This window comes from Ambystoma mexicanum, chromosome 6p (genome assembly GCF_040938575.1).
Source record: "Ambystoma mexicanum isolate Mex_15411 chromosome 6p, UKY_AmexF1_1, whole genome shotgun sequence".
In the NCBI taxonomy this organism is placed as follows: domain Eukaryota; kingdom Metazoa; phylum Chordata; class Amphibia; order Caudata; family Ambystomatidae; genus Ambystoma; species Ambystoma mexicanum.
The window spans coordinates 1,338,451,487-1,338,595,665 of NC_090935.1; the positions used below are offsets into that span (position 1 = coordinate 1,338,451,487).

The 144,179-nt window shown below is 47.9% G+C and overlaps 1 long non-coding RNA gene across 3 annotated transcripts; it reads left to right on the forward strand.

The window, feature by feature from the left end:
• The first annotated feature begins 26,838 nt into the window (after positions 1 to 26,838).
• On the forward strand, positions 26,839 to 105,728 carry LOC138510390 (uncharacterized). Of its 3 annotated transcripts, XR_011280379.1 has the most exons (5): positions 26,839 to 26,909; positions 27,019 to 27,105; positions 65,602 to 65,688; positions 66,429 to 66,527; positions 105,192 to 105,728. It is a non-coding gene; the product is annotated as an uncharacterized lncRNA (long non-coding RNA). The 3 variants fall into 3 exon arrangements; XR_011280378.1 differs by lacking the exon at positions 105,192 to 105,728 and having other exon boundaries at positions 66,429 to 66,799; XR_011280377.1 differs by lacking the exons at positions 65,602 to 65,688; positions 105,192 to 105,728 and having other exon boundaries at positions 66,429 to 66,799.
• Positions 105,729 to 144,179: the final 38,451 nt, after the last annotated feature.

Here is a 144,179-nt window from a genome sequence, read left to right on the forward strand (position 1 = left end):
TGAGGCCCCTGCCTCCGACACAGGACCTTCTTTTATTTCTTTTTATCCCTATAACTCCTCCCCCCACAGCCATGTCACTCAGTTTAATTTTTCCTGCCTCTAGCAGGTTGGGCTATTTTTTCCCGGCGCGGGGCGCTGGGGAGTTACGATTGCTGGACCCCTGGTGGGGCTGTGTGGCGGGGCCTTCGGCTTCCTCAGGTGCGGCGATACTCCTGGGTTCCCTGTGGGGCTTGGGACCCGGTGGAGTTGGATGCCTCGCCTGACTTCAGCGGGGCTATAGCCAGCGCAGGGTTTTCCGGCCTGGGTCCTGGTGAAGCGGGCCCGGGTGCAGGTAAGGAGTTTTGGGGAGGGGACTCTGGCGGCTGTAGCGGGAGTCGGCCGGCTCCTCTCTTTCTGTTGGTGATGTTTTCCTCCTAAACGCTGTCAGCGGCTTTACAGCTCGTGTTGGTCTCTCTCTCCACGTTGCTCCAGAGGCGGGCGGGCTCCGCCTCTGGTGCTGTGAGTGGGGTTGCCATTTGGAGTAATGTGTTCCTATTGATTGGCTGGCCTTTATTTAGGGGGCAGGCATCTCTAACGGCTGGTTGGCGTTTAGCTTTGCATTATTTGAGAGGCCTGGGCATCCATTGGTCACCTGTTTCTGTGAATACACGATGGGTAACCATTCCACGAAGGGCAGGCATCTGGTCCTGTCTTCTTCCTCGTCATCTTCCTCTTCTACTGTGGTCTACAGATGGAGAAAGAAGAAGGCTAAGTGTTTTTTTCCGTAACCAATCAGGAGTTAAAGAGGCTGCTTAAATATCACGGGATGAGGCGTGCACCTGCACATGGACACAAGCGCTGGCGTCTGTCTTCCTCTTCATCTTCTGGCATCTTGTGCCTCTTCTTGTTCCTCTTCGGCTGATGTAGAAGGGAATTGCATGGACAGAGAGGGAGTGGAGGAGATGCAGGCTCATGTTGGGGATTGCATGGGGTTTGCAGAGCCCCTGGTACCGGTGGAGGGGGTCGACCCTTCTATTTGCCAGTATGGACTTACCCCTAGGCTGGGGTTGCCATTTGTTTCTGATGTCCAGGATAAAATCCTTCAGGAATGGCGTCACCCGGATAAAATTGCAATGCCCCGCTTCATGTTCATACTTTACCCATTGAAGGGCGAGACTTTGCTGTCTGATCCTGTTGAAGTCGACGATATCCTCGCCAGCCCGGTGGGTCGCTCCTCTATGTCGGCCGAGGAGGCGGCCATCATGGATCCAGTGGAACGCCGGGTTAATTCCAGCCTTAAGAAAGTTCATTCTTCGAGCTCTTGTGTACTTTAAAAGGTTGCGGGTAGGCTGGGTGGTTTTTGTCCATACGGACGATACGACGGCCTTGGCATATGTCAACCGCCAAGGGGGTTGCGGCCGCTCCTTGAATGCCTTGGCTGCTCAGACAGGCGCCTGGGGGGAATCGCATCGGGTGTCCCTGGTGGCCTCACCTATCAGGGGGGTGGTCAATGTTCAGCAAGATCTTCTTGCAGTGGCCTTGGGTTCTCCTTTATGCTTTTCCACCTGTTCCCCTTCTGCCCCTGGTGGTTCAGCGCATCAGAGTGTCCAGGGTGACTGTATTGTTGTTGGCTCCGTTCTGGCCCCCCCTGGAGTTGGTTCCCCTCTCTGTTGGTGCCTCGGTCCCAGGAGCCTTGGCTGGTCCTGAAGTGGCCTTGTCCCCTTCCAGGGGATCTGCGGTTGGGGATCTGCCGGATGCAATGGGCAGTATGGCTATTGCACGTGCTAGGTTGATATGTCAAGGGTTCTTTGGTCCTGTTGTTGAGTCCATAATGAATGCTCTTAATCCCTCCTCTCTGCAGGCATTGGAGCCTTTTTCTGGGACTGTTATGGGCGGTCTGCAATTCCTCCCCTACGTTCTGGCTCCCTGCTATCCTTCAATTCCTCCATGAGGGGTTTGACAAGGGTCTGGCGGTTTCCATGCTTTGCTCTCAGTGGGCCTCCATTAAATTCCTTTTGGTGGACTCTGATGGTCACTTGGCTGGGAGTTGTTGGTGGGGAAGTTGCTCCGGGCGTGTTTTCTTCTTCCTGTCTTTGTACTTATAAAGGGCTTCCCCCTTGGGTTCTCCCTCTTGTTTTACGATTCCTTCATGGGCCTCCCTTTGAGCCCATTTCCGAGATTGATATAAAACATCGGACACTAAAGACTGCCTTTCTTATTGCCATCACTTCTGCCCGTAGACTTGGGGAGATTGGGGCTCTGGTATGTCACCGCCCCCTTTCCTGAGGGTGCTGCCGGACTCCGGGGTTCTGAAGTGTGATCCGAAGTTTCTCCCTATGGTTGTTTCTCGGTTTCACACCTCTCAGGATCTGGTTCTTCCTGCCTTTTTTCAGGATCCGCAATTGCCAGAGGAGGTGGCTTGGCATAACATTGATGTTCGGCGGGTGGTGTTGGAGTATTTGGCTAGGACTGCCCCTTTCCGCCACTCTGATGGTCTTCTGATTACTTTGGGCCCGGCTGGTGCTGGGCGTGAGATATCGGTGGTGTCCATTAGCCGATGGATCCGTGTTGTGGTCTCCATGGCCTATGTGGCTTCTGGTCTGGGTTGGAGTTTTGTCTGTTGGAATGTGAAATTGGAGTTCTTAAAGGTGTGTGTTTTTCTGCACTGTTTCTGGCTCTGTGCCTCATTGGCACCCTTTTCCCCGTTGCTGCTTTGTTATACCTCATGAGGTAAGTACTGGGACGAGGAAGAGTGGACGTGGAGGTAATGCTCTGATTACTTACCAGTAATCATCATTACTCCTAGTCATACTCTTCCTCGTCACAGTTCTGACGACAATCCTCACCCTCCCTGTGGGGAAAGTCCCATGCTCCTGCTTGGTAATATGAAACTGAGTAATATGGCTATGTGGAAGGAGTTATAGGGATAAAAAGAAATAAAGGAAAGTTCTGTGTCGGAAGTAGGGGCCTCATGAGGTAAGTACTGTGACGAGGAAGAGTAGGACTAGGCGTAATGAGGATTACCAGTAAGTAATCAGAGTACTACCATTGTTTGTACCGGCACCGTCATACTTATAATGAAGTTCATTGTTTGGCGAAGCCAACATGTGGGTGTTCTTACAGTTGTAATACTGCCATTGTTGGGCAAAGCAAAAAACAAGAGTTTTCTTACAGAGACTGGTTCTCATAGGCTTGCAGTACTGGCCCTGCCTTTATTGGGCAACACCATCATGGTTGTGTTACTACAGTTACAGTAGCAGCATTTTTGGGCAAAGACAGGTATGTTTTTACAGTGGCTGATACTTCAAGGTTGGCAGCACTGGCATTACCTTATTGGGAAAGCCATCATACGTTTATACAGTTAGAGTACCGGCATTATTGGGCAGAGTCAAGGAAATTGTGTTCTTACACCGGCTGGAAGTAATGCATTGTTGTGCAAAGACAACATGGGTGTATTCTTTCAGTTGCAGTAATTTCACTGGTGGAAAAATCCCAAGGCAAATGTGTTCTTACTGTGGCTGGTGCTGGCCTTGGCATTAATGGGCAAATCCATCATGGGTGTGTTCTTCTTACGTGGAAATGACGGCATATGATGTGGCCTGCGCCATTCTGAAAAGGGGTTGGAAAATGCTCCTGTGTGCTGTGAGACCCGGACATCCATTGGAATTTGTCAATTGTTATCCTACATGACTGATTATAACTTATTGGCTTTTTACCTAATATTCCATTTCAAATGTGCTTAAAATGCATCATTTTAACCCTTTATTTAAAAGAAATCTCATCCTCCATCTTCATACTCATGCTCAATAGTGGGAAATCCATTAAAAAAATTCATGATCCATCCATGGCTGGAGGGATTCCAGGCAAAAGCAAGTGCTGGCAAATAAAAGGAGGAGCTCAATTAGTAATGAGGGAAATAGAGAACACAGACAACAGCTGTCCAGTCAGCTGGAACACAAGTTAATTAGCGCATCATATTGGTTTAACCTGACTTAAACATGGCAAACAATGCTTTTGAAACCTTGGACTAGTACATAATTCAACAAACAATTAGGAACTTTGAAACACTCACGGCCAAAAAGAGAAAGAGGAGAAACACTTGTAGGGGAGGCAGGACAATGGAGCACACACAACCCAGGCCTCATTACGAGTTTGGCGTTAACCCGCTAGTGCTACCAGCGGGTTGCCGCCAAACTCGTAACACCGTTCCTCCACCTAATATCCCTGTGCAACCGGGACAAGTCCCGGCGGCCCGGGATATCAGGTAGCAGAAAGTGTAAGTCCCCATTCCCGTGGAGTCCCATAGCGCTTCAAAGGAATGGGAACACCGAAGCACCAGCACTGTTGCTAACAGTGCCAGTGCTTCTGTGAAAACCATGCCTGCAGGGGGCGGTGCACAGCAGGTGAGACCTGCCAGCAGCACCGGCCTCTGCAGGCATTCTCGTAGTTTGGCGTTCTGGAAAGTGTGCCAGTACGTTGCTACCGGCACCCTTATTTCCGAATCGTCAGACTTCGAATGAGGTCATGACTCCTAATTAAGGGTAAAAGAGCCCAGCCTATCACTGCCATTAATTAGACAGCTGGATCCGCTGCCACAGTATAAATGAAGACATAAGGTGTCCAGTAGTATGGGAGTTAAGACGCCATTGCTTAGAGTTGGTCTAAAGTAGGAGACAACAGCCCGCAGCTATTCAAAATAGCCTGTAGCCTGCAAAAGGATAGTGAGAGGTGCTAGTAGCGCACTGGGGGTTACAACCCATTAGCTGGCAGTAGCCAGAATATACTATATAGACAAGATTGATCAGCTTGCTAGGGGCTGTATCTAAGAGACCAGGAGTAGCCTTGATCCCACTGGAGCTGAAGAAAGAGAGAAAAGAGAGCGAGAACGACAGGAGGGAGAGAAAGAGAGAGAGAGACCTAGAGAGGGAGAGAGAGGGGAGAGAGAAGAGAGAGGGATTGAGAACAAGTGAGAGCAAGCGATGGAGAGAGAGAGACGTGGCAAACCTTCTGAGGCTGGAGCCTGGCAAGTACTAAAGGCAATGCGAAGCTGGAGAAGATCCTGTGGTGGGCTCGAATGTCCCTTGTCTCCTGGCAAAACAGTACCTGGAGCCTGCGGCGGGGAAACAGAAGATCTTGTCCATTCCACTGGAAGACGGAATGGGGTGGAATCAAGAGGGCTTGCCTCCGTGGGCGACTGCGGAAGAGACCGGGGAGCAGGCGCCTGAGCTCTTTCTCTGAAGCAGTATGCTACCATTGCAACTGCAAGTCCAGGAGAGGGCAGCATCTGCTGAAGCCAACTGCTACTTCCAAAACAATACATGTGTTGGGACTGCTTTACACGCCATGTGGCTCTGGGCTACTAGCGGGGCACATGAGAAGAGTGACTACTGCGGGATTCTTTAGGCTAGGGAATTGGACATTGGATTAAGGACATTAGGTTCATTCAGACTGGACCCATGAGCCGGGTTTATGTTCTCTTCTAAACTCAAATAGAAATGTCTGTTTTGGGTTTTGACTGCGACATGTAGAATGGCAAAATGATTGGCTTGAGAGTGTACATGGAGGGGAGAGTGATATGGCGAGGGACTAGAGTTTACAGGTGATATTTGACCATAGCAAATCGCGTGTGGATGTTGGAATGAACACTTTCCCAGCCAAATCCATTAGAGCCTTCTTCATCCTGAAGCACTGAACACAAAAAGTTATTTGTCTTGTTGAGATCATTGTTGTTTATGTTATATACTCTAACATAAAGTGCAGTTGTACCATCTACACACACACAAACACGCGCACACACATATATTGCCTCCAGCACTATACCACACACACACACACACACACAAGATATTCAGACCGCGCCCATCAATGCGCACGCCAATTACACTGCACCATTAACCACACCACTTCCAGGACTGCACACACACTGCTCCTAGCACTGCATAAACACACTTCTCCCAGCACCACACTTCTCATTCACACCAGCGCAGCATTACATCCACGCACAGAACATGCTCACACACAGACCCATCCACACACACATGCACCCACATAAACACAAACACTGAGACAACTTCTCATATTTTAGGCTGGCGGATAGAATTGGGTGACCATGAGGACCGGGTGGGTGCTACCACCCTCTCCGTGGTGTAAGTCCCAAGAGGGGGAAGATCCCCCAAGCAACCCAGTCAATCACCAGACTTAAGTGAATTACTCCAGCACTGAACCCTAGGGAAACCCAAGACAGTGAAGAAAAAGCAGGGGGACTCCATACTAAGGGAAATGTAGGACAAGTGTGGAGCACCTCAGGCTTAAACTGAGGGAGACTGTCTGGAAGGAGCAGAAGAAAGACTGCTCTATTCGGGAGGAAGAATATGCGGGAAATAAAACCATCCATCCAATTCCTGAAAAAACACCCAAATTACTTTATTACCAACAGAAAATCCACAGCCCCAACTATCCCTTTAGCATAAACAATCTGCACGCTACACCCACTACCCCAGATAGTACACCACTAAAATATATGTCTCACTGCTGGAGCAGTCACGCCCTGAATGACTTGTGAGGCAAAAAACCTTGATGTCAACTTTGACTCCTCTCTCTCCTTCTCTCCTCACATCGTGGACCTTGCCAAGAAGGTCCATTATCAGCTGCACCTCCCCAGAGGCATTCTCCCTTTCCTCACCTTCCCCCAGAAACTCAATGTCTCCAGAGCTCTGGTCCTGTCTAGGATGGACTACTGCAACAGTCTCTTCCTCAATCTTTCTTCATCCTCCTTTTTCCCCCATCAACTAATCCAGACTAGGACTGCAAGACTTATCCTTGGCCTCAAGCCCAGGCACCGCTTCTCCCCAGCCCTAAAATCTCTCCACTCACTCCTGGTGGCTGCTAGGAGCAAGTTCAAGACGCTCTGCATCATCCACAAGGCTTTCTGGGACCTTGGACTCCGCTACATGCACTGTCCCTCCCTAAATACTCCCGTGCTAGAGCGCTTCAGTCTTCTAGCTTCAACTCTCTGCAGATCAGACACTTCTCTAAGCAGAGAGTCGGGGTATATCTCTCTCCTCCGAAGGAGCCTCCCTCTGGAATGGTCTCCCTGCCCTTCTCAAGCTTGAGCCAGATTTCCTTAAGTTCCAGAAGCTCCTCAAGACCTTCCTTTTCTCTTCATCCTTCTCTCTCCCCCTCCCCTGCTAACAACCCCGTCTGATGCAGTGACTGGCTGACTGGTTCCCTCTGAGTTCAACAGGGCACCAGGCCCGCGCCGCCCAGTCTTCCACCTTCCTCACACTTAGCATGTGGACCCTTATCCCATGCATTCCCTGGCACTTGCCCACCTGGCCTCCCCTTAGCACTCCCCTAGCCCCTGAGTCCCCCTTCCCCCTTCCACCCTCCCACCTTTCACTTCACTCTCTTCTCTATGCCCTGCTCCTCCCTTCCGACCCTAGCACTTTGAATTTGCGCAGACCGACACTGTCCCCTCTCCCTCGCACTTCTTGTTACTGCACTTGCACGATCCGAATGTCACAAGGCCTAGTATGACCGTTATTGTGATCTTTCCGCCTTGCCCCCTTTTTTTGCCTTGTGGGGCCTTGAAACACCATTTGTTGTATAGGCTCCTTACACATATCCAATAAATAAAATTAATAAATAAATGGGGCAAGGAGAGGTTCTACCTCTTCCAATGGCTATTGAAACCTCTGGGGCACATACCAATGTCTACGATGTTGTCAAGGACGTTAGGTGCAGGGTACAGTCCAGTGCTAAAGACTCTGCCTTTGGAATTGTCCACGGAACACAAACCGACCTCGAGAACTCTGTGACTGCCTGTGACTCATACCACAGCAAAGTACTAACCAGCACCAGGGACTTAAAAACCTAAATGGTGCTGATGGATCCAGCAGGGATAGCAACGAGCTCGGGTCACCACAATTTGGGAGATGACGACATTCAGTGTGGGTCTGACTTGAGGAATTGCCAGAGGCCATCACGCCAACCACACCATACTCATCTGTGAGCCTGGCCATCAGACCATCACAGATGTCGGCAAATCACCATGAGCCACGGGTTCAGCCCACGGTGGCAACACTACAAGTTGGACAAGCAAGACGGTGAAGCACACTTAAGAGGGCTCAATCTGAAACCAAGTTCACGGTCTTGGGAAGCAAGTAGGAAGAGCTAAGAAAAGAAGTTCAAATTCAGAGTGTTCAGCTCAGTCCCTGTGCTCAGTTCACAGAGGCGCACAGCTGAGCAAAGTTTGGAGGTGCAAGGCCAATGGTGTGGGTCTATCTAGTCTCGCTGGGTCAGGGTGAAATCCGATGTAGTATTAGAAGGTAGGAGGTGAGCAAGCAGGCAGGAGGAGAGGATGCGTGGAGGTGTTGAAGCGGTAGAAGGATCAGATAGGAGAAAGGTTCCATATCATTTCATCGTGGGATGTTTTTTGCGGGTTTTTTACCGCGAATGTTTTATCGAAAAAACCCATTGAATTTTTTATTTTTTTATTTTTGGGTGGGTCCCCTCGGGTGGGTGGGTCCCCGGGTGGGTCCCCTCCCCTCCCCTCCCTTAACCCCCATTCCCTTTCAGTTTATACCAAAAACTCACATCCCATATATATAATTTTTTATCCCCCCCCCAAAAAAAATAAGATGAGTTTTTTCAATAAAAAATTTGCGGTAAAAAACGCTGCAAAAAAATGTCCCGCGATGAAAGGACGTTGTACCGGGAGAAAAGGCGGTTGCGAAGAGGAGGTTGGAAAGAGCTGGCAAGAATGGCATTGGGGGATCATTTTAACTTCAAGATTAAATGGCATAGCAGGGACCACATCTGTTTGCACGTAAGTGCAAAAGGATCCCTCAGACTTCCCTGTGTGTAGAGTGAAAGATGGGGAAATTGCTGTTATTCTTCACTTTTCCACCACGCCCGTAGAAAAGTATTAATGCCTCCGCAATTAACGACTTTGGACAGCACTTACAATGCATTGTTATGGGCTCCACCTGCTTTTAGCTCGTGGGACTTTCAGGAAGATTACATGGGAATGCATGCCACTATCACTAGCATGAAAATGCCAGCTGGCGCCAATGAAATCGCATTTGTTGGGCAGAAGGGAAAATCAGTCCGAAATGTAAAGCCCGTACCGCTCGCCAGCTCTCCCTGAACAATGGTAGAAAATCCCATGGATTGGTAAAAATGGCGGTAAACGCATAGCACCACTTTTCCCACCATCTATACTGATCTGCAAGACCCTTAGCAAGACCCCCAGAGAGAGGATGAGGGGAATAAAGGAGTAATAGCAAGAATGGAGCATGTTGAAAAGAGCGCTTAAAAGGAGGTTGCAAGGGGAGAGAGAGGGGAATGGTGAGAGAACAGTAATAGAAAGAGGGGGGGGGGAGGGAGGCCAGAGAAAGGTAGCAGAAAGTGGAGGCCGGGGGAATTAAGAGAATGAGACCGGAGGAGGTCAGAAAGGAGAACTTGGAGAAGGATAGGGAGAAGAAGCAGGAGGAATCAGGCAGTGCACAAAAAAAGTAAACGTCTTGAGAGGAGGATGAAGGCTAAGAAAGAGCAAGAGGAGGGAGAAGTAAGGAGGGGCTAGAAGCCAGGAGGGGAGGGCAAAGGGGCCTGATCATTGTGCTGGCAATAGGGGAAGACAGAGTGTTGGATGAGGGGTGAAAGAGCAAGGGAGACCAGGAGAAGGACAAAGTGCTCCATCCAAGAGGCACCATGCTGGAAGGGCTCCATCCGAGTGCCTACGGAGACTCTGGCAGCCTCTGCCAACACCACCTTGCAGGCCTCTGCCCTGCCATTCCCAGGCCTAGAGGGGTCTAGAACAGCATCCTGCAAGCATGTACTGCAGTCCTATGACCATGGGGCCCATCAAACCCTAACTGGTGGAACTGGCCGCTAACAAGATCAACATCCACATGAGAGCAGCGAAGGCGCAACTGCTCAGCAAAGCCAGGAAAGAAGTGTCGAATCACTCAAACCCCCAAAGACTGTAAGTGACATTGACTTGACCGCCACTTGGCAGGAACACAGGAAAGATAAGAAAAGTCTGATGGACTATGGTCCTCAAGCAAATTTGAATTGACTGACAGGCTATGGGTTTAAGCAAACTGAAATAGTTAATTTGTGGGTTCTTTCATTATCCCCCATTCTCAATTTAATTTTACCCCAAGCCCCTGTCCCATTTACTTTGTTAAATAAACAACCTTGAAAAACATTTTGTGGGTGTTGTTTGTTGATTCCTCGAGGAACATGACAACACAAAAATTGACCCCAACATGACAATGTACACTATCCCAGCAATTCAAGTACCCACACATCCCCCTCACACACACACACCCATCACCCCAGTGCTGCTGCACACAACACCCCCAGCACTATCTGCACAGCACCCACAGAGTTTCATACAGACACACACACCATTCTGGTTACAGTACACACTACCCACAGCACTGGAAACTCCCTGTCCTGAGCAATGCACAATCCCTTCCCTGGCATGACTCACACATGCAGCCATAATGGAATCTGTTCTCGAATCACCAACTGGAATGCATACTGGAATCTGGGATAACTATGCTTTCTGTATGTAATGATACAGTCTTTCAAGTGCGAACAATGAATACTGGAATGTTACTTTACTGTAGCTTTCACGCCCGGGTTGGAGGGGGGCAGGGGGTGGACATGGCTTTTAACAGCCCGCCAGCCCAAGGTTTGGTAGGCCCAAGCAAAGCAATGGCTGTGGGCCGTTAAACGCCTTGTCTGCTCCCCATTCGGGCGTGAAAGCTGTTATCATTGTTTTTTTCTTCCGACGGGAGATGAGCTCTGTCCGAGCACATCTCCCGTCAGAGAGAAAAAAAGTTTAAAGAAATGGCCACCTCCATTAAAATAGAAAAGGGACTAGGTTCCAAAATGGCCACTGTCATTTGAAAAGGCACCCAGTCCCTTTTCTGTTTTTCTGGCAGGCATTTTTGTTCAAATTTCTTTTTCACCGCAGGCGGTGAATGCTCAATCTCACCCGGAAATGGCAGATTGTGATTGGTCAATCAGCCTTTCCTGGGTGCAAATGTACTATTTGGACGTTGTGGAATCTGGCCCTCATGTTGTATCTGAGCATAATAGCCTCTGGCCTGACTGAGCAAAGTGGGTAAAATTAAACATGGAATTGATTGCCTAATTGGGCATAATGGATTCTGGCACTGGTATGCTAACTGGGCATAGCTGGTCCCTGCCGTCCTTAGCAAATTTGACATAAAATTATCAGGCACTGCTATGCTAACTGGCCATAGTGGAACCTGGCACTGCTCTGCTGGTTGCACATGTCTTTGACAAAGGTTTCAGTACCCGGGAATTGTATGGCAATGGTGCAGGTACTTGGCTTCAATGCTAATACTTTCTGATTCAATGAGTCCTTATGATTTTGACATGGTGTGAGTGCCTGGGCCTTTGATGGCATTCCCTATTATTTTACATTTTTGTGCGGCCATTCTAGCCATTTTCTACTGCAGTGTGACATTTTTTACTGAGCATCTTTGATAAAGCTGGAATTTTGTGTTAATATCTGGCTAGACTGGCATTTTTGTTCATCTAGTCTAGCCATTTCTTTACTGTAGCATGACATTTTCTACTGTGCAACTTTGATAAAGCTGGAATGAAAAGTGTTACTACCTTGCTGGACCAGCATTATCATGCATCCAGTCTAGCTATTTATTTGGCATTACATGGTTTACTGGCATCCCTAATAAAGCAAGCATGATAAGTGTTATTTTGTGTCTGAACAGGTGTTTTGATGCAGCCAGTCTAGCCTTTCTTTACTGTGGCATGACGTTCTTCACTGGTATCTCTAATACATCTGGCACGATACCTGGCTAGACTGCCATTTGTGTACACCAAGTCTAGCTGTTACTTTGGTATGGAATTCTTTACTATGCCCCTATAATAAAGCTGGCATGATAAGTGTTATTACCTGGCTTTTTTTGTGGAGCCATTGTAGCTACTTTCTACTGTAGAATGACATGTTGTACTGAACATCTTTGATAAAGCTGACCTGATAAGGGTTATTACCTTGCTAGACCAGCATTAGGGTGCAGCCAGTCTAGCTATTTCCTACTTTGGCATGGCCTTTATACTGGACATTTATGATAAAGCTGGCATGATAAGTGTTATTACCTGGCTACACTGGCATTTTTGTGTAGCCAGTCTGGCTATTTCTTTGGAATGGTATTTAGTACAAGACAGCTCTGATAAAGCAAGCACAACAAGTGTTATTGCATGACTGTTATTTGTTGAAGGCTGCCCAGCTATTTCTTAATGTGGTGTGGCATTTTTAACTTGGCATCTTTGATAAAGCTGGCATGATAACAGTTATTAACTGGCTAGACTGGCATTTTTGTGCAGCCAGTCTAGCCATTTTATACTGTGGAATGGCATTTTCTCTTGGCCATCCTTGATAAAACTGCCATGATAAGTGGTATTACCTGGCTAGACTGGCATTTTAGTGAGCCAGTCTAACCATGTTTTAATTTTGAATGACATTATTTACTGGACACACTGTGGTAAAGCAAGCATGATAAGTGTTTTTACATGACTAGACTGGCATTTTGGTGCAGCCAGTCTTGCAGTTTCTTACTGTGGAATTATATTTTTACGGAGCATCTTTAATAAAGCTGGCATGATAAGTGACGTTGCCTGGCTAGACTGGCATTTTTGTGCAGCCATTCTAGACATCTCTTACTGTGGTGTGACATTTTATAATGAGCATCTTTGATAAAGCTGGAATGATAAGTGTTACTATCTGGATACACTGCCATTTTTGTGCAGCTAGTCTAGCCATTTCTTTACTTAGCATGACATGTTTTACTGTGCATCTTTGATCAAGATGGCAGTCTTGCTATTTCTTTGTCATGCCATTTTTTTACTGGGCAGCTCTAATAAAGAAAGGAAGATAAGTGTTATTACATGGCAAGACTAACATTTTGGTGCAGCCAATCTAGCTATTTGTTTGGCATGGTATTTTGTACTGAACATCTCTAATAAAGCAAGCATAATAAGTGTTATTTCATAGCTAGACTGTCATTTTGGTGAAGCCAGCCCAGCTATTTCTTAATGTGATGTGGCATTTTTTATTTGGCATCTTTGATAAAGCTGGCATGATAAGAGTTATTAGCTGGCTATACTGGCATTTTTGTGCAGCCAGTCTAGCAATTCCTTTGTGTTAGGCGATCCTCTGCACACCGATCCACTGCACACCAGAACACTGCTCACATTTCCCCAACACCTCCCTCCAGGGTTCGAGGCTCATGTGATTCGGTTTACCCAAAGGACAGAAAGCTCCGTACGAGGTACGATTTACGGGCTCGATTGCAGCCCTTCCTGCACTGACAGTTGCCATGGAGAACATACAGCAGAAGGGGCAGCGTTACACCTCCACGCCGATCGTTCACTTGCTCACGTGATCTGGAATGGCGTTTCCCACGTGACCTTGGTGGACGTCACATGACCCCGAAACGCACAGTACATAAGGCTTGAGGCACGGAACACTCATTGCTTCTCAGCTGTCTTCAGACCCTGTTTGGCACTACGTTTTGGATAATACTACTGGAACTCTCTCTTGGACTCCTTCGTATTACCCTTTTGTACCTTTGCTTGGAACTGTTTACCTATTGCTGGATTTCTGACACAACCCTAACTTGTCTTCGGATCATCCTTTGGTACCTTGCTGAACTTCTACGCCATTTCCCTTTTGGGATTCAAGTCACGTCTTCAGTCCAACAGGTGGCTTATCCTGCATCCATGCTTTTCTGCGGTCCTCTTGTTCTAAGGACCGCCTCATCTGTGTCTCGAACCTCCCTCCTAGGTTTCCTGGGTTTTCCAAACACCAAATAGGTAAGACTATTCAGATCCTTTGGTTAACGTGATATATTGTAATTGCCCGGTACTTAACCTCGTTCTTTTTGACAGCAGCATCGGTGTCCCAGAGTTTCCATGGATCCGGGAAGTAACATCTCCCACATGTGGCCCCAAAGGTCGCACAGCGGGTTTCTTTTAGTTCCCCTGTGCATCACTTGAGGACGGATGTTTCTACGGTCTACACGACACTCAAGTCAGAACAGACTGAGAAGCCATATAGTCGTGTTAGACAATGCAGGGATCCACGGAAGAACCCATAGCTGCTTTAGTTCAGGCGATTACAGTATTAAGGGCAGATATGGCCCCCGCTAATACGGTGATTCACCAAAGGTTAGATTCCATACAGAGTGTTCAGCATTCTCTTCCTGCAGACCCTGAATTCGGGGATGCTAGCACTTCAACCACATCTCCTCCATTGGCAAATACCCCAGCTCCAACTCCGGTGGTCCTCCCAACCCCTTCCCCTTTGGCCGCTCCTGAACGTTATCAAGGTGACCCCAAGAAGTTCAGGACCTTCATCAATCAGTGCAAATTACATTTCTTGTGCAGACCTCTGGCCTTTCCTAATTCCACTGCTAAAGCCGCCTTTGTCCTTTCCCATCTGGCCGGGACAGCTGCCGCTTGGACTAACCCTTTATTGGAGAACAATAGCCCGGTTCTCTATAATTTTGATTTGTTAGTTCTAGAGATGTCTCGAGTCTTCGATACCAGACACAAGGCACAGTCTAGGGATTTGGAGTTGTTAGAACTAACCCAGGGCAGAGGGACCTTGATAGATTACATCACCCGGTTCAACCAATTGGTTGCCGAGACATCATGGCCAGAAAGCAAGCGGGCGGTTATACTTTATAGGGGGTTGAATAATACAATGAAAGATGCCTTAGCAGTAATTCCGTCCATGCCCACTCAGTATCAGGAACTAGTGGATCTTGCCCTGCAGGTAGATGCACGTCGATCAGAGCGCAGAGCTGAGTTGGGGGTTTCTTCCCATCCTACAGTTGTTAGTACCCCTGTTTCTAGTACTGAAGAACCTATGCAAGTAGGAGGTTTACGTAGCCCTATCACGACATCTGAGAGAGAACGTAGAAGGGTGGATAATGCATGCTTTTATTGTGGCACCACGGGACATTACGTAAAAGAATGCCCTCGACGTCCCAAGAAGTCTCAGGTTTTTCGGACAGCTCGACCTTAGATCCGGAGACCAGGTCGAGTGTCCGGTCTTCATCTCCGGGTACCACTCTTGCTTTTGCTCGTGTCCAGCCCATCTTTGTACAGGCCACTCTTTGTCCCTCTATGGGTATCTCTCATGCAGTCACGATCATCATTGACTCAGGTGCCACTGGGAACTACATAGACATTGCGTTAGCCCATTCTCTCAATCTACCTTTAGTGGTAAAAACCCGACCTGAACCTGTTCAGGCCGTAGATGGCACTGCACTAGTCTCTGGTCCCGTTAGACACCAAACTGCTCCTCTATTATTGACCATACAAGATATTCACACAGAGACGCTAAGTTTTGACTTGATCACCACACCTCAATTCGGTATCATATTAGGAATACCATGGTTACGTGAACACAATCCTCTGATTAATTGGCAATCAGGCACGGTGCTCTTCGAGTCTGATATTTGTCAGAACTATTGTCTCCCAACCCATCAACCAACAGATACTCCTTCTAGAGCCTTGGGAGCTCTAGCTCAACTCACGTTGAACGATGATGGATCAGAGGTTGTGAATTCCCACACTGTTAGAGGGGTGGTGTCAGGGATTCCATCTGAGTACAAAGCATTCGAATCAGTTTTCGATCGCGGTTCTTCCGAGGTACTTCCTCCACACAGACCAAATGACTGCCCAATTGATTTAATCCCGAATTCTACTATTCCTTCGGGCAGGATTTATTCTCTGTCCCCCTCGGAAGAACAAGCATTGAAACAGTATGTGCAGAACGCCCTACGACTAGGACATATCCGCCCCTCTACTTCACCAGCTGCAAGTCCCATATTTTTTGTACCTAAGAAAGAGGGGGACTTACGTCCTTGTGTGGATTATCGGCGTCTTAAAGCTATCACGAAAAAAGATAGGTATCCAATTCCTTTGATCACACCTCTTCTGGACCACTTATCCCATGCCTCTGTTTTCACCAAGCTGGATCTTTGCAGCGCATACAACCTAGTGCGCGTTCGCGAAGGCGATGAGTGTAAAACTGCCTTTTGCACCCGTTACGGCTTGTATGAATACATAGTCATGCCCTTTGGTCTATGCAACATTCCAGCGTTTTATGAATGACATATTCAGGGACATTCTGGATGTATACATGGTTGTTTATTTGGACGACATCTTGATCTTTTCACGGAATCTTGATGACCATGTAAAGCATGTCCGGGAGGTCTTATCCCGACTGAGGGAACATTCCCTATTTGCCAAACCCGAGAAATGTCAATTCCATAAAACGTCTGTTGAGTTTCTGGGCTTCCACATTACCCTTGGGGCACTATCCATGAACAAATCCAAGGTTAAAGCAGTCCTGGATTGGCCAGTCCCTCAGACACTCAAGTCCTTGCAGGCCTTTTTGGGCTTCGCCAACTTTTATAGATGCTTTATTTCATCCTTTTCCACAATTGTAGCCCCACTTACGGCCCTGACCAGCCCTCAGGTACCCTATCGGTGGCAGAAGGAACATCAAGAAATTTTTGAGGCTTTGAAAACCGCTTTCACCACCGCACCGGTGCTCCAGCACCCCAATCCCGATCTTCCATTCATAGTTGAGGCGGATGCCTCTTCTTTTGCCCTTGGTGCAGTGTTGTCTCAGACATGTCCTACATCAGGCAAGTTGCACCCATTGGCATACCACTCCCGTAGGTTTTCCAATACTGAGACTCATTATACTGTAACGGAGAAGGAACTTCTGGCTGTCATGGACCCCTTTCGTGTCTGGCGCCATCATCTTCTGGGGGCCAAACATCCAATCACTGTATACTCAGATCATCGAAATCTACAGGATCTGGCCTCCTTAAAGTGCATCAATAGCAGACAGGTCCGGTGGCATCTTTTCTTTTCCGCTTTTGATTTCCACATTATGCATCGTCCTGGAAACTCTCATGGAAAAGCGGACGCCTTATCACGTTCTCCGGGTGGGGCCGAGTTGCCAACCTTCCCCGATACTGTTCTTGGTAAGAGTCATGTGATTTGTCTTTGCACTCCCTCTCTGTCATTGTTAGATTCTGTACGAGCCTGGACGAGCAATCATTCCGACCAACTGCGGCATTGGGACCCCGTGTATTGTGATGGTTTGCCTTTCGTGCATGAACGACTGTTTCTTCCCACGCCTGACACTCGTAACCTGGCCCTTGAGTGGTCTCATGATGCTCCCTTTAATGCCCATCCCGGCCAGGAGCGCACTATGGATCTCCTAAACCGCTGGTGCTGGTGGCCCTCTATGAAGCGCGATGTGGAATGTTATGTCAATTCATGCGCTGTTTGTGCTCAGGCCAAACATCGAAGAGGACGTCCAGTTGGGCTGCTGCTTCCACTCCCGGTACCTCCAAGACCTTGGCATACACTGACGATGGATTTCATGACCGATCTCCCCAAGGTACGAGGTTTTGACACCATCTGGGTGGTGGTAGACACGTTCACAAAAATGGCCCGTTTTGTTCCTTGTAAGGGGATTCCTTCGGCCTCAGTCTTGGCGGACTTGTTTTTTGAATATGTGTTCATGTTATTTGAGCTGCCTTCGGTCATTATATCCGATCGTGGGTCACAGTTCACCTCTCGTTTTTGGAGATCATTGACTAAATTACTTGGCATCGATACCAGGTATTCTTCGGCCTATCACCCTGAGACTGATGGGCAGACTGTAAGGACGAATCAATCTATGGAGCAGTATCTTCGGTGTCTTATCTTGCAGCAACAGGCCTCCTGGTTGAGTGCTTTACGGCTTGCCGAGTTCGCATACAATAACGCGGTTCACTCTGCTACAGGTTTTTCTCCTTTCTACGCCCTCTATGGCCAACACCCCAAGGTCTTGCCTGTCCCTGATGCCTCTGTCTCTTTGAATCCTGCGGCCACGGCTTGTTTTAGGATCTGTCTGCTGTTCATGCTAGTACTTTAGTCCATCTTACCGAAGCAAAGGCTTCTATGAAAGCTCGGGTTGACGGCAAGCGTCTGGCTGCTCCTCCTCTGGTGGTGGGTTCTAGGGTGTGGTTGTCTTCCCGTCACCTTCGCCTGGTGGGTTGTCGGAAACTTCTGCCTCGTTTCGTTGGCCCGTATGTGATCTCTCAGGTTGTGAATCCAGTGGCTTTTCGTCTGGTTCTCCCGAGTTCTTGGCAAATACATTCTGTCTTTCATGTCTCTCTCCTCAAGCCTTGTCCTGATTCTTTCCGCCTTTGGGCCCGTGTAGCCCCGGTGTCCCTGGCCTCCCCTGATGTTTTTGAAGTGTCGGCCATTTTGGGTTCCCGTTGGTTTAGGGGTAGGCTCCAGTATTTAGTGGATTGGAAGGGTTATGGACCGGAAGAGCGTTCTTGGGTTTCCGCTTTGGACCTTGACGCTCCTCGGTTGGTGGCCCGGTTCCATAAGGATCACCCGTCCTGCCCACGGGGTCGTGGGCTGTTGGGGGGGGCTATGTTAGGCGATCCTCTGCACACCGATCCACTGCACACCAGAACACTGCTCACATTTCCCCAACACCTCCCTCCAGGGTTCGAGGCTCATGTGATTCGGTTTACCCAAAGGACCGAAAGCTCCGTACCAGGTACGATTTACGGGCTCGATTGCAGCCCTTCCTGCACTGGCAGTTGCCATGGAGAACATACAGCAGAAGGGGCGGCGTTACACCTCCACGCCGATCGTTCTCTTGCTCACGTGATCCGGAATAACGTTTCCCATGTGACCTTGGTGGACGTCACATGACCCCGAAACGCACAGTACATAAGGCTTGAGGCACAGAACACTCATTGCTTCTCAGCTGTCTTCAGACCCTGTTTGGCGCTACGTTTTGGATAATACTACTGGTTTACCTTGATCTTGGAACTCTCTCTTGGACTCCTTCGGATTACCCATTTGTACCTTTGCTTGGAACTGTTTACCTATTGCTGGATTTCTGACACGACCCTAACTTGTCTTCGATCATCCCTTGGTACCTTGCTGAACTTCTACGCCATTTCCCTTTTGGGATTCAAGTCACGCCTTCAGTCCTACAGGTGGCTTATCCTGCATCCACGCTTTTCTGTGGTCCTCTTGTTCTAGGGACCGCCTCATCTGAGTCTCGAACCTCCCTCCTAGGTTTCCTGGGTTTTCCAAACACCAGATAGGTAAGACTATTCAGATCCTTTGGTTAAAGTGATATATTGTAATTGCCTGGTACTTAACCTCGTTCTTTTTGACAGCAGCATCGGTGTTCCAGAGGTTCCATGGATCCGGGAAGTAACATCTCCCACCTGTGGCCCCAAAGGTCGCACAGCGGGTTTCTTTTAGTTCCCCTGTGCGTCACTTGAGGACGGAGGTTTCAACGGTCTACACGACACTCAAGTCAGAACACTTTGGCATTGAATTCTTTACTGGGCATCTAAAATAAAGCTGGCACGATAAGTGTTATTACCTGGCAAGACTGGCATTTTTGTGCAGCCAGTCTAGCCATTTTGTACTGTTGCATGACATTTTCTACAGGCCACAGTGTGATAAAGCAAGCATGATAAGTGTTTTTACATGACTCGACTGGCATTTTTGTGCAGCCAGTCTAGCTGTTTCTTACTGTGGAAGGATATTTTTACCAGGTATCTTTGATAAAGCATGCATGATAAGTGTCATTGCCTGGCTAGTCTGGCATTTTTGTGCAGCAAGTTGAGCCATTGTTACAGTGGCATAACTTTTTTACTGGACATCTCTGATAAAGCAAACATGGTAAGTATTATTAAATTGCTAGACTGTCATTTAGGTATAGCCAGTCTAGTTATTTCTTACTTTGACATAACATTATTACTGGTCATCTTTGGTAAAGCAAGCATCATGTGTTATTATGTGGCTAGACTGGCAGTTTGGGTCAGCCAATCTGGCAATTTCTTACTGTGGTATGACATTTTTTACTTGACATCTTTCATAAAGCAAGCATGATGTGTGTTATTACCTGGCTAGACTGACATTTTGGTGCCACCAGTTTGGACATGTTTCCATGTGGTGGCAATGCCAAATGGAGTATGTTCTTAGGTGGGGGCGCATCCATATAATGGCACAATCAGTGTTATCATGTTTTCATATAGTATAATTACTGGCTTCATATGCAAAACAAAGATGAGTGTGTTTTTAAATGGAAATTAGGGCATATATTGGTTCAGCTAGCATGGAAATGTATGGGAACAGCCAGTGTGAAAATGTAATACCGGCATGTATTGCACGCAAAGGCATCAGGAACATGTGTTGCAAAATGCTCTTTTGGACTGTTAATGACATGCATCTATTGGATATTTTCATGTGTTATCCTATAAAACAAACAGGAAACTGTCTGTCTTTTTACCCAAACTTTCACTTAATGCATGCTGTGAAATGCACCAGTCATGCTCCCTCGTTCCTTCCCTTTTATAACCAATACTATTCTGCCATGGGTCCCCCCCCCCCCAGTGCCAAGGCCTTTTTTGGTGATTTCAGTATTTCACCATGCAAAGCCTTCTAACATTTTCTACTTCATTAACCCCTTAAGTGCCAAGGACGAGCTATCTCGTCCTTGGCACTGGGGAGGTAATCCCAAGGACGAGATACCTCGTCCTTGGCACTTAATGACACATTCCACGTTACATTTTTCCTGGCACTCGTGCATTTGGATATTCTTAATTACAGTTCCTGTCCAGGTTCACCTCACAAGGTAGCATCAAAGTCTCACTGTGCATTATTTTCTACAAACTGACCGCATGTGACTCACTTTCCGATGACACGCGTGCGCATAGGTTTCTTCAGATCGCTTTACTGTGATGATCCCAGCATTGGCTTCGCGATCTCATGATCAGCATATTTTCACCAACAGGTGCTGTCAGCATCACAATAAGTTTTCATAATACACCTTCAGTATCATTGACGTATTTTACTTTCCTAAAACCGTTTTTTTACCATGTAATTTAATTTCATCACTTTTTAGATTTGGTTTGTGCCATATTTAATGAGTCTGATTATTATCGGTTTAAAGTAACTTGGGCATGAAAGTGTCTTGAATCGATCAAGTTATCACAGTTTATGATTAAGACGTGATACAACTGGGGAATGATGTTACATGTTGTAAGATGGCTGCCGCCGTTACGAGGCAATTGGCCGTATTCATAGTCACGCTTCCCTAACAATCCGAGAGCCATAATACCTACTACACGAAGCGCGCGCTCCTGCGGCGTCCTTTGTGGATTCACTCTGGTGGTTGCTAGGTAAGCAGTTGCGATACCGTACTTGTAATCACAGTACACTGCTATACCTTTGTAATGCGAGTTGCTATGTTAGGCATTATATCTATGCACTTTTGTATTTTCTTGGTAGCGCCCTATTGTTGCCTGCCACCCACATCAAACAGATTTCTTTGCGCAGCTATACAGACCAAAACAGTAACACTGGATGCACACGCAGGTCAGTGCATTCAGTTTATGGCTTACAGTCACACTAAATTATGCCCAATTATGCCATTAGCTAATCGAGCATTTCTCTGTTTTCTTTTTCTTTTCCTTTTTTCGTTCTCTTCTTTTTTCAACCTATCCGTTATTGTTTATGCTGATTAACCTTTTGTGCCTCCCTGACTCGGCACGGATGTATGGATCTTATTTATTTATTTTTCTAATTCACCATAAATGTTCGTTTTATCACACATGTTACAATCTAATTGGATGCTGAATGGGGATAATATCGTCCAGTGTTGGTGTGGGAAATGTACACTATCTGTTAATCATGGCGGTACTATACTTCATTGTTTAATAATATTTGTGGTAACTTTTCTTGCTCAACTACTGCTTACCCTATGATTTTCTTATGACATTTGATGATAATGAACCAACACTGTACCGATACTTTTATTGCAATATATGCGTCTAATGCATTATGTATATATTGTGGGATACAGATCTAACCAGTAATTGGTTTTGATGATATAAGCAGCACAATGAGCTGGCCCTGATGAAGGACATTGACTCCGAAATGCATAGGCCAAATTAAGCTCATGTGATGCACCTGCTTAAACAGCGATGTACAACTGTAGAGCACCAAGGAAAGCATGAATAAAACATTATATTTCTAAAAGCATCTACAAAGTATTTGAAGAATTATTACCTACAGTTGACTAACATCAAGTAGTTATATTACTCAGTGGTAACTGGGTGTGCAGCCCGCACCGCTGGCCTCACGGCCTTGGTCCACATTCTTTGTTCATCATTGTGTGCTACTTCACGGAGGCACCTCACCAGCGGGTTTGCACCCCTTCTTTAATCGCATCTATATTAGAACCAAACTGAACAACCAGTATATTAATCCTGGTAGTGCACGTTCACCTCAACCAAATTGTTCTTGTTTTCATCCGTGAATTCATTTGAAAGTGGCACAGCGTATTAAGTATGTCGTACAAAGTAATTGAACATATTACTGACAACAGAGCTACAATGCTGGGCTTTTCAGCAGACGAAGCAGATGCTATACTTAGCCTCATCAAGGATACTATACGTACCCCCAGCAGTGCCGACCCACAAAGCAAGATTGAGCAACTTGAATACAATATTAGAAAGCTAATTAATCGCAAATTACATGCAGTAACACTCAGCAGGTACTACAAGGCTCAAAGGATCCCTAGAGGATTATGGATCCCATTACGTCCCACACTTTGCAAAGAAAGCAAAAGCTTTGTTGAGAAATGGGAGCAAATTCTCAATAGATGCTCACTGGATTTAATTCTGTTGACTATACAAGAGTTATCAGGTAACATTGAACAGTAAGAGAAAGAAATCGAGAACCTCTCTAAGGACATCACAGACATCACTGATGGCGAATCTTTCACTGAGATTTTAGCGGACATAAATAAGAAATTGGAAAAGTTATCAACAGGATTTAGAAGCTCGTAAAATAAGGAAATTCCGCCGAGATACATATGAATATCTCAATTACGAAGTTTACACTTGGGCAGACAAGTATCAACAACAAGCCCCACGTCCCAACAAACCCTCTAGTGGAAATAGCAGTTCAGAGTCAGACACTCAAGAGCAAGGAGATAACACAACCCCTGACCACCAAACAGCCAGTACATCAGAGAACGAAACTAGACCAACACAACCAAAGCGCACAACCAATATTGGTTTTTTAGACAGGGGAAGAGGACAAGGAGGGGGAGAAAGAAGAAATCAAGGGATGTTAACAAGACTACAAATGAATAGCACCTAGTGGTCAATCTCTCTAAAAGAATTCTTTCCAACCGTGAGATACAGACCCTTGAGAAAGGTCTAAAATGTGTACCGACCTACAGTACCAACAGATTCCAAACGCAAGTTGAACTATATAAACTTGTTCGTAAACTGAAACTGAAGACATTCTTCACCAAGACTACACCCTCAACTATGACATCCTCAACAACCACTGAGTATATTGAATTCAAACCACACAGCACCTTTTGTCCTCCGATCAATATACCATCAATAGATATTTTTCAAAAGATGGTACTCAACGATTTGAAGAAGATTCAATTTCATGCACCCAAGAGGCACAACTTGAATAGAGGCGAATTATCGCTAATCAACATTTATTGATGACACCATCACCATCAGACCAGCTGACAAAGGGGGAGCGATCGTGATTCAGGACACAACTCAGTATCATGAAGAATGTCTACGGCAATTGTCAGACACCAATACGTATAAACTATTACCACAGGATCCAACACCAGACATCAGAAGAAAACTAGAAGAGATTGTGGACAGGGCTATTGAGGACGAATGGACCAGCATGAAGACCAGAGCATACCTATTGACCACACACCCGGTAATGCCCCACTTATATACCTTGCCAAAAATACATAAACGTTTGGACAACCCACCCGGGAGGCCCATAGTGGCCGCGACGCAAAGCATCTTACAACCACTCGGGATTTACATCGATTTTTTCCTTCATCCTATCATCCAAGCTACATGTACATACGTAAAAGATACTACTCACTTACTTCCTTAGAATATTGGATACAATCACACTAACCACAGAAGACATTTTATATAAAATTGACGTGGTCAGCTTATACACCAGCATCCCACACAACCTTGGGCAGAAAGCAGTCGAAGCTTTATTACTTCAAACAGCGGAAATTGGAGCCAATAAAGAATTTTTGATTATTCTTCTGGACTTTATTTCGAAACACTCGTGCTTTAAGTACGATGGCAAATACTACACACAAATATCAGGAACGGCTATGGGTGCCATGATGGCACCGGCATATGCAAATTGTTTTATATACCAATTTGAAACCACACATGTGCTTAACAACCCAAGATGGAAACACCATCTCAAAACATGGGTTCGGTACATAGACGACATTTTCGGAATATGGACAGGGAATAGGAATGATCTCCAAGAGTTTCTAGTGTTTTTAAATGGAATTGACCATCGCATTCAATTCACACTCGAGATAGGTGATCCCAACATCCACTATCTGGATGTCCAAACTGTCATCAAAGACAACAAGATAAGCACCACTCTCTACACCAAGTCTACAGATCACAACAATCTTTTACACCGCATGAGTTTTCATCCTCCCAATACCCTGCGCAATTTACCCTATGGACAAATGTTGTGAATAAAAAGGATTGTTAGCGATCCAGAGGACTGTCATACACAGCTCCAGAAGCTACAAGAAAAATTGCAGCTGAGAGGTTATCCAGAAACTGACTTAACAGCAGCTCGAGTTAAAACAGACACACAGGAACGAGAATAACTACTCATCAATAAATCCGAAAGTGCCAGTCCTGAACTCGTATTTGTAACCAAATTTTCAATACAAAGCAGGCAGATCAAAGCCATTATACATAACAGATGGAATGTGCTCACTAGTGACGAAAGAACTAAAGAACTGTTTCCAGCACCCCCAGTATTTGCATATCAGAAAAGTAGTAATCTACGTAACATGCTAGTAAACACCAGAGGTAAGGCACCTCTAACAAAACCAGACAAATATCCTGGAACATACCCATGCATGAGCTGTGGGAATTGAAATAACATCATTAAAGGCAATATAGTTACGCATCCACGAACAGGAGAGAAAATCAAATTGAAGCAGCACGTTACAGGTCTATCTGAAAATGCTATTTATGCGATCAAATGCCCTTGCGGGAAATATTATGTGGGAGAAACATGGCGAAAAGTTTGCATCAGGATGAATGAGCACAAATCGAACATTAGGAACAAGAATAGAACGTCGGCGGTTGCAAGACATTTCAACGACAACGGACACTCAATCACACAACTAAGGTTTGTGATACTTGAAGTGATATCTACTAAAGGTATCAACCGGGACATTGAAAAATGGCTAGCACAAAAAGAAGCCTTTTGGATTGATAGACTAGACACACTATCACCAAATGGTATTAACGAAGAACTAGACCTTAGTTGTTTTCTCTAATATTTTCAGCTATGATACTGACATTCTTCTGGTCTCTGGAATATTTTACAAGAATGTTTTCCATATGTTTATTCACACGTTTGTTATGTCTGATGGAGATTTACAGTTATGAACTCAAGGATTAAGTTGTGGCTGGGTTTGTGTCAGGTATGTGAGAAATTAGGGATACTTATAGGTTCCCGTTCTTCGTCTGAACAAAACTAATGTCAGTATTAGTAGCTGATAATGTTCCTTTGATGCATATCTAACTTTCATTGAATTTACAGTTGTAAGCGAAGCAAAAAGGTTTTTATGATAACTAACCATCCTAGTTGCCACACGTTCTCTCAATTCTAAATAGTCTTGAAACAGATCATACCAAGGTGGCATACCATCGTATTGAATGCGCAATACTCTCTTCTTAGGTTTGCGAAGTTGACTCCAGCACCAATTTTAGGTAGAGAAGTTATACTTATCCTTTACCGTTTTGACACTTTCGATTAAGGTTTTCTAGTTTTTGGGTTCTGTTTTTTATTTTAATTTTTTTACTAAGTTTTTGATTTTTATATTTTTCTTTATAATCATCTGTTTTTTCGTTCCCGTTTCTTCTACACCACTGTGTGTATACCGCTGCAGCTAATTTTAATTTAAATTTTTATTGTATTTTCTACCTTTTCCTCTTTTCTTTCCCTGTTCATTTTTTATTACTTTCCTTACATCTTACTAGGCACATCATAATAGTTTACCCAGTGACTCCTCTCCCTCCTTCCTTCCCTTTTATAACCAATACTATTCATTTAATGACACATACCACGTTACATTTTTCCTGGCACTCGTGCATTTGGATATTCTTAACTACAGTTCCTGTCCAGGTTCACCTCAGAAGGTAGCATCACAGTCTCACTGTGCATTATTTTCTACAAACTGACCACATGTGTCTCACTTTCCGATGACACGCGTGCACATCGGTTTCTTCTCATCGCTTTACTGTGATGATCCCAGCATTGGCTTTGCAATCTCATGATCAGCATATTTTCACCAACAGGTGCTGTCAGCATCACGATAAGTTTTCATACTACACCGCCAGTATCATTGACGTATTTTACTGTCCTAAGACCGTTTTTTTACCATGTAATTCAATTTCATCACCTTTTAGATTCAATCTATATTTGGTTTGTGTCATAGTTAATGAGTCTGATTATTATCGGTTTAAAGTAACTTGGGCATGAAAGTGTCTTGAATCGATCAAGTTATCACAGTTTATGATTAAGACGTGATACAACTGGGGAGTGATGTTACATGTTGTAAGATGGCCGCCGCCGTTACGAGGCAATTGGCCGTATTCATAGTCACGCTTCCCTAACAATCCGAGAGCCATAATACCTACTACACGAAGCGCGCGCTCCTGCGGCGTCCTTTGTGGATTCACTCTGGTGGTTGCTAGGTAAGCAGTTGCGATACCGTACTTGTAATCACAGTACACTGCTATACCTTTGTAATGCGAGTTGCTATGTTAGGCATTATATCTATGCACTTTTGTATTTTCTTGGTAGCGCCCTATTGTTGCCTGCCACCCACATCGAACAGATTTCTTTGCGCAGCTATACAGACCAAAACAGTAACACTGGATGCACACGCAGGTCAGTGCATTCAGTTTATGGCTTACAGTCACACTAAATTATGCCCAATTATGCCATTAGCTAATCGAGCATTTCTCTGTTTTCTTTTTCTTTTCCTTTTTTTGTTCTCTTCTTTTTTCATCCTATCCATTATTGTTTATGCTGGTTAACCTTTTGTGCCTCCCTGACTCGGCACGGATGTATGGATCTTATTTATTTATTTTTCTAATTCACCATAAATGTTCGTTTTATCACACACGTTACATTCTAATTGGATGCTGAATGGGGATAATATCGTCCATTGTTGGTGGGGGAAATGTACACTATCTGTTAAACATTGCGGTACTATACTTCATTGTTTAATAATGTTTGTGGTAACTTTTCTTGCTCAACTACTGCTTACCCTATGATTTTCTTATGACATTTGATGATAATGAACCAACACTGTACCAATACTTTTATTGCAATACATGCGTCTAATGCATTATGTATATATTGTGGGATACAGATCTAACCAGTAATTGGTTTTGATGATGTAAGCACCACAATGAACTGGCCCTAATGAAGGACATTGACTCCGAAATGCATAGGCCAAATTAAGCTCATGTGATGCATCTGCTTAAACCGCGATGTACAACTGTAGAGCACCAAGGAAAGCATGAATAAAACATTATATTTCTAAAAGCATCTACAAAGTATTTGAAGAATTATTACCTACAATTGACTAACATCAAGTAGTTATACTACTCAGTGGTAACCGGATGTACAGCCCGCACAGATGGCCTCACGGCCTTGGTCCACATTCTTTGTTCATCATTGTGTGCTACTTCACGGAGGCACCTCACCAGCGGGTTTGCACCCCTTCTTTAATGGCATCTATATTAGAACCAAACTGAACGACCAGTATATTAATCCTGGTGGTGCACATTCACCTCAACCAAATGCACCAATTAACCCATTATTCAAAACATTTTCAACACCCTTTGTTGATTTGGGCTCCCTCGCTACACTCAGCCGCTAGGGGAAATATTTACACCCCTCCAATTAAAGATTCAGAAACAGCCACTGATGCTGAGCGACCTAAATACCATGCACAGCGGCAGATCTCTCTTGATCCTCTTTCTAACCAACCTATAGATCTCTGGCCTCTGTGAACATCCCTAAACAGGCACAGGGGAGTAATGCTGCTCGGGGAACATTTCGGTTTTGGGAGTTTGCTAAAGAGTTAACCAAGGCTGTTGAGTAGTCTCGTGCATGCGATTCACTGAGGCACCTAAGGGCCAAAGCAGAAATCTATTGACAAAGACAAGTTCATAGAGTTCCTTGATTACAAGTCTTTAGTTTAAACACGTCAAGTTTGAAAATTCAATCTCCCAAAAAATTTAAAAAGTACACCTTTCAGGGTAATTCATAGCATTTCGCACAAAACTGGCGCACGCGGCTGGCGCACAGTGTAAGCGTGTGAATATCTGCGCCAGCCGCGTGCGCTAAAATCGATTTCCGCGCACAGCGTATTCATGAATTTTAGCCTCCAAAGCCAGCCGTGGTGCAGAGTGGCGCAGCGACCCTGCAGCAGCGCCAGTTACGCCCTCAAGAACGCCCTCGCACAAGGAAAAGCCATCAAAATCCCCAATTCAGCGCAAAGGGCCGCGCTAACCCTGGACCAGTTTACAGGGCTGCCAAACAGCAAAGCCAAGCTGGGAACGTGTATTACTGGGGTGCACGTGAAGTTTCACACGCGAAAGGGCCTGTGCGAGTGGGGTACGTGTATTCCTGGGGTTCAAGTGAAGTTTGACACGCGAAAGGGCCCTGTGCGAGCGGGGTACGTGTATTATGGGGTTCGCGGGAAGTCTCACACTCCATTTCAGCAGGGTACATGTGTAACTGGGGTTTGCGGGAAGTTTGACACGCGAAAGGGCCCTGTGTGAGCAGGGTACGTGTATTATGGGGTTCGCGGGAAGTCTCACATGCCATTTCATCAGGGTACGTGTATAACTGGGGTTCGCGGGAAGTTTTTCACGCGAAAGGGCCCTGTGTGAGTGGGGTACGTGTATTCCTGGGGTTCGCGTGAAGTTTGACACGTGAAAGGGCCCTGTGCGAGCGGGGTATGTGTATTACAGGGTTCGCGGGAAGTCTCACAAGCGATTTCAGCAGGGTACGTGTATTATGGGGTTCGCGGGAAGTCTCACATGCCATTTCAGCAGGGTACATGTATAACTGGGGTTCGCGGGAAGTTTGACAGGCGAAAAGGCCCTGTGCGAGCGGGGTACGTGTATTATGGGGTTCGCGGGAAGTCTCATTTGCCATTTCAGCAGGGTACGTGTATAACTGGGGTTCGTGGGAAGTTTTACACACGAAAGGGCCCTGTGCGAGTGGGGTACGTGTATTCCTGGGGTTCGCGTGAAGTTTACACGCGAAAGGTCCCTGTGCGAGTGGGGTATGTGTATTCCTGGGGTTCACATGAAGTTTGACACGCGAAAGGGCCCTGTGCGAGCGGGGTATGTGTATTACGGGGTTCGAGGGAAGTCTCACAAGCGATTTCAGCAGGGTACGTGTATTATGGGGTTCACAGGAAGTCTCACACGCCATTTCAGCAGGGTACGTGTATAACTGGGGTTCGCGCGAAGTTTGACACTCGAAAAGGCCCTGTGTGAGCGGGGTACGTGTATTATGGGGTTTGCGGGAAGTCTCATTTGCCATTTCAGCAGGGTACCCGTATAACTGGGGTTCGTGGGAAGTTTTACACACGAAAGGGCCCTGTGCGAGTGGGGTACGTGTATTCCTGGGGTTCGCGTGAAGTTTACACGCGAAAGGTCCCTGTGCGACACGTCACAGACGCGCTTACACGCAAAGTGCCTTTGGTCCAATGAAATCGCGAACGTGTGCTGACCCGCTTAAGCGCTAAGGGCCTTTCCTCGAATTACACGCTGACGTGCACATTTTTCATTCCCGACTGGGATACCATCGCTCCACAGCCCAGCCCCAGGACACAGTTGACCACCCACTCCTGCCTCTGGGGTTGCCATGTCGGGCACATCTCCATCTGGCACCACTGGAAACCCCCAGCCAGAGAGGAAGAGGGCACCAGCTTCACTGCCACCGAAGTTGGTGTCCTGGTGGAGCATGTCCTGGGGAATTATGATGCCCCCTTCGGAACATCACGCGCCAACAAGGAAGGACGGGAGAGGATCTGGGACGACGTAGTGGTTGCCATCAACGTGGAGGGGGCGGCAACCCGCAACATCAAGCATGTCAAGAAGCGCTGGGACGACTTCAGGTCCAGGACCCTCCACAAGGCCCGACGCCTCGCCGAGGGGGGCCGGGCACGTATGAGTAACATCCAGATGAGGGTCCTGGAACGCGTAGGCCCAGTGCTCCACGCCCAGATCCTTCGGAGGCAGACCCGTCTGGAGTTGAGCGGTAAGTGACCAAGCATTGCTGTGTGAGACAGGGCATGTTGCAGTGTGCTGCTAGTCTGATGCTTGCCTGTATGTGTGACATAGGCCATGTATGGATGTGTGTGTGCATGGACATCATGGTCATGCATGTGAGACCAGTTATGTGTGAACCACATGGTTGGTGCATGTGTTTTAATGCAACATGGGGAGCTCTATGCGGAATGCACACATGAAAGCATAGCTGTCTCTGTTCCTGGACATGAAGGGGGAGTGAGGAATGGGTGCTGATGTCATGTACTTGTATGGTGCACGTGTGTGTGTGTGTGTGCCAGAGAAGTGTGTGTGGGACTTTGAAACACCATGGCTGCATGTGACTTTGAAGGCAACATCTTGGTTTACAGGGGCCCTTCTACATGGATGTTGATGTTGATTGCAGGCGCCGGGACTGTTTCTGCATGTGTGTTGTGTGCATTGACCCATGAGTTGTGGAGCGACAGGATGGAAGTGACATTTGACAGTGCCCCTCATGTGTTATTGCTCCCTGTCTAGGGTATTTTGTAATGTACCCTGATGCTTGTGTTCTATGTCTCCCTATATGCAGCGTCAACTGAAGAAGAGGGCGGAGACGGCGCTGTGGAGCCAAGCGGCGGGGATACCTCCATTGGGCGGCGACGCAAGGCCCAGCCACCAACCCAGGAATTACCATCCTCCGGGAACGAGGGGGCTGGTGCTGCGTCTGCCACAACGGCTGTGGCGGAAGAGCCGGGTGAGCCCCCACAGGGGCTTCCAATGGCAGAAGACGGTGTGGAGACATCCAGGTTGCTGGTCTCCACAGAGGAGGAGGAGCCCGCTACTGAGCCGCACATGGGGCCTGGTGGGGGTAGTACCACTGGTGAAAGTGGTGCAGTCAAGGGCCAGTGGCAGGAGGCAGCACAGGTCACCGTGGAGGGGCCTGTGCATGTCGCTGTCCCTGACCCTGTGACTGCACCACCATGCACCAGCAGGGAGGCCCCATCCCAGGCCCGTCCGCAGGTAGGGGAGAGTGCCATGTCATCTGCCTCTCCACTACCTGCGGACGAGGGGTCCCATGAACGTATGGGCTCCAACCTGGATGGTGGGTCCCTACATGTGTCGCGCACTCTGGCGGACCTCTCCTACTCTGTGGAGACTTTGCGCCAGTAGTTCTCCACACCGTCTTCAGGCCCAGATTCCACCAGGGACCCCTGTGGAACTCGCCCGACCAACACAGCCAGCTTGGTGGAGCTCACATCCCTGCCACAGTCGGGAGTCGTTGGCCCAGCAGGGGTGGACACCACAACTGGAGACCAGCTGATGGAGGATGTGCAGGCACAATCAGACACGGCACATGGACAGCAGCAGCAGGAGCAGGCTCTAGGTGTGAGCAATGATGGCTCGATGCCTTCAACATCAGAGGGGCAGGCATCGGCCAGAGGGCAGGAGGACCCAGGACTGGAAGTATCTTCCGTGTGGCAGCGGTTAGGCCTTGCTATAGATGTGGAGCGGCAGCGGGCAGAAGAGGCACAGCTCACGATGGTCAGGGCGGAGAACTCCATGCGGAGGGCCCTGAGGCGGGCCGAGTGCCTCGAGGCAATTCGCAGGGAGTTGGAGGAGAACATGTCGTCGTCCCTGCGAACCCTCGGGGCCATGGAAGAGGACCGCCTCCAGGACATTGAGCAGGAGTTCGATGATGCCCTGGCCCGGGACATCCAAAAGTGAGCTGTCGGACTAGCCCGCTGCCCTTGTAAATAGTTTTTAGAGTTAGGTTTCCTTTATGTTTTCCTTTAATTTGTGGTCAATGGACAATGCCACCCAAATTTGTATATAGTCATATTTTTAGGTAGGTAGGTAGGTAGGTTTCATTATTTTGGTTGGGATCATGGACCCTTTACATCCTTGGACAATGGATTGTATATAGTTTCGTCATGTATCCTTTTTTTTGTTTGTTTTGCATTATGGACATGGAGCAATGGAATTTTTTTTCACCGACAATGGATTGTAAATAGTTTGACTATGGATTGATTTTTCTCTTTTTTTTGGTTACGAATATGAAGCAATGGATTTCTTTTTTTTTTTTTTACATTTCCTTTGGATTTCCGTAGTTGGAGGCTGATTTTGGACTGTTTTTCGTTCGAATCCATATGAATTGGTTATCATTTTCATTCAATCATCATTTTCACATGCTTTTCATTTCATGTTTCATATTTTGGTATGCTTTCATTTCATTTTTGATTTCATGTACATAATACATTTTCATTTTTTAGTTCCATGTGTGGGATTTGCTCATTGGCTTGATGCATGTGAAAATGTGGGTTTACACAAGCAATGCCAGTGTATGTGTGTGACGGACATGTGTTGATGTACATAGTTTTGACTTTTGGTTTGTGTCATGTGATCAGCATTTCACTGCTGGGGGGTGGGCGTGAAGGGGGGCATGAGTGGGACATGAATGGGGGACTTGCTGGCAGGTGCCCTGCACTGCTGGAGGGTGGGGGTGCAAGGGGACATGAGTGGGGGCCTGCTGGCAGGCGCCCTGCACTGCTGGGGGTGGGGGTGCAGGGGGACATGAGTGGGACATGAGTGGGGGCCTGCTGGCAGGTGCCCCTGACTGCTGGGGGGTGGGGGTGCAAGGGGACATGAGTGGGACATGAGTGGGGGCCTGCTGGCAGGTGCCCCTGACTGCTGGGGGTGGGGGTGCAAGGGGACATGAGTGGGACATGAGTGGGGGCCTGCTGGCAGGTGCCCCTGTCTGCTGGGGGGTGGGGGTGCAGGGGAACATGAGTGGGATATGAGTGGGGGCCTGCTGGCAGGTGGCCCTGCACTGCTGGGGGGTGGGGGTGCAGGGGGACATGAGTGGGGGCCTGCTGGCAGGTGCCCCTGACTGCTGGGGGGTGGGGGTGCAGGGGAACATGTGTGGGACATGAGTGGGGGCCTGCTGGCAGGTTCCCTGCACTGCTGGGGGTGGGGGTGCAGGGGGACATGAGTGGGACATGAGTGGGGGCCTGCTGGCAGGTGCCCTGCACTGCTGGGGGTGGGGGTGCAAGGGGACATGAGTGGGGGCCTGCTGGCAGGTGGCCCTGCACTGCTGGGGGGTGGGGGTGCAGGGGGACATGAGTGGGGGCCTGCTGGCAGGTGCCCCTGACTGCTGGGGTGTGGGGGTGCAGGGGAACATGAGTGGGACATGAGTGGGGGCCTGCTGGCAGGTTCCCTGCACTGTTGGGGGGTGGGGGAGCAGGGGGACATGAGTGGGGGCCTGCTGGCAGGTGCCCTGACTGCTGGGGGTGGGGGTGCAGTGGGACATGAGTGGCACATGCAGGCCCCCACTCATGTCCCCCTGCACCTCCACCCCCCAGCAGTGAGGGGCACCTGCCAGTAGGCCCCCACTCATGTCCCCCAGTAACCCCACCCCCAGAGCATTGACAGGCACCTGCCAGCAGGCCCCAACACATGTCCCCTAGCACCCCTACCCCCCCAGCATTGACAGGCACCTGCCAGCAGGCCTTGACACATGTCCCCCAGCCAACAAGTCATCACAATCCAGATCCCTGGCTCTTATGGCCACCCAAATCCCACCCCACGCCACCCCAGTCCAAACACCCAACCAAGCTTTACATCCACTCCAAATTGAAATCCCCATTACATGATAGATCACAAATAAGCAGTATGCGCATGAGTACAAGTCTGTCAGACCCACACAATGGCATCAGATGACTGAGAAAACCCACATTGTGAAATGCATGAAATCAATGAGAGAAGACCACACATTGAAGTAAGAAACAAAAATGTATTCAAGTCAAAATGAAGGGAATGAAATCAAAACACACAATAATGCCAATAATAATCAAAATGCAGCATGTCCCAAAAAATGATAAATAAATAAAATGAGAATCCAAATTAATCCAAATGAAAATGTGTCCAAAGTCACCGACCAAAAAAGCAAATCCAAAGGGAAAGAAAAGCGTAATATCCATTGCTCCATGGTGGAAAAAAAAGATGAAGGAGAAAAATCCACTGTAAAACTATGTACAAATAGCAAATCCAGGGTCCATGAGCGTAACGACATAAATTAAACCTACAATGAAACCTACATAATTACTAAATATATACAAAAATGTGGGGCATAGTCCATGCGCCCCAAATGAAAGAAAAAGAAATGAACTTAACACTAATGAACTATATACAATGGCGGCGGGCAAGTCCAACGGCTCACTTGTTGATGTCATGGGCCAGGGCATCATTGAACACCTGTTCAATGTCTTGGAGGCGGGTCTGTTCTCTGGCCCGAGGTCTCGCAGGGATAACGCCATGTCCACCTCCAACTCCCTGCGAATTCCCTTGAGGCACTCAGCCCGCCTCAGCACCCTGTGCATGGAGTTCTCCGCCCTGACCATTGTGAGCCATGCCTCCTCTGCCCGCCGCCGCTCTGCACCTATCCGCTGGCCCAACCGCTGCCACACAGAATACACTCCCTTTCCAGGGTCCTCCTGCACTCCGGCCGATGCCTGCCCCTCTGATGTAAATGGCCCCGAGCAATGATGCCTCCTACGTTGAGCCTGCCGCTGCCTCCGACGCAACTGCCTCTGCCAGCACGACGGCATCCAGGCTGATGGAATCCACCGACGCCGTCGTGCACGTGCCCTGCCCGATGATGCCGGCACATCCTTCATCTGTTGGGGTCCAGTTGCTGGGGTGTCCACCCCTGCTGGACCTCCGACTCCTGACTGTGGCAGGGATGGGATCCCCGCCGAGCTGGCTCCGTTGGTCAGGGCAGGTCCACAGGGGGCCCTGGTGGCATCTGGGCCGGAATACAGCAAGGAGAACGACTGGCGCATAGTCTCCACAGAGGAGGAGAGGGCCGCCAGAGTGGCCGACACATGTACAAAGCCCCCGACCATGGACACTCCCAACTGGGCCACGTTGGCATGCTGCTCTTCGTGATGATGTGCATGTTCCCCCCGGGAAGCACGCACGTCATCACGAATGTCATGTGTGCGCAACGTGACACCAATCAGGGCCTTCTCCATACGGCCAGGGGTCCCCTCCTCCGCAGGTAGAGGAGTGTCAGATGACATGGACATCCCCCCTACCTGCGGACGGGCCTGGGATGGGGCATCCCTGCTGGTGCATGGTGGTGCAGTCAAAGTGTCAGGGACAGTGACATGCACAGGCCCCTCCAGGGCCACCTGTGCTGCCTCCTTCCCCTGCCCCTGGACTGCACCACTTGCACCAGTGGTACCACCCCCACCAGGCCTCATGTGCGGCTCATAGCGGCCTCCTTCTCCTCTGTGGAAACCACCAACCTGGATGGCTCCCCACCGTCGTCCGCCGTTGCAAGCCCCTGTGGGGGCTCACCCAACCCTTCCGCTGCAGCCGTAGTGGCAGACGCAGCACCAGTCCCCTCACTCCCGGATGATGGTAATTTCTGGGAGGGTGACTGGGCCTTGCGTCGCCGGCCTGTGGGGGCATCCCCGCCACTTTGCTCAACAGCGCCGTCTCTGCCCTCTTCATCACTTGCCGCTGTGTAGAGGGAGACATAGAACACAAGCATCAGGGTACTGTACAATGGTCCCCTTGACAGGAAGGAATAGCAGATGAGTGGCACTGTCAAACATCACTTCCATCATGTCCCTCCACAACACATGGGTCAGTGCAGGCAAAACACATGCAGTAACAGGCATGGCGCATGCTATGAACATTAGCATACATGTCCAAGGGACTCTTGAAACATACAATGCTGGTTTGAAACTCACATGCATCATGGGTCATGCCTATCACATGCACACACTTCACCGTGGTTTCATCCATCTGGCTTCGTACACCCCAGACACAGTGGATACAAGGATGAGTAGGCTGCATCAGTGAATCTGAACATTGTCACAGACATGTGTCATGCATCCATGGCATTTACAAGTCACAGACACGCAAGTCAGACACACAGACATGGACACCATACATGTCCATGACAGCAGCACCCATCTCTCACACCCCTTCCATGTCCAATAACAGAGACAGGCATGCATTAATGTGTGCATTCCGCATGCTGCTCCGTATGTTGCATTGTAACACATACACCAACCATGTGGTTCACACATTACTGGCCTCACATGCATGACCATGATGTCCCTGTACACTCACATACGTACATGGCCTATGTCACACATACAGGCAAGCATCAGACAACCAGCACCCTGCAACATGCCCTGTCTCACACAGCAATGCTTGGCCACTTACCGCTCAACTCCAGACGGGTCTGCCTCCGAAGGATCTGGCCGTGGAACGCTGGGCCTATGTGTTTCAGGACCCTCATCTGGATGGTACTCATGCTGCCCCGGCCCCCCTCCACGAGGCACCGCGCCTTTATGAGGGTCCTGGACCTCAAGTCCTCCCAGCACTTCTTGACTTGCTTGATGTTGCGGGTTGCCACCCCCTCTGCGTTGATGGCAACCACAAAGTCGTCCAGATCCTATCCCGTCCTTCCTTGTTGGCGCGTGATGTTCCGAAGAGGGCATCATAATGCCCCAGGACATGCTCCACCAGGACACCAACTTCCTTCTGACTGAAGCTGGTGGCCCTCTGCCTTTCTGGCTGGGGGTCGCCAGTGGTCTCAGATGGTGTTTGCCCCGACATGGCAACCCCCGAGGCAGGCGTGGGTGGGCAACTGTGTCCTGGGGCTGGGCTGTGGAGCGATGGTATCCCAGTCGGGAGTCTTCTGTCCCAGCAGGGATGGACACAGCAACTGGACCCCTGCAGATGGCTGATGTGCAGGCACCAAATAGCAGGGCACGTGGGCAGCAGGCAGTCAGGCAGCAGCAGATGGCAGGTGGGAGCATGCTCGGGGGTCTGGGGGGCAGGAAAATGGCCTTCAGGGCAGGAGCGTGGTCTTCCGTGTGTTTTCGCGTAGCCAGCTTGATACGGAGTGTTTTGCACGTGAAAATCTTGCACTTCAGCGTGTAATTCGAGGAAAGGGCCTTAGCGCGTAAGTGCATCAGCACACGCACGCGATTCCATTGGACCAAAGGCCCTTAGCGCGTAAGCGCGTAAGTTACATTACGCGCATGGGCGTTTCCCTCATAGCACGTGATGACAGAGCACACGTGGAAAAACTGCACGTCCGAGTGGCATCGCGTGTAATTGGATGAAAGCGTCCGTGTTCACGCGTCTCTGACATTTACGTGTGGGTTGGTTTAAAAGCTGCGTGTAGGACGCCATTTCCTTGTACGTGCTTTTCGTGGAGAGCGAGTGGGTGAAATCTGTACTTCTTGTTGGTTCACACGCGATTACTTCACAGCGTTTCTAGTTCGTACTCCCTGTTACCTCTGACAGATCTTTTCTGATTTTTTGTTGGGCCTGTTTCCTCAAACAGAGTTCAATTCTCCTTTTGTCCTGTCTCCTCAGACAGCGTACAATGCTTCTTTCGGCAGGGGTGTTGCCAACACGCACACGTGCGTATTTTTCATGTTCTTTTTCCAGGCAGACGGTGAGTTCCGCACGTACTTACCAACTGTGCTTGCCCCGTGTGTAGTGTTCCCCTTCAGTGGTCATTGTAGGTTGCGTGTATAATGGGTACGCTTTTTTGTGTGTTTCTGGGTGCCACAGCGTAGTGCGGGTTCATTTTTTCACGCACGTGGTCTACGAGGGGTTGTGTGCACGTTTATTTTTGATTTTGGGCTGCCTGTGCGTTGCGTGACCCGTCATCTTCCCCCAGGGGTCACAGACAGCCTTGTTAGAGCACTAGGGTACGAATTCCATCTGGTATCCTACCCCTTTGACCCCCAATTGCCCAGGACAATAGTTTACTGCAACTCCCATACGCACAACAACATCAGTGCCATGGTTGGGAGGCGACCAAGCGGTAAGGGAGGCAAAGGTGGCCGACCCTCAAGAGGTGGCTGTGGTGGGCGCGGTAGGGGATGTGGCTGGGATTTGCAGGGTGCCCCTATGCCCCATGTGTGGAGGAACAATCAGGGACACCCATGCCCCACCCCATGGTTGAGGGAAACGTGGCTGACACCATCCAAGCTCAGCCCCTGTTGGACCAGCCCATTGTGGCACCTGACCTGGCACAGGATGACTCCCTGGCTGACTTCCAGGTCAGCAAGTCTAGGCCACGTGTGGCGGTGCAAGTTGTTGTCACCAATCCACGTGGATCTGGGGCAGCTATGTCATCTGCTGCCCCAAGTATGCAGGGTGGGGAGGCTGCAGGGGCAGCTGCAGCTCCATCCACCCCAGCTCTGACTCTCCCAGCCAGGACAGTGTCAGTCCCAGCCCATCAAACTGACGTTCCACCTGCAAACATTACCCTGCAACCAATGCCTGCATCAAGACCTATGGTCATTGTCCATTCCCACACTCCTACTACCCAGTCCACCGGTGATTCTGCCTCTACTGTCCAGAGCGGCGTAAGCCACTCTGGCTTTGCTCCACCTTTAAAGAAGAGGAAGAAGGGTGCTCTGGCACGACAGGCTGAGACCCCAGACACGGCTACACACTCCGGTACCTCAAGGAAGCCTTGCTTCAATGATCCGGAACTTGATGCACTTGTGGGCTATGTGTCGGCACATAGCCACGAAATGCTGGTGACTGCAGGGTGCAAGACCACACCTGGTCAACGTAAGGCACACTGGCAGACCATCGCCGACCGCATAAGTGCCCTTGGATTTGTGAGGCGCTCAGCTGATGATTGCTACAAGCGGTGGAATGACCTGAAACGCAGAGCAAAGAACAAGCTGGTCTCAAATCATGCCGCTACTCTGGTGACTGGCGGTGGGTCTCCACAAGAGGACAACAAACTCACTGAACATGAGTCTGTTGCTGGGGCCTTCGTCACAGAGGAACAGATCCAAAGTGTGGGAGGCCTACCTGATTATGATGCATTGTCCGGTGATTGCCCATGCATGTGTGTGTAATGCATGTGTATGTTGTTTGGGTGACGGGTTCTGATTGAGTGCGAGGTGAGGGTGTGTGTGCCTGAGTGGTATGGGTCACCCATGGGCTTCATCCAAAACATTCAGCGGCCTTGGATTTGGGTGTGACAGTATCCCTTTTGCCCACATTAGTAATTTGGCTCCACATTACGGCAGTTGCCCTTGAAGTGGCATCTTGCAACAACATTGTTTGTATTTTTCAGTGTTCGTTCAGGCTGATTGTTTCAATTCTCCTACTTTTGCTACGCATTCCTCAGCCCTATTGTCACATTTGTGACATGCTTCTGTCATTGATGAACCCCACATTGGACCACATGTGTTACCTTGTTAGATGAATGATTTGACCATTCAGGCTAATTGAGTATTGGCCTGATCACAGGAATTTTTGGGGCCTGTTTGAATGTGAAACATGATAGTTGTTTCCTGTCATGTTGAAGTGACAAACCATTGATGTGTACATCGGCCTGCAATCGCTGTATTTTTGTACACTGGATGTGTTGCAGTGTGTGGAACATGCCTATTTTGTCACACTATGTAGCATTTTTCATCTCATCATGTCCATCTCACATGGATGGCTGACAGTATTCATTCACTGACATATGCATGTACTTGTGGAATGTACCATGGCTATGGTACATGCCATCTGTGTGATGGCATGTGTCATGTATGTGTATTGGACATGCCACTCACAGGCCAATGTGTGATGGCAGTGCTACCCAGCATGCTGCAAATGTGTTGCTCTTCCATGTTGGTGTCATCAGTGTCTGCCTTTTGCCTCCCCTTCAAACTCAGTGACAGTGCATGCATGGGAGGGTTATAGTCATGTGGGACATGTGTAAATCATGTATTGGTTCTGTAGCTTGTCAGGCCTATTTGTGTGCTATGGTGCTAATGCCTGTTTCCATGTTTTGTCTTTCATGTTTTTGCAGGGGATGACGCACTTGATGCTGTTGAGGTTGAGGAGATGGTGTAGACACTGGAGGAATCTCAGGCACGACCGGGCACCAGTGGGGGATGTGGTGTGGTGGTGGGTGAGAACCCAATCTTGCTGCAGAACATTCTATCGAGGGGTGCCTCTGGGTGCACCTCCCCAGACCTCTATTCAGGTGCTGATTCGGATGATGAGACCTATGTGGCGTCGCAGGTAAGTGTTCTTGGCAGGGATTCTTTTCTGTCCAACCCACCTGTACCAGGGGTAGAACCCTCTATGGGGATGTCAGTGTTGGTAAGTCCGCCTTTGGCGGTTACGGAGGCAGGGTCACACTCCACAACATCTGATCCTGTTCCTGGGCCAGCAGATCAGAGGGGGAATGCAGTCCTGCAGCCTCAGGCAGTGCCGGCACAGCAAGGCGCAGATCTCCTTGCCCCAAACAGGTGTGGTGCCCGCCGACGCGGTTGCCGTACGCCACCAGGCAATACCGCATGGGAACAATCCATTTACGGTATGGCAACCCAACAGGCAGCATCAGTTGAGATGATGGCTCAAGCAATGGAGAGGGTGGCCACTTCCATTGTCCCCCCTGAAAGGCAGATGGAGCTACTACAGCAGGCAACAGACTCCATTTGTCAATCACACAGGGAGGACATGTTGGTGTCCAACAGGGACAGACGGGCGGCACTGGAGACTCCACGCCAATCGATATCAATAGAGTCCCAGGGCCACAGAGAAGCCCTGAGGGTAGAACTCCATCACCTCAGGGAGACTCTTGTTGACCTTGAGGCTTCCACTAACTTGAGGACAGAACAGCAGCTGGAGCGGCTCACACGTTCGCTCTCAGCTGAGATGCAGTCAACTCGGGAGGAGATCCAGGCATCACGTCAGGTGCTGCATGGGGATCTCCGCACTATAATCCTCCAGAACGGGACCTTCCACACCCGCATGCTTGCTGCCATGGAGGACCATACCAGGGCTTTGCGTGGGCTGCCTCCCATAGCACCACCACCTCCTGTGGCAGCACCACCTCATGTGGCAGCAGCAGAGGGTGATGAAAGCGACAGCAGCAGTTCTCCCACATTGGCATAGCCGTGCAGGCCATGAGCCCATGGAGGTATTTTTTTTTCCCAACATCCACACAGGTGGGTGTTGGTGCGCACCCTGTCCTCGGACCTCCTGAGTGGCCTCCCCCCCTGACCTCCACATGGCCATTTTTGTTTTTTTGTTTTTTGATTATTTTCTTTTTTGCAGTGTGTTGCCTTGTGTGGCTCCCATGGGCATCCACTGTATTCCGGCTGGGCACATGCAGGCCTGTCCTGAGTTTGGGTTAGATGCTTGGGTTTGTGAGACACACACCCCTCCTGCTTCCCGTTTCCATGGGCTTGCAAAGGGTGTGCCCAAGTGGCATTGACTTACACGGTGATGTAGGACTCCCAGGAGCTGGGTGGGCAGTCTGTAGTCAATACTGTGTAGACATTCCTAGTGGATATTGTTGTTGAATTGTACACTGCATGGTGAATTGCTATGCGCTTGTGCATCCATGTCTTTCGCCTAATTTGCAGGTTGATTCCTCATGTCTTCACGAGGCCATCTACTTTGGAGATGGAGTTCATGTTGTAATCAGTGCACTTGGACATTTGCGTGGCAGCAGCACTGTACAGTTGGAAGTGGCCGATGTGCTGGCACGATCAGGTTGTAAGACTACCACTACTTTAACTTAGTACTGTCATGTTTTTGATATGTTTGAGGTTGTGTATTGTATTGTTGGTAAGTATTTGGTCATGTGTGTTGTTAGTTCTACATTACTGGGAGCATATTGTGTGTGGGCAGTTTCCATTAAGGACACTGTACTTTGACACGTGTGTCATGTTTTGGGGATTGCTTTGTTTGCTCTCGCATAGCATGACATGCCATGGTGTGTTGGGTGGCAGTGCTGGGGAGGGGTTGGGTGACATGGCACTGTTGTCATGTTGTATTTTGCAAGGGGGTAATGATTTTTGCAGCATAGCAGTGTGTCTTTTGATGACACAGCATTGGTGGTGTTTGTGTAGGTAGGGATGCACACAATGTAACACTTCCAGGTGACCAATCTCAGGCTGGTATGGTTGTGACAGTTGACTGTCCCTTATGACATCATCATTGATTGTCAGCTGGTATGTGCCAGGGCTGTGTGCTGTGTGCACTCCACAGGGGTGTGATTTTAGGTGAAGTAATTAGCCACCAGCTGCGTACAGGCTGCCTCACCCCGTGCCCTTTCCCCTCCCATGCGCAGTGGGGGTGCATGTGGTTGGGGATGTAGGGGCACCACCATGTCCACGGGCAGGCCCCGGCGTGTTGCAACATTGTGCAGGACACATGCTGCCACTATGATCCTGCACACTACTGGGGGAGCATATAACAGCTGCCCGCCAGAGCGGTCAAGGGAGCGAAAGCGTGACTTGAACACTCCGAATGTGCGCTCCACTATGCCCCGGGTTGCAATGTGGGCTGTGTTGTATCTTAACTTTGGTGGGGTGGTGGGGTGGTGGGGTTCCGAATTGGCGTCATCATGTGGGTTCTCAGAGGGTAGGCACTGTCCCCTGGGGAGGTGGTGATGGGTATCATTAGTGGGGTTGTGAAATTGCTCAGTACTGACAAGCATGCATGTGCTGTGGCATTTATACTCACCGAGCAGCCATGTATCGCCATGCCGCCCAGCTTCTAGGTCCCGGTTTAGGGTTGACATTCTGTAAATAAAACTGTCGTGGGTGGACCCTGGATAGTTGGCATATACTGAGGTGATGATTCCCTTGGCATCACATACTACCTGGACGTTGATGGAATGGCAGTGCTTGCAGTTTCTATAGATGTGCTCTGATGCCCTGGGGGGACACAGAGCCACATGGGTGCAGTCAATGGCACCTAGCACTTTGGGGAAGTGTTCCACCCCATAACAATCCTGGATGACAGCCTGCCTTTCTGCAGGTGTTCTCGGCAGGTATATGTGCCTGCGGACTGATGGGCATGCAGTCATGATGGCCAAGACCTGGTCTAGGCAGCGTGACTGCGTGGCCTGTGACACCCCCCCCCACTATAGCAGTTGTCCGTTGAAATGATCCAGTGGCCAAGAAGTACAGTACATTGAGGACCTTATGCAGGGGGCTGAGTGCTTGGGAGCACAGGGTGGGTGATGTGAGGTCATCCTCCCACTCACTGACCAGGTCGAGTATATGTGAGGTGGAAACCTGTACCTCCCATACACCTGGTCATCAGGCACCCCAAAAAGGCTGGTTCTGGGTGTAAAAATTCTGGGCCTGACTATCCTCCTCCTCCTCCTGCGGTATCCCACGACCACTGCTGCTAGGAATGGTATATTCATCCTTGCTCTGTGCTTGTTTGTTGTTTGCGGGCACTTTTATGCTGCGCGGGTCTACGTACGCCTGCTTCCTGCTGGCGTACGTGTTTCCTGATTAGCGCGTCTTTTTTGCCGCACGCCTTAGCCCCGTTCGATTCCATGAATACGTGTTTTGAACGTGCGTGTGGGCGTTCCGTGCACTTGCCTCCTGTACTTCCCCCGTGACGCCCACATTTTCACGAGTTGTTCCCCATTCCGCGTGTCACGCCCCCTGTTCCTCCTACTTTTGTTGTGTGCGCCGCGCTATGTGCGATTTCGCTGTGCGCTTAGCGCAAGCTGTTTGGAGACGTGTGCGCCAGTGCCCGCAGAATTTTGGCGCACATCCTGGGATTTCCACAGGCACGGACTTCCATGAATCACTGTGCGCGGGTTTCGCTGCGATTTTCGCACTGGCACTGCGATTCGCACGCTTTCGCACGCTTTCAGCGCACACTAATTCCATGAATCGGCCTCTTTGTGTTTTCTTATGATTACAATACCTTTAATGCTAAACAAAGCATGTTTGAAAATAGTTTTCTTTTTCTAGCGTTAATGTGCTAATGTAATGCATAAAGTGTTTTTCCATCTGCTTGTTTACACCATGATTAGTGCTTGTTTACACATGTTTACACCATCTCCTGGTGTAGCCATGTTCCATTATCCCTCCCATCTCCTCATTCACATTCGCCACTCTGTAGTTATGCGTTTATTTCTAATGTTATAATGGACAAACCCTGCTGCTCCCATATTGCCCTGTAGCTCCAGCCTGCTCTTTTGCCTAAAATCGTGCATCCTTCTCCCTTTTATATAAAGGGGGGGTGGTTTCCTTTTAACATTAAAATTAGGGGGCACTCACTGCTCTCTGCTGGTAAACACCGGATTGCTTCCGCCTCATCATTGTAACGGGCTCCTTCCTTCACTTTTATTTGGGGCTGGATGGCTCAGTGGATTGAGAGAAGCTGAAGACCCTTTGCCCTCAAGCTCACACGCCTGTTTTCATTAGTGATCAAAGTGAAAAGTGATCTACATTACACAATGCCCACCATCCAGATTTTCACAAATTAGCAACATGGTGGTTCGTTTCAGAGATGGAGGACTCCATGAGCATGGATTTTGAGCTATACATCCGAACACCTGAGAAAGCTCACTCTGGGATTGTGATCATTACCTGTGGCTGAGAACACCATACTTCTGACTGCACTAGATCCAAATTAGCTCTGACAGCACAACGCTAGCCCAGCCTCAGCCAGCCTCTTACTCACTAGCACTGCCTAATTTGTAAAAAGAAATATGTGCCAGGCCAAAAACCTTTCCTAGCTCACCGTGCCTGACCTCCACCCACACTGCTGCTCCCCACATTTCAACCTAGGAGGGGTTGCAGCTGCAGCTCCTGCCGGCTGGCTCAGGGTGATAGATGTATTGGCAATGGGAGATGTGCAATTTGCAAATCTTTGTGTGTAGGTCAGCAGCCAGCACAGGCACTCCTCCTTGACACAGGCCTTTTCCCTGGATGTGTCCTTGTGGTGGTGCTGCTGGCTGGTGAATGTCCCGTTGTTTTCCTCTAAGTGGTGGGTGCCCCTCTGCACCGCTACTGGAACTGTCAACAGCGCACCAATGTTCAGTCATATGCTAGAAGGTGTGTAAGTCTCAGTGAGACAGCAGCCTGGCACTGGCTGCATACCAGAATAGGAAGGGGCAGTGCCTCGATTAACAAGGCTCTGCCTCTGCCCATGGAGTGCGCCAGTCTGCAGAGGTTCAGCAGAGCTGGAGCTGCCTGTGCCATGTTCCAATCATAGCTATACAACATTCAATGTATATGTAAATATCTTATGTATGTAAATATGTGTAATATTATTTATGCCAGACCATTGTTTTCTAAGATTGCCTGTGGTAACCCTGTAATGTGTATTACCTGCTCTCCAGTGCCCAGATACCTAGGGTTTGGCACGTTCTACAAATGCTAAATAAACAAATAAAAAATAAATTCACATGCCTGTGAATGCCAGCTGAACTGCTTAGTTGCCTCTGGTTTAGCTGATGACTGGCTGTTGGCCAAACCACATGCACAAGCCACACACAATATTGTAGAGGGGCTGCCAGCTAGTACAGGCATGGTGCCAATGTCATGCCAGCTGGCTGGAACAGTGTGTAGCCGTGGCCAGCAAAAACACCCAAAGCGGCCACCTTCGAGCTCATTGGGCCTCATTATGAGTTGGGCGGTGGCGTAAAAATGCGGCGATTATACTGGCGCATTACTGCACTGCCCAATTATGAGTTTGGCGGAAAGTTGGAGGATTCGCCTCTAGCTGGATGCCACCTTCCTGCTAAATTTGGGTGGAATTACCACTGGCAGGGTTACTGCCACAGTAAATCCACCAAAATCCCCCAAGGAGTCCTATTGATTCCAATGAAATGGGGACTAACTCCGCCACCAGCACTAGTAATCTGGCGGCAATACAGCCGGACCAGGTGGCGATAATGGTATTTCCATTTGGTGGTATCTCAGGAGATTTACCGCTGAGATACCAGCAAACCTGGAATGAAGTCCATTGTTGTTTATGAAAATGGATAAATAGCACAGGCATTGGAATAGCTCATCAGGTTCATGAATAAGAATGAGACAGCCAGGATGCAGGAACATATGGCTTGTGTACACCACTGCTGCTTGCTGTAATACTACGACTGACTGACAGTTAAAATGGTAAAGTTACCGAAAACACCACATCATTAGCCTGAGTCTCAGGGAATAAGTGCCATTGCTCAGAAATAAGCCTCCGGGCTCAGGGCTGCCAAACAGCACCTCCAAATTTAGCTCTGCTTACTAGTAGAATGGACAGCAGACATATTCCTCATTTGGAATTTCATAAAAATATTAATATGCAAGAATGTAACGGTTTTTTAATTGAGTTTGAAGATGTCTCACCCACCCCGTCTACAAACACAGGTATTTGTGATGCTACGAATGCTGCTTCATCCAACACCAAGTGGTATGTTCATTCAGATCCTGGACAATAAGCAGAAACGTACCCAGGGCTCGAACAATTCGCTGTGGTAGGGCCTCATTATAAGTGGGCCAGTCCGGAAATAAAGGTGCCGGTAATTTTACCAGCACTGTTGTTTCTGGACCGGCACATTATGGGTTTGCCTGCTGGAGCAGCCGTGCCCGACAGGGCTCACCCTGCCTGGCACAGTGCCCACGGTAGGCAAGCCATCACGAAAGCACCTGCACCATTAACATTAGTTACTGCCACTTTTACCACATCGCCAGATTCTGACTTTGGTGGTAAAGTGGAGGAAAATCCTCGAGCACCTGGCAGTTTACTGCGAAACATGGACCACTGCAGGTAATTCAGCCAACCCCTGATATAGTACTATGGGACTCCAAAATTGGGAATAACACCACCTCAGAATATGGTGGATTTGCCTCCAGTTCTGAGGTGGTATCCCGGCGGTAACAGTAATTCCGTTTAGGGGATTTACGCCAAACTCAGAATGAGGCACAAAATAATTTGAAGGAAACAGGCAAGGGAATTAATGGCTATTTAATGAATTATGAATAATTAAACATGAGCGATATTGAAAGCATATAATCATCTTGAAAACAACTTAGATAAATTATGCAAAGGGGGGTACATTTCCATGGAAGAAAAAGGAGTTGCTATTTGTTGAATTTTATTAAAATGTTAGCAATTATAATTTAATTTATTATAATTTATGGACAAAATACTGAAAACAGAATGTGCATTCCCACAGTTGCCTACCATTATAAACAGAACTGGCTCTCTTGCAAAGCCGATTTCTAAATGTACTAGGGGTTTAGTTTAGTTTATTTATTTGTAATGCGCACCAAACCCGAGGGTAAGAGGGCGCAGGAGCAGCAAGGTTATTCTCAGCTTAGTTACCCTTCACATAGCATTGCATTGCAGTATTTACAGTAATTACAATCGGGTAGAAAACAGTTAAAGCAATCATGATAAAGACAGGGAAGTATGCAGGTTACAAGTGTATATATATTTACAAGGTGGGTATGCAGGTTTACGAGTAAACCTATTTACAAGGTGTGTGCCGGGTCTGGGTAGGATGGGATTAGCGGTCATTGTTCTTTATCCAGTGTATGTAGTTGCGCCTAAAGTGTGAGTAGGTTTGGGGTGTCCTTAGTGGGGGTGGTAGGGAGTTCCAGTGCTGGGCTGCTTTCACTTGGAAGCTGTTGCCCCCCATTTTGGTGCGTTTGAATCTGGGGACAGTGAGTAGATTAGCGTTGGAGGTTCTGGTAGGTCTGTTGGACGAGTATTTGCTTATTCTGTCGACTAAGTAGCTGGGGGTGGCGTTGTTGAGGCACTTGTGTGTAAGTGAGGCTACTTTGAGCATGATTTTGTCTGTAGTTTTGAGCCAGTTATGGGCTCTCCTAGTGTTGGAGATGTGTTCTTTCTTAGGGATGCTGAGCGCTGCTCTGAGAGCGTTATTTTGCAGCGTCTGTATTTTGTTTATAACCTGTTTGCTAGCTCCTATGTAGAGAGCATTGCAGTAGTCCAGTTTTGATAGTATAAGGGCTCTGGCTAATGTAATGCAGCTCTGGGTGGATAAGAAAAGTTTGGCTGCTCTTATGAGCTTACATGTGTAAGCCGTGGAGGAGGCCAAGGAGCTACTCTATTTATAGAAAGAGAGGGAGGAGTCAATGTATATTCCCAAGGTTTTAACTTCCTTGGCTACTTTAATTAGGTTCCCGTCTATTCTGAAGCTGGTGTAATTGTGGTCTAGTTTGGCTAGGTTTGCAGTGGATCCAAGTATGATGAGTTCAGTCTTGTCATCATTCAGGCATAGACTGTGTGATGCCATCCATGCCTGGATGATGAGGTACACCCTGTTCACCAAGGCCAAATCATGGTTGTAATCCCCCGTCAACGGGATGAGGATCTGGGTATCATCGGCATAGTTAGTGTAGGTGATACCCAGACCATCTAGATCATCAAACAAGGGCTTTGTGAACACGTTGTACAGTGTAGGTGAGACGCAAGAACCCTGGGGTACTCCGCATGTAATGGAGACGGGGTCTGCGGCCGCTGTGGTAGAGAAGACACGCATGGATCTATTGCTAAGGAAGGACTCGATCCAGCCGATGGCTTCTTGGGAGAAATGGGCAGCAGAGTCGAGGTGATTGCATAGGATTTTGTGGTCGACCAGGTCAAATGCTGCGGATAGGTCTAGGAGGAGCAGTAGGGCAGTTTTCCCATTGTCTCCTGAGTATCGATTTGAGCCTTCAGGTCGATAAGGGCTGTTTCTGTCCCGTGTTGGGGTCTGAAACCTGATTGCCGAATACCGAGTAGACGGTTTGATTCGAGGAATTTTTGTATTTGTAGGTAGGCTGTCTTGTCTAAAATCTTGAGCAGGAAGGGAACGGTGGTAATGGGTCTGTAGTTAGTGGGGATGGACGGGTCGAGAGAAGGTTTTTTGAGAAGGGGGAGGACCCAGGACTCTTTGAGGTTGCTGGGGACGGTGCCTGAGGAGAAGGAAGCGTTGATAAGTCTTGTGATGAATGGCGAGAGGTCTCTTTCCGCATCTTTAATGATTTGAGGGGGGCAGAGGTCGCCCTGACAATTGGATGGCTTTAGACTAAGGATGATTTTTTCCACTTCTAGAGTGGAGACCTTGGAGAAGCTAAAGCGGGAGGGGGTAGGCAACGGGAGTTGGGGCGTGGGGCGCGGGGTCGTGTTGGTAGGGTTGGTCTGTTTAGTTAAGGATTCTTTCTTGTTTTCAATTTTAGTTTGAAGGTTTGTGATTTTATTGTTTAGGGCATTTTGGACACTAGTGCACCATTGTTTGTCCTTCACACAGGTGTCGGGAATTAGCACTGGTGTTTCCAGTTCTTTAATTATTGTGAATAGCTCTTTGGTACTGGAGGTAGATTGCGCGATTCTCATGTTGTAGGATTCTTGTTTGGCAGCTATAATTTCTTTTTTGTAGTTGGACCTTATTTTATTGAGTATTGATTTATTGAGTTCTGTGGGAAATTGTCTCCAGGCCTGTTCCTTTTTGCGTTTTTCTGTTCTGAGAGTTTTAAGGTGATTAGAGAACCAGTGGTTGAGGTGCTTTTTGGGTTTGCATTTTCTTAGTTTTGAAGGTGCAATGGAGTCTAAGGCTGTGCGCATGATTTTGTTATAGCCTTCGACGAGGTCATGGGGGTTGAGGGTGGCGGGGTGTTGGTTAAGTGTGGGGAGGATCAGAGGGATCAGATTTTCCACTGTGATCTTTTTCTTACTTCTCGCGGGAATAGCAGCGGCTATCTCGTTGTTAATGTTGGGGTTCGAGGCTTCGAGGGTGAAGGAGAATAGATGGTGGTCGGACCAAGGTTGGGGGGAGTTGTCAGTGATGGCAGCCACGCAGTTGAAGTCTGCAACCCAGTCAAGGGTTCTCCCTTTGTTGTGGGTGGGGCCAGATACTTTTTGGGTGAAGCCTAATTTAGATAGGGTATTGTTGATGAGGGTGGCGTGGTGATCTTTCTGGTCTTTAAAACCTAGGTTGAAATCTCCAAGGGGAAGGCTCTGGGAGGAGTTTTTCAGGTTGTTAGAGAGGATGGTGCTCAGGTCTTCCTCGAAGGATCCTAGAGGTCCGGGCGGTCTGTAGAGTAGGTGGATGGATATCGTTTGGGAGTTAGTAGTGGGAAGCTTGGCTATGAGTGATTCGCATGATGGGAGGTGGGTAGAGGAGTCGAGTCTGATGTTGAGATGTGTTTTGGCAATTATAGCCAGGCCACCGCCTCTTGATTCTGTCCTATCCGCTCGGAGGATGGTGTAGTCGTGTGGGATGGCTAAGGAGAGGGCTGGTCCGGCGGCTGTGTGGAGCCAAGACTTTGTTATGGCTAGGAAATCTAGATCTGATGCTAGAATGAGGTCTGCTATATCTGTAGCATGGGCTATTATAGAGCGAGCGTTAATGAGGGCTCCTTTTATGGGTGCGTCTCTTGTCTTGGTGGGGGTGGTGGTGGTGACTGTGTTGTCGGTTTTGTGTCTGGACGTAGTAGTTTGTGGGGTGGGCTTGGGTCTTTTCATCGTAAGGTTGGCACAGGTGCTAGCGAGATAGGGGCAGTTGGTGAGTTTGGGTTGGGTCAAGTCCCTGGCTCGTGGCTCGTACAGTTTAGGAAGTCTGGACCGTAGTCTAGCGTTTCTTTCAGAGAAGCTGCATGTTAGGGAGGTAAGGGGTAGCATGATTGTGGCGGGAGGATCTGAGGGAAGTGGTGGGGTGGTACAGATGGAGGCCAGGCTTAAGGTGGAGCTAGACGGGCATGTGAGATTAATGAGGTGGAGAATAGTTCTCAGCAGTATTGAGTAGGTGCCTGGTAGGAACATTGCATAGGCGGTGAGTGCTAACACAGTGGCTGGGTTCAAGATGCAAGGTAAATTGAAACAATGCCTAGGTTCAATATGCAAGATAGGTTGAACTATGCTTAGTTTCAAGGTGCAAGGTAAGTTGAAACAGTGCCTACGTTCAAGGTGCAAGGTAAGTTGAAGCAAAGCCTAGGTACAATATGCAAGGTAAGTTGAAACAATGCCTAGGTTCAAGATACAAGGTAACTTTAAACAATGCCCAGGTTCAAGGTGCAAGGTAAGTTGAAACAGTGCCTAGGTTCAAGGTGCAAGGTAAGTTGAAGCAAAGCCTAGGTACAATATGCAAGGTAAGTTGAAACAATGCCTAGGTTCAAGATACAAGGTAAGTTTAAACAATGCCCAGGTTCAAGGTGCAAGGTAAGTTGAAACAGTGCCTAAATTCAAGATACAAGGTAAGTTTAAACAATGCCCAGGTTCAAGGTAAGTCGAAACAGTACCTAAGTTCAAGATACAAGGTAAGTTTAAACAATGCCCAGGTTCAGGATGCAACGTATGGTAACACAGGACTAAAGGAGCATAGTAGGCTGAAGCAATGCCTGCAGGTGTACAGGGTGGAGTGTCGAGGCTAGTCTTGCGTGCAAATGTGTGCCTAGAAGTTGCTGAGGCACTGACGTTTGTGTGCTTGTATTAGAAGCATGATGCAGGCCATTGTGCAGAGTGCGGAGGGTTAGCCAATTAACAGTGAGGCAGGTGAAGCACTTTAGCAGTGATAGGCTGGCTCTAGGTACGATGCACTGGCTACAATGGACGTGACAACATTAACAGTGTGTGAGTGGCTATAATGACAATCAGCGATCAAAATCAAGCACGAAGGCAAGGACACAGTTAAGATGCAGTGTATTAGTGATGAACGGCAAGATACAATATTGTCTTTGGAGCCGACATGGGGTAATGAGGTGGAGGGTTCTTAGCAACGCGGTGCGTTAGCGACCATGTGTTCAGTTCGGCGGTGGTCATTATGAGCCGTGCCAGAGTCATTTTTTTTCCGATGCCCAGCAATGGGGACTTACTGGGGCATTAGAGCCCCGGAAGTCGCGGTAATTCCTCATCGCCGGGCGCTGGAAAAAAGTACTCCCCAATATTATTCAATGGGAATGGGGAGGACGGATGCACCAGCACCATTCATGAATGGCGCCTGTGCATCCGTCAAGGTCTGCGAGCGGGTGCCGGTACACCCGCCTGGTCAGACCTAGCTGGCGAAAAGGCACCCACTTGCAGAACTCGTAGTTTGCAGGTCCGGAAACAACGGCACCAGCAAGCTTACAATGTGGCCCATTGAAAGCCATTTCAAGACGTTGTTTGTAACACGCAAATCATACATCAGAGACAGCATGGACACCTTTCTCAATAAGTTTTACAAAAAATCAGTTGAAACCACTATACGTATTAGTTATCTTGGATGTATGCACACTGTACACATTTATTAGACATGAGATGGCGCTGCACGTCATGTCCATTTCCTTTTGGGATATTTCAATTACTTGTCTCAAAATAAAATGATACTGGAGATGCTTGAACATTTTCATGTCTCATGGAAAAATGTACAGACAGACATTTCGTGTTGCAACCGGAACAAAATATGACCATTTCTCCTCAAGTCTGTTCATGGTATATTATGAAATTGCGCAGCTGGCAACATGCAGCGGAAGATTATATGCAGCACCCATTTCTGTAGCCAAGATATGTTGATGACGTATTAATGGTGTAGGATACTACAGTGCCGACATTACTTGACTACAACGCCAGACTTAACAACAATGCATTTGAAATTCAGTTGAATCTCATGTGTTGTGGCTCAAGTCTGTATTTCCTGGACCCTGAATTATACGTAGAAGGCAACCTCTTGGAAAGCAGAACCTTTCGCAAACTGGCTGGGGTCAATTCAATCTTATATGCATTATATCATTTTTGTAATGAGTTAAAATGCATTGATTATTGTCGCACCCTGAATGTTAACGTCCCACTGATGCCAAATTGATGCAACTGTTATGGCCGTGGTAAATAATGAAATATATAGAATGAGTGTACTTCCTTTTGATAACATTAGAACAAGAAGGCAAACCATGGGGGAAATTAAGGTTTTGCAAAATAAATTTCCCGAATTACTTTCTTGAGTCTGAATTAATACATGAATCCTTCTTTCATCAAAAGAGTGAGTCCCAGGCCCCTGTAGGGTTTCCATGCCAAAAAGAAAATATCTGTTTCTAAGGCCATCACTTTAAGAAGTTGTTTAAAATGCAGTGCTCAAAAAAGAAAAGAAAGAACATGGAAACAGTTATTTAAGATCTCAAAAAATAGTTACAGTTGCCTTTGGTCTCATATTTGTCATATGTGAGTCTTTAGAGTTACTCATATTGAAAGGTCGCAGAGGTTTCTTCAGACACACTTTGTCAATCATGTATTTCTACATGAATACATCCATGAGTTTCATGTAGATCCAGTGAAACATGCTCTAGTTGGCTTCTAATTGGATCTGAGGTGGTTCTAGAGACAGAGCCCCTTCGGGACAATATTGCGCCCACTCACTTTTCATTTGGTAACAGTTGAAACACAGAGACGTCATGAGCACAGCAGACCTTCAATGCTCAATGGTCAAAACCCCGCGTCTGTGTCAAGTATGAGTGAATCATTGTTTTCGCTCCAAATAGGCAATGTTTACATTGTCTTCATGATTAGGCTAGCCAGGTATCAGGTACCATAAAATACAAAGGCCCTCATTACGACCCAGGCGGTAAGTTACCGCCTGGGTCGTACCTTTACCACCATGGCGTAAACTATGTTTACGCCATGGTGGTTGGCGGACTTACCGCCCCATTCCGAGGTCGGCGGGGCGGTAAGTCCCCAATCCCCATTTAGCCTTCCCCATTCCCATTTTTGCCCCATAGGGCATAATGGGAGTGGGGAAGGCGTTAATTACGCCACCGTAAATTACGGTGGCGTAATTAACAACATGGTCCCTTAGCGCCATGGATTTTAACACCTGCTAAAAGCAGGTGTTAAATCCGCCATGGCGCTAAGGGACCTCGGAATCAGGCGGTAAGGGTCGGCGCTGTTTACGCTGCCGTAAACCCCTTTCCGCCTGGGTCCTAATGAGGCCCAAAGACCAAATGCTACCACAATCACCAAAAGTCCAAGAACCTCAGCACACACGGGTGAAGCATGGGGTAGAGTAATTGAGTAATTCCTAAAAAACAATGAATGCTCTCAGGTCGCACGACTTCTCGCCCTCAAGGAAGACCTGCGCTGATCCTATGGTGAAATCCTCTTACCTTAGGGAGCGCTGACGTGCCGCTTATCTAACAGGGATAGAGAAGGAACACTGACCCTCTACTCCAAAAGCTGAATCAAACTCCACCTAATGCGTCCCCAATACATTTCTATGGATATAGGCATCCTATGAACACCTCCCTCAGTTAAATGCGACCCCAAACTGAGGCAGGGCTACTACGATCCCACTGAATGGATATCAACAAAGGTGCAACACAGTTAAAGAAATAAAAACGTTCAGGCTGATCTTGATCTGCTTGTGATATCACCAAGGAGCATTTGAATGGGGATTTCACCATTTATTGGACACCCATCCAAGTGTGCTCCCCCGCGTTACTGTTGTGCATCTGTAATGAGTATCACCAATTACATGCATATCCAGCCATACGTGTTTAAAAACATAAATTCCTTGTGCATATGGATCCCTTTTGACACACTTGCAAAGGATATCCCATGTAAGTCGACCAGTGGATCATAAGTTGCTTCCCACCTTCTTCAGGACCAGCAAGATTGCTTCCAACCTAGCACCAAGTCAACGGGGTGAGATACGTTCGATGAGACATACTTAACGAAGGGGGACAACAATGTCATCTAAAACAAGAGGGGTGACATAAATAACTTATTTTACATCATCAATTCTGTGGATCAACGGCAACCAAATTGCTAGTGTATGGTCAAAAGCTTCAGGAAGAGCCTGAATACTCCTGCAACGCATGCTGAGACACTCAGTGTTGCTAGTACGCAGCAGACATCCTTGCTCATGGTGAGCCGCACGGGATCATAGAAAGACCATTAAAGTCTAAGGAGACTGCAGACACTAAATGCTAAGAGACCACTGACTGACCGAAGGATGATCATCAATGTGCGCTCCACTGTGGAATGCGTTAGGATAAGCCCTGACGAAGCTCTATATTGCCCGTTACTGAGCATGCTCTTAATTGGGCTCTAGGAATAGGTTCATATTTTAGTTTTGACTTGTAGGTGGTACTCTTGCACCACCTATAAGCCATAACTATTGCCTTTCAAGAGAGGATATAAGGCGACGTCATGTGAGGAGGGACACACAGCCTCCTGGTGTCCTTTCCATTTCAATGCCATACGCTATATATGTATTGCCTTCCCTTGCACCCACAGCCCTGCACAAAACAAACACACAGGGGAAATCTTTCTTTCTCATGTGCAATGGAGGCATTTAAAAGGTGTAGCCCTGTTGAGAGAGGATGCTACCGTAACCACCCTAGTTTAAATGCACTATCTCCGGCACCCTCACACACCTCCTAGAACTCCTTCTTCTAGGCACTTGACTCCTCCATACTTCGTCAGGAAACCCCTATGATCTCTGCACAAATCTCTCCAGACCCCCACTAGAACACGCACATTTCATTTCCTGCCTTCTGCCCATATGCACTGCGAGCCGGCCACCTCCAAAATCCCCTTTCCCCTCGGCTGCTCCTGTTTTCTCTGCACTTCTTGGTTGTCTGCCACCAGACACACATGTCTTGATTGGAGAAGACGTCCATTTCTGAAAAGCGCTTGGTTCCTCACAAACACTGTAGTCATAGAAAGTGTCTGGCTAATCATGTACCTTGATGCCTCCCTAGTGGAGTATTTAGGGATCCTGTGGGTCTTGCGATGGCAGACCCAACTCAGAGAATGCCAGTAATCATTGCAGAAACGTCAGCAAAGCTGGCATTTTGCCTTCAAACTTGGTGTGTGCCTTAGGTAGCAGCTCCACCCTGGGAGTAGCAGTGCAGGGCAAAGCAGGTGGGGTTGTCCAGTCCTCTGGGCAGCTTCCGAGCTCTGAAAATGGGGCAGGTGCTACCTGCACTGCGCTGACAGGTTGACACTTGATGAATCCTCGTTTTCAGCGCTTAATCATTTGCCATGGATGGAGAGGCCTAACTGCGAAATGTTTAGGTATCAATGGGCCTCATTCCGAGATTGGAGGTAGTCATGGCGCTATATGACAAATAAAGTAGGCAATAACAGGGTGCAAAGTCAGTCCCAGGGTAAGGTGCCTTTACATAATAGCATTGTTGGAGTGAATTATGAATACCAGGTGGTGAAAAAGTTAAGAATATGAACATAAACCAAGGACAGGGACTGAGGACATTACAGCACTTGAGAAGGTATGTGGGAAAGAGACATGTCAATAAGGTTGAAGTGTTTTTAAATCTGCTTAAAATGTAGAACCACTTCCTAATGTCCAACAACAAAAATAAACATGTGCTTTGTTGTTAACTCAAGGTGAATCCATATATATGAAGATTACTGGCATTAAGTGAAGTTTTGCAACTATGGACAATTTGTACATTGACAACCAACAACTTTAAGAGGACGAAGAGAATGCAAACCACCAAGCGGTTCCTTCAAGTAGGTGAATAACCTTTAGTCGACAAACACAATATGCTTGTGGTTTATAAAGTTCATTATTGAGGGAAGACATTCACTACTTCCACCTTACTATAGGCATTGAAAACAAATAGGCAAGCCAAATTGGCAAAAATATAATAATAGTTATACTACACAATTAAAATCATGGCAATAATTGACTAGCCATCAGTTCAGTTAGTGTACACAATACAACAAGAGTGGTCTGTACAGAACACATAGGCAATAGAAGAATTAGGGCCTCATTACACGGATGGCGGAGAACCATGGCGCTATTAGCGCCATGGTTCATGCCGGTAAAATACCAGCACCGCCTTGGCGGAAAGGGGAATTACCGCCCCATTCCAAGCTTGGCGGGGCTGTAATTCCCCCTTCCACCATTGCCCTTCCCCATTCCCATTTTTGGCCCATAGGGCTCAATTACGCAAATTGCGGTTCCGTAATTAGCTCCCTGGGTCCCTTTGCGGGTTGGTTTTTAACGCCTGCAAAAGTCTTCAATCCTTGAGCATATCTGATACTTGTGCAACTGTGGATGTCTTCCCCTATAACAAAACAACAAACATTGTATATCAATTGTCCATATGTTCGTGAGTCCTAATCTCAAACAACGTCTATTTTCAATAAATCAACATAGGTGTGGTGCCAATTGAACTGCACCGCTCATCTTTGAAACTGACCACTTCCTCTTCTTCAAACTAGTCGATTTAGTAACCAACATAACTCTGTCATCAACTCCAGTTACAATATTGACAAGCTCCACTAGATGTTAGGCCCCAATGGGTGCGGTTACAAGGTACAATATATACTCACTCATGCTGTACCCCAATCGAGTACTTCCACAAGAAAACCTCTCTAACAGCTTAGATTTGCATTGCTGGAAAGCATAGAACATTAACTACATTTCTTACCATTCTTGCAATTGTTTTCGATCACAAGTGGCAAGTTGGAATCTTTCCATCCACTCGTGGGTCGCTAAAACTGAGGATTCTCCTCGGTGTCTTGATATCTGGAAAACTGGAAACCAGATATAACGCTGCTTATTATCAACCTAGGTGTTTTACGGTTAGTTCTATCATCCCCCCACTTCAACCAGGGGCTTGTATTAAGCCAGGTCTCCTTACCAGCTAAACATGAATTTGATATCTTTAACCCTGCAGTTTCATTCGGCTCCTCCTACTGGAGCTGCGTATGTCCTTCGAATTGCATCGAAAGTCCTTTTAAGCGAAAAGGTGGGGTGAGCGATGGGGTTGGTCTTACCCAAAGCCTATTCAACACCTAGGGCAACCAGCATAACTCAGGCTACCTGAGGGTATAAAAACGATCACAATGGATCCATGAGAATCCCATCGGGTTTAATCAAACCTATGTTCTCAGTCTATTAAACAGGACATAAGTCTCCTGGTACATCATGGATGCTTAACAACCATGTTCAATTAGTGTCTTACCTAAGCGGGTGGCGGCGAGCGATAACTGCTGTTGGTTCTCCTTTAAGCGAACGGAAAACCGCACCTCTTCATAGTAAGCGTCGCTGGTTTCTGGACGTTTGCAACGAAAGCCCTTCTGCTCGATGCCCCGCCACATAGAGAATCTACTCTCACTAAAAAGTCAAGAGGAACACACAAAAATTCTACCATAAGGGACAATTCTACTAATCGCAACCTCGAGAAAGTCTTACCATGAGTCTGTGTGTCCAGGTGTATCGCTCTCATCCTTCGGGCCAATCGCTACCTCCGGACTTTAATATGGCTAATGCCATTGGTTGCTAGTTTTAATTCCTATTGGGTCACATTGGACTTACTTCTTATGCATCTACCCTTCCTCTTTCTACCTTTTACGCATTAGTCCTATGAGATTTACATACGTCTCAATGTTTTCGACGATGAAGAAGTATCGTGCTAGCAACTCTCGCGGCCACAAGTTGGCGCTGTATATTGCCACCTTCCAAAGGTGGGTAGAGTACATTATTTCTTTACTTGTATTGATAAGCAGAAGGTCCAGTCACTGAACATATTGTGATTACTGAGGTATCTTATCTTTAATAGCAAGCCGTCATTGCTTACATCGCATAGAACGGACTCGACAGATATGAATACAGTCAATAGACCAGACTATATCATCCAATCGATTTTTTCATTCAGTCCTGTTTGCATACTGTTTGTTAAAAAAATGACCTGTTGTTCTTTTTTCAAGAGCAGCTTTTTATCTTTATTGCTGTCTGTTCCTGGTTTCAATCTGTACAGGAAGGACCATTTGAGATCCTCACCTCTATGTAGATACTCGATCCAATGATCCACGAGCAGGGCGTTCAAAGTGCGTTTTTTAATGCAACTTTTGTGCTTACTTATTCTTAACTTGACTTTTCTATCTGTTTTGCAAATGTACACTTTTTGCACGGGCACCAGACAACACAGATGAGCATACACAAGTTGCAATTAGTGAGGGTCTTTTGTTTCCAGAGGGTTTGTAAACAAATGTCAATTGTGCCTTTGCATGTAGATAGACAACAGGTACAGTGACCACATGGATAATGTCCAGCCAGCTCAGGTAGACCCCATTGTTGGGGTATGGTTCTCGGTTTCAACGATCGCTGACTGATATCATTACATTTGATAAAATCTTTGATATTGCGGCTCCTTTTGAAGGCAATTATTGGTCTGGGTACGGGCCGAACGCTTTTCTCCATAATATGCCTGTTTTGTCCAATGATTTTTAATTGGGTTGGACATATGGCTGAAAGTGCTGACAAACACTATTCGTTCCACTTTTTCTTTTTCAACTCTCTGTTGCTTATATTCAAGGAGTGTGTCTCTGTTATTGTTGCTAACTCTCTTCAGAGCATTGGTTGTAACTTCTATTGGATAGCCTCTGTTGGTCAGACGTTCTTGCATTATGTTAGCTTCCATTTTGTAATCGGATCTCTTTGTGCTATTTATTTTTAGCCTAAGAAATTGACCCAACAATAGGTTGTCACGCACATGTCAGGGGTGGAAACTAGTGTAGTGAAGTACCAAGTTTTTGTCCGTCGGTTTGTTGAAAGGCTTCACATATAGCTTTTTATTTTCAGGATCGACTGCAATGGTGATGTCCAGAAAGTCAAGTGATGTCGTACTGTAGTTAGAAGTGAACTGCAAGAATCTATCTTGCATATTTAACCATAAGCAGAAACTCTCAAGTTCGTTAATCATCCCTTTCCAAATGACATAAATGTCGTCGATATAACGTCTCCACGTTTTTATGTTGTTCACAAAGGGATTGGCTGGGTTCATGATTTTCGTGGTCTCAAATGCCTTAATGTAAAGATTAGCTACACTGGGAGCCAGGGAGGCCCCCATGGCGGTTCCTTGAATTTGTCTAAAGAACTCTCCATCAAAGTGGAAATAACTTTCCATGAGGGCCATCTCGGCACACCATAAAATGAACGAGACTGGGGTAGATTTTACAGTGTTATCTTGGAGAAATTTCTCTTCGAGCATATCTAGGGAAGCTCTCTGTGGTCTGCTCGTGTACAGTGCAACCACGTCTAAACCCAATAATATTTCTGTCAACGGGTCAAATTCCACACCTTCTACCTCTGTAATCATTTGTGTAGTGTTGAGAACGTGCAACGCCATTTTTCGTACCAGTGGTTGAAGAAATGTGTCCACAAAGCGGGAAAGTGGCTCAAGTACAGAGTTTACTCTCAAAACAATGGGTCTACCTGGTGGGGCGATCAAAGATTTACAAATTTTCAGGGAGTATATAAAATTGAGGAATTTGTGGCTTATCCTTAATCAGGAAATCTGCTTCCTTCTGGGAGATCCACCCTCTTTTGGCTGCTTTCGAGACTTTAAGTGAGTTCAAATTCGCCAGTCTCATGGTAGAATCTTCTTTTAGGGGTTCATAACAAGCCAGATTTAATAATTGGCAGTTGCATTCTCTAACATAGTCTTCTCAATTCAGAAGCACTATTGCTCCCCCCTTATCTGCCTTCCGGATCACAATTTCTCTGTTGTTGAGTAGATTCCACATTGTTTCATTTTCTCTATGGCTGATGTTATAAAATGCATTCTTCCCTTTCGATTCTTTTTCCAAAATGTCTAAGTCATGGAGCACCCTCTTCTGAAACACCAGAGCTTCAGTGCTATGTGCAGTGGTTGGTACACAGAAATTGGATTTGTTCTGTAGATTTGTGTCAGAAGGCTCTGGTTCATAAGCTTTATCTTGGAAAAATTGATTGAGGTGGATCTTTCTCATAAATTTGAAAAATTCTTGACGGAAAGTGAATGGACTATGTAGATTGGTAGGAACAAAGCCCATCTTTCTCTAGGATTCTCATTTCTTCTGGTGTTAGCTGGTATCTGGATAGATTCACCACAATGCCTGCATACTCCTCGTTATGCAGAGTTCCAGGTCCCAAGCCTCCCGGCCTCTCTCTAAAAAAGGCTGGTCGTTAGCTCTACCGCCTTGGTTACTACCTTGATAACCACGATTATCATTTCTTCTCCCACGGTAGTTTCCTCTGTTGGGTTTACAGCAGTTAGGCTTTTCCCGATTCCTGTTAGTTATGTACTCCATCCATCTGTTCGTTAACCTGGTAGTTTTCCTAAGTGTATGGAAAAGCCTTCTCGTGGCTGAAGTTTGTCAGATCCTTGTTCATCCTACGGACTGGTTCTCTTAAGGTGTCCTCTTTAGAGATGCCTATTTCAGCCATTAGGGCATCTAGTCTTTTTTGTACAATTCAAGTGGCACCACTTTTTGTATTTCTTCTTCCAAAGTCTTAAGATCAACAAGGATTTTCTCTGTCATTTCTGTGGCATATCTATTATTAAGATTAACCAGTCGCTGCTGCACTTGTTGGCCACGTAGTTCCATTGTAGGGTGAAGTTTCTATTATCTAAAAAGAGCCTTGGCTCATTCCGAACTACCAGTCCTTGGGGTAATGTACCCTTGCGTAAGTACTCTAACATTAAAGAGCCATGGAGCACCGTTCTTATCAATCTTTTTTTCAGATTGCTTAACTCATCCTAATTTGTGATGTTTGTGGTGTTTTCAGAGGATCAACCTAACAAAGAGGCGTTTTCCAAATGTTCTGCAACATACTTTTCATCGTAACTCTCACACCTCTACGGCCATTACGACTAGATCTCTATGGAGTCCTTTCTCGTGCCTAAAGGGGGAGGAGGTTGATCACCACTGAGTTTAACCTAATCAATAAGGTGACTCATGAGCGGCTCAAATCTCAACCTTTCCGCTTAACCGGCTGTAGAAAAGGATCTTTAACTATTTTGCAATCTAGAGTCAACGTGAGTGCAAATTGCACTCGTAACACAGGGAGTTTAAGAAGAGAAAAGAGCCATAATAGATGGCAGACCAACTAATGAATCGGCCTCATGGTCTAGTGACCGTACCAGAAACAACCAACAACTTTAAGAGGCCGAAGGGAATGCGAACCACCAAGCAGTCCCTTCAAATAGGTGAATAACCTTTAGTCGACAAACACAATATGCTTGTGGTTTATAAAGTTCATTATTGAGGGAAGACATTCACTACTCCCGCCTTACTATAGGCATTGAAAACACATAGGCAAGCCAAATTGTCAAAAATACATATTTTAATAGTTATACTACACAATTAAAATCTTGGGCCCATTGGGGCTGTGAGCACTATTACTGCCAGCAGTAATAGTACCGAAAGCGGGGCGCTAAATGCCATTTTCACCACCAGCTAAAAGCTGCGGGTAACACAGCCCATTTAGCGGCCAACTCATCATCGGGCCAGCCCTTAAATGCGCCAGTAACAGCATTACCGCCAGATTTAATGGCTCCAGAGCCTTTCAAAGACAGGAAAAAAGTGCCGAAGCTCTAAGATTCTTAAGACATTTTTCCTGAAAATTAATTAAATCCCAGACACCATTCGAAAGTATTTTTAGAAAGCTTGTTTAAATGTTATATAACACAAAAAGGGAACAGAGAGCAAGGTGTATGTGCTTTGTGATTTTTAATTAGAATTGAAACCCTGGATTGAAAGATTGTATTAGGACTTTCTCCTGCAACTTGGTATCTCTAGAAGTTTTAGATATCTCAAATTCAACATGCAACAACAAGATTCCTCTGTAGTAGGTGAAACATTGCGCATCTCTTCCTTAGTGAACGCACTGAACCGGGTGTTGTGAGGATGTACCTGACTCCATTAAAATAGTAAGTGAGTTAGGTCCCACAGACCCTGAAAGCAACCGAAATCCAGGGTAACCCCAATCCTTTACAATCGTTTTCAGCATGTCTGACATCAGGAAGCAGTGAAGTAGTATTTTTTTCTAAGGTACGAATCCATATTTTGCCATAGATTGTGTCTAATATTTTAGATTGAGTTTGATTTTAACCTAAGTCTGAGTATTTCTTTGCCTTTTGATTTTAGCAAGGATGTGGGTTTAAAACAGGCATAATTCTCTGATGTAGATTGCTTGGCTTAATTTTCTGTGAATCCATCTACATAACGTTATTTGGCTATATATAAAGTCTTCAGACTTGGTGTCGAATGAGACGAGGGTGTAGAACCCTTGCCTAATGGAACAGTGGAATCACCTATCATATTATTTTGATGCTATTTTTTTTAATACAAGAAAAAAATGCTATTGCAAACCAGCTTGTATCTTGTCTCAGAGTGTGAGGGTGGGATTGTTAGAAACGAAATGATTAGATAAATATAATATAAATATATATAAATAAATAAAATACAAAATACAAATAGAGAGTCCTTGGAGACACAGCGGGCAAGAGTCTTTGCGCCACCGCTTAAGCACTGATGACGCCAATGATCTTGCTATAAGGAATATATTTGGGTAGCTGGCTGGAGATGTTTGAGGCTTTGCCAAACAAAATCCCCCACATGCTCCCATCATAGTCCTTATCAACAAAGCATTTATTGTGTGCTTTTGTCACAGACAACGGTCACTCAAATAAACAACTGCCAGTCTCCAGGGCGCTGATGGGGATTAAACGAATAATGTGTTTCGCCCAGGGAGTGGCTTGAAACGCCAGTCAGGATCATGCTAGTAGCTTGACCCTGGCTTGCCTGAGCACCACCTGCCATTCTCGCCTTTACACCAAAATGGCGCCAGATATTGCATCTTATTACCTACATGTTTCACGTACTTTTTGGGATTCCAACTACTTCTGCAAAATGTATACTTTCAAGCTCTACTTTGTGGACAGAGGGTGTCTCTAAAACGCAGCAAAATTCTTATTTTGGATTTACCGATATCTTTCCACCTTGACCGCAATGAACTGTTAATCTCTCCCTCCCTCATCCCTGAACTTTAAACTTAAAATGTTGCAGACCCTTTTTAAACTCCTCGATCCACCAGTCTGCACAGCAAACTGAGTGGAATGAGATAAGGGTAGAATGGTGATCATTACTCTGCATTAAATCTTACAATCCTCCCGCCATCCTCCCTTCCAAGAGTTTGACACTCGGTGCTGCCCGAATGAACTGGCGCAGCAAGCCAACATGGGAATCTGGGGCATCAGGATTCCAAGAGTCTGAGACTCAGTGCCGCCTGAATGAACTGGCGCAGCAAGCCAACATGGGAATCTGGGGCATCAGGATTCCAAGAGTCTGAGACTCAGTGCCGCCTGAATGACCTGGCGCACCAAGCCAACATGGGAATCTGGGGAATCAGGATTCCAAGAGTCTGAGACTCAGTGCCGCCTGAATGAACTGGCGCACCAAGCCAACATGGGAATCTGGGGCATCAGGATTCCAAGAGTCTGAGACTCAGTGCCGCCTGAATGAATTGGCGCACCAAGCCAACATGGGAATCTGGGGCATCAGGATTCCAAGAGTCTGAGACTCAGTGCCGCCTGAATGAATTGGCGCACAAAGCCAACATGGGAATCTGGGCCATCAGGATTACAAGAGTCTGAGACTCAGTGCCGGCTGAATGAACTGGCACACCAAGCCGCCATGGGACTCAGTGCCGCCTGAATGAACTGGCACACCAAGCGGCCATGGGAATCTGGGGCACCTGGAACACCCTTGATGCAGAAGGAACGCTGAGTAAAGGAATCATCCAACTCCCCGGTGGTCGCCCTCCATGTAGTGGAGTCTGTTTTGCTCTGGGCGATGGAGCAATTCTTCTGCCTGCCCATTCAGACCCACTTTCCTGAAACTCCTCTCACTCCACTGCATGTGCACCCATCAGTGTTGAGGAGGGTGGGATACTCTGCCTGACGCTTCTCTGCTATGCGTCCCTGACGCCCTGGTCAATCTGCTGATATTGCGCTTTGGCTCTCCTTGACTACATGGGACAGCGGGCCCAGACCAATGGGGACTGAAGTCGCTTAGCCAGACTTATTTTGCTCTTTCCCCAAGTTTATGGGTCTTTCAGTTAAGGGGATTGCCTGTATAGACAGGAGATCACTTGCTCACTCAGTGGAAGCAAAAAGCCTTTTATTTTGACAAAATTCCACCGGTGGAATTAGCACCAGCAGAATTACCGCCAAAAACCAGTGGTAATTCCACCAGTGCTAATTCCACCGGTGGATTTACTGCCAAAACACAAAACGGTATTTCCGCCATATTAACGGCTGATGTACTGCCAAAATGCACTGCCAAAATAATGTACTGCCAAAATAATGCCAAAAACAAGCAGTAATTCCTCAAAAATACCAGTGAGTGCAGTTACCTCCAGCTCAGAGGAGGAGCAATCATATTACGCATGCAAGAATGAGGCTTTGGTGCTATGCCATGCATTGGAGCTAAAGTATCCGCAACAGGAAGTATTATTCTGCGAATGTGTAAATGACTTGTGATGCCGTTCTGACAGTGAGCCAGGGCTGTGCCCATTTTCCAGGTTCCACTCATGATGCCATGGTCCTGTGGAACAGCACCCTGGCAGGACGTATGGACTCCTATAGGGGAAAGCATACATGGATATTGGGTAAGTGGAAATACTCACAATACAATGCACATGTGGAGCAAAGAATGAGAAGAGGATGGGGTGGTGGGGGGCACAGGAGTACTGCAATACACATCTTGGCCATAGTCAGTACCTGATGCATGTGAGTCAAAGAATGCAGGCCAAGATGAGGAAAAGCTATCATAACTCAATAGTGCATAGGCCATCCCCAATATCCCCTCCCCAGGTACAGTGTGACATGAGTGTGCATGATAGTCAGGTACATAGGATGCACTGATGAATGCCGGGGCTGGGAGGACAGCTCAGGGGCAACACGCTACTCTTGGACACAAGCCCACGCTGTGGAGCATGGGTTCAATAACCGGTCTTGCACTTAAAGGTTGGAGTCCAGCATGAAACGTGATGTATTAAACCAATTTATTTTCAATGCACTACTATTGTTGCCAACAACTGTAACAATGCGAAAGGCATACACATGACAAAACGAACCAACTAGCCACTGCACGAGTAGCACTGAATAGCAGGAATTATGATTTGTGTAAGGGTGATGCGGGTAGTGAGGAGAGAGCGGCTGCTGACTCATTCACCATGCAGCAAGATGAACAGGAATTGTTACCCATTAGCCATTTTAAGACCCACACAGCCCCAACGTCATGTAGTGGCCTGATGTACCGTATGGAAATGATATCCCTGCAGCATAGCGCCTAGATGACTGCGTGCATAACAAATCCTTCCAACATCTTACCTCTGACCTCTTGCAGGTGACTCTGGCTATCCACTGCGGCCATGGCTCATGGCACCCACCAGAAACCCTGCAGCCGCAGGATGTGGCAGACAGCAAGGCACACACAGGGATCAGGGTAAGCAGAGAGCATGCATTTGGACCGCTTAAGGCAAGATTCTGGTGCCTCAACCGGATGGGCGGGGCACTTATGTACAGTCCTGTGAAGGTTGGGAAGGTTGCCATGGTCTGTGCAATGCTGCACAAGATGTGCATTAGCAAGAATGAGCCCGTGCCTCCAGAGGACAGCAAAGGTCACCCCGATTCCGATGATGAAGATGACGCAGATCTTCACAGGCCACCTCGGGGAGGACGTAATGATGGAAGGGAAGAATGCATCAACTGTCGCAGCTCATTGAGAACTATTTTTGAATCACACATGATTTGACAGTTTCACTGGAAATGTACTCATCAATAACATCACATCAATGACAAACATGATTGACAACTGAAATCATTTGCTGCAATGCTATTTTATTTTACAGGGATATACCCATGGCCCTCCCATCACCCTCATACCCAACACCAATACCATCCCACTACCCACATCCCCAACACCAATGGCCAGCCCCGACCCTCATCCCCAACACCAATGGCCAGCCACGAACCTCATCCCTAAAACCAATGGCCACCCACCACCCACATCCCCAACACCAATGGCCAGCCACAACCCTCATCCCCAACACCAATGGCCAGCCACGAACCTCATCCCCAAAATCAATGGCCACCCACCACCCACATCCCCAACACCAATGGCCAGCCACAACCCTCATCCCCAACACCAATGCCCTCCCACCACCTCAGTCCCCTGAACCAATGACAGTGCTGCGTCTATCCCTACTGTCGCCTGCGCTTGCCATGTCCTGGTGTAGGCGGTTGGGGAGCGAGACATTATCCTTTGTGATCTCCCTACCTGAGTGTTGGGGACTGAACTCTCTGTGTGAGTAGAAGAGATGGAGCTGGCTTTCTTCCCTCTGATGTGCTGTAGTGTGAGCCTGATGGCCTTCAGGACTGTCTCATTGCTGAGTGACTTGGCCTCTGCCAACTCTAGCACTCTCTTCCCAACCAGGCTGTTGGCAGCTGCAATGCGCCTGCTCTGCCTCTCTGTGGCGCTGGTCACCCACCTCAATGCCCCCAGCACGGCATCCCTCATGGCTTGTGAATGGCCCAGTTGTTCCTCTGCTATGCTCTTCATTCACTCCTGCCGCTGCGGCATCACGTCGTGCCTCCCCTATATTGTTTTCAGCGAGTGTTGGGGTACCAGGGATGATGGGTTGGGCTTCTGCTCCCTCCTTGATGGATATGCGCAGATGAGCCATCATAATCAGTGACTGTGTCTTCTTTATGGTGCCACTGCACTGCATGGCCACTGGATGAGGGTTCGGGAATGTTGGGGTAAGGAGACAGGATGGGAAAGGTAGAGGAGTCTGGCAGGTGAATGTCCCTGATGACCGTAACTGGCGCACTTGTCATGGTGGCAGTAACAGGTTCAGTCTGTGCTGAGACAGAGGTGGCTGTGGGTGTGGCAGTAGTAATTGCAACAGCCACTTGCTCGGCTGTGTTGGTGTTGGCCACTGCAGTGGCTTCACCAACCGTATCCCTGCTGTCGGTTGTGGGGATGGAGCTGGTGGTCTGTGGTGCAGGCTCTATAGCGCACACTAACGCAGTGGGCGCTGACAAGGGAATGGCTGTGGAAGACTTGCCTACAGGTTTCCACCGACTAGCTGATCCACGCGCTATGTGGCAAGAGGACGGCACTAGCGTAGAGGTGTAAGATGCCGCAGCGGATGTCATAGGCCCCTCATCTCCTGCTTGACTGGCTTGAGTGCCTGTTGGGAGAGAAGCTATCACTTCATATGTGTACATTACAGGATTGACTATTCGATACATACAGGCTCATTGTTAGTGGCTGAACATCATTCATTGTGGTGACCTGTGTGGATGTTGCGCATCGGCTGTCTGTGAGTGGCATCCTGCCCTAAATGCACGTTTCTGCTGCTGCTACGGAATGACTTTGGCTTTGACGCGTGCATTTAATAGACAGGCGGGCCTATTCACTTTTTACCAGGGTCATGGTCTTTGTCTGCACAATGCATGTTGGTAATCTGCTGGAAACATGTGGGTCTAGGGAATGTTTGGCCACTGAGGATTCTTGGGCCTTCTCATGTTGTGCCCCCTGATTGATGTGTGTTATAACTGGCATTGTCCGTGTGGCAGTTGCTTATTGCCAATGGCATTCTGTTTGCCAGTATGGTATGTAAGTTGCGCAGCATTTGGCTGTCTGCCCAGATGTGTTAGTTAGGGGTCATCTCGTTTTTGGGTGACATGTGAATGAGGGAGTCTAACAATGGCTACTAGGTAGTACTGGGGATCTCATGGACATGCCGGGTCAATTGACACACCATGTGACAGATCGCTTTTGGGCATTTGCTGGCATCATTTGAGAACAGCATGTCAGGTATGCATGCAAGTCTGACCTTCCTTCAGCACTCGTTGCTGGGGTCACTAGATTGATTGCAACCATTGTGCATGTGCAATTGTGGCGACAGTGTATGGCTTCCCATTTGATATGGGTTATGTCATTGGCACTTGGTTATACGTTTACTCACCATGGTCTGCAGGAGTTCCGGCTCTGACCTAGGCCGAACCTACGCACTCCAGGAGAGCCATGTGGTAGATGGAGCAGGATGTTTCCTCCCATGGGGTGACCTTAAGGCGCTCAACTGTGCCTCCTCCTGTAACTGATGTCTCCCTGTGGTGTTGTGCCAGCAGTGAGCGGACCCTGGCTTTGAGATCATTCCACCTCTTTTCATTGTCATCCATGTCTCGGGGCACTGTCCCTACAGCCACCATCCTTGTCCCACACTTCATTCCAGGTGGCAGCCTTCGTCGGGTGTGATGTTTTCTTGTTCTGGGCACCATACAGCTCATCAGAATGTACCGCTACTTTCTCTGCCAATACTGGGAGCACAGCATCCGTAAACCTTGGCTTCATGTGCCATATTTCAGGTACTTTGAGCTTTTCCCACAGACATGTTTGCACTCTCTTTCACTGTTGGATGGCTGCAGAAAAATTTCAATAGATTGCCTATTTAAAGATGGCTGCCGTGAAGCTTCTCATTCCCTTCATGACGCTAATTCCACATGACGTCAATTCTGCCAATATTTGTCCGAATTACCGTTCGGTAATTTCTCCAAATACTTTTGGCAGTAAGGGTAAAAATTGTAAGTCAGTAGTTGGGTAAAAAGACAGAATTCTCGTGCCTTCTGTTTCACAAGTGTTAAAAACACAGTGGTCAAAGAGGAAAATAAAATTGTAAATCTGACTACAGGGAGGAGCCGGATCGACTGCGGAAAACATTAAACAAAAAGAAAAATGCCACGAGTATGTTTAAGAATGCTTCTGATGCTCCACAACCGGAAGTTATAATTTAAACACAGGAAAGTCTAAGGAAGGCATTGGGCCTCATTACGACCCTGGCGCTAATGGGTTAACGGCAGTGCTTAATTTGTGGGGGTGGTTGCTGGTGCCCAACACCAGCACTCTTTTTTGGGCACCGGAACTAATCATGGGGGGCCAGCGCACGTGCAATTGCTTTATTTGTTCTTCCACTTCACTTTGCTTCATTATAAATCATTGGGTTTGTTTGTCATTGTGATCTCTCGTGCTTGCAGGTCCAGGCCATGGCTGGCTGGTCCTGGGAGGGACCTGCAATAGCAATGAACAAGTTACAAACAACAGCCAATGAAAACTGCCATTCTGTTGTTACTATCCAGTATTTGATACATTCTGTATAGTAACACAGAATGTGCAGTTTTCATTGGCTGTTCTTCTGTGCCAGTGAAATTACATGGTGGCGTGTTGTTGTTACAGGAGGAAGTGCGGCGCCACCTTCATTTCACAAGTTTTTTGTGAAGTGAAGGTGTCTAGGCGTAGCGTGTGAGAGAGCCTGCCCTGCTGCACTGCGTGGTGCGGCCTAGTTGCTTCCTGGGGCCCCCCTCTGCCTGCTTTTTCATCTTTGGGTGCCAGTGTGCGCCTCCACACCGCCCACCCTGAGACCCCAACAGGAGAGAAGACCAAGTCCCAGTCGGCAAAGCAGGTAAGTCTGGACCGAAAACAGCAGCCTGCCCTGAGCCTGTCACAGTAATCAGGCAAGGAAGGGCCAGGTCGGGGCCCGAGCGGCGGCGCGGTCCCCTGGTGGTGTCCTGACTTGCCAAGAGTCCGGATACCACCAGGGGCCCGTCCGCACCCGGGCTTCTGTCTGTGTGACCTGTGTGCTGCTGACCGGAGTGCCACGCCCAGGCCAATTTCTGTGACCACCAGGCAGGGCTGCCGCGGCCCATACTGAGTTGGATGACTCTGCCACGGCGCGAGCCCGTGGATTTATTTGTGCCCTAATTAGTATGTTTTTAACTTTTTTCTTTTAAAAAACCTTACCTTCCGTGGGGCCGGTGGCCGGGCCCCACCCCACGGAAGGTAGGTTTTAAAAGAAATAAGTATTTATGAGTGGAGGCTGGGGCCCATCACTTCAAAAGTGATGGGCCCCAGCCGCCCAAATATACGTTTTTTCTTTTAAAGGTGCCGCTGCGCACCTATTTTTGTCATCAACATGGCCGCGGTGGCTGTGGCGGGCGGCCCCACGGAAGATATCCTAAAGTGATTGAGGCAGCTCAGCTCAGGCAGCAAGACCCAGGACCGGGCGGGGCACGGGCGGCGGCGTTGTCTTCGTCCCTGGTGAAGTCCTGCTGGGTCTGAGTGGTGAGTGCACTGTGGCCGTGGCTGCCCCATTGGGTTAGCATGTGGTGAGTGTGGTCATACAAAGCACCCGGTGGGAGGAGGGGGGGACCTTGTTGATGGTGGCAGCTTACCGGTTTTTATCGGTTTGTTATCTGCCACCTGCCTCCTGCTCATACACTACTCTTTCTTATATCGAATAGAAAGACTGTCCCCTGGCGCTGGTACACTGCGTGCTGACTAGTATCATTCTGTGTTTTACTTACCACTTTTAATGAGGGTGGCAGTGGCGACCGTTGGGTTTATGCTCTTGGAACCACTTTTGGTGGAGTGAACTGACTGTTCTTGGGATTGGTTGTGTGGGTGTAAAGAGGTCTACCTTTCTTCTTGTTATTGAGGCCCGGCTTGGAGTTGGGTTGTAATTCCTTTCTTGCCCTTCACTCCCTGTCTTCCGAGAGCTTCATCCACCAGTATTTTACCTCTGGAAAACGGCAGGTTTGCCTCATACTAAAATGCACAATTTGCCTCACATTTTATCAAAAAGCCTCCCCCGTGGGTACTACTCAGGACAGCAAGTATGGTCCAGACGTCTAACAAGTGTGGTCTAGAACTTAGATATGTGTTCAAATGCACTCTTTTGCCTCTGGGGTTGCCGGAATGCTGGAACCACTACACCTACCATAACAAGTGTTTTCCAACTTTAAAGCATCATACTTTCTCAATCCATGTGTGCCCTTCCCCATCCATCCCACTACTAGCCTGTGCCAGCAGTTGCTGCAGCACCAAACATGTGACATGGAGCAGCAGCAGAGTGATGGGCCGATCTAGGTCTGGCACTGAACTGGCGCGGGCTGCGCGCCATCACTGCGGGCGGCGCCGCGTGTCCGCACTGCGAGCAGCGCCGCGCGGTGCATTATGGGGCCAATATTTTTTGGGCACTGGCACTTATTTTTTTACAAATTAAGCACTGGTTAACGGTGCTGTAAAAGGCTGCGGCGCCGTTAACCCATTAGCGCCTGATTACGAGATCCCTTTGCGGGACCCGACCTTAACGGCTGGTCTACACCAGCCGTTAAAGTAGGGACCCTCAAAGGGACCTTGGTGCTAAGCACGGTACCGCAATTTGCGGTACCGTACTTAGCACCTTCCCCATTCCCATTGAGCCCTATGGGGCAAAAATGGGAATGGGGAAGGGCCATAGAGAAAGGGGGAATTACCGCCCCGCCAACCTTGTAATGGGGTGGTAATTCCCCCTTTCTCCATGGCGGAGTCGGTAAGTTACCGGCATGGACCATGGTGCTATTAGCACCATGGTTTTCCGCCTGGGTCGTAATGAGGCCCATGGACTTCCAAGTCTGTGTTGTTTGTGTCATTGATACACACACATGTAACAAGAAATTGACATTACTTCTCAACTGCAAGAGCACACGATCGTTCAGTTCCGATGTCACAATGTCTGCTACCAGAATGACCAAAGAGTGAGAAAGGAAGCTCCCTAAACAGGATACCTGCTCTCGTTTGAATAACTAAGCTTTCACAGTTCCTTACATGTGCTAGCTATACCATATGATGGGGATCAATGGGTGTGACTGCGACATTTGGGAAGCACTTAACATATGATGGCAGCAAATATCTACCAGATGCTGGCCATACAATACATGTTATGGCACTATTGGGGGGTCAGAGGCTGTATTTGGCAAATGATATCAGTAACTGTGGCGTTACATCTAGTGCTAAGAGTATTCATTTGATGGCTTTTTGTGAGGCAGCACGTGGCTTATGATTGCAGCACCTGCAAGGTTATACTTTGCATATGGAGCAACAAAGGTGGGGGTCGGGGGGGGCACAACTTTCTTAACAACAAGTTGTGTTGTGTATACTTTGCATATGCTCACAGGAGCAAGCATATCGTGGCATTATTGGGACATGTTTTGGTGCACATGGCATATGATGGCAGAACCTGCACAGCTAAACGTTGCATGTCATATCCATGCTAGTCATTTCTTGGCATTGATAGACCATGTGAGGCTGCCACTAGCATACATATAGATTTCATATACCCATGTGCTCATACTTGCCTATTCACTTATTGAGATCTCCCATAGCAATGCCTAACGATTATATCACCTGGCCATAGCATGGAAACAGCTGCCACACGGTGTGAGTGCCTGGCAATAGCAGTGCAGCACTGCAGAATGTCTATCTAATGCCTACACAGGAGCCAACACGATTGGATGTGCCAATGTCTGATTGACATGTATTTTTAGCTCCTTGTCTCTCAGGCCTGCATCTTTAATGAAGTGCCGCCAGTACAGCAAAAGAAAATCTCTAGTTGGGTTGTGAACAGCCAAATCCCAAAATGACAATGTTGGAGTCCATCTCCAAATATGGTGGGTGTTCTGAGTGCAGTTTTTATACAAATTAAACGTCGTGTCTGCACTGATTAGCGATCTTATGTAGAAGCACCACTTTCTCCACAATTGTCATAATTAAGAGCTCACACTCTGTGGTCTTGTAGGCCCTGAAACAGCCACTTTAAGGGTAACTCTAGTGCATGGGGCTGTTCCCCTGTCTCTGCCCCTGGTAGGGCCATCAGTGCCCACATCATTCCATCCTCTCCCCTACCAACCCCACAAGGATCCATTGCTACCCTTAGCTGCACATGGCAAATCAGAGCAATAGCTTAACTAGAATAAAGAAACCTGGTTGAACATAGTATTCCCAAATAAAGTGACAAGCATTGGCAAAGCCAATCGTTTGGGCATTTGCACAAGCATTTCATTCTGGTGAGAGGGTGTATGCGCACCGTGTGGCTGTATGCTCAGGGTGTGGGTGTATGCACAGTGTGAGGGCCTATATGTACTGTGAACATGTATTTTCAGTGCTATAAAGCACGTGACGTGTGAGGGTGTATGTGCAGTGTGAGGGTGCATGTATTGTGTCTCTGTGTATACACGTTATGCACAGTGTGTGGGTGTATGCTGTGATGAAGTCTCATATTTTAGACTGGGGTTTGGGCTGGGGTGGCAAGGGCTGGGCTCCATCACACACTGTGTGGAGTAGGGCCCAGAGGAGGTGCATTGAGGTCCCTTCAGGCTCTCTATCCCATCACCAGCCTTAGTAGAAGGCCATACCCCCACGCATCTGGGAGACAGTTAATAATGAGACCCTGTGAGGGATAGAGACCCAGGGAGGAAGAATTCCTGCGGCCAGGGTAAAGGACAACTGGCACTGATAACAGAGACCCACCGATGAGGGATTAAAGGGATGCATGACTTGCCACAGCTGGGGAAGTGGGGAGATACCTCAGTGACCCTTTCCCCACAAATGCTGCTCTTGAAGTGCATACACTCTATAATGAAACTAGAGTATCCCCTTTTTCCAAGACATTGTCCTAACCGTTTACTAAAGGGTTCAGCCAATCTCCCCTGCGCTGACCACTTATCCCACATTTCTAAACCTCTGACCCATGTGTCCCTGAATTTTGTACAAACCACAGACCTCAATGGCAATTGCAATGGTCACCCACTGAAATCATGCCCTCTGGGCAACAGCTCAACCTTGGAAACTAACTGCAAGAGCCTTCCTGTCCAAGAAGCAGTGTTACCCGTGTGGGAGCAGACAGAAGAACATGATGGTCCTGTGTCCGCTTACTATCAAGTATACAACAGTGGTGCAATGCAAGAAACATCTGATGGACCACCTTTCCTGTGCGCGACCACGCGCTTGGAAGATGAGCGCTTCTAGGCGTGGAAGAGATGGTGGACAGGAGTCTGGCATGCCCTGTGTGGAGAAACCAACAGTTCGCGACACAGCGCAATTCAATGGCGGATGGCCATCATAAGGGATTGGTCTGCAAATCCACGGTCAGTCTGTGGGGAAAAATCCAGAGCAGCTGCAGGGAACAGTATGAATGCAAACATTCAATTCCCATGCTCAGCTTGCTGTGTTACTCAGCTGAGTGCACTTCGGTATTCGTGTGCCCAAGGAGAAGGTTCCTACAGCCTCTAAAGTACTCAGCACTCTACACAGAGCGAGTGTGTTCGAGCAAGGAAGGCAGGGATGATCTGGAGCAGTGGGGAGGGTGGATAATGAAGAGAGGGGTGGAGAGAGAGAGAGAGAGAGAGAGAGCATGGGAGAGAGAGAGAGAGAAAGAGGCAGAGCCAGCAGGTGTCAAAAGCTTAAAGGGAACTGATACCCCAAAGCTGAAGAGAGGATGGTATACGAGAGGCAGAAAGGAATAGAGTCCTGTACATACAAAAGTATATTCCATAAGAATAGACTAACAACGAAGACAACATCCAGAAACAGGCAAGCAATGCATCTATGTCAAGCACATTTGATTCCCACTTGAGGTGTACACAGAATGGCTGCCGGGGTTCAAACAATGCAAGGGAAAGCTCTAGCCTTTTGAGCAAGTTATTATTACAGTGCCTCACTCTGAAGGCTCATGGGAAGGCACATCCGGAGCGGAATTATATGTCAGGACCTAAAGCAAGAACAAGGAAATAGTGTTCACAAGATCATAGTTTTGCAAAGGTAGCGGGCACCCCTCTCTCGAAAGAACTGACTTGATAACCTGTTCAGTGGTTATTAACGACTTGAGAGTTCTCAGCCACTGCTTTTACTCACTGTGGCCCTCATTAGGACCCTGGCGGAGAGGGGTTTACGCCAGCGTAATGCATGGCGTACCTCTCCGCCAGACTACGACATTCCGTAGCGCCATGGAGATTTTTACGCCTGCTTTTTGCAGGCGGAAAAATCCATGGCGCTACGGGACTTGTTGTTAATTACGCCACCGTAATTTACGGTGGCGTAATTAACGCCTTCCCCACTCCCATTATACCCTATGGGGCAAAAATGGGAATGGGGAAGGGTAAATGGGGATTGGGGACTTACCGCCCCGCCAACCTCGGAATGGGGCGGTAAGTCCGCCAACCCCCATGGCGGTATTGGCAGCTCTGCGCCATGGTCCATGGTGCAAATTGCACCATGGACCTCCGCCAGGGTCGTAATGAGGGCCTGTGCCTTTCACAGATGGGAAATATCCATTTGCATATCAGTCTTTGTCCTGCCGAGGGGCAGTCCAGCACCGAAATGCAATGGCAATTCCAACCTGAACGAGAGTACCACCAGCAACCCCATACACGTGTTTCACCATTGTTGGGGATCATCAGTGAGGTGAAGCTGATGCCTCTCTAAGCACAGTGAGAGGGCGACCACGTCTGATTGCCCCCAGGAGACCTAGGGTTACCAATCCCAGGTTCCTTGAAAAATAGTTTTGCAAAGGTAGCGGGCGCCCCTCTCTCGAAAGAACAGACTTGATAACCTGTTCAGTGGTTATTAACCACTTGAGAGTTCGCAGCCACTGCATTTACTCACTGTGCCTTTCACAGATGGGAAATATCCATTTGCATATCAGTCTTTGTCCTGCCCAGGGGCAGTCCAGCACCGAAATGCAATGGCAATTCCAACCTGAAGGAGAGTACCACCAGCAACCCCATACACGTGTTTCACCCTTGTTGGGGATCATCAGTGAGGTGAAGCTGATGCCTCTCTAAGCACAGTGAGAGGGAGACCACGTCTGGTTGCCCCCAGGAGACCTAGGGTTACCAATCCCAGGTTCCTTGAAAAATAGTTTTGCAAAGGTAGCGGGCGCCCCTCTCTCGAAAGAACCGACTTGATAACCTGTTCAGTGGTTATTAACCACTTGAGAGTTCGCAGCCACTGATTTTACTCACTGTGCATTTCACAGATGGGAAATATCCATTTGCATATCAGTCTTTGTCCTGCCCAGGGGCAGTCCAGCACCGAAATGCAATGGCAATTCCAACCTGAACGAGAGTACCACCAGCAACCCCATACACGTGTTTCACCCTTGTTGGGGATCATCAGTGAGGTGAAGCTGATGCCTCTCTAAGCACAGTGAGAGAGTGAAAGGGTGAAACACGTGTATGGGGTTGCTGGTGGTACTCTCGGTCAGGTTGGAATTGCCATTGCATTTCAGTGCTGGACTGCCCCTGGGCAGGACAAAGACTGATATGCAAATGGATATTTCCCATCTGTGAAAGGCACAGTGAGTAAAAGCGGTGGCTGCGAACTCTCAAGTGGTTAATAACCACTGAATAAGTTATCAGGCCTTGTTCTGTCGAGAGAGGGGCGCCCGCTACCTTTGCAAACTAAATTTCAAGGAACCTGGGATTGGTAACCCTAGGTCTCCTGGGGGCAACCAGACGTGGTCTCCCTCTCACTGTGCTTAGAGAGGCATCAGCTTCACCTCACTGATGATCCCCAACAAGGGTGAAACACGTGTATGGGGTTGCCATTGCATTTCGGTGCTGGACTGCCCCTGGGCAGGACAAAGACTGATATGCAAATGGATATTTCCCATCTGTGAAAGGCACAGTGAGTAAAAGCAGTGGCTGCGAACTCTCAAGTGGTTAATAACCACTGAACAGGTTATCAGACCTTGTTCTGTCGAGAGAGGGGCGCCCGCTACCTTTGCAAACTAAATTTCAAGGAACCTGGGATTGGTAACCCTAGGTCTCCTGGGGGCAACCAGACGTGGTCTCCCTCTCACTGTGCTTAGAGAGGCATCAGCTTCACCTCACTGATGATCCCCAACAATGGTGAAACACGTGTATGGGGTTGCTGGTGGTACTCTCGGTCAGGTTGGAATTGCCATTGCATTTCGGTGCTAGACTGCCCCTGGGCAGGACAAAGACTGATATGCAAATGGATATTTCCCATCTGTGAAAGGCACAGTGAGTAAAAGCAGTGGCTGCGAACTCTCAAGTGGTTAATAACCACTGAACAGGTTATCAGACCTTGTTCTGTCTAGAGAGGGGCGACCGCTACCTTTGCAAACTTCACAAGATCATAGCCTGTCTGGGTCAAGCAGCAACAGAACAGCTTTCTGTTTCTTCTGAAACAGAAAGCTTCATACAATTACCAACTGTGGCACAATGAACGATAGTGACATGGCAAAGGAAGGGGACAGAGATTGCCTGTGGGGAACCAAGCACCCAAACTCTGAACAAATGATTTACATAAGAACAAGTGAGGACAGGAACAATAACACAAACCTTCACAAAATATTACAGTAAAAGAACCAGAAGTCTTAGTAAGTAAAGGTTCAAGAATATGAGCGGGAGGAAGGATAGCTTAGGGGCAACGTGCTTATCGCAGTGCAACACAGGTTTGAATCCTGATCCCGCTCTTAGAAACCATTAAGCGTGCTATAAATGAACAATTATAATTATAAAGAGAATTATGGAAACTACTGGCTGAAGGTACGGACTAGATTCAAGGAGACTACAATCAAGAAACTACAGGCTGAAACTGCAGACTAGAATCATGGAACTGTGAGCTGAACAGATGGAACAGAATATCAAGGATGTTAGCCAGAGAGCAAAGGGACTGCAGCAGGAAGCAAAGGAACTGCAGGAAGAGAGCAAAAGTTGCTGCAAGGCAGAGAGCAAAGAGATTGCAGGGCAAAGAGCAAAGAGACTGAAGGACAAAGCAAAGAGACTGAGAGAAGAGATCAAAGGGGCTGCAGGGCAGAGGACAAAGAGACTGCAGGGGAGAGATCAAAGGGACAGCAAGGTAGAAAGCAAAGAGATGGCAAGTAGGCTCCTTCCTATTCATACCGAGCATTGGCAATCAATACCAACAGTTTGAGCATTTGTTTAGGTATGGGAAAGGCACTTGCCAGGAACAGCAGTAGCGGTATTGAGAGGCCATTGATGGTAGCAGGTGCAAAATGGTGCAAGTACCTGGGCATCTAATAGCACTGCATGGAAAATGCCTAATACATATACACAAGCCAAACATGTTGGTTTTGCCAATGCTTGCTTTAAACGGAACTTCAGTGAAGGACAACACGCATAGTGCTTATACATCGAGTGGCTGAAGGCAGGCCTCGCTAAGATATTTGTATGACACTAGTTGTGCATTTACAACTAACTCTCAGAAGACTGCTTTAAAAAAAAAAACACTGGCAGGCATGTCGAGTGCAAAGTTTGATGGTGAGGCTTGATTAAAGCGAGCTCAAAGAGTTCCATGGGGAGGTGTTTTGGCCAGGGATGGGCAGGAACTGGGTGGGAATGGCCATAGGAATTAGCAATGCATTGGGCAGTCAATGGGTGGGCAAATAACCTGACAACACAGACTAGTTTTAGGTCCCTCCTCATATGCCATTTCTATCTTTCTGTACTCTAATGCAATAATCTCGGCTTATAGGTGCTGTGAAAGCACCACTTAATAGCCCAAACTAAAAAGGGCCGGTTGGGAGAACCTCTCAAACCTCTAACCCATTTTGCCTCTTGATGCAGGGAGAAAAATGTTCGCAAGAGCAGCTCGCACTGACCTAGAAGAATGGATATAAAATCATACACCATATCCATCTCTTTTAGAAAACGTCTTAAGACGTTACTGTTCATTTAGTTTGTGAGTCATCCATTTCTGTTATACACGTTTGCGCCCTGATGGCTGTGGGCTCTGGTGCATTATAAACAAATAAATATAAACACATAAACATGCTGATTTTCAGGCAACTAGAGCCTTAAACTCAGAAAGGCCCTATTATTCCAAGAGAGCGGGAAAAGCCTGCCCTGGGGCCAAGGCGTAAAACACGCTATGCTATGAAATTGATCAAGCAGCCTTCTGGGTCACACCAGAAATGCTGAGCCACTCATCCACGGATATCAACAAAAAAGCCTATTTTGAACAGGAAGAGGTAAAGGCCATGTCTAGCATCCAGGGTACAAACTCATTGCCTATATACTGGGCAAGGAAACTGGCGATAGGCCATTAAAGGTATTTGGACCTAGCTGAGCCCAGATTTTCCAGGTATTTATACTTCAAATTTAGGATAGCTTTACTCCCGCGGCCCAGCGGTCGCATAAATGGACCTCTGGAGTCTCTGACAGAGGCCACTACTGTCAGCATTACGTAGAAGATGATGTGCATTTTATGCTAATCTGTCGCGCCTACTTATCATTAAGGAAATTACATTTAAAACTGCTATTTACTACAGCAGGGAGAAGGCGTACCTCAGAGGCAATGTCAACATGACAGAATGGATGATCATTTGTAGGTACAAGCAGTGGCCACTTTTGTCCATAGAGCATTGCCGAGAAGACAGAATCTGTTAAATCTTGCTGGGTAAATAAAGCCACCATTAATTATTTATTGAGGATTTGTTAAGTGCCCGCGCAACAAAATAGTGTTTCAAGGCACCACAAGGCAAAATGGGGCGGGAACAAGGGGAGAACAAATCATGGCAAAAGACAGAAAATATACAATCGTGGTGCTACTAGGTCTTGCAGCATTCAGACGTGCAAGGGCTGTGACCACCAGTGCAGGAGACGGGGGAGGGGCAAGGTATGGGCAAGTGCTGGTGATAGACTGGGAGGGAAGTGCTGAGGGTGCCGGGGGAGGAACCGCTGGTTAAGGGCTAGTGCAGGGGAATCGGACATGTGGGATGTGCAGCTGCCCGGTAGAGGGCCTGCAAGGGAAGTGCTGGGGGGCGGGGGTGCTGGTGTCGAGTGTGCAGGGGCCTGGTACCTGTGTGATTCATGAAGTTCCAGGCTGGCAGTCTCAGCAGCAGAGGGGTGATTAGCATGGAAGGGAAAGCGGTAGAAAAAAGAAGAGTTTTGAGAAGTTTCCGGAAGCTAAGGATTTTTGTGGCTCAAGTCTGAGAGGGGCAGGGAGGCTGTTCCAAACAGAGGCACCAACTGAAGGGAGAGATCTGTCCCCCATTCTCTGCTTGGAGAAGCGTTTGACAAGCAGTGAGTTGGATCTAGCGGAGCGGAGGACTCAAGCAGCGGTGTATTTAGGGAGAGAAAGTTGGAGATAGCGTGGGCCCAGGCTCCAGAAAGCCTTGTGGATGAAGCAGAGGGTCTTGAATTTGTTCCTTGCGGCCCCTGGGTGCCAATGGAGAGATTGTAGGGCTGGAGAGATACGGTCCCGTCGCTTGAGACCAAGGATAAGTCTTGAAGCCCTATTCTGGATTAGCTGAAGGGGGCATAGGGAGGAAAGTGGGGCGATTGAGGAAGAGGCTGTTGGAGTAGTCCAGCCTAGCGAGGACCAGAGCTCTGGCAACATTGAACCTCTTGTTAAGTTGTGCGTTCCGAGGACGAGGCGTACCTGTATCTCCAGGAGTCTTGCGTGCCGAGGTAGCCAGGTCGTGGTAGGTGTAGACAAGTAGCTGATGAAGTCTTTCGCTAATGAAGAGAAGTGACGCAAAGAACCGACCCCGGACCCGTCCTGTTATACAGGATTGAACTGGGGCCAGCTCCTGACGCCACGAATGACATTTCCCAATATTAACGTGGCGCCAGAACAGTGCAAGCACTGATTGGGAAGGTCGTAGATGTTACTGGCAAATACTGGCAAAGTATCCCAAGCAGCTATCCAGGATGGTGAAGGTTCAAGGTAGCCAGTACAGGTAAGCAGAATGTTCAAGGTACCTAAATGCGAGTAGCAGCAAGTCCAAGGTACCAATGCAGGTAAACAGTGAGTCTAAGGTACCGGTGCAGGTAAGCAGAGAGTTCAAGGTACCAATGCAGGATGAAGAACAGGGATCCACAGAAACCGGAGAAGCGGACCAGGACCACAGGAACCCCAGCAGGAGGCGGGCAACTCTGGCAATTCGAAAAGGAGCAGGAAGGGGAACCAGGGGGAAGAGACCAGAGAACACAGGAGAACAGGTAAGGGAAGGGGAAGAAGGCAGCCTGACTAGAGGAGGAGCAGGAAAGGACCCAGCCCAGGACCAGGATCAGGACCCAAGAACCCCAGAACCAGGGAAGCGAAGCGGAAGGGAACCAACCGCGTTGAGACGCGATGAAGAACGAAATCGGATCACTTAAGTAGCAGTCCTGTGTGAAACCGAGGCTTGAACCGCGCTGCAATGCGCATGCGCGAATGGGTGCCGCCGCGCGAACGAGTCTTGGAACGCAAACTCGCTCGAACAGCTACGTGAACGGCACCCGTGCCCTACACGGGTCAGGACAGAGAAACTCCGCCGGGGGAATGTGCCCAGAGCGGTGCGTCGTCTCCACAACCTGAGACGTGGGTACAACTGCCAGGAACCAGCACGCCCCCTAGAGCCCCGTCGCCCCACACAGGTAGGTGTTCTAACACTATGCTCCCCACCAGAAAGACCCGGAGCACCCGGTTTCCAGGGATTCCTACGAAAAAATTCCCACAGTAGTCGGGGGGCATGGACGTTCTCACAAGGCTCCCAAGTACGATCACAAGCAGGGTAACCCTTCCAGTCCACCAAAAATTGAAGCCTACCCCGGAAGAAACGGGAGTCACAAATCTCCTGCACCTCAAATTCCAGAGTGCCCCCAACATCTATAGCCGCAGGTCGGGGATGTGAACGACCGTACGGATCAGACCGGAATGGCTTAAAGAGGGACACATGGAAGACGGGGTGAATCCGCCAAGACTGCGGCAGATCCAATTTGAATGCCACAGAGGAAATTCGTCTGATCACCCGGAAGGGTCCCAGAAAACGGGGTGCTAATTTAGTCGGGAGATTGTGTACTGGTAAATTCTTAGAAGAGAGCCATACCATGTCCCCAACCTGGAATGCCGGCTCACTACTCCTTCTCTTGTCCGCCTGTGCCTTCATACTCTCACGTGCCTTAGCGAGGGCTCCCGTGGCCTGGATCTGATTCTTCTGAATGTCAGCGACCATCTGATCCGCAGAAGGAACCGTACTCGAAGGAACAGGATGAAATGGAATCAACTTGGGATGAAGACCTGAGGAACAATAAAAAGGACTCATTCCAGTGGCAGAGTGTTTAGAGTTGTTATAAGCCACCTCCGCTAGGTCCAGATGTTTTGCCCAGTTGGATTGAGAAGCATTGGAAAAACAGCGTAAGTATTGCTCCAAAGTCTGATTAGTTCGCTCAGTCAGGCCATTGGATTGTGGATGATAGCCGGAACTGAGAGCACGCTGGATTCCCAAGTGACGACAAAGTTGTTTCCAAAAGGCAGAAATGAACTGAGATCCGCGGTCTGAAATAATCTTCTCTGGAAGTCCATGCAAGCGATAAATGGAATGTAAAAAGGCCTGGGCCATACTACCGGCAGAAGGCACCTTCCGGAATGGAATGAAATGGGCTAACTTAGAAAAACAATCGATGACCACCATGATGCAAGTATATTCTTCCGAGGGAGGGAGGTCCACAATAAAATCGGTGGCAATAGTATGCCAAGGATATGGTGCTCTCTCGGTGGGTTGGAGAAGTCCAATAGGTTTCTTTCGTGGAATCTTGACCTGGGCACACACTGGGCAACATTCCACATACTCTCTTGTCTGCCTAGCCCATCCTGGCCACCAAAATTGGCGAGAAATCAGTTCCTGAGTGGATCGAATGCCGCGATGCCCCCCAATCCTAGAATCGTGTAAAGCTTGCAGGACGGCAGTCCGAAGTACCTCAGTGGGAAGATATAACCGATTGTGAAAGAAGAGTAGACCACGTTCTCCCTCATTAGAGGGTGTTGTAGAAGTAAGGAATACTTGGGATCCTTTAAAGTGTCCTGTAGGATGGTATCCAAGCATTGAGATGTAACCAACAAGAAGTGTTTAGAAGGAAGTAATTGTTGAGCTCGATGATCCAGTTCAACGTTGTTCTCCAAAGAGCGAGAGAGAGCGTCAGCCTTCAAGTTGCGTGACTGAGGAATGTAAGAAATCGTGAAATCAAATTGGGAAAAGAACAAGGCCCAACGAGCCAAACGAGAAGTACGACACTGTAAGGAGCGTAGATACTGTAGGTTCCGGTGATCAGTGCGTACTTCCACTGAGAATCTTCCCCCCAGAAGATGGTGACGCCATTCCTCAAATGCAACCTTTATGGCCAAAAGCTCCTTTTCAATGATTGCATAATTTCGTTCACTGGATGTTAACTTCCGGGAATAATAGGCAACAGGAACCTCCAACCCTGTCTGTGGATCGTCTTGAAGTAGGACAGCCCCAACAGCAAAATCGGAAGCATCTGCCTCCACGATGAATGGCCTGTTCTCATCAGGATGATGTAAAATCTGGGAAGTACTGTATGCCTCCTTAAGTTTCTTGAAAGCACTGGTCGCTGCTGAATTCCATATGAACGGAGTCTTATTGCTAGTCAAATCTGACAAAGGAGCGGTTACTTCAGAATAGGCAGGTATGAAGCGCCGGTAGAAGTTGGCGAATCCTAAGAAACGCTGAAGAGATTTCAAATCATAAGGCTGTCTCCATTCCTGAATCGCCCGTACCTTGGCAGGATCCATGTGTATTCCGGATTCACTAATGACATATCCAAGAAATTCGATACTACTCTGATGAAAGTGACATTTCTCGGCTTTGGCATATAAGTGATTATGATGTAACCGACCAAGAATCACCTTCACATGACGTAGATGTTCCTCTTTCTCTTTGGAGAATATCAATATATCATCGAGATATACCCATACGGATACTCCAATCAGATCCGAGAAAATGTCATCCATAAGGCGTTGAAAAACGGCCGGAGCGTTGCACAGACCAAACGGCATTACACGATACTCAAAATGCCCTGCTGGGGTCTTAAAGGCCGTTTTCCATTCGTCGCCGGGTTTGATACGTACTAAATGGTATGCCCCTCGGAGATCCAATTTAGAAAATATTCGGGCATTCCGCAAGGATTCCATAATGTTGCGTATCAAAGGCAGCGGATATCGATCCTTTCGTGTGATGTCGTTTAACTGCCTATAATCCACACAAGGCCGTAAAGTGCCCTCCTTCTTTTTCACAAAGAACAAAGGGAATCCCGCAGGTGACTTAGAAGGTGTTATATAACCTTTCTGAAGACAGTCATCCAAGTATTCTTGCAGAACTTCTCTTTCGTGGGGTGATAAGGAATACAATTTGCCATGGGGAATTACTGCATTGGGCAGTAGTTCTATGGCACAATCAAAGACTCTGTGAGGTGGCAAAGGAATGGTACCAGGTTCAGAAAAGACCTCATGGTACTCATTGTAGTCGGAAGGTACCGAAGACAAGGTACACACTCGGAGCGGTCCTGATCCTTCCGTCTGAGTGGCAATGGTGGAAGATCTGGTACTAGGTCCGAAGGTACAACACTCCCGACCACATCGATTGGAAGCGAAGGTCAAGGTACGGGAGGCCCAATCAATAATGGGGTTATTATGTAATAGCCACGGTAACCCCAGAATTATCGGGTATGAGGGTGATTTAATCACATCAAGAGAAATCAATTCACGGTGTTCAGCAATCTGTAGCTGTAGAATTCCGGTATGTTGGCGAACCGGACCGGAGGCCAAAGGGGTTCCATCAATTACCTCCACCAGAGTAGCACAACCTTTATCAAGCAGAGGTATCCCGTTCTTCTTGGAAAATTCAAAGTCCACATAATTACCTGAGGCTCCATAATCCAGAAGACCCAATACTGTCACTGATTTACTGTGCCAGGTAACCCTGATCTGAAGAGCCATAAGGGCCACCGGAGTCATGGGTGGATGGGTCGTCACAGGAATGGGAAGGACTGAAGAGATCGAAGGGCCTGTCACTGCCTTCCTCCATCGTGACAGGCCTATTAGTTTTCCAACTTCTTGATTGGTCGCAATGGACAAGTACTGAGAAAATGTCCGGCAGTACCACAATACAAACAAAGACGGAGATCTCTCCTGCGTTTCTTCTCGGCCTCCGATAATGGTCCTCTTAGTGCCCCTAGCTGCATTGGTTCTAGACCCATCTCCGAACTGACAGGTACGCCTCCAGCCTGAGGAAGAGGTCTGGGAAGGAACCTCTCTAGCCGACGTCTCTCACCTCTTCGTTCAGCCAGGCGATGGTCAATACGTAGGACCTGCTCCTGGAGTAACTGCAGAGTCTCAGGTTCGGGTATGTGAAGTAACTCGTCTTTATATTCTTCTCTTAGACCACGTCTGAACAGAGTCTTTTGCGTTACTTCGGGCCATTGAGAGTCCGTAGCCAATTGGCGGAACCGGCTTATATAAGTGATAATATCGCTGGATCCCTGTCTTAAATCCATCGACTGATTCTGTGCCGTAGCCGCCAAATTGGGAGACTGAAAAACCTCCAAAAATGCTTTCTCGAATGCCACAAAATCATTAAGAATGGGGCTGTTAGCAGACACCAAGGGAGAAGCCCAAGCCAAGGCACTTCCCGTTAGATTTCCCAGGATGTAGCCAATCTTAGCCCTTTCTTGTGTGAAATGTGATGCCCGGAACAAAAAATGTATCCTGCAATGGTTGCAGAATTCTGCCACACGCCTAGGATCACCATCAAATTTCATGGGTGCGGTAGTAGCCATTGGTGTCTCCACTTGTGGATTAGCAGGGGTGCCTTGCATGACCATCTGGCGGAGATTGAGATTCTCCTGACGTAATGCCGCCATTTCAGCTCTTAAGGCTCTGACCTCGTCATGGATATCCTGGGATTCCTCCATCTCAGTCTCAGAACTGGGGGTAAGGCGTCTCAATCTGTTAAATTGTGCGTCCCGAGGACGAGGCGTACCTGTAATTCCAGGAGTCTTGCGTGCCGAGGTAGCCAGGTCGTGGTAGGTGTAGACAAGTAGCTGATGAAGTCTTTCGCTAATGAAGAGAAGTGACGCAAAGAACCGACCCCGGACCCGTCCTGTTATACAGGATTGAACTGGGGCCAGCTCCTGACGCCACGAATGACATTTCCCAATATTAACGTGGCGCCAGAACAGTGCAAGCACTGATTGGGAAGGTCGTAGATGTTACTGGCAAATACTGGCAAAGTATCCCAAGCAGCTATCCAGGATGGTGAAGGTTCAAGGTAGCCAGTACAGGTAAGCAGAATGTTCAAGGTACCTAAATGCGAGTAGCAGCAAGTCCAAGGTACCAATGCAGGTAAACAGTGAGTCTAAGGTACCGGTGCAGGTAAGCAGAGAGTTCAAGGTACCAATGCAGGATGAAGAACAGGGATCCACAGAAACCGGAGAAGCGGACCAGGACCACAGGAACCCCAGCAGGAGGCGGGCAACTCTGGCAATTCGAAAAGGAGCAGGAAGGGGAACCAGGGGGAAGAGACCAGAGAACACAGGAGAACAGGTAAGGGAAGGGGAAGAAGGCAGCCTGACTAGAGGAGGAGCAGGAAAGGACCCAGCCCAGGACCAGGATCAGGACCCAAGAACCCCAGAACCAGGGAAGCGAAGCGGAAGGGAACCAACCGCGTTGAGACGCGATGAAGAACGAAATCGGATCGCTTAAGTAGCGGTCCTGTGTGAAACCGAGGCTTGAACCGCGCTGCAATGCGCATGCGCGAATGGGTGCCGCCGCGCGAACGAGTCTTGGAACGCAAACTCGCTCGAACAGCTACGTGAACGGCACCTGTGCCCTACACGGGTCAGGACAGAGAAACTCCGCCGGGGGAATGTGCCCAGAGCGGTGCGTCGTCTCCACAACCTGAGACGTGGGTACAACTGCCAGGAACCAGCACGCCCCCTAGAGCCCCGTCGCCCCGCACAGGTAGGTGTTCTAACACCTCTGGAGAAAGGTGGAAAAAGGAAGAATGCCTCTAAGGGGGTGAAGCTGGAAGTGGACCTTCTTGGCAAGGTCCACAATGTGAGGGGAGAAGGAGAGGGAGGAGTCGATGATGACTCCAAGGTTTTTGGCCTCAAGGGAAGGTGAAGAGAGAGGGCCCAAGGAGGGCCACCAGAGGGTAGGCGGTAAACATGGCACAGGTATCCCAATAAGAAGGATCTCAATCTTACTGGCATTAAGGTAGAGGTTGTTAGCCACATACCCTGTCTAGATATTGGTCAGAGAATCAGGGATGAGAGAGGAGGACGAGGAGTAAGTAGAGGGAAGTTTGAAGGAGAGCTGAGTGTCATCAGCATAGCAATGGAAATGAGGAGAGAAGGAGGAGATCAGGTGAGCAAGAGGGACAAGATAGATATTAAACAGCCATGTCAATAGGAAGAAGTCCTGGGCCATGCCACAGGTAGAGAGGGAGGTAGTAGAAGAGAAAGGGCCCAGCTGCAGCTGGGAGGTGTGGTTAGTGAGGAAAGAGGTCAGCCAGTCCAGTGCCCGATCTCTGCCATTTAGATCCATCAAAAACAGAAGTTCTTTTTTCTTGCCTCCCTCTTTTTCTACCTTCCTCTCTTCTGCTCCCCCTTCTTAGCTTCCCCTTCCTTCTTCTTCCCATAATTTAAGGGTTCTCTTTGTCTCCTCTCTCTCATATTCTCCTCATATTTCTCTTACCGCCTGTGGTGTAAAATAGCCCAAGATGCCCTAAGTAAAAAGGCCTACATTGAAATAATGTGGAAAACGAGGCCTAGAAAATCAAAGCAAAAAGGGAATGAAATTGGGCTTCAAGACGGAAAGTTATTTAAAGATGCCAACTGCTGGCATAAGGGATAAACATGCGGCAAGGTTTGACAAAATCTTGGAGAGCAGAAGTAACATTCTTAGAAACGGCAGCCCACAGAACCCTGAATGGGATGTCAGCATTGTGTGCAGCAACTGCAGTGAAGCAGATCACTGTCTTTCATGAACATTACATAACATGAGTATTTCGTTTTCCCCTTTAAACTAAAAAGAATTTGCTCATCAAAATGTGTGCAAGAATTTCAAATATGAACTTGGTTTCTGTCAATCATGAGCCCATCACAGATGAAACCACAGTGCACAGAATCTAAGGAGATGCTGAATTGGGATTAAAATGGAGTCCTTTCATGGGTGATAGCAACAAAATGACAGGTCGATTTTGCCTCTAAAGTAACACTCTGTAAAGCAAGATGTTCACCAAGGCCCTAAAAATGTAATTATGATGTCTTCCTTGACAGCATTGATAACCTGATATGTGTTGTAACTGTGTGCTTTCTAAAAAGCTTATTTAAAGGTAAAATGTTATTTAACAAGCAAATGTACGGCTGAGTTTAGAAAGGCCCTGTGTTACTTGCAATTGTTTTTTTTTCTCTCTGATTGTGGTTTCTTTAAATGTGAAGTTGGCATGGAGATCTGGGCCTTTAGCTGCAAACCCCAGTGCCTTCTCTTAAAAATACAACCTTAAATTCCATTACAGATTGAATTCACAGTGTGGACAAGATATGGGCATGTCTGCTCTACAGCTTTTATGACCCAGGCCCCATAAGCCGCCATAAAACATGCATTAGCTGGTCGTTAGCCCTGGGAATGAGCAGGTTAATCTAAACACTGGACCCCTATGCTGATGTTGTGTGCTCCGGGAAGGATGGGGTCAGAGTCAAGGTGAGAGTTGACTGCCCATTGTGTAACATGGGAGAAATGGTTTATCATATAAAATCAAGAAAATGTATCCCACAAGTGGGATTTCTAAAAAGGTGTCACAGAAGCTCAAAACGACTTTTGTGGGACCTACACAACCCAAGTTATTTCGGAAAGTGTAATGTGGTTCTCCTTGTGAATGGGAGGGAGATGAAAGTTGGTTAAAACATGCAAAATATGATTCATATGCCGACCACCAATGCCCATATTTTTTAAGATATAATTCTGGAGTAAATGAGGAAAAACTGTAGCTCCACACAGGAAGGGCGCACTGACACCTGACGAGGCTTTGGTGATTCACTGAAAAACATAGTGTTAAAAAATACCTTCATATTTGCCAAAATATGGAGAGTAAGAGCACTTGCCATGCAGTGAGATTTCTATGTCCCTGAATCAGACCAAGCCCCCCTGTTGAAGTAAGATGACAAAGGGGTATCCTCCTCTGGTCTCCCAAAGCACCCCCACATTTTCTGGACCTATCAGCACACAGGTGGGTATGGGATAGTGATACTTCATTGATCCCTTCCATGAGAAGTCTGACACATTCACAATGTCATTTACCCTATAAATAAGTCACCACACCTCAAATCTGGAGTCTCTGTCCACTAACCCCTGAGGTGTGCTTATGCCAAAATCTGGAGGAACATTCCAGCACAGACTTAGTAGCTGACTTGGGACCGCTTGGAAGAAAGAGGAAATCCGTGAATGACCCCATTGGCTGTCGCAGAAGTGGTGCTCTGACGTTCCTTGATGTCTAGTCCAGCCTTCTCCTGTAAGTATAAATATCCCAAGCCATTGATTGCATAATCCCTATATTCTTTCAGCATTACTTTATAGATTTTCCCATTGAAAATCCCCTTCCCTGTTTGCTTGTGTATTTCAGTTATTGCTCTTTGAAGTATCCCCATTTGTCTGTGTAAATCCTTTTTTTTCAAAAACAATTTTATTATTTTCTGTTTCAACAAACAGTACAAATCAAACTTACAGTGCATGTGATAATATTGGATATACATCGCTTCATACAAGTCCACTGTTTCACCCATTCCCACACCCCCATCCGAGCCTACTCTCCCTCATGCTCCGTTCCTCCGTCTTGCGTTGGGGATCCCTTTTGCATGGTTCCTGTTGAGTCCCGGTCACTTGACCCATCATACACGGGCCCAAACAATTCAGTTATTAATTGCCTCAAAGCTATCAGGGTTCCAGCCTCTTCCTCACCCCCTCCCGTACATGCTTCCTGCCATACCGCAGTTTCTGCCTCTGCCCATTTCTGTAGATCTTTCCACCACGTTTCCATTCTTGGTCTATGACATGCCTTCCACCCCGTAGCAATTCCTCTCTTTGCCACAACATACACCAAATCTTTCAATTTACTCACCTGCTTGAGTTTGCGTGGTATGGAGAACCCTCTCTTATTAGGCAGGCCCATGCTGTGTCCACCTCTATTTAGATCTCTTTTTCTTCCATCCTGTGTGCTATTTCTCCCCAGAACCTTTCTATTATTGGGCAGGACCAGAACATATGTATCATTCCAGCATTTTCTTCATCACATTTGGGGCATGATTATCATACTGCATTTTTAAATTTAGCAATTCTTTGAGGTGTCATATACCCCCTGTGTGTTATGTATAATTGGATCAGCTGCAACCTGGCGTTTCTTGACACTTTTTTGTGATATCCTTGGGCCCGCTCCCACATCCCATCACTCATTGGGGCACCCACTTCCTCTTCCCAGTCCTGTCTGAGTTGTACCACTTCTTTCCCCACTTTAGTCATCACCATCTCATAAATTCTAGATATTTCATGTCCCCCTTCTGCTATGTCATATATTGTATCTGTGAAAGTGTCTGGTTCATCTGCTAGTACCACTTCGGACCAGGTCTCTTTAATTCGCTGCACCATCCTATGATATGCGATATACTGCCCCACGTGCAATCCCGTTTCCTCTACCAGCCCTTCAAAATCCTGTATACTCCCCTCTTGCCATATGTCACCCATCGTTGCTATCCCCACCAGTTCCCAGTGCTGCCTAATCATTAATCTTAGTTGATTTTCCTTACCAGCCAAAGCGACTAATGGGACCTGCGGGGAGCACAGGGATGGATTCTCCATTAACTGACAGGCTCTCCGCCATATCTCCCACCCAAGTGTCATCATCCTTGGGCGTCCTTCCATATCTGATTTAGGCAGCCACATCATCTCTTTACGGAAGAATGGGGCACAATCCAATCGGAACAGTCTGGACTCCAAAGTCGGTTCCTCAGAGAGCCACTTAGCTACATACTGTAGTTGACTTGCTACATAATAAACTTGATAGTTTGGTAGTTTAATGCCCACTTTCTCGTATGAGTTCTGCAGCTTCCATAGGGCCACCCTGCTCTTTGTCCCATGCCAAAGGAATTCACTGCATATGCTATCCAACCTGGCGAAAAGTCTTCTCGGTATAAGGTATGGGATGTTCGCAAAGAAATGCAACAGTCTTGGCAGTACCACCATTTTAAGCATTGCTCCCTGTCCCATCATCGCCAAGGGGAGCTTCACCCAGAACTTCATACTGTTTTCAATATTCTTAATGGCTTTCTCAGTATTGTGTCGATACTCTGCTTCCACCGTATGATATATGTCTACCCCAAGATATCGGAACGTGTTAACCTCCCATGGAATCTGCAGGACCGGTAGCTGCTCTAGAGGGATCCCTCTATATATCTGCCTAATGGGAATACACAAGACTTTTTGGGGTTCACAGCTATGCCTGAAAGCTTTGCGAAGCGCTCCATCACTTCCAGGACATACTGGAGGTTCTCTTCCGGGTAGCGTAAGTACAACAACATATCATCAGCGTATACGGAGATTAGGTGCGGCTCTCCCTTCATGGCGATGCCAATTACATCATACTGCTGCCTCAGATATATTGCCAGAGGCTCCAAGGCCAAAATATACAGCATGGGGGACGACGAGCATCCCTGCCTAGTGCCTCTACTGAGTTGCCATCTCTCGGATATTATCGCTCCTGTCTTAACCCTGGGCAGTGGCGCGCTGTATAATAGCTTAGCCCATTTGAGATACCCTGGTCCTATATCATAATTGGTCAGGGCCGCGATCAGCCATGGCCATTTGACCGAGTCAAAGGCCTTTATTGCATCTAGCGACACTATCACCATCTCACCCTCATCTTCATTTGCATGTTCTATGACTCTGTGGAGTCACCTGAGGTTGTTGGATATATTCCTATTGGGGACATAGCCGGTCTGATCTGGGTGTATTAATTTATTAATGACCCTCCTCATCCTGTTTGCCAAGACCGCTGTTAATATCTTACTTTCCTGATTCAACATTGAAAGGGGTCTGTAAGAGCCACAGTCATGGCTAGGCTTATTGGATTTGGGAAGTGGTATAATAACCACCTCTCTTAGGGACTCTGGCAGTCTGCCTGGTGCATATGCCTCATTTAGCATCTCTAAGAGTGGGGGGAGCACCTCAGATGTATACATTTTATAGAATTTGCTTGGGAGTCCATCAGTTCCCGGGGTCTTACTAGTGGGCAGCTGTCTCACCACCTCTTCCAATTCCCCTAGGGTAAATCGGTGCATCCAGCTCCTCTCTCTCTCTTCCGTGCTAACCTGTGGAAATCCAATGTCCTCTAGGGTTTCGCCTATTTCCTTACTGTTGCTTCCCTCTTCGTCTCCATACAGGAGTCAGTAATAATCTGCAAATTCCTGGTTGACTCCCTCTTGGGTGCCTACTATGCGCCCATCATCCTTTACTATCGTTCTAATTGTAGGTCTGGGGGACTCGCTCTTATATAGCCATGCCAGAACTCTCCCTGGTTTGTCCCCCCCAGCATGCTGTCTCTCTATGTACTTTTTATAGTTAAGGTTGCATAATCTTTCCCAGTATCCCGCACATTTCTGTTGCAGCCTAAGTACTGCTTCATTGTCCTCTTTGGTGTGACCTCCCATTTTCAACGCTATTTCTAGCTCTGTTTCTGCTCCTTGTAGTTCAACCAGGATCCCTCCTTGTAGTCCCTTTAACTTAGCTATGGCTATTCCTCTCACTACCACTTTAAAGGCTTCCCAGAGCGTACCCGCTCACTCTACACTGCCACTGTTGATCTCAAAGTAACTTATTATTTCTTCTCTCATGTCTTCCCTAAAAACATTATCTTTCAGCGCCTCTGCACGTAGGCGCCATGTCGGTATTTTTGCTCTCGGGGGTCGGTATTGCCATACTAGTATCAGCGGTGAGTGGTCAGAGAGGACCCTCGCCTTATATTCTACTTGCGCTATTTCCGTCATTAGTCCATGTGTGACAAACACATAGTCCAGCCTTGTATGTAGGTGCTGGGGGGCTGAATAATGCAAATATTGCCTGTCCTGCGGGTGGTGTAACCTCCGTGCATCGTCTAACCCAAAGTCCACCAACAGTGACTGCAATGTCCTAGCAGCTGGAGTGAGTCTGTCTGTCTTGGCGTCCGATCTATCTAATTTCGGGTTTAGTACACAATTGAAGTCTCCTCCCCAAATCACCGCCCCCACTAGGCTCACACTGAGTTTATTATATAGGGTTCTAAAATATACTGCCATGTCCTGATTTAGGGCATATGTGTTTATAATACATATTTCCTTGTTTTCCACCAATCCCTTCAGTATGACCATCCTCCCATCTGACTACACTGTAGAGTGCAATAGCTGGAACGGGACATGCGGTGCCACCCAGGTAATTACCCCTCTGGCATAGGCTGAATATGTTGCACCCACAACTGTCCCCCTCCACTTCTTCTGGATCACTGCCAGCTTTTCCTGCGTTAAGTGAGTCTCTTGTAGCAAGGCTATGTCAATTTTCTGCCTGCGCAGGTACATCATAAGCTTATTCCTTTTTAGATAGCTGTTGAGCCCCCTAAACTTCCAGGTATCTATTTTAAGGTCTCCAATAACATATTAGATTCCCGGACTCCCCCCTACAAAGGTCAATCCCTTCCTTTTTACGTGTAGGCTCGTTCCCCAACTTAAACTCAACTTAACTATACACACTTCAACTTCCCCAACTACCCTCCCACCCACCTCCCTTCCCAACCCCAACACACCCCCAATCCTTCAACTTCCCCAACCCCCTTTTCTCCTCCTCCGCTCCCCCCACCCCAACTTACACTGCAAACCCCTCCCACCTCTGCCCGTCCCATTCTGTTGCCCAGCTCCATCCCTGGATCTCTGGCACCCCCGCATCTAGCCCCTTTCCAGCAATTGCGGTTATCACGGCTCAGCAGGGAGATATCGCCCTAATGGAGGTCCTACTATTTTAATTCCTGGGGGTAGGCTGTCTCCATCTCGTGACTCCTGTTACGTTCATCAAATTAATCACTCTTATCGCTGCCATTTTCACATTTTACAAGATTATATTCTAGTCCCACTTGCCTCATTGTCACACGTTAATCTTCCTTCATAATATCTTGTCTAGCCGCTTCTTTGTTAACAGTTCTATTGTCTCCATTTCCAGCCCCCACCTCCCATCTGTTATCTTAATCGCATCACGGTCACTTATCGTATTTATGCTGAGATTGCTCCTCATCACGTTTTGGACAACCTTGTGCATCAACCATGTCACCACATCCTCCGGGGTATAAAAAAAGTATGCTTTGCCTTTATGGAGAATTTTGAGCTTCGCAGGATACAAGAGCATGTATTTGAGGCCAGCTGTACGCAGTCTCTTTTTGATCGCCACATAGCTATATCGCTGCCTTTGTACTAGCATGGTATAATCCGGATATGCAGTGATGGTCGCCGACGCACTTTTTATAGTCCCTCCTTTCCGAAAAAACTCCAAGATCTTCTCTCTATCTCTGTAGTTCAAAATGTTCGCTATGATTACCCTGGGGGCTGCTCTCGGTTGCGGTCTTCTCATCAAGGCCCTCTGTCCCCGTTCAACTGCGAATCCTTGGGAGAGATTGTTAGCTCCTATTTCTTGCATTATCATGTTCCCCACATAGTTCGTAGGGTCTTGCCCTTCCTCCCCCTCCGGGAGTCCGACCACGCGTATGTTATTGCGTCTCGCTCTTCCCTCAGCTTCCTCCGCTCGGTTCTCCAGGTTGGCCACCTGCTATTTCAATATGTGGACTTCTTTGGCAGTGCTTGCGCTGGTTTCTGTGTTCGTTTTCACTGCACTCTCTAAGCCGCTCGTTCACTCAGCAAGCGCTCTCATGTCTTGTCTCAGCAGATTGACCTCTAGTCCCACTGCATCTATTTTAGTTTCTAATGCAGTTCTCAAGTCTGCCATCACTGTACCCCACAAGGTCTTCAGTTCCGTGATTGCCGATAGGATTGCACCATCCTCTCGTGGGTACGCTGCATCTGCAGGCATGGCTGTCGTGCCCTGTGCTGGGGTGATAGGGGTTTGCTGTGCCTTAGCGAAGATGTCCATCGTGGGCTGCTTGCCCTTAGCCTTGCCTCCCCTTACCGACATTGTTCCACTCTGGGTGCTCAAGGTTGCGTAGTTCTTCCAGTTATTGTGAGTGTCTATGCCCCTCTGTACTAGTCCTTCCCAGGCTGTGTTTAAACACCTGGTCACAAGCTACTTTTCTTCCTTGCTGCTTCCACCTTTGGTGACCCACCTTGCGCCTCCACGTGCTCTTCCGCTTGTCCACTTCCACAGCTCCTCCTGGCAGAGTTATTTGCGGTCATTCGTCCTCATATTCCTCCTCACTGTTGATTGTGGGTTACACCTGGTGATTTCCCGTATGGATGTGTCCTCAGGGGGGGCTATGCTCGCCCCACCATCCCAGTCAATCCTCTTGTTTGGTGGTTTTAGGAGGCATCCCAGGCAGTACTGTTCTGTCTCAGAGCTATGTCTTGATTCTTCTCATGGCCTCCAGATCTCTGCAGGCGCCTCTCTACTGCCTGCGTTGTCTGAGGGGCTCAGTTCTCTTCTTTTAGTGTGGTGCTGCGTGCACCATGGCATTCAGGCCGCCCCACCTTCGTGGACTGCCTGTGTGCATTGCATATTTGGCCCGTGCCTTCTAGTTCATGCACTCTACACAGTTCGTATGCTGGCAGTGCCTTTTTATTTATTTATTATGTCCCCCCTTACCTTCTTGTTTTTGTGTTCACTGCCTGTTGTCCACTGTGCCTTTCCTTGGGTGCAGGTGTTGCTTCACTGCGCCCTCTTACATGTATCCCCTTTCCGGCAATCTCCCTAACGTAGATGGTATGGGGCACCTTAGATTCTGCCGTCCGTGCATCCCCCAGTGTCTCTGCTGCCTACGACGCAAGCAGCGCGCCCACGACCTGCTTATTAACGCACACTGTAGTTCTATCATGCGTTTATCAGTCCTCATACAGCCTCTCGTTGGCTGCCTCAGCATACGGCAGTGTCATTTAAATCACCTTGTGTCCGTTGTGCACGTGTGCTGTCCCGGTGCAGGTCTTACATCAGCTCTGTGTTATTGCGGTGCCGCACTTAGTGCCTGTCCTTCCTCGCACGGCGGGTTGTATTTGCTGTCGGGGCCACAAGTCCCCGTCCCCCGTGTCTGCACCAAGCGTACCCACCTCCCACAAACTGTTTCACGCGCTCGTAAGCGCTACTGTTGTGAGGGAAGCGCCGGTCATCCACTCCTCTCCACGCGCTCCCCCTTCCTCATCAAGCGAGCAGGGATGCTCGATACCCTGCCCAGGTCCACGCGCTCAGCGTACTCTGCTGCTCCTGGGCCCACGACGGTGCGCTGACACAGCGGCCTTTGCATTCAGCAGCTCATTAGCTGTTCTTTTTTCCAGAGCCCACACCGTCGATGCGCTGGTCCCATTCAGGCATCCCTTTGTTTCAGAGACGCCGCCATCTTGCCATTTCCATTCCGAGACGCGGCTCCGGACACAATGTAGCAGATCTCTTCTTCAGTCAAGCCGATTGATCTGCTGGTTTGCACTTCCTGATCCTGCGATATTCGTGCGTTCCTGCTATTAAATTGGGACTTCAGTCTTACGGCAGGCGGCTCGTGCTTATACGGATCATATGCCGGATCACAGAGCCCTCTGGAGTTGCAGCCTACTCCAAGGCTGCCAACCCACACCCCCCCTGTCTGTGTAAATCCTTAGTATATTTTTCTAAGTAAATCAATTAATATCCCGATTTGTTTCACGGGATCTGTATTGTTGGAATTCAAAACCAACCCTCTTTTCTCAGTGCATTATGAATTGTTATAGTTTTAAAGTGTTGCCACAAAAGAATTAATCCCATGTGACCTGAGAAACAAATGTGTCCCTGTGTTTCAATTGTGCCCTGCTAAACAAATTGCAATCTGCTGCTGTATTTTCCCATTGCACCTGTCACCCTAACCCAAAATCGATTTTCCTCTTGTGAGCTATCCCATTTCCCAGAGCTTGCCTGTCGTTTTAAGCATCAGTAAAAACTAATTTCATTTGCATTTTCTTTCCCATTGAAAGTTTGCTTAACTGTCCTAAAACCGATTTTCCCCTTCTGTTCCGCATTCCCCATTGTAAGGCAAAAATGAATTTCCATTGGCATTGTCTATTCCATTGCCCATGTGAATACCAACTCAAAACCGAGTTTCCCCTTGTGGGCTGACTAGTATTCTATAAAAGCACTACCTGTTTTTCTAAGTGTAAGTAGAACAAATTATCTGTGTTTCTATTCTTTCCCACAGCAATTGTGAGAAATAGTTAAAAATCCCATTCTTCCATTGTGCTCTGCCAAACCAATTTTCCCCTTTCCTTTCTGTTTCCCATGTGGTTTCTGTGGGCACCACACCAAAACCGATGTTGCCCTTGTATTCCTACTCCCTGCCACTGCCCTCCATCCAAAGGAATTAAGTCCAATTGATGTTTGGGGGTTGAAGGTCGGAGGGGGAGTGCTTAACCTCTGTGCTATCGTAGTGTGTTGAAGTGTTCTTCTTCTGTTTTGTGATTAAAAAGGAAGTATTTGTGACAGTATAATTCAACCGGCAGGGATGTCATTTAGGGGTCGCCAGAGGTCGCAACTGCGACCTCTGAGGTCTCCCTTGCGACCTCTGTGGTCTCCCTTGCGACCTCTAAAAAAAATAAAAATAAAAAGTACTTTTTTTGTGTAATGCAAGCTCCTGGGCTGTGGCCAGCACCATGTGGCTCTTTACTTCTGGGGTGGCTGGCTTTCTTGTTCAAGCCCCAGGAGTGCCACAAGTCTAACACTTTCAGGACTGACCCTAAATAAGACAGAATAGGAATACCAAATAATGTGTCTTTCTGGAATTCTATACAATAATTGCCAGAATCATTAAAGGTTTACTTGAGGCACACTTGGGGTGAATCACTGATTTAGTCTGTTATTAAACGCCTCAACTCAGCCTTTCATTCTATTGGGTGTATATTTGTTCTATGTAAAGCGCTTAAGCGTAAGTGCTATATAATAACACATCATTTAGTCATGGACGTCTGCTGGCATTCACAGTAATTTGGTAATATGGGCCTATACACACTTACCTTAACGATACATATGGCGATCCATTCTTGTATGAAATGTACACGAAATGTACATCACATTATAGTGATATCGTAACCATATTTTTTATAGTGTACAATGCTATGCGATGCCACTTCCTGTTTTGTCAATGGGTGAAAGGTCCTGTTCCATTGCTTCTCACGATATCACTTAGGGGTGGGGTCAAATGACATCACTTCCTGTGATGTCATCAGAGCGTCAAGGGTAGTGTGATGTCACTTCCGCTACCCCTGGATTTTGGCGAAACGACGTGCCTGTCAACTGGGTCGCTTTCCAGAAGTCATTGCATTTTGTGTTGCCACAACATTGGTTGCTAATGTTACCTGTTTGCTCTAATTTGACATTTAATAATAAATTAATAAATATCTTATTGATACACACCGACCTGGTCCCTAGTCCATTGTGACACAGTGTGTTTGAGGAGGTTGAGTGCAAGACGGGTTGGAGGCCTTCTTAAGAAAGTATCCGTAGCATAAACAAATCAAAGTGTTTTTATTGTGCGCCTCACTCACTGTAGAGGAAGAAGATCCCAGGCTTGCTTGTGCCATGTAATAAATTGTGACAAGCCTGCAACTGTTGCTTTCTCCTCTTTAATCTTCGTCGTGGGCATCCTTTTCTTTCCTTTCATGCCACCAAACTCGTTATCTTTGCTTTAATTCTTTACTATATTGATTACTGTGCTTCTTTCCTGATTGGACTTCCGGCTAACAGCCTTGCCCCTCTTCGCTCAAGCTATAATTCTCTTCTTTGTCTCTTTTTTTGGACTATGCCCTCAATCTTCTATTTCTTCTGCTCTTTCTACGGCTGCTATTCTTTCTTTCGCGTACTGTCCCTTGTTTCATTTTCTTTCTATTGTATTTCAATGTCTTCACGGTCTTGCTCCTCCTTATCTTGGCACTCTTATTTCTTTCCATTCACCTGACGGAGCTCTTCGTTTGGCAATCCACTTATCGCTTGGTTGTCCCCAAACCTCCTTGTGCATCATCTCGTTTTCCTTCCTTTTCCCTTCTCGCTCCATTCCACAGGAACTCTCTCCCTCTTTTAATTTGTCCCTCCTCTACGTACTGTCTTTTGCTTCCCCACTTAAAATCCTATCTTCTATCCCTGTCCTCTGCCTCCCTGATTTGACTCCCAGATTTTTCAGTGAATGATTGTACCATTATGTTCTTTAAAAATTCTAATTGCGCTTTGAAGAACGCGCAGCATAAATTAAAATAAATTAAATGAAATGTTCATGTGAATATGTATTTTTATATTTGAATAGGATGATGATTTCAATATGTGTATATTCTTGGCCACATAAGACTGTTCTGGACGTGACATTAAATGTAATGCTTGGATAATTATTTAGAGTCTGGTGGTAATGTTGAATTGATTTGAATTTTGAAAAAGCCTGCGTGTTTCGCATTTGCAAAATTCGGGGTTTGATCAGATACCACTGACAGTCCTATAGGGAAATAGTTGGAGCTGTAATATAGGCTGGCTGTCTGCTTGGAATCAGCTTATTTTTCACTACATCTAAGAACAGCTGGAAGAAAAATCTCAATTGCCCAGAATTTGTTTTGCTGGAACTTAACATCGATATATTAAAAAACAGTTTTCTATAAGCACCATAAAGTAACATGGATGTGTCATATTGAAGGTTCCAGTAGATTCTTTGAGGAATTAATTCCCCATTGAGCAAGACATTACCAAATAAAAAGAATGGACGGAGCTATCTTAAAGAGAGAAACAGAGAACAAACTAAATGATGTATGGACTGTGACTTCATAGGCAAGTAGAAGTCATTGTAAGATGATGAAGATTGAAAGAGACCAATAGGATATAGGACACAGTGGTGCCAATATTACCAACAAGGGTTGACACTGGGTGCAGTAACATGCATCTGGGCCATAGCCTCTTCTCCATAAAATTCAGACAATTCGTATGCCCATGTGTTGGAGCTGACCAGGTACACCAGCAACATTTCTGAAATTAAGACAAGTCTATCACTCCCTATTCTCAGTAGCATAGCCAAGGATTGAAGCACTATAAACAGACTCCTCCACCCCTCTTCATGCATACATCTATGACACCACCCGATCCCTCTATACCTCTCCATCTCTATATAGCCATATATTTCTTTTTTCCATCTTTATCTATTCATCTCTATATCTCGCTGTATCCATCTCTCTATGTCTCTCAATGCCAACTTGTCCTTGAATCTCTCTATGGCGACTCCATTGCCCCCCAACGGCTCGGAGAGCAAAACCCATTATACATTGCAACCCATGGTTCACCCCAGACTTACTAGAACCTCGAAACAAAAAATGGATCACCCAATCTACCTGGCAAAAATAAAACACTGACTCCACGAAACTGGAGTTCGCCAAGGTATCCAAAACCTATAAACAACGATTATTCTGGCCATATCCACATCTTTCGATACAAGGATTGCCAGCGCAAAATCAGACTCTAGCAAAATCTTCACCCTCTTCAGGGAACTAAAGACCCCGGTCTCCGTCCCACAGTCCCTCACCAAAGATGAAGCCTGGTGCACAAATATCCAAGCTGCCATACTCAGCAAAATAGACCTAGTAATTAAAAAAATCTGCACCAATCAGAATAGCCTGCACACACCTCACCACATAGCCACAGCCACCTCCATGAACACATCCACCCCAGACCTCCTGCTGTTTCAAGGACGTCTCGGAACTAGAAGTTCTTTCCATCCTAAAAAACCTCAAACCATTGAAATGTAGAAGTGATGCCTGTCCGGCCACGATCATCAAGGACTGCTCGGAAATCCTGGCTCCCCTCATCATGGCCTTTATCAACGCCTCCTCCACTGTTGGACTAGTCCCGTTTTCGAACAGAATCCAGTTTAATCGCATCTAAGGAGAAATCCAGGGACTGCCCCTTAACCAAACAAGAAGCAACACTTCAGCAAATAACGACCTACGCACCAAGAAACACAGGAAACTAACCATCTTACTAACAACTAAGAGTCACAAGAACCTCTGCTGAAAACTAAATATATATGTTTACATCCTGAAGAACCACTGAATTAAAGTGGGGAAACACGTATAGAGGGCAAAAAACTTTTTTCTTCTCTTTGAATAAGTACAAGAGTACAGATTTTCTTTAACAACAAGACAAATAAAACATTCATTGTGGAGCGCCTGTCAAACAGTGTTTGGAGTTTTTCTTTGTTGTTCTAGTCCCATCTAGCCTCAAGGAAGCGTGGGTAGTCCACCTCCTAAAAAACATTGCTCGATCCCACAGCCTCCTGTAACTACAGGCCCATCCCGACAGTTCCGTTCCTACTGGAAATTCTTGATAGAGCTGCATATCTGCAGGTCCAACACTTCTTAGAAATCAACCACATACTAGACCTATGCCAATCCGGATTCTGCCCCAGCCATGGCACCGAATCAGCACTGCTGGATCTAAAAAACTGATGGATGGAGGCAGATTGGCCATGCTCTTCCTTCTGGATCTATCAGCTGCATTCGACCTAGTGGATCACAAAATCCTGTGACTCTAAAAAAAACTAACAACCAATATACTGCGTTCGACATCAACAACATACAGATCCCAGTCTCATCGTCAGTCATAGACACCACCCTCTCAATGTCATGCCACGTCAATTCCATTGCTTCCTCTGCAACCTATCTACCAAACTACTGAACGCGGCCAAACCCTTCTTATCCAATAAGAGCTGCCTCACCATTGCTAGAGCGGTCATAGGCTCAAGGCTGGACTACTGCAATGTCCTCTCCGCTGGCACCTCGCCAAAAAATCTCCATAAATTACAAGTTATTCAAAATAATGTGTTCTGAGCAGCCCTTAGTATCCCAGCAAGTAGGAAAGCTCACTGGCTGCCTATTAGGGAGTGGGTTCTATTCAAAACACTGACCATCACTCACACGTGCCTTGCCAACACAGCCCCTCCCTATCTCTCCCAAAAGGTAAACAGAGCCTGTTCGTCTAGACCTACCTGAACACCATATGTCCATCGACTCCTACTACCCAAGGTCATATGTGCCAAAGCGGGAGGTACAAGTCTCCCCTTCATTGCAGCAAAGCAATGGAATTCCCTGCAGGCCCCCCTCCCCACGCCCACATTCAATGCAGAACCATCCGACTGGGCATTCTGCAATCTCTTAAAAGTGGCTGTTCGAATAAGGCAAGCTTGTATGTTCCTAATATCAATTGTAACTGAATGTATATACCATCCACCAGTAACAAATGTATGTGATCACTGTAACAGTGCCACGATGCCCACGGCTGCTGCATGCTTTATAAATGAATAAAATACAATCAATATGAATAGTTCCATCTAGCTCCATCCTTCTCTCTGTCTCCATTCCTATCTATCTTTCCATATATAATAATCCCTCAATCTATCTCTATCCATCTCTGGCTTTACATCTCTATATATCCATACTTCTCCCTCTACCAATCTCTCGATCCACATCCATCTCTATATCTCCACACGCATATTTATATACGTCTATCTTTTTGTTTCTCAGTATCTATCCATATCTCTCTGTTTATGCGTGTCTCCATCCATCTATGTCCAGCATCCTCTATGCATCTCTCATATCTACCTAACCCTCTGTCTATATCCACCTATTCATCTATGTATATCTATATAGATGCTCATATATGTGTTTATTTATCGATTTCTATCAGATGTCTCTATACATATTACGCTATGTATCTTTTAATCTACCTATATCAATCTATATAGCCATCTCTGTCTATCGATATACACTTATACATCTCAAAGTATGCATTTCTCTATAGCTCCCCATCCGTCTCTCCCTGCAAATGTAACTGTATGTATCTCTTTTTCCTGTATATCAATCTATCCATGCATTGCTCTCTAGCCTTCTACTTTTATTCATCTCCCTATATGCATCTATATCCCTCTATCCATTTCTCTGTATACACCTCCCTCTATGCATAGCTCTCTGTCTACATCTTGATCTATCCATCTCTCTCTATGCATCTGTCTATGTCTCTAGCCATCTCTCTTGGGATCTAGTCAGCTTGTTTTTAAACTCTGTATTACACGACAGACCTGTCGCCCCATCCGCTGTCTGTATGTTTGTCTGCCTCTCTGTAAGAAGTGTTGTGCTTGATTGTATCGATCTCTGTAACTCTGTGCCCCCTCACTCTTGAGAAGACGGTTGTACAGACAGACTTCCTAGAACAGCGGTTCATACATAACTCCAGCCTTTGAGCTCTGCATTGATCATGCCCAGCTTATGAAGACACATTGTTGCCCAGTCAGTAACTTTACATTCCTCCTCCCCCCGTAAACCCCATTTGACTCCACTCATCCCCTCATTGTCTCTGTCGCAATGTAAAAGAATACTTGGTGTTTGCATTTGTAGACCAAGGTGACTCTATTTTGTGAAACGCTACTATTTTATTCACATAACATTAAAAATTGTATTGAGTTATTGTTGTTAGTAAAGGAAACTGTGTTCCTTCAGTAAAAACAAGTTAGTCATTATTTATTTTACCCCCCAAAAAATTGGTACCGGGGATAGCAGTACTAATCTCTTTGCAATGTAAAAGTGGCATACCAGAATTAACACCAGAACACTCTCCCGAGTGTGCAGGTAGCCTTGTATGTTTAATGACAGTTTGACATGGTTTGATTATGAATGTGTATATTAACAGCAACGTTTGAACTAAATATTATATTATGGTTAGGAGAACATATATTGTGTTATTTTTCATCTTGAGGTCTAAATAGAAACATATTGTTCACTTCTGCACTAAAGGCGAAAGTGAAAGCTAAGGGGACCTTGGAATTTAGAACACTGAAAGAAGAGGCTCATTGTAAGTGATCCCTGAAATGGGTAAACATTACAAGCATAACATTTAGTAACTAAGCAGAGAAAAAAGATAACATGAACGTGAAAGCAATACAACAGACTAAATTCAAGATTCTATCATGAATAGCTTTCAAAAGAGAGCAACCTGCACTTTACATTGCAAGATTGGAAATCCAACAATTCATGGAGGTTACATTTTCATTAATATTATAATATTTATGTAAATGTGTGCTTGACGCAAAACAATATTGTACATGTATCTTCTACTTGACGCAAAGACAGTACATTTTTAAATTAAAATATAACATATAGATACAAGTTATGTTTTATTTAAATGTAGTTGATGATGTTACTTCTTTTGACAATGGGAACTAAAACATATTTTTTCTTTATTACATCTTAATAGTACCGCCCTAAAAATGTGCGTATGTCATATACACCATTTGCCCGTGGATCTGTTCTTCAACCAAAACTGGAGCATTATCATCATGAATGGAACCAATTTCTCAAAATTCTGGGACGATCATACAGCTCCTGTTTACCCATTTGCGGTGCCTGTCGCTAGGACCAACATGGCCGCATCAGTGAACACATGCGGAGAGCAATGTTTTATTAACAAGTCATTTTTTCTAACAAATGGAACAACATGTGCTTTGAGAGAAAATGGGTGATGGAACTGCATAGAATGATATTTTACTCCACGGAACTTTCACTTTCACAATTCAAGTACTGGGATTAAAACATTGAAAAATGGAATCTGAAAGATTGCATGGAATGTGACCATCAACCTAAACATGATTACTATGACTTGAAGTAAACAATCTGTTCTTCCATTGATTGCGTGCAACAACATTTGTAATGGCTCAGTTGGATGTATTGAACTGTTTCAGTTGCAAAAAAAAATATGACGATTTAGTAAATTCCCGACTATGAGTATTGAAAAGTGTAACTTGGTAGCTTATTTTTGTGAAAAGCAAGTAAAGTGTGTGTGTGTGTGTGTGTGTGTGTGTGTGTGTGTGTGTGTATCTTCCGTGTTTTGCGTTAGGTAACGTGATGCCGTAGTTGCTAACAGCGAGCGTGTGTATATGCTGTGCACCAACGTCATGACAAGGCGCGTAGCATATCGGTTTGACATGCCGATGTCCGTTTGAGGGGCGTGTGTTATGATTTACTGCCACCAGGACACTTGAACTTAGGGTGATTGATCAGAGGATACGATTACCACAAGATGGCAGTTTCCGAACCGTGCGGTTTGTGTTTCTAAATGTCAGAAAATCGAAGGTAAGAGGTAATGGGGAAAAAATGTGATCAATCCATTTATGCTAAAAAATACATGCCCTATCCATTGGGCCAATACGATAGCTGTGTTTTGTCCTCAAATTGAAATGCATGTTAGCTTGAATTCATGCTTTTTATGTACGCCTTCCTTTTGCTGTAGGGTGGGTGCCCCTCCACCAGACACATACCCTGGTTGGACTTTCACTTCCTCCCTCACGGCATCGTCACATAACCCTGCTCTACCCTTTTGTTCTTCCTTTTTAATTCTCCCTTCCCAATTGCAATTTTGTAATTGAACTTGAATTTCACATTTTGAAGGGACGTTTGCTAATTTTTCATTTTCAGTTTTTGTGTATTTATACACCACTTCCTTTGAATCTTTTTCGGACAAGGTGCCAGATTCAACTGTCCTGTAAAGTTAGGTTACATTATCTCATGTTTTGTTATGTCATTTCACATTAATGTCTAATATCAAGTGATTTGAAGCAGCCGTATCACTCCCCAAAACACTCAAATAGATACATAGTACACAGGACGTCTACTTAGTTTATGAAAAGTTCCATAACTGTGCACGTAGACCTGCAAATCTAAGCCGGCAGTCAGATTCTAGACCCATGTTTGGCCCTATGATGCAAATGTTGCCATTTATTTACAGGACAGGGGGCCTCATTACGACCCAGGCGGTAAGTTACCGCCTGGGTCGTACCTTTACCACCATGGCGTAAACTACGTTTACGCCATGGTGGTTGGCGGACTTACCGCCCCATTCCGAGGTTGGCGGGGCGGTAAATCCCCAATCCCCATTTACCCTTCCCCATTCCCATTTTTGCCCCATAGGGCATAATGGGAGTGGGGAAGGCGTTAATTACGCCACCGTAAATTACGGTGGCGTAATTAACAACAAGGTCCCTTAGTGCCATGGATTTTAACACCTGCTAAAAACAGGTGTTAAATCCTCCATGGCGCTAAGGGACCTCGGAATCAGGTGGTAAGGGTCGGCGCTGTTTACGCTGCCGTAAACCCCTTACCGCCTGGGTCGTAATGAGGCCCGTGCAGCCCAGGTCAAGAAGGAAAAAAAAAGGTTGGATTATGCAGATGAACTCCCAGAAGACCACACACTTAGCCCAAGAGGAATCCTGTCTCATACAACACTATAACCATCTCCATAAAGTTGTTGGCCGGCCTCAATAACTTCCAGGATGCTTGTTTTGGAGCTTCCTGTCCAAGAGAGCCACGGTTTAAACCCCACCCTCATTTAAAGGTGTCCATACTTTCTCCAAGCCTTCTTGTCCATAGAACCTTGCTGTTTGTGGCTGTTCTGGGCCTAAGAGGGTAAGTAGATGGATGTATCCTCCCGTTTCCTCATGCATGCTTTCAACATGCTCTGGATCACAAATACACGCTGGCACCGTGAAAGACTTAAAAGCGTGACCACGAGTAAGCCAAAGACATGCTCATGTCCTTAAACGTTTTACGGAAAAGGACAAGCCTAGGAACTCTGAGATTTCTGTCGTTGAGGTTGGCGCCGTATGAAAACATAAAGAAAATGAATGATGGAAAACGTGGCCAAAATGAAATGTGGAATTAACACCATGCACACCTGAATGTATCTTGACTTTACAAATGATTTGTGATTGTATATAATACTAATGGAAGGGTAAGGTGCGGGGGAGAAAAATAACGACCCTGGCATATGGGTTGTCAACAAAGTGAAAACAAAGTTTGTTCCCTATTGCACACTGTCTAAGGTTATATTGCCAATGTCTTTACTTAATTTACGAAAATGAAAATTGTATTATTCATCTCTAAATATTTGGCAATATAGCCTTAGACAGTGTGCAGGGGGCGGGAGTTTCCTAATAGGGAACGAACTTTGTTTTCAAAATGAAATGTGGACATTTTGCTCACATTTGAGAGTCACGGAAATATCAAATGTGCATTTCTGACATACACTCATTCCTGACTGTTGCTTTTCAAAGGGATTTCGGGTGTGCAAGCTGCACAGATCAGCATGTCCCTTTTGCCTATGAGTCAGTTGTGAACAACATTCACTCCAGTGTCACTCCCATTCCCTCCACTTTGGCTGGCTGAGGGGCACTCCAGAGCTGATCATTCGGCTGACTGGTGTTTATGTTGTTGGCCTTGCAACCTGAAATATTCCATCCCTGCTCCAGGGTGCTGTGAGTTGGCCTTACTATGGCATAAAGCACTATAAAAGCAACCGTCTGAGTCATCCTTATAGTAAGAGTCGAAGCATTGTATCCTCACATCGCATCGTATTACATCACAACACATCACACCAGCAATGACACACATCTGACCCTTTTCTCCCTACCTACCCTCTTTGTCGCACACCCACCTCCACCTTCCAGACAGCCCAATGAAGAGAGCCTGCATAAGGAACTTGGGGTCTATTTTCTCAGTTACGTGTCTAATTTTCATTCTAAATGGCAGTGGAGTAACTTTGCTGAAAATGTTGGGGACATGACATCGTAAGGTACGGGGCAAGGTGGAGGAAGGGCGAAGTGTGGCTGTGTGGGAACCTTAATCACCAGACCACACAAGTCCCTTGCCGATGCTCTGTTATAACTTTCATACGACTGGTGTAAAAGAGAAGCTGCAGTGTTGTGAAAGTTATAACAATGGCATGCCTTTAGAGTTCAATTCTAAAGACATGGCAAACACGCCTTGTTTTGCTTAATGTAAGTAGGCATTCAGGTCTAAATGACAAACCAGTCCTTCGTAGCTGCATTTCTGCTTACATCCAGCTAAACAGGACGTGTTTGCACAGATAGCTGGCGGTGGGAGGTTGCTCAGTTGCTTAGTCTCTGAATGTGGCACAAAGTTCAGGTCACAAGCATAGGTTATCTCAGAAAAGCAATTTAAAATGCATGTTCTGATAATATGAACAAAGCTGCTCCACACTTTATATGAAATGCAGATAATGGGAACCCCCACTAGCTGCTGAAACCCTGTCTCCGGAGAACAGTGCAGCCCAAGAAAACATAAAGTAGCTACTCTTTCAACTCCTCCCTACAAAAGAGAAACCGAGCAAGAAGATCCATGCATTGTGCAGCAAGCCAGTGCACACCTTGATAAGGAACTGAACAGGATTAATTTGCATCAACATAACATCGATTTCATGTAGTGATTCCAATTCCGAGGAGAACATTTTGGCAATCCACGTGCGAGCTGCCGTGCTGCGGTCTTTGAAGAAGCAGTGTCTGATGATGGCCCTCCAAAGCGCAGCACTGTAAGGTAGAGAACTACACCCAATTGCCCCCAAGAATTGCAGACTTATGATGCCCAGTATAACATGTAATGGCAAAGTAAGAATGCCTAGACTAGACTGGTTGCACCAAAAGGCCAGCCTAGACACATAATAGCATGTGTCATGCTTGCTTCATCATAGATGCCCAGAATAACATGTCATCATGCCAAGGTGGGAATGGCTACAGACTGGCTGCACCAAAAACCTATTCTAGCCACATAATAACACGCATCACGCTTGCTTTATCATACGTGCGTATTTAAAATGTCATGATGTCACAGTAAGAATGCCAGTCTAGCCATCTAATAACAAGTATTATGCTTGCTTTATCACAGATGCCCATATAAAATCTCATGCCTGCGCCCTGCCCTCTCAGCCCCTAGCAGCTCTTGCATACACACACACAGGACCACCATTCATACCCATTCACCCAGTCACACCTGAGTATGACCTTCTCTGACCCTCACACGCGCACCCAGAAGCCACAACCTAACATTCATACGCTTCATTCTCCACCCACTGACTGCACACCAGCACATACAAACACACACATTGCATGTTCATTCATTCATAGACACAACACACATATGCACTGAACGCTCACACCCATACACACCATTCACATGCACTGTGCACACACCACATGCATATTTATATACAAAAACATATTACAAACACACAAACACACTTTCATAAATTTAAATATAAAACAATCCTGCGTTTCCAGTGCCGGCACCGCGATGCTCCGTCTTTCTTGGCCTGCTCTGCCTAGTTTCGCCGCATGCGTGCCCCCTGAAGACGGAAACCAGGAACCTCTGCAGGAGAGCGTCCTAGTTCCTGTTGCACAAGCGCTACAGTGCAACCAGACAGCAACATGCTCTGCAACCGCCAGGCATGCGGCAGCCCAGCGTCAGTCAGCAACAATGGGCCCGACACCACCCACTCAAGCAACCTGGCTTCTGACTTTAGTCATGCTAACCAGGGTGAGGACAGAGACGCGGGGCCCGAACTTGATGGCGCGACACCACCCACTCAAGCAACCTGGCTTCTGACTTTAGTCATGCTAACCAGGGTGAGGGCAGCGGTGCGGGGCCCGAACATGATGGCGCGAGACCACCCACTCAAGCAACCTGGCTTCTGACTTCAGTCATGGTAACCAGGGTGAGGGCAGAGGCGCGGGGCTCGAACATGATGGCGCGACACCACCCACTCAAGCAACCTGGCTTCTGACTTCAGTCATGGTAACCAGGGTGAGGGCCCGAACATGATGGCGCGACACCACCCACTCAAGCAACCTGGCTTCTGACTTTAGTCATGCTAACCAGGGTGAGGGCAGAGGGGCGGGGCCCGAACATGATGGCGCGACACCACCCACTCAAGCAACCTGGCTTCTGACTTTAGTCATGCTAACAAGGGTGAGGGCAGAGACGCGGGGCCCGAACATGATGGCGCGTCACACCCACTCAAGCAACCTGGCTTCTGACTTTAGTCATGCTAACCAGGGTGAGGGCAGCGGCGCGGGGCCCGAACATGAAGGTGTGACACCACCCACTCAAGCAATCTGGCTTCTGACTTTAGTCATGCTAACCAGGGTGAGGGCAGAGGCGCGGGGCCGAACATGATGGCGCGACACCACCCACTCAAGCAACCTGGCTTCTGACTTTAGTCATGCTAACCAGGGTGAGGGCAGAGGCGCGGGGCCCGAACATGATGGCGCGACACCACCCACTCAAGCAACCTGGCTTCTGACTTTAGTCATGCTAACCTGGGTGAGGGCAGAGGCGCGGGGCCCGAACATGATGGCGCGACACCACCCACTCAAGCAACCTGGCTTCTGACTTTAGTCATGCTAACCAGGGTGAGGGCAGAGGCGCGGGGCCCGAACATGATGGCGCGACACCACCCACTCAAGCAACCTGGCTTCTGACTTTAGTCATGCTAACCTGGGTGAGGGCAGAGGCGCGGGGCCCGAACATGATGGCGCGACACCACCCACTCAAGCAACCTGGCTTCTGACTTTAGTCATGCTAACCAGGGTGAGGGCAGAGGCGCGGGGCCCGAACATGATGGCGCGGCACCACCCACTCAAGCAACCTGGCTTCTGACTTTAGTCATGCTAACCAGGGTGAGGGCAGAGGCGCGGGGCCCGAACATGATGGCGCGACACCACCCACTCAAGCAACCTGGCTTCTGACTTTAGTCATGCTAACCAGGGTGAGGGCAGAGGGGCGGGGCCCGAACATGATGGTGCGACACCTTGGGCCAGGACTGGCACTGGGCCGGGCGGTGGGCCCCTGTGCCCTCCATATAAAGAGGGGGATAAATTGGTGTGCCACCAGAGTTGGGGGGGGACACACACCCTTGCCATACCCTACAATTCCGCCCAAGCTAAATGGACCGATTTATGGAAAGGTCGTCCCCAAGTGACTGTCATGCATGGCATAGATTATTTTAAATGGAAATGTGGTAACTGATCACCACCTAGTGGTCATTGGATGTATTGTTCGCCTTTAGATTTAATTGTTAAAATCACTCTCCTTTCTTGACTTCGCCACCCTTTTTGGCACGTGCTTGGCTGACACAGAATGAACATTTTGGAGTTTGACCGGGGGTACAGTGTAGAGAGATGCCACTCTCCCCTTCATGCATCCAACGTGACATTGTGTACTGACTCACAATTCAAAATGCAGCCTCAAATGCCCCAGCAATGCCATCAGATACTTCACGTGCCTGGAGAATGCAGCATATGTAATTTACACACTCACATGTAAGTGCTTTCACGCCATGTGCTAGTATGTTCTATACAAATGCAAGATAACATAACATATGCAGGGACTGCCATGTATGGCAAGCACAGTTCCAAACGAAGTGTCTCGCTCGGAGATACCATCTAATGTGGTTTCATGGCTGGTAATTTAATGGTAAAATGTAAAACCGCTGCAAGGATTAAGGGCTGAGATGGCCCTGCCGAGTGCGAACTTTGGAAGTGCCCATTGAACTCATGTCGGAGGCGTGAGCTGACCCCACTAAGCTATCCAGTGTGCACTGCACGCGTCGCCAGAAGTAAGAGGCAGCCTCATGTATTAGGTTGGTAGCATCATATCCCGAAGCACAGCCGCAAATGCCACTTACTAATACATTAGCCAAGCAGCACACCCTGTGTAATTGTTTTGCTAACACACCAATATGCACAGATGGCCCCAGAGAGCACACTTCAATTCACAGCCCATCTCGTGCTGCTGCAGGCTGTGGGTAACTGGTTTTAGTACACATGAAACGTGGCGCTCCCCCGTCCTCTCCAGCTGGCCTCTGGCACAATGAAACAAGACGCAGAATGAGCCTCGGAGTGCTCCTCGCGTACATTAAGGCAGCAGTACCGGGACACAAATAGGATTTCAAGAGCACCGTCGGCCAATCCGATCTGAGAAGGCCGAGGCCTAGCCAGCAAGTCTGGGATGCAGTACTTACATGTTAGAAGTGTGCAAGCCCTGCAGTGATGTTTCTCTTCTGCACGGGAGGATAGCTCAGCAGCAACGTGCTCGCCTTGGCAGCAAGACGACACGGAAAAACGCAGGTTCGATCCCTGGGTCCGTGCTTACAAACCTCTGGGTATTAAGCGCGTTATAAATAACCTATCATCTCATGAGCATTTGGAGACAGGGATGAGACGTGGATTTCACAGGCATGCACCCCAGAATGATAGATAACGAATCATTGCACTGCGGGGAGCTGTGCCGCTTAACATCAGCGCGCGCATTTGAAGAGAGTTGGCTGCGCCCTGCCGTGCCTGTTTGGCCTCCATCCATTGGTGCATCGGCAATGTTCTCCATCATCTTTTCATCCTCAATGAGATAAGAGCTGTGGGTGTTGATTTCAAATTGTAAACACTCTCGCCCAGACATAGAAAGCCTGCACCGACTCAGTATGAGAAGGCAGGGTCGGGCTGGGCCATACAATGGTCCCGGGCACCAATCAAAAAGTGGCCCACAGTTGCAAATGGCAATTCATTCCTTTTGTGACACTGTTTGAATAGTACCCAAGGGGGAGTTTTTTGATGAAGTGTGATGCAAATTGTGCATGTTAAAGAATATTTAATCAGCAACACTGGTCAAAACGACTAGCCACAAAGTGAATTAACTCATCAAACTGGCCCAAATTGGCCAGAAAAGTAGACCACTTTGACCAAACAAACTGGCCCACACTAGCGTTTTGTGTTTTTGGTTCGGCCATGGGCCTATTACCCTATAGGCCAGTCCGAGCCTGTGGGAAGGTCAGATCTGCTTGTGGCATTGTCTGTGGTTTCTTATATTATATATTATATATTCTGCGAAAAAATTAGTTAAAAGAGAGTTAAGGTGATAAGCATTAACATTTCAAGAAAGGCCACCTTAAATATACACCCCCTGTTGCGCAGTGTATGACCACAATGGTGGCATCAAAGATGACATTGCTTGTGACATCACTAATTACATCATACATGGCATCACTAATGACATCGCTGGTTTTGTCACTAATTACATCATCTGTGACATCACTGATATAACTGCAAAAGAAGATCTGGGAGTCCCTCTACCGGCACAAACACAGCCCATTGACCTGCCCTTGGGTGGATGGCCCCAGGAGAGTCTCAACCAGGCTTTAGCTCACTGCGCTTTTCACAGAGGAGAAATTTCCATGTGCATATCACTCTTTGTCCCACCCAAAGGCAGTCCAGCACCGAAATGCCAGGCACATCTCCTCTGAACATAACTGGTTCACTGATATAACTGGTTTGCTTAATTGCATTTTGAAATATGAGAGCTCTGCCTTGTGTGGCGACAAGGAATAAAGGGACTGACCAAGTGGTGCCATGGTGATTCCTATAGACTTTTATTTAAGGCAAAAACAGACCTATCTATTCCTAACCCTAAAGGGCTTTCCCTACCTAAACTAAAAAAACTCAGGTGCTCTTCAGGAAGTCCATGAAAGTCCAGATCAAAAGGCACTGTCCCAGTCCAAAAGCTCCTGTGCTCTCCCTGTCACTACAGGAAACAACAATTAAAGTTCCAGGTCTTTTATGACCCCAAGAGAATGGCTCCCTTCTCCTGGATAAAAGTATCTCAAAAGGAAAGTTCCATGAAAGTTCCAAGGTTTCCAAAACAAAAACAATGCTATGAGGTTCGCACTAGGCTGGGAAAACGACTCCCCCCTCCCAGCTGATTCCCCAGTCTTCCATATGGTTTTCAACAAAACCTGCAGTTCTTTCAATGGGCTTTTAACACATGCTGCTTTCTTTCTATTCCTCACTTTGCCCCCACTGGGATGATGCAAATACCCCATGAGTCCTTCTGGACTCTCCAGCACCACACTCCTGTGGAACTGTCTAGGGAATTGTGTTACAAAATGATTCAATACTTTCTCTGCTTCTTCACGATTCACAGTCTCAAGTCTCCCCGGACCCCTCCTGGACTTATCCTTCTTCCCATTGCCTTCTCCCAGGGAATTCTTCACTGGGTTCGCTGGGGGTCGAGGGACCGCTCTCTCTATTTCTTCTTCTTACTCAATGCTACTTCTGCGTCCTGTTTCTCTTCGTGGCTAGTTACTACTGACGGTCTTGGTGCAGTTGTCGTCCCTCCTAGTCCACCCACAAGTCATGCCACCACCACAGTCTCTCGTACCCTTCACACATTCCCCTACATGGCTCTGCTGTAGGCTGGGGTAGATGCTCTCTGCCCTGTTGTCGGACCACGCGGTCCACTGACTACAGGTCACGCCACCACCTTCCCTCTTTCCACTTCTGCTGAGCCAGTCTTCCACTGACTCGCAAGACACGTCTCGGGCGTACCGCACTGTGTCTTGGCAACTAAGGAGACCTGCCCCGCTGCAGTCCCCAGAGCCCATGTTCTGTCTCACAGGCTCCCCAGCAGCCTCTTCGCTTGCCAGGTTCTCCTCCTGGATTCAGACTGGCTCTCGGCAAACCAGAATCGCACAGGCTACCGCCAGGCGGGTCACAAAACTATGCAGAACTCCTTCTTCCAATGTCAGTCTCTGGTGGCGAAGAACAACATCCTTTGCTGTTTAGTTTAAATAGCGGGGACGGCCCTAGTGCAATGTCAGTTCAATTGACTACAGCTGCTCGAGCGTTCTTCCTGCTTTACTGTAGCGTTCTCAAGCTCTCCCTGTACTTGTCAAACCAAGGTTGCCGGATATATTGCAATAACACATGGTTTCCAACATAACCCTATGTACAGAAGACTTGGGCACTGGTATCACCCTCTGGGGTTGAGAGTTAAATGGGCCTTGTCCCAGACTCACGTCCTTGTACTCAGGAGGGGAGTTCCTCTCCATGAGATCCTCCTGTATGTTACCACCCCAGGGGAACTATTGGTTAGCGTCTGCATCTCTCTAGAAAGGGGCTCCCCTTCCCAGGAGAAGTGACGCCATCTGAAGCAACGTCACACTTGTTACATAGCACATTCATACATATTTCATATTTACACAGTACATTGTATTGGGCCCTTATTTCTTTAAATATAGTGTACAGTGTGCAATTGAAAGTACATACAGACATTAATACAATGCAGACTAGTATTTAATCATGTATATTCTTTGGTAGGTAATCTGTTATATTGGAATACAAATTCAAAATTTATTTTTGAAATAAATTACAAAAAATATTAGTAATAAAATTGCCATGTCTATAATAAAATATTTACTTTCTAATCTTCATTTGTTTTCTATAAATGTAATTTTCAGTCAAAGAAACTGAATTTTTTGCTTATTAACCAAACTTCAAATTCTTAGATTCGATACTTTCACAATGAACACAGGCACTTACTTTCATCTATGTGTTATTTTTAAAAATAAAAGTTGTCATTTAGAAAAGAATGTGCTCATGTAATGTTATTACATCGACAATTTCTTTTTCATAATGCTTAATATTAAACATGTTTCTATGTATGTTTGTACTAGTATATATACTTATTACATTATGTTTAAAATACCTGAAATAGATTTAACTGAATCAGGTACGTTCCCTGCAATGAAGTGTTGGAATTTCTTACTAATACTAAAATTCAAAGCATGTGTTTAATGATAAATACTTTTATTTTGTATTTCATAAGTTTCTAAGCACTACAAATAAATGATCCACACCTAATAATATGATACTTGTGTTTGACTGTATTTTCCCTGTGTTGTTGTTAATGTTAAGTGTCATATACTAAAATATGTATCAAAAGAGATGAACAAAAATATTCTAACTTAAATAATCAGTAATGTCATATATGCTGTAATTATTGACCCCATCAGTGATGTCAACAGTGATCCAATGTATGATGTAATTAGTGATGTCACCAGGTATGTCATCAGATATCACTCATTGATGACATCTGTGATGCCGGATATAATTAAAGGAGTGGGCACCAAAATGTGTCCGAAATGCATCGGTGTTGGCTTCTGCATGAAACTAATTGAAAATTAAAAAGAAGGATAACTGATCATAATATACACAAAGGACTATTGCATTTTTTCTGTAAATTGAATTCCACAAATTTAAAACTTTGAACTTTTCAGAAGTAGTATTTACTACATAACAGGCATCTCCAGGCTCAGTGAATGTTTCACTGAGCATTCTTTCTTTCAGACATCTCTGATGCCATTATTGTGGTCAGACCCTACCCAAAAGGGGGCGCATATTTAAGGTGGACTTGCTTGAAATTAGGGTGGTGAATTTCAGGGATTTTGTTGCAATAAATCTGATCACCTTAACTCTCTGTTAGATAATGTTTTTTCACTGAATTTCAAGTGTTTTGTTATACTGTAGTTTCTTCAGAGCCCACTAGCATTCAGCCAAGGCCACTGCACATATTGCACCAATAGGCTTTTTTGGGGTCCCCTAACTATGGCCTTTGGCCATGGCCATGGCCTTTGACCATGGCCACTGTACATGTTGCACCAATAGCTTTCTTTGTCGCACACTTGCTATGACCTTTATCATTGGCCACTGTACATGTTGCACCAATAAGTACCTTTGGGGCCCATTAGCCAAGCCCTTTAGCTATGGCCACTGTACCTTTTGCACAAATAGGTTTCTTTGCGGCCCACTGGCCATGGCCTTCAGCTGTGCCACTGTACATATTGCACCAACTTGTTCCTCTGGGGCCACTAGTCATGGCCTTCAGCCGGGCCATTGTACTTGTTGCACCAATACGTTTCTTTGGGGTACAATAGCCATGGCCTTTAGCATGGCCACCGTCCACATTGCACCAAAAGGTTTCTTTGGGGCCCACTAGCCCATGGCCTTTGGCTACGGCCTTGGGTACCAATAGGTTTCTTTGGGGCAACTAGCCATGGCCTTCAGCCGTGGCCATTGTATATGTTGCACCAATAAGTATCCCTCTTTGTGGCTCACTGGCCATGGCCTTCAGCCGTGCCACTGTACATATTGCACCAACTCGTTCCTTTGGGGTCCACTAGTCATGACATTCGGCCGTGGCCACTGTACTTGTTGCACCAATAGGTTTCTTTACGGTCCAATAGCCATGGCCTTTTGCGTAGGCACTGTCAACATTGCACCAACAAAATTATTTGGGGCTCATGGCCTTTGGCTATGGTCTTAGGTACCAATAGGTTTCTTTGGGGCCACTAGCCAGGGCCTTTGGCTGTGACCACTTTACATGTTGCACTAATAGGTTTCTCTGTGGCCCACTAACCATGGCCTTTGGCCGTGACCACTGTACATGTTGCATCAATAGGTTTCTGCTACCCCTGCATTTCTGACTGCTTGCTTCCCACCTCCTGCTGTCTCTCCAAATCTGCCTTCTGCTGTTCCACCTTCTTCTGCTGACCCACCTCATCACCCAAAGATGAGATGCTTCAAAAGAGATCCACGCATTGCTTAATTGCGCGCCAGAAGGGACCTTTGGGAAAGGTTTTCACAGGTTTTTCTTTAGCACAAAGGGTTTTACATCAGGTATGTTTTAGTGATTTATTGAAAAGGAACTGAAAAACAACAATCACAAAGGTGGTTCATAAATGGTTTTCACAAAGTATTCCCTTTTCTATGTTTTCAATGTATGGGCTGCATGGGGGAAAGTTAAGGGAAAGGGATTGGACAAATAAATAACCACAAAGGACTCTGCAGAAGTTTTCACTAAGGGTTTCTTTGTTTCTATTATCTTTCTTTTTGAAGTGGAAGGGAGATAGGGAAAGAAAGGGACAGAAAAAACATTCAGAAAGGGGTTTATAGAGGGTTTCTAAAAGTCAGAGTAAGACTTTGCAGAAGTTCACAAAACAAGCCGAATGCACATTAAAAATGTCACAATTAGGGAATTCTGTAAATTCTCTTCGACCACTCCGGTTTCTCCCTCTAACAACCAAGCGTAACCCACAGAGACCCAGGAAGTGATTGCAACCTTTTATGTGGTCACTGCACCTCCCCAGTAACTGGGGACTCTGATAGGTGCACTGATGCTGTGTGGCTTGCTCAGTGGTTGTGACTGAGCTGCGGTGTACTGGAGGTGGTTTGAGCAGTTTCTTTGGATTCACATAGGTACAGCAAGCTCTTTCAGTGCTGATGAATAATGAAGAAGATATTCAAAGTGTCCCTAAACATCAGGATAGTGGGGTGTGATGACGCCCTCTGCCTGGCTCCGGGGACTGTAAGAATGGTGATTTAGTGGGCTGGATGCCTTCCTGAGCCAGTGGATGAATGGCTCCTGAGATATATGGGGAGGATTCCCATGTCACCTGCCCTTGATCCTTGGTACCTCACAGGGGACAGTCACATTACTCCCCTAAATGCACCCCTCAACAGCAGAGATATTCTGAAGCTCCTACAGAGCAGATCCAAAGATCCAGTGAGGTAAAGATATGATCCCTTTAAGGGAATCATTTACCTTCACTTACCAATGGTAGCAGGTACATGTGCTTCAATTCAGTTTCATCCCCACCCGATACATCAACAAAGTTATTTCTCAGAGTTTGTGTGACCTGTAGTGCACTATCCAGCTCCGTCGATACAATGGTACCAATCAGTGGATTCCCAATCTCAGAGGATGCATCGCAGGACTCAACGTTACATGAGCTGTAGATTCTCACATTGGGGATACAATGGGGGTCATTACGACATTGGAGGTAGCCATGTCGCTATTTGCGGCATGGCTACCCCCATTCTGGGTAGCGGGTCTGGGTACCTGGAATGGGGAAATACCGGGCCATTCCGACCTTGGAGGCCCCGGTATTTCTCCATTCCAGAAACCCATCCCCATTCCCATTCGAGCCCCCGTAGGGCTCAATGGGAATGGAAAGCATGCTAACAACTGGCCCGTTAATGACAGGCCTGTTGTTAGCATGCTGGACTGCTCGCGAGACCTGCTCAGGACGCCTGGTTTTACCAAGCGTCCTTAGCGGGTCCCGCAAGCGGACCTCGTGTGAGGCAGTAGGGGTTTAACGGTGCCGGCAGCTCTACCGGCCCCGTTAACCCCCTACCGCCAGGGTTGTAATGACCCCCAATGTCTCAATTTCACAGTAGTAAGCCTACCCAGAGAAGTCCCTGTATGACAATACTGCACAGGGAAACATTGAAAAACCAACTCACGCTGTACTGCTGACTCAGAGTAAACTATCTGGATTTGCACCCACTGCCCCCATAATTCTCAATGGCGGAAAGCAGGGAACTCCAAGTCTGCTCTGCCTAAATCATTTTCTTGCGCTTGATAAGGCAGCGATAATTCCTTCTGTCTTCTGGAAGGACTAACCTATCATCCTCATGGACTGCTTTAGCCTTTTCAATTAATATACCTTTTAAGCGCCCTGTTATGGTGGCTCTCTGCATCATACCAGGTTGCCCTCCCTGTGCATGTCAAGAGGTCGTCTTACATGGCTTAGTGAAAAAGGTTCCCAGTAAACCATAATTTGCTTATGTCAATTTCTAAGCCCCGGCGGGTCACCCCTGTCTATGCTGGAAAAAGCCTATAGCTCGTAGAGGATGCACCCATAAACCCTCGATATGGCTTCATCTAAATTCATATGTGCCCATTTAATGGCACGCTTTCCATGGCCTGCTATTAATATTACATTACTAGGTCCTGGTGCCACTCGACAAGTCAGCCCCATGAAAACATCATCGATATCAAGGATCAATGGATAATGATCACTCTCTGGCCTTACTTTAATTGAGAAGTCCTTCACGGAGGCCCAGGCCTCAACATTGACTAAATTATAGTCGATCCTGCTTGTGCAAGCACCTATATCAAAAGTGATTCCTGCTGGCATATCAGCCATTATATGCCCTGAGATTCACCCCCATAATCAAGCTAGCAACCTCTTCCTCATTCTTGTGTTGTCTCTTAGGCTTACAAGATTTCAATTTGGATTCACCCAAGGTGGCAACCTCTTCATCTAGAATACCGTCCATAATATCCAAGGGTTCGTATTGGGTATTATTACTTAACTGCATTTATTTGTTACCAAAGCAGGCATATTGGTGCGATATTTGATATCGGAGAGCAGTAGTTTCAATCATGAGGGGCAAGGAGTGAAAGGAACAGAAGCAAAAGGCAACACTTTGGGGGAATGGAGAGATTGAGTTGACCACTATAGCAAAGGATACAAGATGGGGATTAGTATTTGATGGAGTCATCCATTTGGGGTGGAACTAAACAATATGTTAATTTAAAGATGAGTGGAAGGGATTGTAGAGGGGATGCTGTAGAGAGACAGCCAGCCAAGAGACAGTGTACCTCATTATGAGGTGGGCGGTAAGGGTTAACGGGCACCGGTAAGGAGACCGGTGCCAGTAAACCCTTACCGCACTATTCTGAGGTCCCTTAGCGGGTCCCGCTATGGGCGCCTGGTTTTACCAGGTGCCCTTAGTGGGAACTGCTAAGGGACCATGGAGCTAATAACGGGCCCGCTACTAGCGGGCCCGTTATTAGCTCCATCCCCATTCGCATTGAGCCATATGGGGCTCGAATGGGAATGGGGAATGGTTCTCGGAATGGGGATTTACTGGGACCTCCAAGGTTGGAATGACCCGGTAAGTACCAATTTCAAGAACCCGGACCCGGACCCGGAATGCGGTAAGGGGGTAGCCATGGTGCTAATAGCACCATGGCTACCTCCTACCTCGTAATGAGGCCCAGTGAGAGGAGTTCGAAGAGGGGCCAAGGAGGATGTAGAGTGCAGGTTGCAAAGTTGAGACATTTGTTATGGATTCAAAAGAGATAAGAGGGAGGCCTAAACCAAGATTTGGCTGAGAGCTTTAGCAGAGGGGTAGATGTAAATGGTGCAGGTTTTCCCAATGTTTAGTAGGTTGAGCCTTGCATCAGTTCAAGTAGTGGTGATAAACTGGTGCATTTTAAGATTTCTGTGGAAGAGACCCACAAGGTTGTGAGGCTTGGGGAATGGTGAGAGGAGGCCAGGGGTAAAGGAATATGGGGTAGGAGTAGGAGGGTGGAGTGTGAATTGCTGAAAGGTAGATGACTTGGTCTTTGAGGATTTGAATAGAAGAAAACAAAATCCCATATAGTGGCTTATGTTCATAGACAATTAGAGCTACAAAACGAGAGGTCACTGGTAAAGTTACAAAAGGAGAAGATATGGGTGTCATCAGCAAATAGGGAGTAGGAGACCCCTAAAAAGGAGATGCGTTTCCCAAGAGAGGAGGTTAGCGCACCAAGGAAGAAAGCTTGGGGAACCGACAGTGGGAGATGGGTGGGATCAGAGGTGTTTCCGGTTCCAGGAGATATAGAATGAGCGGTCCAAACCTCTGGACGGACAGGGTGTGGACAACCCAATCAATACAAATAATCACCCCTCCACATTAAGGGTAATATGCAGTGTTCACACTGTTGCACATGGATGACTCAGAATAGACTGCGCATACACAGGTATAACAGTGTTGCTTTATATAATACTCTGTTTGCTCCTTAAAGGGATAATACTCTAACACAAATATCAACTCTGAGAAATACATACTCTGAGAAACATGGAAATGTCAATCTGACAAAAGTATATTCACATCTGAATTATCAGTAACAGAACAAAAGTGGGCCTATATAATACAATGGATTAAAAAGCCCAGGTAGACAAAAAACAAGTAATAATGCCGCAGTTCACGTCATGTAGACAGTTCTGAGTAAGACATTTATTTTGTATTTTTATTTTTATTTTTATTTTATATTATTATTTTATGATTTTTATGGATGAATACAACCTTTCAATATTGGTTACAAAACAAGTTCATATTTCTTTGTAAAACAAAATAAAAAATGTTGACCAATGGTATTACAAGAAAAAGTAATACATTTGTTGAATCACAACACGTGTCTGATTTTACTTTCAACAAGGAAAACAGCATTATAAATAACAATAAAATCAAAATGCATTTCAAGTTGAGCTTTCGTCAAGAGCACATGTAGGAGAATTCAATTTTATAGTAACAGAATGAACAATAAAGTTAACAAGAATTAACATTAGTTGGTTCATTGTAAAGCGAGATGGCAGATTGATCAATTCATTGTAGAGCAAGATTACTAGACCTACATCGTGACTTAATTCCGTGCTAATGAGCTGGATGAAATGGTTCCAACTAGTTAGATATAACAGGCTTGATGTGTTTAGATGGTCATGTCCGTCTCCAACTTTAGTGATTGCAAAAAATTAATTGCTGCAAAAATGACAGCATTGCAATTTCCTGTGAGAAGGCTAGTCCATAAGCTTTCGTGGGATAGGCATTTCTAGGTATTATATAGGTGTTCTAAGTAAAGATACCTAGTCGACGTCAAGGCAGATCAATATATCAGTAGATGCTTTAGTGTTTCTAGTTCCGATGAAACTCGCCAAAATCTACAAGATCTGTCCGATTTAGCTACATTGCATCTGCGTCCCATAATTTTGCATGTGGGCCACATATTTAATCTGAAGCGTAGGTACACTGATCTGTATTATTATTATTATACTTTATTTGTTTAGTTTTTAAAAAACTTTACAAATTAAACACACAATATTTACATATTATACTGCACAATTTTTAAAAGTCTGACATAAAGTTAAAATTAAATTACATACCTTATCTCATTTCATTACATCAAATCGCACCAGTTATAACTCACATCTCCTTGGCTAATTACAGATTGATAGTCCCAACAGCACATATTAGCACTAGTTTAACAATCTAATAATATGTTCTTCAACATTTAAGAACTATACAATTCATATTAAAGCCTTTTCATCCGTGTTAAACTTTTGTTATTAAGGCAATCCCTGTTAAACCAATCCGTATAAAAATCCATGTCAACAAACCAAATAATTAAACAGTATTAAAACAATAAAACACCGTAATTCCTTCTTATTTCTCATGAATCTCCTTAAACCTATGTAATTAGAGGTAGTCTCTTTTTGATTTTTGACCACAGTTGATGCAAGGCTATATGAACTCTTTGATTCTCTGTATTTAAACAGTATTTCCAAAATTCATCACTCTTAATACCCTCATATTCATATACAAATGGTTCTAAAATGGTCATATAATCACCATTCTGTAAATATGTTTTGGGGAGTTTCAAGCGTGTCTTGCTTTTTACAGATACGGTAGCATTGTTCTTTTCGTGACAACTTTATCTGAGCACCACATAGCGCTAACACAGGTAATTGATTAGTATGTAATCTTAGTCTGAAAAACTGGACTGCAGGATTTGGACATTGTCTTAAATATATCTTGTTGTGGGGAACCTGTTTTGGGGTACCTTTTGGTAGAGCTCAGCGCCCTATTGTGTTTTCAAAGAATATGTATATCCAGGTGGCATCAGCATAGGTAACAACTGAGTCCTTGGTTCCTCAACTCCGTTTGGATAGTGCATACGTTTCTTTGTTTTCTATCAATATGGGACACGGCATATTTTCGAACGCTCTCGATCACATTAAACTAAACAAGATATATTACAACACACGCTAGAAACACATGCATAGAGCAGTAACGTTATCAACGGGATCTAAGAATCCTTGTAGTACAATTTTAGGTTTACAATCAAAATAAACGTAACTCTCGCCAGAATTCACCTGACCCAAAAACAAGAATAAACACGCATATACAAAGGACAGCAGCAGGGCTCAGCAATTATCATTAATCAAACATTGTGTTAAAGCACGGTCGTAATCTCTTTTTAGGAGTACCTAGGATTACCCCATGACTGGATTTAAAAGATGTTTAGAACATAAAGTGCAATACACAGGACTGGGTAAGCAGAACCAGATTTGTCCAGTGACTGTTTTAACTTGCTGCTGCTATGGAAATCTTTATCAACAAAAGTTGTGATGAGTGAACTTAACAAAACATATAATTTCTTCTCTTTTCTTTCTCTCGCTTTTTTCTTTTGAATACCCACATACCTCCCACCCTTTACTCCTCCCAAAATGGCCATCCTTTATTTCTTAACTCTTGCAATATTTCATGTGGATGTACAAAATGTTTATCTTTCTAAATGGATTTTTGCAATGATTGTTTGAATTGCGTAAAATTGTCTTATTTTGATTTGATTTACTTCGAACCCAAACAACATAAAATGGCCCATTCGGCATGTGTAATGGCAAAAGCTTTTGACTTTGTACATAGCCCTGATTTGAAAAAGACGGAAATACCATCGAAACACGTGTCATCACAAAGGGCACTCTTTGATATAAAAAATACTGTATCACCAAAAAAGAGGCTAACTGTTTTCTTTCTCGGCGTAATGGGCCATGAGCGTATTTTAGTGTAACTGCTAAAAATGAATTGTCTTAAATATAGTTGTGGCTTCAAGTACTTGTGTATTACTCCAGCAACATAAATATGACTGCAGAGTTTTTCCAGGTGTATATAATTATTAGTCCAATCCCAAATTTGTTTTTTCTTTGTGAACACCCATCTCAATGTTTCATAGGGAGTTTATTTGCATAATCAGGGTACCATTGCATGGACTTAAAAAGCTGATCAGCTAATCTTTCAAATCTGGCATTACTATACGTGTTACTTTCTAGTAGTCGGAGCAATTGCCATTGTGGGTTAGAATGGATTTTTAAGTGTAAGAGCCTGTGCTTCTTTAGAAGTTCACCTTTCTATGACATCAGCCCCAATTCTAGACGTAAATACTGAACTGATGTGTCCGAGCTGAGTCTTAACACTCTTTTCCAAAATTGGCCTTCTACTACATCAAGCCATGGCAAATCTATCAATGCCAAAGCCTCCAATCCGTATAGTGCAGCAAAAACATTATTTGTAGATAATTATTATTCCATAAAATGTAAAACCAGCGGTCTCTCTCACAAAATGTACAATTCATTGGGTTAGTTTTATGGCTTTTGTTTTCTTTGCCTCTACAATGTGTCTATAGGTTACACTACCACTAATGTCTAGACCAAGATATGGATGTATTTCAAAATATTCTTGGGCCGATTCATGGAACAAATGTGCGCCGAAAATCCCAGCGCAAGCCTGCGCAAGCGTGAGAAAGCAAGCGCACGTGTGCGATTCAAGGAAGGCGCTGCGCATGTTTTCCACTGGTTGTGCGCCAAATCCGTGCATGGCGCACGCGGGCGCACATGTCATCAGACGGCGTGCGCTACGCGCACAGGGAAAGCACACATAGCGCGGCACACACAACAAAAGTGGGTGGAACAGTGGACGTAACACGTGGAATGGGGAATAACGCGTGAAAAAGAAGGCGTAACTGGGGAAGTACTGCAGGGAACTACACGGAACGCCCACACACACGCGAACAACCCGTATTCGTGGATTCGAATACAGGAAACCCGTGCACGTCACGTGCACAGGCGTCAACGCATCCGCCACACGAAGGCAGGCGGAAGCGACCCGCGCACAATATAAAAGTGCGCGCAAACAACAAACACGTATATACAGCTACAATAAATGCCCCATTTGTCGCAGCACTGATCGTGGGACACCGCAGGAGGAGGAGAATAGCCAGGGTCCGCATTTTTTCACCCCGGACAAGCCTTTTTGGGATGCCTGACAACCAGGTCTACGGCAGGTATAGGTTTCCACCTCATATCATCCTAGACCTGGTCAGGGAGTGGGAAGATGACCTTACACCCCCCACCCTCTGCTCCCAAGCATTGAGCCCCTTCGAGAAGGTGCTCAATGTCGTGCATTGTTTGGCCACTGGGTCATTTCAGCAGACTACTGCCATAGTGGGGGGGTCTCACAGGCCACGCAGTCACTCTGCCTACACCAGGTGTTGGCAATCATCACTGCACGCCCCTCAATCCGCAGGCACATATACATGCCCAGAACACCCGCAGAAAGGCAGGCTGTTGTCCAGGACGTTTACAGGGTGGCACACTCCCCCAAAGTGCTCCGTGCCATAGATTGCACCCATGTGGCCCTACGTCCACCTCGGGCCACTGAGCACATCTACCGAAACCGCAAGCACTGGCATTCTATCAACGTGCAGGTGGTATGCGATGCAAAGGGAATCATCACCTCTGTCTATGCAAACTACCCTGGCTCCACTCATGACAGTTCATATACAGAATGTCCGCCCTGAGCCGGGCCCTGGAAGGTGGGCAGCATGGAGACACATGGCTCCTAGGTGAGTACAAATGCCCGTGCACATGCATGCATGTCACACACACACAAATATACAAACCCCAATAATCACAACCATCATCACCTCTCCAGGGGACAGTGCCTACCCTTTGAGCAACCACATGATGACGCCAATCCGGAACCCCACCACACCACCCCAGGTAAGATACAACGCGGCCCATATTGCAACGAGGGCCATAGTGGAGCGCACATTCGGAGTGCTCAAGTCACGCTTCCGCTCCCTTAACCGCTCTGGCAGGCAGCTACTCTATGCACCCCCGGTAGTGTGCAGGATCATTGTGGCAGCATGTGTCCTGCACAATGTTGCAACACGGCAGGGTGTACCGGTGGGCATGGTGGTGGCCCCACACCCCCAACCACAGGCACAGGCGCTGCCCATGGGAGGGGATAGGGCACGTGGCGAGGAAGCCCGGACCCAGCTTGTGGCCACATTTTTCACCTAAACTCCCACCCCTGCGGAGTGCACACAGGCCTGGCACATACCAGGTGACAATCGATGATGACAAAGAGACAGGCAACTGTCACAACATTACCACCCTGAGAATATTGCCATGGAAGTGCCACATTGTGTGCATCCCTAGCTACTTAAACATAAGCAATCCTGTGTGACCACAAGGCACACATGCAAGTTGTGAATCGCACAGACCTGCAAAACAGGCCATGACTATCACTGTTATGTCACCCAAACCCTCCCAAACCACAACAGGACATGGCAAGCAATAGCTATACACCAACACAGTACCAATAAGGTACACATTGACATGTGAAAAATGTAAAGTGGCATCACACAATGATGCCTGACAAGGAATCAGATAAAATGACGAACCAACAACCTTCCACACAAAAGAAGTCATACCCAAATGCATTCCAACAGTTCTAGTTGTAACATAACAATGAATGCCTGCCTACATGCACATTGTGCATAGCAAAATCAACACTGCACCTTCTGTGTGCCGTGTCCACCTCATGCAACACACTGCTCAGCGCACAGCATAGTGAACAGCCACCCTAAGCATCACATCTAAGCGACAAACTACATCAAAAAGCAAAATATGCATGTACAGGATCCACAATTGGTCATAGATCATGTGCTGCAGGGACACAGTGGGCACCAAAAGGCAAACAGAGTGTACATGTGAACATGGAAGGGTGGTTGTACGTGTAGTAGATCATAGTGCGAGTGTGTGGGTCAGTAGGGACATGCACTCAATATATTCATGTGCAATCAACTGACCATCAGTGTCCTCTACACATCACATGTGAACATTCACCATGTGTACACCCCAGCATGTCAAGCCACAACTATTCCTTCACACCTGAAACCTAACACAACACATGAACAGGCATTGATCAGCAGAATACATCATGTACATAGGATACCGCAATTACAATGTCAGGGTGCGCATCACACTGTAGGGCAAGGCAACTGTCAACAACAAAACACCCCCCCCCTCACAAATCACCATGACCCACTGAACAACAGTACCTGGGTTATGTAGCCTTCATCCTTGAAGTTCACCTGGCCACAGGATCACCCTTCCCCTTTGTCAACATCTCCCACCTTGTGTGCAAAAAGTGTCCAGCACCCTCAGAGGACACCTTGACTTGCAAAAACACCAAATCAAAGAGAACTGAAAGCAGGCCAACACAGAAGCCAAGCAAAAAGCCTGCAGGCAGCAAAACAAGCCAGAAGAGCCTCCAGTAGATGACTTGAAGTAGCAGTACGTCACAAAGCCCAAGTACTACCACAATGACGTAACAACCAAGGTAGCACAGTAAAACAATGTCACAACAGGATGTGTACCATGTGTGGTACATAACACAGAATAATGCACCACAAACAGATGTGTACTGTCACAGCTCCCGTGTACAGGTGCAGGAGTGGCACGAACCAACCACCCCCACCGTGGTCGGGGTGCCTGCAAGGTCAAACTCACACAGGCCTCTGAGACCCTGGAAGGGAAGGAGGGTCAGGGATATGCAGTTGGGACAGGCATTGCTATACTGGATAACCGGAATGAAGGGCAGGAGAGGGGAGTAGTATTCACACGGAAAGTAGGAAATGCACAAAAATGTACTTCTCACATTTACACATACACAAGTACACCAAACCTGATCATCATGCACATAGTAACAAATTACTCAAATGGAAGACAAAGAGAAACTTATCTCTGGGGTGAGTGCTGGCCTCCTGCCTGCGCACTCTCATGTCCGGTAACAGGAGCAGTTTAATGCTGCAAAGAGAGCCACAGTTACTAATCTGTGCGTGCCCATAACACACAAACACACTACCATATATGCCCCAAAGTAACAAAATACTCTACAAACAAACAATCTGCAGGGTAATTCATAGAATTTCGCAGAAAAGTGTCGCAAGCGGCTGGCGCAGAGTGTCCGCGTGCAATTGTCTGCGCCAGGCATGTGCGCTAAAACCGATTTCCGCGCACAGCGTATTCATGGATTTTAGGCTCCCAAACCAGCCATGGCGCAGAGTATCGCAGCGACCCTGCAGCAGCGCCAGTAACGCCCCCAAGAACGCCCTCGCGCAAGGAAAAGCCGTCAAAATCGCTAAATCATCGCAAAGGGCTGCGCTAACCCTGGACCAGTTTACAGGGCTGCCAAACAAGGAACGCAAAGCGGGTCACGTGCATATCAGGGGTACGCGTGAAGTTATACACGCGATTAGCCAGGATACGTGTATTACAGGGGTACGCGGGAAGTTGAACACGCGATTGGCCAGGGTACGTGTATTACAGGGGTACGCGTGAAGTTTTACACGCGATTAGCCAGGGCACGTGTATCACAGGGGTACGCGGGAATTATCACACGCGATTTGGCTGGGTACGTGTATTACAGGGGTACACGGGAAGTTTTACACACGATTCGGCTGGGTACGTGTATCACAGGGGTGCACGGGAATTCTCACATGCGAATTGGCCAGGTACGTGTATTACAGGGGTGCGCGGGAATTATCACACGCGATTTGGCTTGGTACGTGTATTACAGGGGTGCGTGGGAAGTTACACACGCGATTAGGCTGGGTGGGTCCTCACAGGTGTTCCCTGTACACCCTCCACGGCCCCTGCAGGCAGCCCACAAAACAGGGGACTACCCTGCACACCTACTCATGTCCCCCTGCACCCCCACCCCCCAGCAGTGCAGGGGCACCCTCCACCAGGCCCCCACTCATGTCTCCCACCACCCCCAGCCACCAGGGGCACCCTCCACCAGGCCCCCACTCATGTCTACCACCACCCCCACCCCCCAGCAGTGCAGGGGCACCCTCCACCAGGCCCCCACTCATGTCTCCCACCACCCCCACCCCCCAGCAGTGCAGGGGCACCCTCCACCAGGCCCCCACTCATGTCTCCCACCACCCCCACCCCCCAGCAGTGCAGGGGCAGCCTCCACCAGGCCCCCACCCATGTCTCCCACCACCCCTACCCCCCCCAGTCACCAGGGGCACCCTCCACCAGGCCCCCACTCATGTCTCCCAGCGTGCTACGTGTATTTCAGGGGTTCGCGTGAAGTTCCTCACGCGATCGGCCCTGGGGGAGCGGGCTACGTGTATTCCAGGGGTGCGTGAGAAGTTCCACACGCGATTGGCCTGGGCGCGCGTATTTCAGGGGTGCGCGGGAAGTTCCACACGCGAATAGCCTGGGCGCGCGTATATCAGGGGTGCGCGGGAAGTTCCACACGCGAATAGCCTGGGCGCGTGTATTCCAGGGGTGCGCGGGAAGTTTTACACGCGATTTCAGCAGGGTACGTGTATTTCAGGGGTGCGCGGGAAGTTTTACACGCGATTTCAGCAGGGTACGTGTATTTCAGGGGTGCGCGGGAAGTTCCACACGCGAATAGCCTGGGCGCGTGTATTTCAGGGGTGCGCGGGAAGTTCCACACGCGAATAGCCTGGGCGCGTGTATTTCAGGGGTGCGCGGGAAGTTCCACACGCGAATAGCCTGGGCGCGTGTATTTCAGGGGTGCGCGGGAAGTTTTACACGCGATTTCAGCAGGGTACGTGTATTTCATGGGTGCGGGGAGTCCTACATGTGATTTGACAGTGTGGGTCCTCCCAGGTGTTCCCTGTACACCCTCCACGGCCCCTGCAGGCAGCCCACACCACAGGGGACTACCCTGCATCCCAGGTCATGTCCCGCAGGCAGCCCACCCAACATGGGCATGCCCCCCAGCAAAGGCACATGTCTCCTTGAACTAATGAACACCAACTCATGTCCCCCACCACCCCCACCCCCCAGCACTGTGGGGCACCTGCCAGCAGGCCCCCACCCATGTCCAACTCATGTCCCCCACCACCCCCACCCCCCAGCACTGTGGGGCACCTGCCAGCAGGCCCCCACCCATGTCCAACTCATGTCCCCCACCACCCCCACCCCCCAGCACTGTGGGGCACCTGCCAGCAGGCCCCCACCCATGTCCAACTCATGTCCCCCACCACCCCCACCCCCCAGCACTGTGGGGCACCTGCCAGCAGGCCCCCACTCATGTCACCCAGCACCCCCACCCCCCAGCACTGTGGGGACACCCTCCACCAGGCCCCCACTCATGTCCCCTATTACCCCCACCCCCCAGCAGTGCAGGGGCAGCCTCCACCAGGCCCCCACTCATGTCCAACTCATGTCCCCCACCACCCCCACCCCCCAGCACTGTGGGGCACCTGCCAGCAGGCCCCCACCCATGTCCCATCCATGCCCCCCCCTGCACCTGGGTCCCAACAATCCCCAATCATGACCGTAATGGCCAGCCTCCCCTGCCAAAAGGCCCAACCAACTATCACATCCACCCACACATCAGAGGCAATTACATGTGACACACCCAATGTAAATAACGCAAATGAACATATGTCTGTCACACACAATCGTTGCAAGTGAATGTTGAAACACCCCACATGTCATGCATGAAAGCAATGAGATGATACTACACATTGAAGGATGAAATGAAAATGTATTGAAAATCAACTAGAATGGAAAAGAAATAGAAAAAAACCACAAAGCAAAACAACCAAAAGAAGAAGAATGTTGATGAAAAAAAATTCGAAACACAAAGCACAATCCTAAAAAATGGTGTCCAAAGTCACAGTCACAAAAGAAATCCAAGTGTAAATGAAATATAAAACACATTGCTCCATGTGTCCAAAAATAAATCCTAAAAAATCCATCATCCATCCAAGAACTATATACAAGATGATCCTGGGTCCATGAGCCCAACCAAATTAAACCTAACTATGTCAACTAACTAAAAACTGAACTATATACAAGAAAGTGGCGCATTGTCCAATCGCAACCAAAAAAAAATAACTAAAAATTTAAAGGAAACCTACCACTAACTATATAACTATATACAATGGCAGCGGGCAAGTCCTGCGGCTCACTCTGTGATGTTGCCGGCCAGGGCATCATCGAACTCCATGTCGATGTCCTGGAGGCGGGACTCTGTCCTGGCCCTGAGGTCTCTCAGGGATAACCCCATGTTCACCTCAAACTCCCTGCGAGCTTCCTCGAGGCACTCAGCCCGCCTCAACGCCCGACGCATGGAGAACTCCGCCCTGACCATGGTGAGCCGCTCCTCTTCCGCCCGCTGCCGCTCCGCACCTATCCGCTGGACCAGCTGCTCCCACACGGAAGACACTACCATCCCAGGGTTCTCCTGCCCTCCGGCCGATGCCTGCCCCTCTGATCTTGATGGCGCCGAGCCATGATGCCTCCCACGTCGAGCCTGCTGCTGCCTCCGACGCCACTGCCTCTGCCAGCACGACGGCATCCAGGATGATGGAAACCACCGACGCCGTCGTGCACGTGCCCTGCCCGATGATGCCGTCACATCCTCCATCTGCTGGGGTCCAGTTGCTGTGTTGTCCACCCCTGCTGGACCTCTGACTCCCGACTGTGGCAGGGATGGGATCCCCACCGAGCTGGCTGCATTGGTCAGGGCAGGTCCACAGGGGGCCCTGGTGGCATCTGGGCCGGAAGACGGCAAGGAGAACGACTGGCGTATAGTCTCCACAGAGGAGGAGAGGGCCGCCAGATTGGCCGACACATGCAGGAAACCCCCGAACATGGCCGATCCCAATTGGGCCACGTCGGCACGGTGCTCTTCGTGATGACGTGCGTGCTCCTCCTGGGAAGCACGCACGGCATCACGAATCACAGCCGTGCGCATCGCGACCCCAATCAGGACCGTCTCCACACGGCCAGGGGTCCCCTCGTCCGCAGGTGGAGGGGAGTCAGATGACATGGACATCCCCTCTACCTGCGGACGGGCCTGGGATGGGGCATCCCTGCTGGTGCAAGGTGGTGCACCCACAGGTTCAGGGACAGCGACATGCACAGGCCCCTCCACGGTGACCTGTGCTGCCTCCTGCCCCTGCCCCTGGACTGCACCACTTGCACCAGCAGGGATGCCCCCACCAGGCCCCATGTGCGCCTCAGTGGCGGCCTCCTCCTCCTCTGTGGAAACCACCAACCTGGATGGCTCCTCGCCGTCTACCGCCGTAGCAGGCCCCTGTGGGGGCTCACCCACCCCTTCCGCTGCAGCCGTGGGGGCATCCCCGCCGCCTTGCTCCACAGCGCCGTCTCCGCCCTCTCCTTCACTAGCCGCTGCGTAGAGGGAGACATAGAACACAAGCATCAGGGTACTGTACAATGGTCCCCTAGACAGGAAGCAATAGCAGATGAGTGCCACTGTCAAAGTACACTTCCATCATGTCACACCACAACACGTGTCAGTCCAGGCAAAACACACACAGTGACAGTCATGGTGCGTGCCATGGACATTTCAATGCATGTCCAATGGACTCTCGAATCATACAATGTAATGGGACTCACATGCATCATGGGTCATGCCTATCACATGCACACACTTCACCTCAGTCACATCCATCTGGCCCCGTACACCCCAATCACAGTGCATACAAGGATGACTAGGCTGCATCAGTGAATCTGTACATTGTCACACACATGTGTCATGCATCAATGGCACTCACAAGTCACAGACACGCAGGTCAGGCACACAGACATGGATACCACATATGTATCTGGCATCAGCACCCATCCCTCGCCCCCACCCATGTCCAGGAACAGAGACTGCCATGCTCTCATGTGTGCAATCTGCACAGGGCTCCCCATGTCGCATTCAAACACATGCAACAACCGTGCGGTTCACACATTACAGGTCGCACATGCATTCCCATGATGTCCCTGCACACATACATGCGTACATGGCCTATGTCACACATGCAGGCAAGTATCAGACAACCAGCACACTGCAACATGCCCTGTCTCACACAGCAATGCTTGGCCACTTACCGCTCAACTCCAGACGGGTCTCCCTCTCCAGGACCTGGGCGTGGAGCGCTGGGTGTGCGCGTTCCAGGACCCTCAACTGGATGGAACTCATGCGGCCCCGGCCCCCCTCCACGAGGCGCCGGGCCTTCATGAGGGTCCTGGACCTCAAGTCTTCCCAGCGCTTCTTGACCTTCTGGATGGTGCGGGTTGCCACCCCCTCCGCGTTGATGGCAACCACACAGTCGGCCCAGATCCTGTCCCGTCCTTCCTTGTTGGCGCGGGACGATCCGAAGAGGGCATCATACTGCCCCAGGACTTGCTCCACCAGGACACCAACTTCGGTGGCAGTGAAGCTGGTGCCCCTCTGCCCCTCTGGCTGGGGGTTGCCACTGGTGCCAGATGTTGATGTGCCCGACATGGCAACCCCAGGGGCAGGAGTGGGTGGGCAACTGGGTCCTGGGGCTGGGCTGTGGAGCGATGTTATCCGAGTCGGGAGTCTTCTATTCCAGCAGGGGTGGACACAGCAACTGGACACCTGCAGATGGCTGATGTGCAGGCACCAAATGGCAGGGCACGGTGGCAGCAGGCAGGCAGGCAGGCAGCAGCAGATGGCACGTGGGAGGCTGCTCGGGGCACTGGGGGGCAGTAATTCAGCCTTCTGGGCAGGAGCGTGGTCTTCCGTGTGTTTTCGCGTGGCCAGCTTGATACGGAGTGATTTGGCACGTGAAAATCCTGCACGTCAGCGTGAAAATCGAGGAAAGGCCCTTAGCGCGTAAGCGCGTCAGCACGCGTACGCGATTTCATTGGACCAAAGGCCCTTACAGCGTAAGCGCGTCTGTGACGTTTTGCGAATGGGCGTTGCCCTGGCAGGGCTTGGTGATCCCGCGTGCCTTTATGTTCTGTACGTGCTTTTCGTGCGGTGCGTGTGTTTTCCATCCGTTGGGGTTCACACGCTATTACTTCACAGCGGGTGTTGGCTACGCGTTCTTCTACACGCAAGGCAGACGGTGAGTGGTACCCCCCAGGCCTGATCGCGTGAAAAACTTCACGCGAACCCCTGAAATACACGTAGCCCGCTCCCCCAGGCCCGATCGCGTGAGAAACTTCACGCGAACCCCTGAAATACACGTAGCACGCTCCCCCAGGCCCGATCGCGTGAGAAACTTCACACGAACCCCTGAAATACACGTAGCCCGCTCCCCCAGGCCCGATCGCGTGAAAAACTTCACGCGAACCCCTGAGATACACGTAGCCCGCTCCCCCAGGCCCGATTGCGTGAAAAACTTCACGCGAACCCCTGAAATACACGTAGCCCGCTCCCCCAGGCCCGATCGCATGAATAACTTCACGCGAACCCCTGTGATACAAGTAGCCCGCTCCCCCAGGCCCGATCGCGTGAATAACTTCACGCGAACCCCTGTGATACACGTAGCCCGCTCCCCCAGGCCCGATCGCGTGAATAACTTCACGCGAACCCCTGTGATACACGTACCCTGCTGAAATCGCGTGTGAGACTTCCCGCGCACCCCGGTATACACGCACATGTATTTTTTGTCAGCGGGTGTCCGTGTTTGTGGGTACCCCTTTGCACGTCATTTTTCCTGGAGGGCCACAGTATAGGACATTCATCATGGCAGTATATAGGTGCTATTTGTTGGCGCACCTTTTGGCGCACATTTCTTACAGCCGCAGAGACGCTACCGCCTGCTTTCTTGTGGCGGTCGTGTTTGTGCCTGTGCGCTGGTTTGAGCGTGCGCTTTTTTCTCCTATTCTATTCCATGAATACGTGTTGTAGGCGAGCGTGTGGGCGTTCCGCGCACTTGTGCCCTGTACTTCCCCCGTGACGCCCACGTTTTGGCAAGTTGTTCCCCATTCCGAGTGTTACGCCCGTGTTCCGCCTACTTTTGTTGCGTGCGCCGCGCTATGTGCGAATTTCGCTGTGGCCTGTGCGATTTTCGCTGTGACCTGGCGCACGCTGTTAGATGGCCTGTGCGCCAACGTGCGCCGCGCACTTTTTTATCGCACATCCGCTGGTTTTCTCGCGCACGGACTTCCATGAATCGACGTGCGCTGCTTTTCGTGCGATTTTTGCACTTGCACTGCGATTTTCGCTATTCCACTGCGATTCGCACGTTTTTGCCCACTTGCGCCGCGCTAATTATTCCATGAATCGGCCTGCTGGTGTGGATGCTTCGTTCCCATACATAACATTACCCCTGTGATGGTTCATACACAGTCAATGCAGTAAGTCATGCGCCGCTGGGTGCGTTGCAAATGGAAGACCAATGTGTCACGAATCACACAGCATGCAATGTTCCCTGGGTAAGCAGCCAGACGCAAATAGCAAGGTATGACTTCAGAACAAGTCGTGTTCCACCATGACCCAAATAAAGTAGGTAGTGCATGTGTCAAATTCTACATGGTAATGAAATGCACTACACACAAGTCTGTCCCTTGCTGTCTGTCTCTGTGAGCTGCTTATTTCCATGTCTTGCAATGCTACATGGCTAATACAAGTGCCTCAATGGGCCATGGTGGACCGGAAGGTATGTGCCACTGGCCCTGCAGGTGCCCCAGACAACTTTCCCATCAACTAGGCATTAGTCCCCCAACTTATCTCAGCTGTATTGTGTGCTTCAACACCAATATTTGTCCAAGCCCACCATCAGTGCTGCTACTAAGCATGCATGTGCAACTGGCCAGGTGGAAGGTCTGCTGCGTTGTGGCCCCCCTGTGCTGCTCACCTTGACTGGAGTCCCTTGAAACACGTCAGCTGTTTTCGGATGCATGAGCGCAATCCCTGTGCCTCTGCTTGCACACACATGCGCATGTCGGCACCAACAAATGTGTCCAGCTTCCAGACGTCCAATGGCCCATGTCTGCTGGCAAAGGTGGTCTGGAGGCTCATCCCCCTGCAGAAAGTGCATGAAACACATGATTAATGCTTTAAAATCATCTGTGTGTGTCTCTTCAGGCATTACATGACTGGACCATGTCAGAGACGTACATCACAAATCACACCATCAGTCCGTCTTTCACAGGCAAACTGTTGAACACACCATCTACGCCATGAATTGCAACAAGCACATGTACAGTATAGATAATGAACATACTACACAATGAATAGCAATGAATGAAATCAATCATGAAACCCCCCATCTAGCAAATGAAGAACAGTGGTCAATAACACCCCTATCATCCCCACTAGGGGTGTTAACACAAGTTTCACAGCAGCAGACATGCCACAGATATGACAATCCAGAGGCCTTGTGTAATAGGCTGTTACACCGAACCATCCTTGCGAGCCCATGGATAAGGGAAGCAGGAGTGGCATATGTGAGTCAAGGACCCCAAGCTGCAAACACATATACAAGACAAGCTTGAAGGGCCCAGCTGGAACAGACAGTGGATGCTCTCAAAAGCCACAAAGCACAACACTATGAAAAACATACATTACCTATTTAAGCTAACTATCAAAATGAAACTAAACTAACTAAACTAAAAGAAAAATCAAAAATAGCCACATACGACCCAGGGGGGGGCACCCAGGAGGGGGGAGGTACAGGGTGCTGCTCAACACCCACATGCCATGATGTTGAGGAAAAAAAAACCTCCATGGACTCAACGCCTGCACAGCCTGACCTATGTGGGAGATAGACTGTCGTCCGAGTCTGGCTCTTCCTGGAAAGGAGGATGTGGCAGAGGAGCCTGACCACGCCAAGCCGCAGCTTGCCCCTCTTCTGCAGCAAGTATGCCGGACGGATGAGCCTGGTTCTGTGCGGTGATCACAGGTAGGTCTGCATGCAGAACCTCCCGTGATACACGTGCTTCCTCTTGCAAGGTAGCATATGTAACACGGAGTTCCTCCTGCAAGCCCTGGCTGGACAACTGCTGCACCTCCCGGCAAGCATGTAGCTCAGCCGAGATGGTACGTTCAAGCTGTGCAAACCTCTCCTCTGCCCGCTCCCTCTGGGACATCATAAGGACACCCAGAGTGGATCTGAGGGAAGGATACTCTTGCCTCAGGGCCTCCATGTGTGCCTCTGCATGAGCAGCAATTGCTTTACGCAGAGATGACATTTCAGCTTGGCATGCCCTGTCTGAGGCCGCCATGCCCAGCCTGAGCGAGCAGGCCGTGGACCGTGCCGCCTGCTGCTGGAGAAGCACCTGCCTAGCAGGGGGGAGCACGGATTGGGCCACACGCTCCATGCTCTCAGCGATGTTCTCCATTGCTGCCCCCTGCCGTTCAGAATTGGCAGTCATGTCTTGCTCCCACTCAGTATACTGCGGTTGCGCGCGGCGACCGCGTTGCTGGGCTTGACCCCTGCGGGACCCAAGGACTGGGTGTCCTCGTTGTGTTGGCACTGCCCGAGGCTGCACGACTACATGCCTCCTTCGACGTGATGGCCCAGGCACATCAGTGACTGGTATGGAGGGTGACCCTGCGTCCCGATCCACCACAGGCAGAGGTTCCAAGACTGTTTGACCCCTCAGTGCAGGTGTCGCGGACAGAGGAGTGTCCACATCAGAATCACTCACCCCTGACATATGGACCTGATGCTCGTCCAACTCGACATGGACGTCAGAGTGGTCATCAGGGCTGGACTCATTGCCAGCCAGAGACAAGATGGACTGTAGCACATGTGGGTTTTCGTGGCCTACGACCCCACTACCCCACTTGTGCCGGGTTGCTGTAGTGATAACAACCCTGTGCCTGGCATGACAAAACCATCCTCTGGCTCCATTGCATCATCATCTGAAAAGTAGAGAGAAATAAGGTCACTACACATGTTAGAAGCACACAACACACACACACACAGACACCAAACACATCAAGCAGACATGTCACATACAAAATAGAACCTGCCATGCATGCTGGGTCAACTTGAAATTGCTTCTGTGATTAGGCATGCCAAAAGGTGTCAGTTTGCACTGAAGTGGGTCAATGCAGTGCAGCAAATATGTAAGTTACACACTATCTACATGTACAAGAACTTCATGATGTGTGTCATAAAATGTGAAGGCAGCGCAAGGTCAACTTCAGGCACCACGTGCAATGTGCATTCAATGGGTAGCATGTCTACAAGCAAACCACCCCTCCCCCCAAGTGCAAATGCAGGGATGCTTAGCATGGCATCAAAAGGCCGAACATAGAACTGTGTATTGACAGACAGTGTTGACTAGCATCAACAGCATCATGTGAATCAAGTGACAACACAGCAAATGATGATGGGACAGTAAGCAGGACATATGATGAAACCTCTGGAGTACACCCACGTGTGAAGAAGACACTACACCAGTTGGACAAAGTCATTGGCCATTAAACAGGCTGAGGCCTGTTACACACACAGACTGTCAGGCCCTAAACATGTGTGCAACGCAGTACTGAGCCACAGTGGACATGGGAAGGCTGATGAAATGCCATGCAATGTATGTCACCTAGGACTTGTATTACAGTGATCATCCAGTCAAGGACACATAGGAGCATGCGTGGAATGCACATGGAGCATTAATGGGCACTCATGTCCCTGTGGGGCATCTGACCTCTGCACAGTACAAGTGAGATACCCTGCATCAAGTACTAAGGATGTACCACACAGCATATGTCTGGCAGATTGACCGCTGGAAGGTAGCATGTACACAGGACGCATGAACAGGGAAGTACCCAACGGCCATATTGAAGCAGACCAGTGCAAAGGTGGAATTGGGTTGCAGAGCGAGGGGTGGAGGGGCAAGGGAGCATGTCTACATGGATTACCTGCATGCAGGCAGAGGACACATGCACGTCACTTATGCTATGACATTGTCCCTGGGCTGAGAGGAAGGTCACCCCACGCTACATGCAGAAGGGCCAGTGAGCTGGAACATGGACCTGAGGGGCATACTGGTAACCAGCATGTGAGTAGGGTGCAATAGTGGTGATGCAGACAGTCCCCGTCTGCTCCAAATGTCCACCATCCAGCAGAGCAGACATGCATCAGGGAAGCATTGCATTACTTGCACATCAGAACCATGTACACGTCACATGTAGTGGCAGTCATGCACAACACATCACACAAGTAAAACACACACGTCCTCAACAAACACGCATCAATACTCACTGGACTGGGCATCAAAGTCCGGGCATCTCTCCCACTCCTTTGACCAATTCAGATGGTATGAACTCCGCAACGAGTGACTCATGCGGAGTGAGGTCTTCCTCCTCTGGTGCAGGTCCACTGCCAGTCACCAGAGTCAAGTTGTAATTTGAGGCACGCTTAGCCTTAGCGCTGCGTTTGAGGTCATTCCAACGCTTTTTGCACTCTTGCGCCGTGCGCACCTCATGGCCGAATGCACCTACATGTTCCGCAACTTGCTTCCAGTGGGTATCACGGTGGGCAGCCGTAGTCTGACAATTAGCACCGACTAGCATGTCACGGCTGTGGTCCCGCACGTAGTCCACGAAGAAGTCCAGTTCCTGTTTACAGAAAGGCTTCTTCCTCGATGTGCAGGAGGTCGTGGCTGTGTGTGGGGTCCCAGCCTGTGCTGCAGGTGCAACCTTCCTCCTCTTGGATTGTGGCGCAGACCCTGGCTGGCTAATGCTGCCCTGATCAGTATGGCCAGTGGGTTCGGTGGATTGAGCCAAGGGAGTGGCAGGTGGAGGGACGACCAAAGGCCTGACTTGTGTCAGTGGCAGCTGGGTGCCCTCTAATGGACCCTGCGCAGCAACATCCGCTGTGGCAGGGTCATGGACCGCAACTATCCTGGTTGGCAGACTCACAACCGGGGTGTTGTTGGGTGCAACTGCCCCTGCACTTGCCAACACCCAGCTGTTCGGCCGAGCAGATGACATAACTGCCCCAGGGACACGTGTCTTGGTCAGGGCAGCACTGCGTGCCCCTACGGTTTCCCTCCTGGCCTGTTGGAAATCTTGCAAGGGCTCTTCAAGTGCCAACACAGCCTGCGCTGGCAGACCCTGAGCCTGGGTGGTGGTGTCCACAGCTGCACCTGCAGCTACCACTACCCTTGGGCCCGTGGCAGTCGATGAAAGTGCCAGATGCAGAAGCTGCATCTCCCGGAACCACAGGGGGTGGTGGCATGACTGCACCGACACATGGCACAACATCGTGCTCAAGTGGTGCACCCCTGCCTCTTCCCCCTCTGCGGCCACCCTGGACACCCTGGAGTCCCCCTACTCCCTGGTCACCCCGGCCACGTCCCTGACCATGCCCGCCATGAGGAGGACGCCCAGCTGAGGCGCCCCTCACCTTTGGTGGCCTCCCAACCATGGCACAGATGTAGTAGTGCCGGCACAGATGGAGTAGTGCCAATGGGAGGTGTACACCACAATTGACCTGGGCAATTGGGGTGAAGGGGGTGGGATGCAAGATGTTAACAGCCCCCCTGCACCTGCAAGGCTTTATGTGACCCCGGTGATGTAGTGACAGGTCACGCAACGCTCAGACACCCCAAAATTGCAGTAAAACCGTGCACGCAACCCTGCAGCCTACGTGCGTAGAATCAACCTCCCGCAGTATGCGGTGGCACCCAGTAACCCGAAAAACGCGTACAAGTGGGACACGTAGGCTTCTATGACCTCGTAAATGGGTGCGATACACAGGGGCACCCGCAGTGGAAAAAATAGCATGCGTGACTCACCGTCTGACTAGCGCGATGCAGAAAAACACGCGTAGCCAATACCCCCGCCAAAAGAATAGATACGTCCTTGATAGCTGTGAAGTTGTGATGGCGCGCGAAACAACACGAAGCAGCAACACACGTCGGTCTCCACGAAAGGCACGTACTGCTGGCCCCGCTCACCTTTAACCCGTGCTGAGGGAAACTCCTGCACGCGTCATGTCACTTACGCGCGTAGGCCCTTTCCTCGGATTACACGCATTCACAGGTGGACGTGCAGTTTTTTCACACGCGCTGAACCACTATGCCCATGTCACGAGGGAAACGCCCGCGCGCGTAACATCACAGAGGCGCTTACGCGCTAAGGGCCTTTCCTCGAAAAACACACAAAAGACCACGCTCCTGCCCAGAAGGCCGAATTACTGCCCCCCAGAGTCCCGAGCACGCTCCCACCTGCCATCTGCTGCTGCCTGACTGCCTGCTGCCCACGTGCCCTGCTATTTGCTACCTGCACGTCAGACAGGGGTGCAGTTGCTGTGACCACCACTGCTGGAACCGAAGACTTCGGACTGGGATACCATCGCTCCACAGCCCAGCCCCAGGACCCAGTTGCCCACCCACTCCTGCCTCTGGGGTTGCCATGTCAGGCACAACACCATCTGGCACCACTGGCAACCCCCAGCCAGAGAGGCAGAGGGCCACTAGCTTCAGTGCCAGGGAAGCTGGTGTCCTGGTGGAGCAAGTCCTGGGGCAGTATGATGCCCTCTTTGGAAGTTTGCGCGCCGACTATGAAGGACAGACTAGGATCTGGATGGACATCGTGACTGCCATCAACGCGGAGGGGGTGGCAGTCCGCGACTTACAACATGTCAAGAAGCGCTGGGTGGACTTCAGGTCCAGGACCCTCAACAAGGCCCGGCGCCTCTCGAAGGTAGTGGATGCCAAGGGGCGCCGGGGGCACCTGTCCGACCACCAAATGAGGGTCCTGGAACGCATATGCCCAGCGCTCCACGTCCAGGTCCTTGAGAGGCAGACCCGTCTGGAGTCGAGCGGTAAGTGTACATGCATACTGATTGGACGCTGTGTGTGTCGTGGTGTGCCAGTAGTGTGCAGGTTGCACATGTGTTTTTGTAGGGCCATGTAGGGATGTGTATGAACATGGGCGTGAGGCTGCCACATATGAGTCCTCTCAGGTGTGAGACACATCGATGGTGTATGTGTTGGTAAGCATACTGGGCAAATGCAGGTGTGGGAGCACACATGTTTGAATTTCTGTGTATGTACGTTGGCATGGTTGTGGTGTCACACATGGATGGTGGTTCCTGCTGCATGTATCTGCACTGTGTACATGCGCATGTGTGTGTATTTGACAAGTGTGCAACTGTGATGCAACTTGGATGCATGTGACACTGACATGTAGAAGGCTGAATGCCAGATGTGACATGGATGGCGATCTCATCACTGTGACATTTGGTGGACATGCATGTAAGTGTGGTGGTGTGTGTGCATGTGTTGTGCACTCCCCGTGTTTCATGAGACGTCAGGCTCACCTTCGGATGCTCATGCTGTTGTATGTGTATGGATGGTGCTGGCTGGTGCAATATTGCTGTGGAATTGCTCATGTGTGTGAGTACAAATGACATGTGTTTTGGGGAGTGTGATGCCATGTCTGAAGTATGGCACTGCCACTCATGTACAACTGCCATGTGTGTATCAGTCCATTGTACAGTGCCCTGATGCCTGTGTTTTATCTCTCCCTGTCTGCAGCGTCAACTGATGAAGAGGGCGGAGAGGGTGCTGTGGAGCACAGCAGCAGGAATCGCACCACCAGCCGGAGACGCAAGGCTCGGCTCCCCTCCCAGATTGTCATCTTGTCGGGGAGTGAGGAGTCTGGTGCCGCGTCCCAGGCTGCAGCTGCCGAGGGTAGGTCCAAGAGGCGGAGGTCGGAGGTGGACTCCTCAGCAGCAGAAGGGGCAGCTGAGACCCCACAGGGTCCGACGGAGGAAGATGGCACAGAGTCATCCAGGTTGGTGGGGGGTTTGGTGGAGGAGGAGGCCGTGGAAGGGACACACACGGGGTCTGGAGGTGGGGATTCCACTGGTGCTAGTGGTGCAGTGCAGGGACAGGAGGCAGCACAGGCAGTCACAGAGGTGCCTGTGTGTAATCCTGTCCCTGATCCTGTCACTGCATCATCTGGCACCAGCAGGGATGCCTCCGTCCAGACCCGTTTTCAGGGAGAGGATGAGCGCACAACAACCGGCCTTCCTGTCCCTGCGGACGTGGCTATCCGGGACCGTGTTGAGCCTGTCCTGGCTGTGATGGCGTTGCGTCAACGGGCTT